Source organism: Amphiura filiformis, chromosome 4 (genome assembly GCF_039555335.1).
Source record: "Amphiura filiformis chromosome 4, Afil_fr2py, whole genome shotgun sequence".
NCBI lineage: Eukaryota > Metazoa > Echinodermata > Ophiuroidea > Amphilepidida > Amphiuridae > Amphiura > Amphiura filiformis.
This window is the reverse complement of record NC_092631.1, coordinates 33,748,178-33,881,153: the sequence shown is the minus strand read 5'-3', so window position 1 is coordinate 33,881,153 and position 132,976 is coordinate 33,748,178. Positions and strand designations below refer to the sequence as shown.

Sequence of the window (132,976 nt, the reverse complement as noted above, 5' to 3'; positions counted from 1 at the left end):
GTTGTAACGAGTCAAGTCATTTCATGGTCGAGTCGAGTCATTTCTTGCAATATCTCGAGTCGAGTCGAGTCAAATGACTCGAGTCACTGTACAATCTCTATGGGGAAAATTTGAAAATCCGAGTCGAGTCATTTCAATTTTTAAAAGTCGAGTCTCGAGTCATGACTCGTTACAAGTCTGCTGAGCAGCAAGACCTTGCCTCTAAGCTTTTAATCCGATAAGTTGATTATCTATTTGTTTTCATGAATTGGAAGACATTGTATTACTGAGCTCAATCATCTGAAATTACTGGAGCGTGAACCACCCAGGCTGGTGGCTCAGTATAGTATTTTATTAACAGAAGGTTTTCTCCAAATTCGTTTCCTAATGAAAAGAGTCTGAAATGAATGAATGGAATAAAATAAATCAAATTTAAACAATGTATAAAACCAACAAACATTTCCAACCAACTTCATTTGTCTTACTGTAGATATGAATCTTTAAAATAAATTATGGTATTTCATCGGTCGCGCAACTGTCATTTAAAATTAAATGTTGGGCATCTTTAAAAATATGCTGTCATGACTCATTCGCGACCTCATGTCAAGATCGTTTAATTTTGCCCCGGAATTTTGCGCGTCTAATCTGCATACAGTAGACTTTGAAGTCAGAATGTTCATGGATTAAAGTTATGATGATGTTAATTTTTACCAGCCAACTGCCGCCATCAATTGATTGATCGCACCAAACTTTAACGCCAGTACATGGACCGCTTTCTGTTGGGAATACAGTGTAGACACCAGTACGTCCTCCTCCAAGGTCCTTGACGTCCCGACAATCCTTGGGCATGTGTTGTGGGGCTGAGAAATTTAGTATTAAGAAACAATCATTACTATTGAGATAATACAAGGTGTCCCAAAAATCCATTTACCATCTTGAACTATTATAATCTCTCACAAGTATTGTCGTAAAGAAAATCCACATACATAGGGTCCACAACTTATAAGGCCCCCCCCCCCAATACTTTTTATATAAGTCGGAAAATATTTCACGTAATGTAAAAATGTATAGCCCTATTTGTTTTACACATGTGGACCAATTTATACGTAACACATCATTGCGTTTAGTCACAATGGTTAATAGAAAAGAGGCCGTTTTAAAAGTTGCACCTGAGTCCACATCAGTCAGGCTTTCTTTAAAGGGCAGGTCTATTGCAAAAACAAGTTTATCTCTATTCGAAGAGAATAATTATTACATAACAAGTTGACACTCGTTCCAATTTTTTATTCCTATTTTATCCTGAAAATAGATACAAGTTCGGGTTCGTACGTGTTCTTCCCCCGTTTGAAGCGAAATCAATTTTCAAGACAGCGGCTGATGACGTAAGTAAATGAAGCGGACACTGTATCATGCTCTCATTTACTTGTGTGATCACTTTGACAAGTTTGACATTCGCAACAATGAGTTGTACTATTATTTACCATAACAATGCTGCATAACAATATGCAGACTATTGTTCTCATTTGGGAAACAAAGCGTCACACAGTATTGTTACTTTGCGTTTGCTTTGCAATATTTCATCCAACTGAAACTATAATAACTATAGCATTTCAATATCGCGCAGGGAAATCAGATACATGAGTTTGTGGACTTAACACGGTTTATATGCTAGTCTCAGATAAATTCTAAGCTCAATTTTTTTTTTAGCCCAAATATTTCTCATGATATTGATATACATATGAATTGTAATATCACAATTTACTAATATATATTTAAAAAAAAGAAGCGGCTGATTTTATCCATATGTTTAAAAACCATTGAATTTGTAATACTTAATTCACCAGAGTTTTTTTCTGTGAACAACAACAGTATACGTTCTGTGCATTGAGAATGTTTATAGTCCTTTCTCGCAAAGCAGGCACAATCATTTCATGACGTCAACTTTTTTCTAGGTCAAATCTGTCTCATTCGAAGGAACTCATCGCTTAAGTTGGTTTTTTCGGAATATCAATTTTAAACGTTTTATTTTCTCAAAAAAAGAGTCATTTTCATCGCCCTCATAATATTAGCTTGCCAATGATATGATGTTGTCCGAGCAATATATATGACCTATAACACACACATGAATAGACCTGGCCTACCACGAGAGTTGACTCTTATGGGTTCAGGTGCAACTTTTAACACTGTTTAAAACGGTTGAACCATTGTGTCTGAACGCCTTGGCGCACAACGGTATAAGGTTGCATAGTTCTATGGTCCACATAGTGCACTTACGTCCACGGCGAATTCACCGTGACCTTTTAAGCCATAAATTTGTACCTATGACGGTTTTATGACGCCAATCTTCCAAATACGATCAAAAAATGGCTGCCCGGTGAAGTAAAATGTGCATTGGAATAACACGGCGAGTTTGGATAGATGGTAGGATTTCTTTTAATAAAATGTATGTTCCCCGTTATTAAAGCTTGTACCGGGTTGAAGATTCAGATATTTGGAAAAGAATAAGTAACTGAAACAGAGAGAAAGTACTAAAATCATAGCTTTTATACTTTTTGATATATGATACTAACTAGTTCATCCCCAATAGCTACGATACAGCGCTACCAGTAGGGTTCAATTGCCTATTGTGAGTGCCCCTGTGTTGTGTGCATACATGTAGTTAACAATAACTGCATGATGATACGTGTAAAACAAATAGGGTTATAAATACCTTTTAACACGTTTGCATTTCACCAAATATTTTTCGATTTATTCTAAAAAGTATTTAGGGGGGAACTTATAAGTTGTGGACCCTATATTTGTAAAGAGGAAACTTGTATAATTTTGCTGATACCAAACTTAACATACTGTATTTTTCTTCTTCTTTGAAAAGCATCAATTACACATTTCCAAACCACCTAGATATTGGGTATTTCATTGAGTTCATTTGCAGCTCAAGTGCCCTTTTAAAACTAGGATATCAGCTTTGAGATATTCAAGTCAGGAATGTTTGCTGGTAATGTTTACCAACTGTATATATTTTATTTTGGACTTCTGAAGTTTAAATTATGTCACTAGAATCCTCTCAAAACAGGCCAATATCCCCGATTAAGTTTCAGTTATAGGATGTCTTCAAATAAATTTGTGTCGGAAAAAAATTCATATTTGTAACAAGGGACTCCACTGAAATCACATCCTCCGAGTTTCACAACAATCCAACAATTTATATTCAGGCAACCTTAAGAGTGTTTGCTGCTCAAGAGTGATCATATTAACCAAGTTTCATGACAATCCAACTATCTATTATCAGTAAACTGTTAACCTTGATAATGACCTTGATGGTTTTGACACTTTACATGCACCACGTTTTATGAAATCAATCATAATAATCAGTTGGCATCAAATGACCTTGACATGACTTTGAACATTCTGACAATCCAACAATATATTCTTAGTCGACCTCAAATGACCTTTAAATTTTTGGCGCAGAATTGTGATCGACAATTGTCACCTCGGGTGACCTTAACCTGACCTCAACATTTTCGCGCTTCAAGTCCTGTCAACTCTCTCATTCATAACTTTCAACTTTTGTTTGCATGTCTTTTACCATTTACCAATACAGTTTCTGAAATAAATGGCTAAAACGGCAAAATGTGGTTCCTGCAATCCCTTAAACAGTTAACATAGGGTATCAAATAAAAGGCACTAAATTTAATGCCCACGTGACCCATGGGCGACGCCATACCAAGACCAGTAGATGTGCTACAATGCTAAGAGATAGGAATTTCTCAGACAAATATCATCAAAATTGCTGAAAATTTAAAAGGCAACTTAACTATACATTAGGGATTCTGGTTTTTTTTTAGTATTCAAGATCTTCGATGGAAAAAAAGTAACCGACGGAAACTCTTACAATAATACTACAAAGTTGCAAAAAAATGACAAATTTGCTAGAAAATTTGGACATGCATCCCGCGTTTCCAATTGAACTACACAGGAAGACCACTCGCTGTGCCAAATGTCACTTTTCCAGACATCCTGTCTAGACGCTGTAATGTCAGCGCCCATCTGGTCACGTGGGCATTAGATTAAGTGCCTTTATTTTATGCCCTAAGACGACTGTTAAAAGCATTGCATTTTATTTAAAATACATTTATTCGCAAATTACAGTATACTGTTAGTTACAAGCACATTATAATCAGAAAAACTGATTACTCAATCCAATCTTGTATTTTCTGAATGTATTGACTGCTAGGACTATAACACTAAACACTTCACGTAACACTTCACCAGTACTTTTTTGTCAGTGCCAACTGCACGTGTTATGAGCTTTAGCATGATCCAACCTCCTGAAGTACCTTTGTGGCAGACTAAAAGGTACTGATGTTTTAATGTTAAGTCCTGAATCAGTATTATCATTTTGCTACCAAACCCCAAAAAGTCAAAGCAATACTAAACTCTCAACAGAAATGCCAGGGAAACGCTTGTTTCTTGATGAAAGTGTTCTGTAAACAGATTCCCTTGGCTGTTCCTGGTCGTACCTAGTCATGTTAATCATGACTATGGGTTCAGCATCAAAATGTGAATTTGCTTACCTCAGAGATAATATAGACGTTCCAAACATTACTACAGAGTGCAGCTCAATGTGGTAAATCCAAATAGTCAATTTCGTGTCATTTTACCCAGGTGCCATTTCAGCACATTTGGCACTAACTAAATATCCCATAAATTAGCTGTCTGTTTTGCCAACTCATAACCATCCCAAAATTCCCCGCACAAACAAAATGCTCAGTGAACATTCATATCCGAGGTTAGAAGTCATTCCTGTACGCTAATAAGAGTGTTTCTGAATGTTTATCCTTGAAGCCCAACAAGCAATTCACATTATTGTGATATTTCTTTATTAATTCTGCAGTGGGCATCAATACACGGTACTAGAACTCAACATCCCTATAACGACACAATGTCGATGATCATGGTGCTTTGTTTCAGTTACTGGACACTAGATTGTACCTGATAAATATTACTGCTGTAGATTTTATGACCATTAATTGAATACTCTGTGATAAACATAGTAACATATTAAATTTCGAGTTCAACTGAATGCGTTCATTAAGATCAAGACTATTATGTTTATTTACCCAAATGTAAATGTAATGTAAGCTGCAATGTAATGAATACTCTTTGTTTGTTGCTTTTGTCATTTTGCTTGTTAGTGCATTGAGATGTTTTTTACGTTTATGCGCTTTATAAATGTGTTATAATAATAATAATAATAATAATAATAATAATAATAATAATAATAATAATAATAATAATAATAAATTATAAATAATAAATAAAATCGACTATGGCATAGTCTAGACCAACCACGGCCGTCTCAGGACACAAACCTGTACTTTCAGGGCGGACAATCGGTACACCATGTACCCACCCCTATAGAAGACATGATCTTAATCTTCCACACAGGAAATGCGAATTTCAAATAAGGTGACCTGAATGGGTGACTCCATTTGATATGATATATGCCCCCTATGCGGGAGATTAAGGTCATGTCGTCCATATGAGATGTATGAATTTCAACTGGAATTGCCCAATAAACTCACGATAGTGATTCCAGATTATTCAAAGAGAATGAAAACAGTCACAGTTATGAGGCATAATTTAGCATTTGTAAACTCTGCAGAATTTGGAACCTTTGATTGACGGCCATGTTGTATGTGCGCAGGAAGTGTTAATACTGTAACCAATAGGAAACTCACTTATGTTACTGCCTCGATCCAGAATTTAGAACTTTAAATTCTAAATCACTGTTAACAGGAAATAATTGATTTATTAGTGGTAATTAATTTAATCCAAGTAGCACTACACGTTCTTTCGAGTATTTCTTCACTAATGCTTGTATAATTACGGATTAATTATAAAATTAACACAAATACTTATACGGGAAGTTAAACATCAATATTCTAATTAATTACCTGAATTGATTAAACCATCTAAGTGGGAGCTTATACAATTTGAATAAACCTCATTTGAGATAAAGTGATAAGATGAAAGAGGATACAATACGAAAACTATCAAAGGTGGGGGCGGGCACGGGCCCACGGGTCTCAATTTCCCCGACTGCTAAATAATTTTCCAACGGAAATATCTCATTATGACTAAAATTGTGAATTGTTGAGCCCTATTTTTTCGGTAGATATTAACTGAATTGCTATTGTAATATAACAGCGTATCACAAACATAACGCACATTTACCACATTCAATATTTATACGACGCATGGTAGTTCCATAAATTTCCCCCTAAAATGCAACTTACATGAGCCCGTAATACCGCCGTATATGCCACTGCAACATCCCGGACAATTATCGCTTTGTGGAGGTGCGGCAGGGCCAAAGCCGCCAGCTACCATCGACGAAATGTAAGCATCCGCCGTAGCAAATAACAAGACTGGCAGAAATAATAAACGCAACATCGCGATGAACTTATCAAAAAGATGTCAATGAAAAAATTGAAGAGCAAGAAGTTAGCGTTGTTAGCTTCACGGTAACGTAGTGAAAAGGGTGTCGCCTTAGCCGGGTGAACTTTAACCGGGGTCTCCCTTTGAGTCATGGACCGTGCCATTGAAGTTTAAGGGTAATACCGACAAACAGGAAAGAGCGTTTGACATTTACGTGTTAGATACATTATAAGTTCATTAAGGTCCATAGCATTTTAATGTTTTCATTCGTTTTTATTAATATTATCATTAATTAAAATTAATCAAACAGCCAAGTAAATTATTTGTTGGAAATAAATATGTTTAACCCAGCAAAAAAAGTTTTTGCACAAACATTATAATACGTTATAAACGGCAAGAGCGTTTGGTCGAAACAGTATTATAACATTAAAAATTGGCTTATATAAAAGTCATCAAAACGTTTTGGTAACGTTTTATGTGAAACAACACTACAACAGCATTTAAAAAATCTTGTCAAAATGTTATTGCACAATATGGTTCGGCAAACATTTTTGCAAAATATTTTGTCAATTAAATAGCCTTATAAAACAAGTTTACAAAACTATTTCTGAATATACTTTTATACCATTTATATGCCCTTTATATAACCCGATGTCTAAACGTTTTCTGTAAAATGTTTTGTGTATGCTGGAGATTTACCCGTAAAATAAAGTTGATAGATCTCAATTTTCTAAAATCTAAATAAAGTACGTATTAAACTTGTGCCAGGAAATTATGCGAATCCGAGGCGGAATTGCTCAATTATTGCAGTACGCATGAATCACATGGAACTTTCACATTATTAAAAGCTGCGCCGACCTGACAATAGCTGCTTCATGTCAAAATCGGCAGCCTATTTGAGCATGTGCTGAATTGTCCAGCCAAAATGGCCGACTTATCATGCTTATTATAATCATAATAAACTTGATAGTTAAAACCGAATAATCATTCAGACAATATTCAAACAAACTCCTAATCTAATAAGGCAAGATGACACGAGCAGCTCTATAGGTCGGATTGTGTTAACAAACTTATTATAGTAAATAATGTATACTCAGGGATGCAAGATGACCCGAAGGAAAAAGCACAGGTGCGTGAATCTGGACCAAAAGCCTCCAAAACAGGCTGAAAATAAAGAAAAGCGCGGGAATTTGTACTTTGTGAAAGCAGGAATTACTGCAAAAGCAGGAAAACTGGCATCCCTGTATACTAGAACTTAACAGTTATTGTTCAATGTGTTGGTCTTGGTTTAAATATTATCATGCAGTATTGTTTGAACAATTAAAAAAAACCCTAATAATAAATCTAAAATACCATTTGATTATTTAGAGCAAACTTGAAGGACACAATACTGATCCATTTTGTGCGTCACAACTAGTGTTATTTTGCACAACTTCATGTGTCACAATGGTAATATAATATTCTTTTGTCATTCATTTCCGATCGCTCCTCGCATATATTAATTGTGTCTGGTTTTGTCTTACGCCCTAAATATAATTTTTAATCCGTCTATTTAAATTAAATAACATCAAAACACTTAAAATATTTATTTGGTTGTTACTGCATTTTTTACAATTCAAAACAACTTCAATTTGACGCGGCCTCTGAAAATATGCACCTCAATGAACGTGTACTGAACCATAGCATGAAACGTAAACTGCAGGAAGGGGATGTTTTTCCTCAGTTTCGCGCACTCTAACGAGGTAAATTGATTTCAATATCAAACATTCGGCTGATGACGTATGTAAATGAAGCGGACACTGTATCATACTCTAATTTACTTCTGTGATCACTTTGACAAGTTTGACATTAGCAACAATGAGTTTGAATTGCCCAATAAACTCACGATAGTGATTCCAGATTATTCAAAGAGAATGAAAACAGTCACAGTTGTGAGGTATAATTTAGCATTTGTAAACTCTGCAGAATTTGGAACCTTTGATTGACGGCCATGTTGTATGTGCGCAGGAAGTGTTAATACTGTAACCAATAGCAAACTCACTTATGTTACTGCCTCGATCCAGAATTTAGAACTTTAAATTCTAAATCACTGTTAACAGGAAATAATTGATTTATTAGTGGTAATTAATTTACTCCAAGTAGCACTACACGTTCTTTCGAGTATTTCTTCACTAATGCTTGTATAATTACGGATTAATTATAAAATTAACACAAATACTTATACGGGAAGTTAAACATCGATAGTCTAATTAATTACCTGAATTGATTAAACCGTCAAAATGGGAGCTTATACAATTTGAATAAACCTCATTTGAGATAAAGTGATAAGACAACATAGGATAAAATACGAAAACTATCAAAGGTGGGGGCGGGCACGGGCCCACGGGTCTCAATTTCCCCGACTGCTAAATAATTTTCCAACGGAAACATTTTTCACAATTCAAAACAACTATAATAATATATGTACCTCAATGAACGTGTACTGAACCATAGCATGAAACGTAAACTGCAGGAAGGGGTTGTTTTTCCTCAGTTTCACGCACTCTAACGAGGTCCATGGATTTCAATAACAAAAATTCGAAATGTGGTCCATAAACAAGCAAATTAAATAGAACATTATCTCAGGAACTATTTACAAATTAAAATTTACCAAGAAAATATTGCCGGTAAAATTATGTGACCTGTAAACCTAAACACAAAATGCAGTTATTTTTTTTAAAATTATTTTTAGAGTCTAATCTATTTTTCTTCAAATCAATACATACGCATAATTATATTATTAAAATGTATCAGATAAAAATTTAAGCAAAAGCTAAAAATATCATTTTTCTGGATTTCTCAAATAAATAACGAATGCGGTAAAATTGCTCCTAAAATAGCAATGACGTGGCCTACAGGAAATGAACTACTTGTTTTATAGCCTTACATCAAGTAAAATCAAGTACCGATATTTAAATCAAACATACAAAATAAACGACAAAGGGGAAGTGGAAGGATCCTTCCAATGATGTATTCAGCCCACCAAGTTTAAGCTTCACAGAAAATAGCACTGTGATTATAAGGTCTATTTTAAGCCAATGATCTAAAAATAACATACAAATGTCTATGTGCATATACATGTATAATGTTTGTATGAGACTATAGCAGATATTATGACGCGTGTGTCATGACTGATTTTGATACAAACCTATTCATTCCGAGCAAAAGAAAAAATAATCATTTTAGTATCATTTTTTCCTGACCCATTGGATTATTTTACTCGTTGAAGCTTCGCCAACTCATTCCCCTTTATACCCACGAAGTTTTATACCAAACCAGGTGGCAAGGTGGTGGACGGCTATTTTCGTTTCACTATTAAATGAGCGCAAATGATCGTCCTATTTATTAGACCAAGATATTTGGTGGTTTAATTATGTGCGTTTAATTGCACGGCTGTTTTCACGCCTCGTTTTTGAATTGCCTCTTATATCTAGACCGATTATCATCCATATTTATTGCGTGCTCATGTATATTCCTTGCACGGATGTGTGAACAGGGATCATTCGAAGGGGATATATGAGTTTCACGTGGATGTATACCCGAGTTGGTTTACTAGTTTCAGATGTAACGTGCGGCCTTTCTGAGAAGTTGCGATGTCCTTTACGTCATACACCTTACGTTGGGACTCTGGCCAGCGGAAGAACTAGCGGAACGTCTAGCGTAGGCTTTGGTCATTGTCCCAAGATACATGACGTAATTGCAGGGTCTTGTGCGCCTCCCAAGTTAGGAGTATATAGGGTTAGGGCGAACTATATTCGGCAATTACACCAAATTTAAAATAGCGGGCCTTAATTTGAATATAGTAGAGAGTTTGCGATTTCTAAACGTACGTTCCACTTTCCTGTATCAGGATTTTAAATAGAATGCACGGGCATTCGATACGTATGTTTAGAAATTGCAATCTCTCTAGTAAAACAAAAAAACTGCTATTCAAAAAGTCCGCTATTCAGGAAATTCTGACTAGCGGGTCTTCAGTGAGTCTGATTAACAGGATTCCCGAGTAGGTTTTCTGTCTAGCAGGTTTTCTGAATTGTGCATCCATGAAGATATATCCCGCTCTAAGTATAGTTTAGTCTATACATACATATCATAATTTTTCTTAACTTCGTCCAGCGACCTACTAAAACAACCTTGGACCAAACGTACACGATGGTCCCAAAATAACTCCTGACACTATTCTTTATTAAACTTTGACGCAAAAGAAATAGGTTGTCATGGATACCGCGTCCTAGGCAGGATATCTGGACTCGCTAAAATAGTGCACGGGAGCTCTGCCAATATTATACCGTTCTTCTACACTTTTCCATATATGGGCAAATATAAAGTAAATTAAATATTTCAAACCGTTCATCTGAACTTACTTCTAATGATGGTTACAATATCACGGATCATGCATCCGATACGCATAATCAAGCCGAATGGGCTGGCGTTGAACTGTTGACTCGTGGCACAGATGAAGTGACGTCACGGGAGAGTCGCTGAGATACTTTTTTTTAGGCCCGACAGGTTGTGGCGTAAAGTCGGATATACGTCGTATATGTGACCCGGCAGCACAAACGAGCCGTAAATTCCCTAAATTGTATTCTGTGTTACGGTGTAAAATGTGTACGAAGGTCGTATTCATCGATAACTTAAGCTGGCCCGACATCCGTCTTATTTTGATAGTCAAAAACTAATCAATAATCCTATTGTTGAAGTGGATAATAAGTTTCGAACTTAGATGGCCGGCTATAGAACTTTTAATAGCTCTGGTCTTTGTTTACTTTTGCTTTATCCTGTTCAAGTGGTGGGTTACCAGGCATTGTATTTTGTACAGGTATGCATAACCAACAATTAACAATGAGAGAACTTTCTTAAACCTCGTTGACTTGGGGATGATTTGAAATGACCGCCAATTATGACTGTTTGATATATATTGCCAGCAATGTGGAAAAAGAGACACATGTAAAAACGCAAAAAGCTATAATTTTGTTGAAGGAGCAAAGTTTAACAAACCATAACCCCGCTTCTGGATATCGTTTGAAGTCAAATGATATACCATTTTTAAGTTTATGATGTTTATTTTTAAACACGAAATAAAACAAAATTGACCGGGGAGGAATTTACGGCTCATTCGCCGTGGACGGTCACATATGGCCTCCTTGATCATGTTGATACCTCTTTAGCACTACAACATCCTTATCAAACTACATGGACGATTCATAATACTCACAAATGTATTAGCAAATACACAATTTTAATGAACTTGCATTATTTTTGTAAGTGCTCTTTTAAAAGTTAATAGTTTGCCAAACAAGGACAGTTTTCAATTAAATTTTATTGTTAATTGCTTTGTATAAATGACAATATAGTGGATTGTGAGTTGTAGAACTTCTGAAATTCGTAAGCTTCACGAAATTTGTTGAAATGTGTAAGGTGGTATGCGGGTGTGCTTTTGAGCATGTAAGGAAGCAGGGATGGGGCCTGTGTACCTGTGAGATGAGAGGGTGGGTAGATATGGTACCGTAGATATGTGGTAGTTTTAAGATATTATAAAATGAATAAGATTGGAACATGTCACATGTCGAGGAATCTGATGCACTCAAGTTTTTGAACTTTTTGTAGACGCTTGGCACCAATCGACAGAACTAATCCCGCGTCATATTCTGATGATGTAATTCCGAAAAAGAAGTTCATGTGACCCTGATACTACAATCATATCCCTGGGATACGGCCAAAACGGCAGTTGTAAAGAGAGTTACTAAAGCTACACCTTGTCTCAAAAAGAAGTAACTTTCTTTTTCAATTCTGAAAACGTAAAATATAAGATATTTACGTAAGTGATTTATAACTGATTAAACTCAGTTCGGTTCAATATAATCAAAGTATTATGGACAAATATAATTATGTGTACCACAGCCTTTAGAATAAAATAAAATAAAGAAAAATAATAAGTTTTTAGATTAAACGATCGAGCAATCAATCGATCAATAAATCAATCGGTATGCCTAATAAAAAAAGGGTTCTCGAACCATTGTCTTTTTTTACAAATGAAAAAGTAAGCGGAATGTTCAGTTCTTTCAAAAAGTAAGTTGAAAATTTGAAAGCTATTTTTATATTGAGACAACCTATAGTTGTTGGATAGATGACAAAAGTTGACTCAAAGATTGATCTTTTCAAGAAATGACAAAATTTGTTCTAGTAAATGTGTATGAGTAACCTATAATTGGGACGAAATTGACCCTCCTGTCGTATTTGAAGCTATTTGGTAAGATTAAACAGATGGAATTAAGATTTAATTTTAAAGCTGGTCAACCAGAAATACCTATTTTGGACGAACGAAGTGACGTTGCAGATAGTATCGTTCCTAGCCTTACCATCGTACTGTTAACACACACAGTCATGTATGGTACAATACATGTATTGGAAAAACATCGACTGATATGAACAACCATAGCGCTATAGAGGGCGCATTGTTAGATTACAAGATGTAGCCTTGACATTTTAATTGCATAACTTTTCAAGATATATAGACAGAGAAACTTGATGTGCATGCACTGCAGTAGTTTAACATGTTTAAAGCCTTAATAATATGATTGTTTGCCAAATAATATAAAATATTATTAGTAACATCTGCCAGGAACGTTTTCTGGTAATTTTAAGCCAAGCAAATGAAGTAATATGAAAGAAAACTCATTTACTATCTTAGCCGCATGATATGACTTAAATTATATGCCAAAAAATCAGGGTTTAAACAAATTTACCAAACTCAGTTTTAAAAGATCGTACATTATGGTTTTAATGAGGTCACTCTCTTGTCAAAATATGCCCTAAAATGTTATGGGTTTGCGATATTCAGTATCCAAATTTGCCTAACAATAATCATCGGAAACAAAAATATTGTAGTGCAGCTGAAAGTCTACAGATTTTTGTTTTGGTTTAACAGATATATGGTTAAGGTGTGACTTAAATTCAGGCCGTATTGATCGGATAATGTTCCTTGCTTGGTGACAATCGGTATTGATGTAATACACAATGTAATATGTATCATTTAATAAATATAATAAAAAATCCATATTATTATGCATGGAAATAAAAACGAATTGAAATCTATTATACAAAGCTTTAAACCTCACGATAAGAAATTGCTTCTGATAAAAAACACACCAATATTTCAAAACTGTTTGCATTCAGATGTTGTAGCCTCAAATCATAGGCTTTTTCCAAAGACAAAATATTTATAATTAACAATGTTAAAAAACATTAATTACGCATTTTATACAGCAGGTATTTTGACCTATAAGCTTCCATACATATTCTTGTGATCACGGCATATTACCGAATAGAATCTAAGTATAAATCGTTCACTGCTAAAACATCAGTACCGTCGCTCTCTGTCGATAGTATAAAAATTATACAAAACCTTGATCGCTACTCACGTGTTTGAGAGCATTATTATTCGGCACTATGCCGTGTTCATAACGATGTAGGTCCCAATTTCCAATTATTATTTACATTTTGTGCTGACCACACGCGCGAGTAAAAAAAAAAGTAAAACCCAGTATATGCTATAATAATACTAACTTCAAGCGGATCGATTCGAAATGTTTGCACCAAGGTAAAATGAGGTATCTACTACGTTGTCTACTCGCCGATACTGCATTTTGACCTAAAGTACAAGGTGATAAAAAACACCTGTCACCCAAGTAAAAAGGCAGTATCTGTGTGTGATTTGTATTTGCAGATACGCGTTTTAACCTTGGAATGCAGTATAAAGCTGAATTTATACTCGATCGCTAAGCGATTGCAATGCACCACTTTTGGAAAACAATGGGCAATCACCGAATTTATTTAGCGATGCATCGCTAGTCACTTTTACATTAATTTTTTATGCTCATCACGGCGATCGCGATTGCAGATGATAATTAAAATACATTTTCAGAACATCCTTTGCTGTCAATAACTATTGATTTGAATTAATTCTTCTTCGAAAGTCAACAATCGAGAAAGGCATTAATTAATTAGCAAAATAATAGATCCAGTTGGTAGGAAATGGTTGGTTGATGCATTCACGTGTCAAGCGACATCGCTCGGGAGTTGAAATTTCTTGCAACTCGCAAAAGCGACGTCGTTTTTGCCTCATCGATTTGTATCGATTAATCGGCTCGACGCTCTGAAAATGTAAGTAAAGATATCGAGTATAAATTCAGCTTAATACACGGTAGTCCTGATTCAGTAGTATAAATCACGAATATCCTTCTCAGCACAGTCCTGTAAAATCAAACAAATCAACATATAAAATAAATTAATAAATTAATTAAGTTCATTAAAAGAAATGATTTTTGATTTTTAAAAGTACATGCCCCATTATATCAAAGCCCCCAGTCATTCGTACAGTGTAATGAGGTCCAGCAATTAGAACAATGTAAACTAATGTTAATAATAAGACTAAGAAATCGAAAGCATGATAATTATGTTTGGTTTCTTAACATCGTTACACAAAAACTTCTTACTTTTCTCTCGTATTTGTTCACGAAATGTCTCTCAAAGGTATCCGTATTGTAAGTCACTGCAGGGCGCCCTCTACTTTGCCATGGCCAGTCGTCCTCCTCAAGCGGACGCTTAGGGCATTTACATTTTTCTTCTTCGGTGTAAATGTAGCGTCTCCTCGTCACGGCACCCAATGGACAACAGTAAAAGCAGCAACAGCAGATGAGTAGGCCGAGCAGAAGAGCGACACCCAATATTGAAAACACGATAATGAGGATCAATTCTGTTGTCGTCAGACCTACTACAGTGAAAATGCATTTAAAATGGTAAATATCAGTAGGCTTTTGATCAATATTAGTCTAAGTATTATGTTTAGGCTTCGAATTATGGTTAAGAACAATCAGGGTTAGATAGGGTTTAAGGTTCAGATTAGGGTCTAAATTTTAGTGTCCTCAAAAGGAAAGCGGGCATTTAACAAAACAATATTAAACACCCATACAGTCTTGTATAATTGATTGTATACAATACATATTACAGTACAGGATTGTGTTTAATATTGTTTAAATTGCTGAGGCCATATGAGAATACCATAATGATCATTGCAATGGTGTATTACCTGTTGGTTTCGATTCCGGTATTTTTCTGGTTGGTCGAGGTGGGCTTGGTGTTCTTACTGTTAGATGAAGTATAAAATATCAATAAATAACACGATATTTTCATATAACATTATTATAGCATATCGCAGTGATATCGCAGGCTACGTTACCACATCTATGACACTAACATGACTAACAATCTGCCAAAATCTGAATGTTGATGATTTTTATGATCCTGCGGACGAGCAAATTACTGAATAGGCCTTTAATATTCACTTTATTCGTGTTATCCATTTACAATTTTAAGGTATGTGCATGTGGATGATTTAAACAAAATTAAGCTGATTTAAACAATCGCCCGAGCTTTCATTGCAATGAAATGAAAGATTCATAACTATCGATTTAAAACACAATAGAAAGGTAAGTCCAATTTACCGGTGTCTTCACAATAAGTTCCTGTATATGGTGAAGGACATCTGATAAATAAAAAGAATAATTATTTCACATTAAGAATTAGATAAAGACATCAGCAGGTTGAAAGAGCGAGATTGTGAAGGCCAGTAATAGGCAATTACTGTAACAGCATATTCTTGCCCAAATGTAATTTATTGTTCACAGCCTTAGGCCCCTATAGTTTTAATAAATTACATGATCAAACTATTGTGTACAAACAACCATACTAAGTATTTCTATAAAAACGAATAGCGTGACATAGCCTGCGGTCAAAGTTTGTGAAACTGATTAAGTCCCGGGTTCAACTCCTTGTAAGGAAAATAATAATTTGACCATTGGCATTGCACTTTAGCGGCCTTCGTCTTAAAAGGCAGCCGTCATTGATATACATGACTAAACACTGTCGAGAGTAAGCACTCTAATTTTGTCGATTAAATTTACAACAGCAAGCTAAAACAGACAAAGGAGTTTAAGTACTTGGGAAGTGTCTTTTCTGAGGATTGAAGTATCACCAGAGAAATAGAGACACGATGTCAAAAGGCCAATAATATCATCTACCAACTATAGGCCCGCTTCTTCTGCAATACCGATGGATACAAAAGTAAAACTCATCAATGCCATATTTTCCCCCCAACTCTCTGCTACCAGTGCCAAACATGGACTCTCAACAAAAGAACAACCCAAAAGCTCATCACGTGTGAAATGAGATGCCCAAGAAGAGCAGCTAATAAGTCAAGGAGGGATAAAATCAGGAATGAGGATATCAGAAAGATGGTGGGCACCACACCAATCACAGAATATGTTGCAAAACAACAAGTTAGATGGTTCGGTCACCTTATGTGAATGGCCGGCCCCTAGCCAACCTGCAGCAAGAACATATAACAGCAAAACAACAGGAACTGGGGCTAGAGGAAGACCAAGGAAGAGTGGGCAGATGGAGTAAAGGAAGTGCTCGCAAGACATGGGATTACCATGAGTGAGGCTACCCGACTCGCCCAGGAAAGAAAGTTACATTTCCCCACGACGCTATGAAAGGCAGCAGTGGTGGATAAAAGTAAATTTACTTTGTAGTTGCTGATATAGCTTGTGAGATATTCCAAGTGCAATTTTACCTCAAACAAAATATATAGGGATTCGGTTTTTTTAAAGTACCAAGTACACGGCAGTATTAAGTTTTCTCGGCCACGCATAGAATTAGGCGTGGCAAGTTAGTGATAAAAGCTCCAAGTTGTGGTGGCCACGAAAATCATGGCGAAATTATGTCTATCATAAACATTTAAATTAACATCATATTATAAAAATTGCAAATACTTTCAGTAATATTGATATGACACATGGCAAAAACAACCCTTTATGAAGATAGTGTTGGTTTTAAAATACCTGCAAGAACTCGAACACTCGTACAAACTTGGCTCACAGACACCACCATTGGCACATAGAAAGAATGGCCCGCACACCTCTGTAAATGTATGAGAGTGAAGAAAATGAAAGATAAATTTATAAATTTAATGTTGACTCTCATCGTCATCACCATTTTATTCCGTTCGTTTAAAAGTTTTTAAAATAAAAGGAACAAAGTCCACAGTTAAGATATGTACAAAATCACAATGTCTTAGATTATAATAAGTCCTGAGAAAACGGCACATGGTAAATAAAAGTGAAATATTATTCGCCATCTGTTTGGTAGATTATGTAATTTAATAACAATGTATTGAAAATAAAGAATAATATCATATTTTGCTTTAAAACAAAAGTTAGAACAAAAAGCCATGAATAAAAATAAGCAACGCTACCTGTCACACCAACATTAGAGAGATCTGTATCGAATTCATAAATCGATCCATCGATCTTTCCATCGAAATCAATACTCTGGATATAGACATTTCTGATGGCAACCACAGAATTGCCACAATCCGGGATGAATTCCAATCGAACAATGACACCGATTCCTCGACTGTATTGGTGATATAGATCTGCTACGATGACTCGTCTAAGGCAACTAAAACTACGTTCGAACACATCGGTAAGCTTTAAAAAAAAGTGAAATGGCTTTGATGAAGAAAGTTAAACAGTTAACTCAACGCATAATTTTGCTCCCCTGACATGCCTGAGAGCTTTCAGAATGTATCACTTTTCCTTGTTCATTCGGTTGATGGACTAGTCAGTGACCATCGGACCGTGATGTTAGTCACGTGTCTTGCACTGACGCACTAAGGAGTTGTAAGCTCCGGAAAGTTTATGTCGGCCCTGATCCCAGTTTGAAGTCATAATGTACGATCTTATAATATGAATTTGGTTAATTTTTTTCAAACCTGATTTTTTGGCATATTTGTAATGTTTACACATGTCACAACTTGCACCTAAATGGAATCAGCCAAATGTGTTGTGTTTGTAGGTAAACAGAGAAAAGTTCGACATAAAGTCATAATTCAAGAAATTATGACTTTATGTCCGCCCATAGAACTGCGTGTTAAACGGCCAAAACAACAAGCAGTGTTTCTTTCACGTTACCTCGTTATTTCAGCTCAAAATGGACAGAAACCATTCCCGATCATTATTACTAGTATTATTTCAGCATTTTGAGTATATAATGACAAATTTAAAATTTGAAGGAAATCGTACATGAAGCCTTTAAGTCAATTTTGAAATGAAGCGAAATGGCTTTATATATAGAAGGTAATTGTGGCAGATATATGACTAGCCTTTTAAGGAGTTGTAAGCTCCGGAAAGTTTATGCCTATGTCGGCTCCGGTCCCAGTTTAAGTGACTTTTGAAATGAAGCGAAATGGCTTTATTATAATAGAAGGTAATTGTGTCAGATATATGACTAGCCTTTTCTGGGAGACTTTAGAATAACTGCAGTCACATGAAGAAATTAGAGGTTTAGGTGTTAGGTGTACGATTAAGCATGTTTAAGGTTAGGGTTATGGTTAGGAGTTTGAGATTAGAGTCTAGATTTGGGGAGTTCCTCAGCCTTGTCGTCCCTTATACTGAATTCCAAGTCATTGGAGAACGACTTTGGTCTTTCGGAAATCCTCAAAGAGCAATGGGATTTTTGATGATTTTAAAGCCGCTTTGTAGACGGCATACCAACAAAATAGCCATTCATCTGAATTTGCATGCATCTCCCAGGCCTAATTAATGGTATGTAATCTATAGCTGTGTGGAAGACTAAGTTTCTTATTTAAATTTTGAACCCTGTCCTGTATCTTACCACAGTTTCAAGGCCATTGGTAAGTTCCTGTGCTGCTTCTGATGACGGATCGTCGTAAGCAGGATTCCAAACTGCCGGCAAATCATCTATCTCCTCCAAGACGAATACAACACACCCGTGCGTGATCCCTATAAATAAATTGATAGACGTGATAAATATTAAACCTAAGTCCGTACACTCTAAATACAATTTACTCAATGTTGAGTAACAAGGGAGCTACTCTGTTAAGTAACATCTTAAACAGAAAATAATATAAACTTCTTCTTTTTTTTATGTCGGGCATATCTAGGCATTAACAGCTGAAATCAAGGAGATAATGCTGACGAAACTTCGGCCAGGCACAAGTGACCTGGTGAACGAAGGGGGTCGCCGTAGATAGCTGGTCGGGGTATTTTTACAGGACATGCAAGTGTAGCCTACAATCGGGCGTTATCGGATCCGCCTGTAAACGAGGTCTTTTATCATGGATCATCTGCCCGCCATTACCAGATGAACCACGGGGAGAGCGGAGATTTGTTTTGGGTCCTGCGGGGAATTGAACCCGGGACCTCTTGCACCAAAGGCAAAGACCTTAACCAGTGTGCCACGCTGCTCCCTCCTAACGCATGATTAAATATAAATTCTTCAATTTGTTTAATACATGGGTAATAAGGGTTTTGCGTACTATTTTACTCAATAGGGAGAGTATTATGTATGTTGAGTGTACAACTCTTGCATGGAGGAGTATGCTATAATCATAATAGTATATCTGTAAGTATATCTCTCGCAATTTTCTCATATTCAGAACTCAGTTAAACGCCACAGGTAACACTAAATGATTTAGATGCCAAATGATCAAAAACTCAACACAGGTTGACTTTAGACGTTTCTTGTTTTAACACACTGAACAATGGCAGTGCGCCCTCGAAGCTGAAAGTTACAATTAGGTCATATAATGGGAGAAAATATACCATTTCGAAGCATCAAAACTCAAAATGTACTTTTTTGGCTTTTATAACTTGGCCAATTTCAGTGATTTTGAAGTAGTCTTTTCAGATGCCACACAAAGAAATAGTTCATTGTCGTATTTCCATGCATCGCCCAAGGCTATTAGTTTTATTTAACCTTTTGAGTCGTTTGACGCAACTCACCTCTTGAAGGCGGGAATCTTGTAGTGACTCCGGGAGGGGCTGAAAATCAAGAGAATGAAACAATGCTATGACACCAAACATAACCTATTTATTTATTTATTTAATCATACATCAACATATCACAACAGAAAAATGAATGAGAACAAACAGTAAATATTGCAACTGCTACTACCTTGCCAACTACTATTACTACCACCACCATTGACCTCCAGCATCATCATCATCATCACCACAACCACCAAAACCACTACCACAATCAGCAGCAACAACAACACCGCCATCACCTACCCCAATTACGCACAGCACCAGAATGACCACATCCATAACTACCACTACCAGCACCATCATCACCACCAACGACACCACTACCAACAACACCAACGTACACCATCATAGGCCACAACCCCTACCATCACTACCACCGTATGCATCAACCCGACAGCCGCCGCCACAACACTAACTAATAAACCAACAACCACCACCAACACCACCACCACCTCCGCTACCACCACCACAACTACAACCAACATCACCAACACCACCGCCACCAACGTATACCACCAGACCACACCCACTTGACCATCACCACCGCCATCACCAACGTCCAAAAAATTAACTTACGTCGTGGATCTTTACAGCGTGGAGGTGTATAATCTGCTGGGCACCTAGATGAAATCATCGACATGATTTTGGTCAACTCAATGTTATCTTTAAACCTTAATTACATGAAGAATTAGTAACAATTCAAATGAATGAGCCAAATAAAACAATACTTATAATATTATACACTTACTGGCATGAACTTGTAAAATCCGTTTCACTCGGAGTGCAAGAAGGGCCACGTACACAATAGTTGGTGGGACACACGCCTGAAATGAACCAATTTGGATTATAACAGCTACCCTTTGTAAGATATATATTTTTTAGTAATACAATATTTACTTAAGTAGCATTGTTACTTCCGTCCTAACACCAATTGAGCCACTCTGGCCGCAGTCTTCGATAGGTGTTCAAAGAAAAGAGAACCCTCATTTTCTTCTATTTCTGGAAGGTTGGTCAAATATATTTTGGTATGTAAAGAAACCTTTAATCGTTAGCTTTAATAAACCAAAATAATTATTTCAATCGGCTTGCAACTTTGAAAGATTATGTCCTTTTAAAGAAATGAACCCGTTTTTTCACTCTGTTCACGGGATGGGTCATGCTGTGGAGTGGCCTTTGGGGCAAAATCCAAGATCTTCGCAATCATATTACTGCTGCATTTGCAAGTATCTAGAGCACAAGAATGGCACGCAACATAATTGATGTAGAGGACCAGGGCTGAAATCTGTATTCATCAATGAGGCTACCAGGTAGAGAACAGCACAGTAAACTCAATTTAGAAGAACCAAAGACAAACCAAACAGCCTTCTTCAGGGCTATATTTTATCCGAAAAAGAGAAATGGCTTATGTTGTAATTGTAAATAAAAAGAAAACATGAAACAACATTAATAAGAAAGTAAGAAACTTAATAAACCAAAAAGGCATAAATAACCAAGAAAAAATAAGTAATTGCAAGTATAACAACATGACAAAAGAAGTCCCATCCCACATCAATTTTGCCCACAAATTAATGACACTTAACAAAATCCATATCCCATATTATATTCCCCAAATAAAAGGTTTTTTTGTTCACGGCAGTGAACATTTCCCCCACTTGAACCCATATCTCATATGCACAGTTTATCCCTTACACACACTGTGTCTTGAATAACTATTGTAGCCCATCACCCTGTGGTTATGAGGCTAGGAAATAATTCCTAATGCCTCATACCCAGGTTTGTATCCCTTTATCTAATCCGGCCCCACATGACAAGGACTTTTTAGCACATCTTATCTTGTATTGAGACAATGGCAGCCAGGACTATTTTTTTGCCTTTTTCTAAGCATGTTTACTATTGGATTGAGCCATCACATGATTATAATAGGCTTTACTGATTGGTGGGTAAGGTCAATGCTATTGTTTATTTTGTGATAAGGCTGAGCATATTACTGCATATATGAAAAATACACTGCTATTTTGATACAGGCGATTTACTCAATTCCTTCCAACTGACAAAACTTAATTCCTGTTATCTACCCAGTAATGTTTGCTTATCTTAATTGGATCCCAAATAATTATTGGGCCAAGGTTATTATCTGCATGGTATATTAATTGAAATTCAATAAGCCTATGATAGTGATAATGAGTTTCTTGCTGGATGGAGAGTTATATAGCCAGAGTCAGGATTTATCAGAATTTATTATAAGATCAGTGCAGAGTAGGCCTAGTTTAGATATAAAAATGGAAAGTTATAGAACAAATTACTATACACCTGATCCGTGAACTGTGTCTTTTTGAAAGACTCTTCTTGTTAATTTTATAAAGTTATCATTGAGGAATAATTGATATTCATGCATGGTACGTATGTGTACTCCTTTTCAGTCTTTGAAGTAGCCAAACCTCTTCCGTGGACAGAGTGAAAAACGGGTACATTTCTTTGAAAGAGCATATCTTCAAAAGTTGTGAGCCGATTGGAATATTGTTTTCGGTTTATTAAAGCTAGAACGAATAAAGGTTTCTTTACATACCAAAATATATTTGATTAACTTTTCAGAAACAGGAGAAAAAGAGGCCGCAATGTGGGTTCTCCTTTTTTGGGACACCCTGTATTATATTCTATATGGAAATCCCACATTATGGCTTTTATGACTTACATTCTTCGCCTACGCTGCTTGGAATAATATCAAATGCATATCCCGTGTTAGTTGCGATCTGAATGACTCCATTGGCATCGAGGGTATCAATCAGGGTACTATGAATAGTATCAACATCTGTGCCGATAGGGGAGTCAAACTCCAGACCTATAATAACTCCAATCAGACCTTCTGGTGAACGATAAATTGTCGGAACTACGGAACTTCTGTAGTCTGTGAGTGGGCTGTACACTGTTTGGAACTTCGTGGTTGAAAAACGAAATATGATTAGTTTATAATTTCAAATAGTTTAAAGTCCAAAGTAAAAATATACTACATATTCACTGTAGTGGTTTTCTCATACCGACGAACCTCTGACAATTATAAACGGTCACTGTAGAAGGCAATGTCGGCACAAAGCCATTTTTGCCATGGTCTCTATATACCCGTAATCGGCAAACCGTGTAAGCACTGGAAAACTTTATTGCCATCATCATGATGCGAAATCACGACGAATAAATAATATAGCTGTATTTAAAAGGGCATTTCGTGATCCACAGCCTCATCCCCCACTTTTCTCAAAAAAAGTTGAGATTTTTTTTTATACCACTGGCTTTTTATAACCTCTGGCTACATAATGTTTATGTACCAAAAATTTCTTGCAGATTAACATATAAACGGTCACTGTAGAGGGCAATGTCGGCACAAAGCCATTTTTGCCATGGTCTCTATATACCCGTAATCGGCAAACCGTGTAAGCACTGGAAAACTTTATTGCCATCATCATGATGCGAAATCACGACGAATAAATAATATAGCTGTATTTAAAAGGGCATTTCGTGATCCACAGCCTCATCCCCCACTTTTCTCAAAAAAAGTTGAGATTTTTTTTTATACCACTGGCTTTTTATAACCTCTGGCTACATAATGTTTATGTACCAACAATTTCTAGCAGATTAATTTGTTTAGAAAAATATCATCAAATTTGAATTTCGTTCTGGTATACCAGAACAAAATTACACCTATAGCCTTTGGAGCAGTGTAATACACATAATCATGCATAACTTGCAAACGCAAAATCGGAATCAACTGAAATTTTGGGAATAAGCTTTTGTCGTGGATATCTACTGAAAAAAACCAAAGAGGATACTAGGATCACGAAATCCTCCTTTAAGTGGTCAAAGAGAAGGTAATTAAATAACCCAAAACAACATTATTGAAATACACTTTTTTTAAACAATGAAACATATTTTGCTTGTTGTTCATCTTGGAATTATTCTGGGCCTGGTGATCATGGCATTACCATGATCACAGTGCTAGTTATCGTGATTATGATGTATCAAGTATGAATGTCATGCCAACGTGACAATCAGTTGTTATTTCATCTGAAAAAAAAACCCCACCCCGAGCTACACCAGAACAGATTAATAATTGAACAATTATGTTTTGTTTTGCGTCATGTCCACAAAAAGTCTCTTCCAGATCCTATATATGTTTATCAACTTACAATATCTAACAGATAAGATGTCAGTTGCTGATACTCAGACGATGACGAGTCTTCATAAGCAGCTGTCCATAGGGCTGAGTTCCCGTTAATGTTTTCCAACGTCACTCTCACACGAACCCATCGACAGACTGTAAGTAGGGATAACCATCAAAACTAGATGTAACTAGAGATCTACTTGTTCAATTTTTTTAACCTTTTTACAGAGGGTATGATAGAGGTATAACTGGCAACTCTGCCAAATTACAGCTCAGTAGGCCACGTTGTTCACCTGATCTTATTGACATGAATATTTTGTGCCATTCTTGAGCAGTGCTGAACTCAGCCACTGGTAATTAAGCGCACTGTGGCGATGGACCAATTTTGACTCGCACTTACAGGAAAATGAAATAAGTTATGTTGCTGTAATTTGCAAGATAGTTACAAAACATAATTGGCATTAACATCCCCAATTTTTACAGAAAAATTATGAAAATAAAAGAATGAGCTCAATTTAGAAATGTCTGTGCAAGCAGTGCACAGTTGAGCTCCCTGCATGTCTATGGGAGTGTTCTAATCAAGTTGATGGTTCATTGGTCATCCCTACTGTAAGAAGAGGAGCAGTTTAGTGATAAATGCATAATTGGGTTAATATGAAATCTTCATCATTATCATCTTCATCCATGCGTGTATTTGGGGAGTGCCCCCGGGTAAAACCAGGGGCGGCGAAAGGAAGGGGCGGCAAAAACAGCTATTAAAGAAAAAAGGGCGGAACAAATTTATGTTGCAACATTTTGTCGGTTGCTAACGCTTATTATCATTTTTTTTTCTCTTCACTTTTTAAAACCATCGAAAACAAATTGGGTCAATCTTTTGAGGATGTTGAAGGGGGGACGGCAAAATTGCACCTTTTCTCCAGATCCCCTCCCCCACCTTCCCCCCGGATAGGAGCGGCCATGGAACGACACTGTCATCAATATTACTATCATCGTCATCGTCAAATAAACTGAAACTGATGATCATCATCTTAATCATAATCATCACGATCATCTTAATATTCATCATTATCATTATCACAGTATAATTATCAAGATTTGATATACGTGTTGTTATTCTTAACATTGCATTTAAACATATCGTCGTGACTTCTGCATAGTGCCGAATAACACATTACTATAAACCGTCCGTATGAAGCACGTGAATGCCTTACACGATTCGCCGAGCGCGAGTAGCGACCAAGATAAAACGGCTTTACACTGTAAAAAATGAATCAGATAAATACAAAGGAGTGTGGACGCGGGCGGTTTATAGTTATATGCTATTCGTTAATATGCGATGATTCGAATAAACGAATGGTTCGAATAAACACTAATAAAGTCCGATCCAGTTTATCATGGCTTAAACTCAACCTTTCTGACGGAGAGTCAATATCAGATATATTTTTTTCTACGGTATTCCATACATTAGGTGTTTTACACATTAATTTTGTTAACGTAATGATAAAGCAAAAACTTACTCAGTCCAGAAGGCGGAGGCTCTGTATTAAAGACAGAGATTGACGATATTAGACATAGAATAAACAAATTATTGCATGGAAAACACAACAAATAATTTTGAGCTAAATTAAGTCTATAAATTGATACCTGCTCCACTTTCTTCTCGTTATCTCGTCCAACTAAGTTTCTTCTTCTTTGTGTAACACGTCTAACGAATGGGATGGTTGCAACCCCTTGGATTTTCTAATATTCTATTAATTTAATACCTAGCCATGGGTCTTATTTATCTATTGATATCGAAATAAGTATCAACAGTCTTCATTATAATTATTACGTCACTATGATTGTGAATATTTTATAAGAACAAATTGAAAATCGAAAACTTCGTGACCGTGTACAACCGAGGATCGGGAAGCGGCCTTACCCCATCTGCCCATGGCAAGTTTTCGTTGGTTTCTTTGTCATTAAAAGAAGTCATAACTGATATTGCTAAACTAACCCAAATTATTAAGTAGTATATTTGAAAGGAAAAGAGTTTTCGGAAACATCCATAAAACCGATCGATCGACATCAATAGGAATTTAAAATAAGTTTAAACAGTCGCCAATATGCCTGCATCACACATTTTATCTTGATCTCACTTTGAGCCCGTCCTTTAAACACTTACGTTCGATCACTATATCAATAGTGCAAACATCACTGCATCTAGTGTCACAAGGTGTGCCTCCTATCGCAGTATTATGGCAACAATGAACTTGCAAGCCATCATCGGAGTCTTTCAAGTCTAAGGTCAAAGGTCGTGTTGTTATGTACCCATAATTCACTTCTCTAGTCGTCTGCTGCTCATAATGAGTAGGAGTTTGTTGAACGTCGTTTATGAACCAAGCTAGATCCGATTCTGGATTGGCGATTCCCGATTCACATATAAAGTTGATGGTTTGTCCAGATTGGATAGGTGACGTGGGGCATCCTGATACTTGAGCACTCGACGCTGGGCAATCTGCAAGAACAGGACATTGGACCAAGATTTTTAGATAACTTCCGTCAGCCACAGAGATTAGGATTGGGTTAGGTGTTATGTTTGTGGCTAGGTTTAAGGTTAGGGTTGTGGTTATGAATATAAGACAATACAATTACGGTTATATACAAACATTGCATTTGTCAGCACAGTTCATACAAAGTATTTATTTTCCACCATAAATACATAACATATGTTTAATGAAATATACCCAAAAGTCATAATAATTATAGAATATAAACATAGAATGTTACACTATAGCCTATTGCACACCATGCATTGCACATTACTCGAGTTACGTCACAATTCTCGACATTTCGTGTTAGCAATGATGGCGTAGCTGGTGACTTTAGCAAAGAATAACGAGTGTACAAGTAATACCAATATGATTAATTGAATTGAACATACATTTTCTAATTAACTTACACGCAAGACTGATCCTAATTGTCGCTGTTGTTTCAGAGATAAAGTCATACTCTTCATAGTACTGTAAATATGCACATGTAATGTTTCTCCCGTTGAACTCTCTGTTAGCTGAGAAGCTGATATCAAAAATAACAACATCATCACATTAACAATGTAAAACTCGGTATTCACCTTCAAAATGCACAGGTTTTTGCTGGAGAGTTTAACCAATCTATATACATAAATTACTATATATATATTACTATATATATATACTAAATTTCCACTATTTTTACGTGTAAATAATTGGGTTACAATCCTGGTGATTTCACCATGTTATACACAAGGATCTTCTATAAATGGATAGCACCATACTGCAGTTACTGTCCGTTTTCCTATACACACTACACAGTGCTCTTACCATTGACGCGTGACCTCTATAGCGTACGTTAAAAGTATGGGGATTTGCCTAGTTAACGTCGCTGTGTGAAAAATAACCGGCCAATATTAAAAGTACTCTTCTAAAATTCTAGATAATATAGTTTTGTAACATGTCCAAAATTTTTAGCTAATTTAGATGTTTGGAAATATGCGTACTTTGGTGTTTTAGGAAGGATATGTAAACGACAGATAACACCAAAAAATATGAAGAAATTATTTCCAAACCGTGTTAAGTCAACAATCATTATGTTGCTCAGTTTTCAAGAATGCTGGTTAACAAAAAGCAGACCATTGTCTCATTTCGTGAACAAAGGTCCACATACCATTGTTTCCTTGCGTTTCCTTTTAATAATCGGTTAGCCAACTGAAGCTATAATAATACCAGCTCATTGCGATACCGCACATATAAAACAGACACATGTGCACAACCAGAGAAGATCTGATTTAATCAGTTGAGCTGTTTTCAATGAGTGTTATCTTGGTTTAATAGCTTTTAATGGGGTTTAAGTCCTTCAAAGGTCGTGGTGAATTCTACTGTAGACATGACTGCATCATGCTTGGTATAACATATGTTTGTTTGGTCTGTTCGCAGACATCTTGAAAATTGGGTGACATGCTAATTAGATTGGGCGTAATTGAGTGACTAATTGTGAGGAAAGTCTCGCCCAAATAATTAAACAAAAGCCATAAAGGAAAATCAATTTTATAGCCTTATATTAAACTTATAATGCCGCTTATTCTATTGTATGCATGAATACAAAGGGTATTTCCAATATCGTGTGAGAAGATTGAATTTGACATCATTTTAATTTGTTAAAATGTCCATCTAGTCAGATAATGTGACCAGTGTTTCTAAATACAAACATGTATTTATTTTTTCAAAGTTTGTTGCGCTGTTCAAATTATCTTGATAATATGGTATTGTCCACACTTTAATACCATAAAATAATGGACAGTTCATCGACCTTTGAAATATGCGGTTAAATAGGGACGGTTTTTAGTTAGTGATTTGTTATTTGTCAGTATGGACAAATTATGCCGATACAAAGTGATAAGAAATGGGACTGTGATCATGACTCACCTATAGGTACTGATCTGGTCATATCGGTAATTTGGCAACAGAGACGACTCAGACTGAAACTGTTCTTCCCTTAGTATTACACTCCCAGATCTCCATTGAAAAACTCCTTCAGGATACCCATGTTCGGCCCTACATTCCAAAGTGATCAACTGACCTTCTTCCTCTATCACATTATTTCCGGTCAATTGTAAAGGAGTGTCAGGCGGTGCTAGAAAATGTTAAACGTCATTGCACTTTTAACATCAATTGCATTGCAGTCTTTGCATATCAGGCATACAATTACGTAATAGCACGGCTATTACAACCTACACCCGGAATTGAAATACATGTTAACACAAACCTCATTACACCTTACAAACGCGCGCCACACTCCCCACAACCACATAGCAACCCCACCCGACCTGTTTAGATAAAAGCTGGTAAGTTAGTCTAAGTCCCCACACACACACCCTACACACATTGCATCCGGCCATCTACTTTCTTACAGTAAATGGATACAAACAATCGAGCTTTTAGTATCATATATAATTGGGGAAGTTCAGCTTCGACCTTATTCTCCAAAACGAAACTCAATTGAAGTCCTGGGAGCAAGTGGCTTCTGCCTCTAGTATATTTCACTCAGATGACTGCCCAAGTCTTTTTATATGCATTTGTTTACATTCACGTTTCACTCTACTGATGGTTACATTAGATCGTACTCTTCGATAAAAAAATAAATATTATAATTAGTACGAGTAATTGAGCTTAAAAAGAACAATATAAACCCCTCATATAAAGAGAGTCCGCAGTTATGTAACCCGTCCTACACCAAAACCTGTTCTTGTTATGATAATTTGATTGATCGTGTGTATAATCTTTGCTACCAAACACTCTAAACTGACAAAGATTGATATGAACGTTTTTACATTTTGGTAGCAAATTTGGCAGCAAATTGGAGCTGCACACGACGTTATCAATCAGATTGTCCTATAACAAGATCGGGTTTTGGTGTAGGAAGCGTTACATAACTGCGGACTTTCTTTATTTAAGGTGTTTATTTACTTAATACAATGAGTCTAGCTGATCTCCGGAAAAGATCCGACCTTGATGCAACTTCACAGGTAACGTTTTGGTAATGATAACTTCGTGGTACAGGGTACACAGTCAAGGTACTTATCGTGTCCTGAAGCTGTCCCGCCCCTACATTCAACACGCTATCTTCTATAGCAACATTAATGTAGTCTTCCGAAATCAGCTCTCCAGCGATACGCCATATGATGTCAACGGCTGGTCTATAAGAGATCATGAAACACAGGATTTTGCTTGCTTTGCATGAAATTGGTAAGACTGCCGGATTGTCCACCGTTAAATAAGGTACAATTTATGGACCTTCTTAGGGATGAAATGAAAACTCGACCCGGGCGGTCGACCACCGGTTCCGTCCAGTTGGAGCCGGTTTCTATTGTTCTAAGCATTGCAACCCGGTTCAACCGCCGGTATTCGCCGGTTGAGTTTTGATTTCATCCCTTACATTAATTTGGTGTCCGTTTTGGGTAACTTGAACGCCCGAAGTTTTGATTCTATACATTTATTTTTTATCTTCAAGAATCATATTCCTGGAATGAACATTTCAAGTTGACTCACTTGCACGTATAAAAAGGGCATTTCGTGATCCACAGCCTTATCCCGCCACTTTTCTCAAAACAAATTGAGATTTTATACATGTTTATGTACAAACAACCTTGCAAATTCGTTTAGCAAAATAATCATGCATAAATCGCAAAATCAGAATCAACTGAAATTTTGAGAATAAGTTTTTTTCCGTGGATATCTATTGACAAATGTCATAAAAAGGGCATGCTAGAATCACGAAATACAATGATTTGGGCCTATTTATACAATTGACTTGTCGTCATAAGTGGTGTTAATGTCATTATTATACTTAAATGAACAAGTGTTTTTCTTTTAGAGTGGGTTCCTTAGGAACTACACGCCCCTACTCTCTGACAACTTAAATGCAAGTGAATAACCTTTCCCACTTGCGTGCGATAACCTTAGCTCACCTGGTGCCTCTAGCAATGCAGGTTACCTCAAGCGTCTCTCTCGCATTAGTCTGTCTTTTCTGTCTTAGAAATGGTCCATAATTTACTAATATAATGTCCGTGTTTGCCACATTTCGTATCATTTCGGGATACCCTTGTACCATGATCAAATTTTCATCTCTCAATGGAGTGTCTGTATACATGAAAATGATATTGGTCTAGGATTATTTTGACAGCATCATACTTATATAACAATACTGCGCTTAAATTTAATATACATTTTTTACGATTTAAACGATTCACTGATATAAGAGGGAAACTTTAAGGGCGATAAAGAAGAGATAAGAAAAAGAGGGAGAGACAAGATGGGTGTTTTTATTTAGTCGATTAATAAATGATCAAGGATAGCGAATTTGCCAAAGTCTTGGTAATATCTGTCATCATTTATATGTTTTAAAAATAAATGATAATCGCTTCTTCTGGTTATCATTATTTTGTGCTCATGTCATGCAAATAACCAAAATAATGCTGGACGAAGTTACAGACTCTTTTAAAAAGGACTAAATCTCATAACACGTGATCACATGTGTGGTATTCTTATTGCAAAACTTATACTATTTTCAGGAAACAAACGGGATATCACTGTCCTTTATATTGTGCAATAAAACGGACACACATTGTACTCATCCATCCCATACTCACCAGACACACTCAACTTCACTTCATATCTGGCCTCTGAGTCGCCTTGATATACTCTATTTCTGCATACACAAGCTAGTGTAGCGCCATCCAAGTCATAGCTGCCTTGAGCACTTAACGTGACATCTACACGAACCTCCCATAACCCCTGGTATTTGGCTTGCCCGAATTCTGGGTCATCCTCAACATAAAGAATCTTCGATTCGATAAACTGTTGTAAAATATAGCATATAGTAATACTGTTAACATCTGGCTAAATAAAATTCGACTCGGCAAAGTTGTGATTTCATCAGACCCTTGCAACTCCTAATACCCGCTCAATACGAAATTGTGTGGATAGCAGTCAAGTTAGCTCAATCGATAAGGCGTACGTTTGACTAGGGTGCAGGTCAACTATATCACTCTTTAACGTCGGTCTACTTTTCGGCGTAGTGGTAAAAGCCTAATAATTCCCGCCGATAACGAGCTGACGCAACTGGATGCAGATTTCAGTGCCGTGTAGACGCTTTCTACTATGGATGCGTATCCCAGAAGATCGCATCGAAATGTTTTAACATGTTTAATACGGATCTCGCAGTCTTGTGGAGTCACCCAATATGACCTTTTCAGATTCTGTAGTTTTCTATTAAATTTTTAAACCACCACATTGAAAATAATCGTTTCCCATGAAAACGGCAGGCAGCAGCTACACCATGGTCAGACAATAACAAGAGTAGGTTTATTTCACCTTGCTTGAAGGCATGGATAGTCTTGCAATTATGGGCTAACTTCACCCATTCAATATGCCATGCATTTGTAGGACCACAACTGGTATCTACTGGTCAGTTTATACTCTCAATTCCACATCGGTTTTTTCTAAGTGTGGTTTTAAGCTTACCTCTACACCATCATCAGATGTAAGCTTATCAAAACTATCAGACCCGTCTTCTTTAATGAAGAACTCTAAGTTAGGCCTATCGTCGTCCTCTTGTCCTCTAGCCCCTCGGTTGATGCAGGACAATGTTCTCGTATCACCGTTTGCATCGAGAGATATAACGGAACCGTTGGCGGCATCGTAGGGAAAGCCTTGGAAGTTTGTAGCAACTATGGCTAAATTGACGTGGCACGGTACTGAAATAAAAAAAAATGTATCATTGGCAAAAATAATAACCAACAAGTACTTGTTATAAATTCCTATAGGAGTTATCATTTGCCTTTACTTTGTATCGATCTCCGTATATCTTACCAGTTCGTGGTTTGAAGAACTTACAAACCTATAGGATTCTAACTTTCTTTATATAAATTAACGATATAATGCTTGCTGGTATCTTGACACAACATGTAGCTCAAATTGGGTTTTGGGAAATGTATAATATAAATGTACTTTTGGTCTGATGACAACTTAAATTCAATCAAACCACATTTTATTTCGCATATGATTAGAATATGCGAGCAGCGTAGCGGGTGGTGTAATGTTTAGGGTAAGGTCTTTGAATCTGCATGGCAAAACATAATTACAAATCATCCGCGCCTCTCCATTACTATATATTTGAATTGTGTGTTAGATGCAGTGGAGTGGCAGTCCCGGTCTACGCAATGGATTATTCCATATAAAATCCACACTGCCCCTATGAAAGATTTTGGAAATATCTTCCACAAGTGGAGTATGAATTTCAAATGGAATAATAGCACATTAATTAACTCCATTTGAAACTCACCCTCCCTCTGGAAGATTTAGGTTTAATATTTTTCAGAGGGTGTATGAAATTCAACTGGAGCTACTTAATGTGTTTATTCCATTTGAAAGCCATGATACTCCCCTGTGGAAAATATTTCCAAAATCTTCTAAAGGGTTGTGTGGATTTTAAATGGAACAGCCCAATGTATGCTTGTTAGTTGATCTTGCACTGGGATTGCACTGAAGAATAGTATCTTAACACTGAATTAATTATGAGGGTTAAGGGTATACGAGGTATTGTTAGTCGAAGCAGCCAAAAAATCGATTTTCATAATCTGAATCAATATATTATTGAAAAATAACACTTTCGTGTTTTGCAAAAGTTCATTCTACAAATCATATACTTTGAAAACTTGCTTAATTTATTGTTGTTAATGAGTTATGTACGTTTTACAAGTGTTGTTGTTTCAGCCCTCTTTACAACATAACTCAAGAACCACAGGACCTTCAAAAGTATGTGATATTTGAATTCTTCTAATTTTTGTTAAAGCTCACTAACATTCGCAAGATGCTGTGAACTACATTTTTTGCTGCTGCTTCGACCAACAATACATCGTATACCCTTAAGTAAAACGACATTTAAAAGAAAATGGTAGGACTTACCACATATATATATAGTTACTGGCAAACTATCCACTCCCTCTAAATTGGCAATATTCGTGGCAGAGCATTGAATCATACCAAGATGCCATGAATAATCCAGTAATAAATGGACGCACTTCGTCGTATCGTACTTGGTCACTTGGAATTCAGTCGTACGCTCACTCTCGTCGTAGACGTATGCGCAATCGCTCGATATGAACGTATCGGGTAGTGGCCTTCCGTCAGGTGTCGTCCAGGCGTTATAGGTTATTGGTGCCGCTTCGTATGAGGTACAATTGAGTGTCCGTACCTCGTTCGCATTGGCTTTGATTATTCGGTCTGAATTTTGGTCGTAATAAACAGGAACGGTCACTCCATCTTTTGCATATTCCCATATTATTACTCGGGCTGGTTCGCAGAGTTCCGAAAGAGCTTCAAAACACAATTTATATTTTATTAAAGAAACTATTATGAGTTGAGAAGTGACGAGATTAAGAATCGCTGCTTGCCAGGCGCTGGGTATAAACAGGGAACAGAGAAATCTAGAGATCGAAAGAACTACTAGATTATTTCTTGAAGATTGTGATTCTTATACCAGCAGTAGCGAATGTTTTATTTGATTTCACCCTGCATATTATAGTTGTATGGTACAAGGTTTCGGATAGGATCATTAAAGGTTAGGATTAGGGTATATTATTGTTAGAGTTATTTATAGGTTAATAGGTATAGCACTAGAATAAGTTTAGAATATTTCATCCACAAACGTGTTTTAGCTCTACCACTGGAAATAGTCATATGTCACCTTAAAATGACCATTATGCCCGAATATAAGGATGAACAAGGTGTGTTAGAACAAGGTTCCCTAGCTTCCACTGGGACATGCCCTAACACGAGTGTAGAGAACTCAAAATGTGGGTCGCGAGACTAACCAATAATAACGTGGTGGGACACAGTCCTGACATGGGGGGTAGCAACTGGTTTGACGTCGGGTTCCAAAATACAGTTGGGAACCCGAACACGATTAGAGCGTAACGAGGTAGACTTACGAATGATATCAAGACGGCATGCTTCTGATATATCTCCTGCAGTACACCTTAGACATTGTTCATTCTGGCTGAAATGAATTGGTATGTAGTTATTCCAAGTGTCGGTATCGTCTTGAAGTGCGCAATCCGCGTTGGTTTCGGAGAAGGCAGCGCGACGTAAGAGGATCGATGACCCGCCTACAAATATATCAAAATTAAATATCAAAGTTCGTGATATCATAAATGTGAAATACGCTGCACGAAATGGGTAAAAACTTTTAATTTGGCGGGTTTACCAATATTGAATATCGCCCTCTTATTGTGTACGCCATACTACGAAAAGGCGAATTAAATAGAAAAGTAATATCTTAAAGCCTTAATGTACGATTTCCATCAAATTTAAATTTTGTTATTTTTTATTCAAAATGTTGAAATAATATTAGTAATAACTGCCGAGATGGGTGGCTGTCCATTTTAAGTTGAAATAACAAGGTAAAGTGAAAGAAACCCCACTGGTTATTTTGACCATTTAACATGCAGTTCTATCATGTCTATGGGAGGACATATTATCATAATTTTTAAATTATGATAATATGTCGAACTTTGCTCTGTTGAACTACAAAGACAACAAATTTGGCCGAATCCATTTAGGTGCAAGTTGGGACATGTGTAAACATTAAAAATAAAAAAAAAATCAGGTTTGAAAAAAATTAACCAATTTCATATTATAAGATCGTACATTATGGCTTTAAAACGAAATATAATTACCTGAACAATCGTCTATTGTCCAAGTAATGTCTACGCTAGGATCCGTGCCCTGAACCCCACACTGCAATGTGTAGACATCCCCTTCGTATAGTTGCAGGACTTTCACACTTCCATCATTAGATAAACTCCCACGCACTAGTGGATCGCTAAATACAGGTGGTGTTATGACGACGTTTGTTGGCGATGTACCTGGTTATGATTGGGTAATGTTATTTAAAAAGTATTACAACAAAGTACCGTTCAGATTGTTTTTCATTTACATACAAATACACGGCTGCTATGTATCATATACTCCAAATTGTAATTATCAAAATGCATCACGGACGTGTCTTTGTGATACCTTGGAACGTGATTTTGGCACCTTGAAGCAGAAGTAAATGGACACTCTATAACATCACAAATATTAACACACATTAACGCAGTAAATGTGGTGCGGAGCATCATTGGGGTGTGTAGGGGATCTTTGTGCCGAGGTGTTCTTGGATTTGTACGGGGGAACATTTCAGATTGTGAACTTATCAGTTTGCCTACTTTGTGCAATTTCACTAATGCTTATTGAATTATGCGATGTCTTTACCCTATATTTGGCAACTCAATTTTAGTATTATATTGTATTTTTAATGTATTTTATAGTGTTTTTTAAAAATGTGTTTATAATTATGTACTGTGTAATTTTAGTTCTTTTATTTTGGTGTGTGTATAAGGGACCCCATCCAGTGGGCCTGCGTGCCTGTTCGGGGATGCCCTTTTGCACCACACACCGCTTTTTGATATTTTGTGCAATAAATGTATTAAACTAAATTAAACTAAACTAAACTAAATGGTTCGTCAAAGCAGTGATCTCAAGCATCATGGATCGAGTCACTATAGACATCTTATTAAGCAAAAGTAGAATATGGCACTTAGTAGTCAGTAATTGTGAAACCAATTCCATTCATACATGTCATTCATAAAAATATTAAACTCACTCGATAGTATCGATCATAAGGTATATTCGAGTCAAATTTGGACAGCATAAAGGTATTTTAACTTAATGTATCATGTAATATTCATAAAATTGGTCGGACACCACTATAATACCCATATTTGGCAAACAGGCAATTGTGCTCCAATTGGCTGTGGACGGCGAGATGTAAATTGGGTGATGATGTCACAACTCATTAGAGTTTGTCACTAGGTCTATGACAACTTGTTTTAATGGTTTCCACCCTACTCTTTTCGAAACTGACTGTGACATACATGTATGTGCGATTATCTAACGCACGGGACAGACGGCTTAACGTCCCCTCCTATAGATGAGGTGACATGTGTTTACATTTGATACGCCCTCTGTTGGTCTGTGATCAAAACTGTCAGGCACAAAACACTATAGTTTACATGGAAGAAGTTGATTTTTATTCATTAAATTTGGTTTCAAAGCAAATAATACAAAAAATTGTATCAATCTTGTTTATAAATGCATCAAGCTATATACATAATATCACACAAACTTCAAAGGTTTTTAAAAGTTGAGTTTTAAAGAGATTTATGTGGTCTGTCATAGACACTTCTGTGTTATTTTGCCTGCTTTGAAACAACAGAGGGCGGTCTGAATGTAAACATGTGACATCATAGGTCACCTCATCTATAGACAGAGTATTTCATTTCATTTTATATAATTTTATTTTATTTAGCACTCAATGCATATCAAATATTGTAAACAAATAGAAAATACAATAGATTACACATTATGTATAAAATACATTAAAATCTACTGTACATGTACGTAATTCAGGGTACCAGAATAAATTATTGCACGAGGTGATAATGGAAGATATACCAATGAGTACCAAGGATATCCCCAAAAACGTTCCGAAGAAAGCTTAATTCCATTGGGGTCCTTGTAAGGCAAAAAACAAAAAACAGCAGCAGCAATGATTAAGGCAGGAGGACGAGAAAAACATACGAATGACGAGACACAAAGCGAGTAAAAAAAGAGACGGGGGCTAATAATTGTCGTGATGCATAATATAACGCTCAGCTAGCCAAACCTGTTCAGAAAGGTGCTTCTTGACAGCACGTTTAAATTGCGGCAAATTTCCAATTTCTTTGATTGATTTGGGCAACCAATTGCAATGGTGAAATGCTTGGCCTTTAACTCTGGGGACAATGATATTGACTGAGCTACCCCTGGTACTATACTTGTGAATGGACGAAATACGGACGGAATTAAGATAAGATGAAGCGGTATCCTGAAGAAAAAAAATTAAAAACGTTATTCATTTTCAGTTGAATCACCCTACCTTTCACTGAGAGAAATCCAACTCTATCCCGCTCTCTCTGTCCAATATGAGGGCGAGGACCCAAGTTTAAAATAAATCTTACCACTCTGTTTTGCATTGTCTGTAACCTTTTATTGTAATGTACAGACCGACCTGATAACCACGAAGAACATGCATAGTCATAGTGACATAAAATCAGGGCAGTGCTCAGAGTTTTACGGCACATTTCATTCAAAATATGAGCATGCCTATACAAAAAAAGCAAGTCTAGTACCAGCATTTTTGAGAATACCACGGGCAATTACTTCCCCAGATAACGAATCGTCAAGGGTTACCCTTAAATACTTTGATTACTATTGCATGTAACTGAAAAATCATCAACTTGTTTCACCTTTCTTTTTGAACCAAAAATTATACTCTCAGTCTTTCCAAGATGTAGGGAAATTTTATTGTCAACAAGCCATTGACGACAAGTCTCCAACTCTTTACTTAGTTTATCAGCAATACACTTTGGATCTTTGTCTGAAACTAGCAGAGCACTGTCATCTGTATAAAGCAGGAATTTGCATCCGACACTGACGGCCATGTCATTTATATAGCACAAGAAAAGGAGTGGCCCTAGGATACTGCCCTGGGGAACTCCACAAGAAATTGGACGGGGTCGGAATCCACCTTGTTCACGTGGACAATCTGTTTCCACCGCTCAAATAAGATCTAAACCATTCCACTGAGTCAATACCCATGGCTCCAAGTTTTCCACATAGAATGTCATGATCGACAGTGTCGAATGCCTTCTGGAGATCCAATAAGACTAGTCCAGTGTAATTGCCTATAGAAGTTTGGCTGTTTATATAATCTGTAAGATGGATTGAACATGTATCTGTTGAAAATGAGTTCCTGAAACCAGATTGATGTCCGTAAAGAATAAGTAAGAATCAATTTGAACAAAATCAGCTTTTTCAAGAATTTTCAAAGTTATACATAGAATACTGACAGACCTATAATTACCCGTAACTATTATTTTTCTTGAAAAGTGGCCGGACTCTCACGGTTCATTTACCCATTCTAAATTAACCATGGGGAGAGCGGAAGTCTTAATTTCATATTATACAGATGTTGCCGATTAAACTTTTATTCAAAGCCAATAACTCTAGCAAGCTACCACTGCTGAAAATTGAACCCGGGACCTCATGTACCAGAAGTGAGCTCTACCATTAGGCCATGCTCTCACACAAATTCTTCATAGTGTATAAATGTTAATGTTGAATTTGCAATTCACATAACGAAAATGTGATGTAATTTAAAAAGGTAATGAAGACATTAGGTTTAGTAAAATAAACAAACTGAATGACTAGAATCCCAAATTGTGGACAATATTTTGTATACCATGTCCTCTCGGCAATGGTATGGGCATCCGAAGGTACTATTTTACAACTGAATGACGTATCTTCTCTGAGAAGATGCGCACGGGATTAAAGCAACGGGAAAAGAATCTACCTTTGCTAGCTTTTAAAGAAATTCAACTTATAATAAATTGCTTACAGGTGAAAATATCTACCAAATGAGAAACTCACGTGTGACTTGGATGTTCACCGTCCTTGTGTATGTTGCTTGTTGTCCTAGCTGAACGATGGCTGCATTGGAAGCAGCACAGACCACTTGAACACAAGTCTGGATATCACGATCAAGGATGTAGCTATCATAATCAAAACCGGTGTTACCATTAACCGTGTTTTCATTCCCATCGCTGCTACTGTGTTCGCTGACACTTGCACCTCCAATTGTCCAAGACATGGTGACCACTGGGTTTGAATTAGTGGTTTCACACCTGAAGTCGGTTAACCCCGGATTAATGACGACATTGGCATTGTCTGCGTATGCCATGTATGCGGTTTCTGAAGGTTTTTTGACATATATCCGCATTGTATCAGGAAGATCTGAAGGAAAACAATTAAACTATCGATAAAACAAACGATACTATTTGGATAACCTTCTTGAAAGAATTCTTGATTTTTCACCAAGGTGGTTGGGCGATTATAGCGTTGTCTTGATCATCAAAATCATTATCACCATCATAATCATTATCAGCAGCAGCGTCGTCATCAACAACAATAACAATAACAACATCGCAACAGCGACAAGATCACCTTGCCTTCTGTGGTAACATCATTTGTAATATTATGAAATGTATCGTGATTCTGTATGATAAACAGTCACAAAACTGGAGAACTACAAAGCTTTAGGCACACATTCTACGCACCATGTTCATAAGGAATGTTTTTGACATAATTTATCTCTTTTATCTCTTTAAGAATGTTATTTCGGACCAAAACGTTGACAATAGCTCATATCATTAATTACTGCCCCTCTACGACGCTGATAAACTGCACAAGACGATCTTCATTGGCCTATCAGGTTAACTTACTGCCCTTGACAAGTAGCCATCTTTTCACCTCAATGATAAACACATTCAATATGAGATCCAAGTTGTCGAGAGAACGTAATATCATACCTAAAGCATCCAGAACAAATCCAGCTTCTTGGGTGTCTGAAGGGAATCCGGGTCTAGTCTGTGTTGATCTACATACGACTCTTTTATCATCATCATTAGTATCTGGTGTGAATTCCAATGTACTGGGTGTAGTGGTACCGGTAATGTCAATGCCTATAAAGAAGAGAAATGTTAAGCTGATTTCTGCTTTTGCAGAAAACTAATTCTCGCGCATGCTCGTTAGGTTTCAGGAGCCTCGAGCCGATGATAAGGATAATCACTAAGCAAAGTGCATTAGTCAAGATAATCGCACAAGACCGTGGAGTTATTGCATTTAGCTCGAGAGCTAAATGCAATAATTCCACGGTCATTTTGATAAGTAATTATTCGCAATTTTTTTCGCCGCCAAGGCGGCAAGTTTTTTGGGTTTATTATTTTCATGCCTTTATACACTGTGCGTTAGGTGGGGAAAGGTTTTTTAGTGTTGGTGGGGAAAGTGTTTATTTTTTTTCAAAAACTTCCTACCTCCCCTGAGAATCTAATGGTGCATCCCTTACCTACTGTGCTATCGAATACTTGAACACCATTACAAAACCACGTAATAGCCACTTGAGGATTTGCATCCGTAACTTCGCAAGTAAATGTTGCTGATTCTCCCGGATATACAGTAGTTGTTGTACCAGTAACGCTTGTTGTTTCGTCTGGGTCAGGCTGTGTTTTTGTCAAGGATATCGTACCCTTATCTGAAATAGTCGTTTTGAAGTGTAAGTTACACAGGGATTCATACGCTACTTCTGATTCCAGAAAAATACAGCTCTAACATATGAAAAACTTTCAATCTGCCTAATTACTAGTTTACACACTTATACACGGTAATTCAGCTGTTTGGTCACTGTGTGTTCACGGTACAAAACACTTATGCTCAACGCTCGTGATATGAAATTTAAAAAAGCCTATTTAAAAACGAAACCAAATATTTCTTTAAGTACCAAAAACCCGCGTTTTTTCATTCAAAATTCTAAATCTTGGCTAAAACCTCGTGGTTTCAATTGGAAAGTAGCCAAATTGTCGCATGATTCAGAGGGGCTCGTCCGTTTAACTTACACAGCCAAATAGCCTGTCGCTCTTTATTTTTTCCATGGACGGAACATGAATATTCATACTTTTAGGTTTCCGTAGATATAAAACTTGTTTATGATTGCATAAGAAAAAAGGCCCGTGTTTTTTTTATTTCACATTTGAGCTTTAGTGATGTTATCAAATGCTATAATTAGAGCCACAGAATGGTGACTTCTTACATTAAAAAAGCTTAAGATCCATGGCACAAACTGCACAAGACCATCTTCATTGGCCTACCACGTTAATTTACTGCCCTTGACAAGTAGTCATCTTTTCACCTCATTGATAAACACATTCAATATGAGATCCAAGTTGTCGAGAGAACGTAATAATTGTAAAAAGAGAGATATATCCTGTAATATCATACCTAAAACATCCAGAACAAATCCAGCTTCTTGGGTGTCTGAAGGGAATCCGGGTCTAGTCTGTGTTGATCTACATACGACTCTTTTATCATGATCATTAGTATCTGGTGTGAATTCCAATGTACTGGGTGTAGTGGTACCGGTAATGTCAATACCTATAAAGAAGAGAAATGTCAAGCTGATTTCTGCTTTTACAGAAAAGTAATTCTCGCGCATGCTCGTTACGTTTCAGGAGCCTCCAGCCGATGATAAGGATAATTCACTGAGCTAAGTGCATTTGTCAAGATAATCGCACAAGACCGTGGAGTTAAAATCATTCATGAAATAGATGCTGAATTCAATATTACATAGCAAACATGCTTAACGTTTCAGATAGAATAAACCAAACTTTGGAAAAGCCTGCCTTTGTTACGATCAAATATCACAAAGAAAACTTCCAGGCTAATACTAATGCAGACTAATAAACCCATCAGAAATGGGTCGTGTCAGTAAAGTCATACTTGACCGCGTGAATACCGCTATTCGTATGAAAACTTGTGTAACCAGTGGGGAAATACTGATGCGGTCCTTGAATAGTTTTCTGACCTCAAAGAAAAGGAAAAACTAACGTTCCTGCTCTTCGACATTCGATTTTTACCCGTCAATCTCCGAAGATTTGATTGCCAAATCCTTAAAATGGGCCAAACAGGACACTGAGATAGACGCCATCATGCACTCAAGGAGATTGCTGCTATATGACACCCACGGTAAAACTTGGGTGAAAAGGCACGCCCAAAAGCAATTTGACGTCTCCATGTGTGCTTTTGATTGTGCCGAAGTCTGTGAGCTGGTCGGTTTATACATCCTCAACGAACTTGAGAAAAAATGAAACTCGACAGTGTAGGCCTATACCGTGATGACGGCTTAGCAACCTTGAAATCATGCTCCGGTAGCCAGGCTGACAACGCAAGGAATAAACTTGTGAAAGTTTTCCAGAGCTGCGGCCTGAAAACCACGGTTCAGACTAATTTAAAATCTGCCTGCTTCCTCGACGTGCACCTAGATCTCAACTCCGGCTCGCACAGACCCTACAGAAAACGAAATGATGACCCAATATACATTAACCACCTATATAATCACTCGCCACCCATCAATCATAAACAATACATGTATAACATCTGCTATTAGCAAAAGAATCTCGACACTGTCATCAAACCAAGGCATATTTAAGGGTGCAGCACCTACAACGCAGCTCTAAAGAAAGCTGAATACATGTACCAGAAAGAAATTGCTTACACCACGGAAAGCAGCGATAAGAGACAACAAGAAAAAGAAAAAAAACACAGAACCAGAACCAAGTTGGGTGCACAATTCTTAAAACTTGTTGGCAAGCATTTCCCACGTGATCACAAGTTTCATAGTACAGGGTGTCCCAAAAAAAAGAGGCCCCTCATTGCGCCCCCTTTTTCTCCTATTTCTGAAAAGTTGGTCAAATATATTTTGGTATGTAAAGAAGCCTTAAGTTGTTACCTTTAATAAACCAAAACAATTATATCAATCGGCTCAAAACTTTTGAAGATATGCTCTTTTGAAGAAATGTACCCGTTTTTCACTCTGTCCACGGAGAAGGTTTGGCTACTTCAAAGATTGAAAGGAGTACACATACCATGCATGAATACCAAACATTCCTCAATGATAACTTTATAAAATAACTTTATTTATGGAATGGGCTTTACCGGTGGGTTTATGGGCAATGGATTTTGTTAATAGTGTCATTAATTTGTGGGTAAAATGGATGCCGAATGAGACTTCTTTTGCTTTACTTGCAATTGTTTATTTTTTCTTGGTTATTTATGCCTTTTTGTTTATTATGTTTCTTACTTTCTTACTTTGTTGTTTCTTGCTTTCTTTTTTATTTACAACATAAGTCATTTCTCTTTTTAGGATAAAAGGTAGCCCTAAAAGGCTGTTTGGTTTGTCTTTGGTTCTTCTGAAGTGAGTTTACTGTGCTGCTCTGCCCTCTACCTGGTTGCCTCCTTGGCGAATACAGGTTTCAGCCCTGGTCCTCATTGCATCAATTGCGTTGTGTACCATCCTTGTGCGCCGGATACTTGCGAATGCATTCAGTAATACGTTTGCGAAGATCTTAGATTTTGCCGAAAAGGAAAGAATCAAGTGGTATGAGGTCTGGTGATCGTGCAGACCACTCCACAGCATGAGCCATACCATCCACTCTGTTTGCTATCCGTGGACAGAGTGAAAAACGGGCACTTTTATTCAAAAGGGCATATCTTCAAAAGTTGTAGGCCGATTGAAATAATTATTTTGGTGTATTAAAGCTAACGATTAAAAGTTTCTTTACATACCAAAATATATTTAATCAACTTTCAGAAATAGGAGAAAAAGAGGGCGCAATGAGGGGCCTCTTTTTTTGGGACACCCTGTATATACAATATAAATAACATTAAAATTAGTTATATGTTTCATGCAGCAAATTATCAAGGCTCATAACACCACAATCATGGTGAAAGATAACCAAAACACCACTGAAAAATCTTGCAACTGCAGGCAAAAAAATACCTGCCCCCTCCGTGGTAACTACCTTGTCAACGACATAGTATAAAGCTAAGGTTACCACTGATCAAAACATTGCCAGTTATATTGGGCTGGCAAGTGGTAGTTTAAGACCAGGTACAATAACCACACCAAATTTTTACGTCACGAACGCTATGAAAAGGAAACAGAACTTTCAAAATATATATGGGGTTGTAAAAGAAAAAACTGAATTATTCTAGTTCAGGCCAGTGCAATCGCTGTATGGAGGAAAAACTTCACCAGTCAATAGGCGTAGTGAGCTTGTATCTAAATTCCGTCATGGTAACCATCGACGCAAACCGTGCGACCCCCCCCCCCGAAAAAGAAAAAAAAAAAAAAAAAAAGAAAAAATGTGACATGATCAAGGGGAATCAGTCGGATGTCGCTAATATTATTTGTGAGATATTGGAAAAAACAGTGTTCAAATTCTTTTGTTTTATATTGTTTTCAGCCATTGATAAATTGCTCATAACTCTGTAACCAGATAATCCGATTTTGATGGGGTTTGCATTTGTAAACTGCCCGAAAATGATGTAAAAAACTTATAATTGTAAATTGCCGACATATGACTCATTCGCCTTGATCATGTCACAAATAATCTTTGTTCGAAAGCATTAGTTGCCTGATGATCGCCGTACTCATCGTACGTGCGTGAAACTCCGAGTAGCATAAAATGTTTAATTAATGTGTATTTATATATTTTATTACCCGCCATTGGTTTAAGCAAACCCATGAGCGATCCATGACTAAATATGACTGAGTATTCACGATCACCTCACAAGACAATCCAGTAACTTCCATGATAATTTAACCAAAACTAAGCTTGCTGATAAATGCCATTAAGATTCAAGGTGCTCTACTGTGGAATTCACTTTCCCAGTCAATCAAATCCAGCCCCTCTGTGCCAACTTTCAAATATAAATTTAAAAAGTACCTCATCAGCAGCTACATTTCTGACTAATGGATCAATTTTTTTTAATTTTTTTTTACATTTCATTTATTACATTTCAGATTGGACTTGTTTTCGTGTGTTTGTGCTGTTTTGTTCACTCTGTCTCGCAGGTAGATCTTGGTTGGAGTTTGTCCCCAAAAAATTATTTTTTAATTTTCGTTTTTGTATATTACTCCAATATTATCATTGAATATCATATCATAATGTTATATATATTTATCATTTACTTTGTACTATTTACTTAGGTACTAAAATAGCCTTTTCACAACTTCTCTGGTAAAGGTTGGATTTAGGCCTTTGATTTGCACGCGCATGAATGTCTTGATTTCAAAGTTGTATATCCAATACTGTTACGTTTGCCATATATCTTTTCATGTAATATTTTGGAAATTGTTTAATGACTTAATCATTATTATTCTAGATACGCCTACTGGTTATAACATTGTTTATTATTTATGGATTGTATACTTTTGTTGAATTTTGCATTGACAAATCTTGTAATTTCTCTACTTACAAGGCTTGTTTGTTCTTTTTTTCTTAATGTATTAAATTTGTTTTGCTGTGCGTTTAGTGGCATCCTCATCCCCTGCTTCTCATACTTTTGTCACTTTTGTCATATTTTACAATGTTTCTCACTATTTTGTAAAAAGAATTTTTTTATTCTGTATTATGTTTATAATTGAATGGATGAACAAAAAAACTGAACTAACATGATGAATCGCTAAATATCGCGTACCATTACAAGTGAACTGTTTAGGATCATGTAAATAAATACATGAGCAAAACGGAAGACCTAATAGTACCGTACGTTTTACTGCCATAGCTATATAGATTTCAGAAAATTAGTTTCCGGCAATGTTCTCAAATTGGGTCCGTTTTTTGTTGTTGACATATAATTACATGCATTTGAGCCACCACTTACACATGCAGGATGTACAAGGTTTATTCCTTTATCTTACCTGCTGTGCTATCGAATACTTGAACACCATTACAATACCACGTAATAGCCACTTGAGGATTTGCATCCGTAACTTCGCAAGTAAATGTTGCCGATTCTCCCGGAGAGACAGTGGTTGTTGTACCAGTAACACTTGTTGTTTCGTCTGGATCAGGCTGTGTGTTTGTCAAGGATATCGTGCCCTTATCTGAAATAGTCGTTTTGAAGTGTAAGTTACACAGGGATTCATACGCTACTTCTGATTCCAGAAAAATACAGCTCTAACATATGTGACCGTACACCACGAATGAGCCGTAAATGTCCTCAATTGTATTCTGAGTTACAGTGTAAAATGGGCACGAAGGTCGTATTCATAGGTACCTCAATTTGGTGCTACGTGTACCTCATTTAATGAGATACACGTAGCACCAAATTGAAAAAATACCTATGAATATGACCTTCATGCCCATTTTACACTGTAACTCAGAATACAATTGAGGACATTTACGGCTCATTCGTGGTGTACGGTCACATATGAAAAACTTTCAATATACCTAATTACTAGTTCACACTTCTTATACACGGTAATTCAGCTGTTTGGTCAGTGTGTGTCTACGGTGCAAAAAACTTATGCTCCACGCTCGGGATATGAAAGTATAAACGCCTATTTGAAAACGAAAACCTTACTTCAAATCAAAAGGTTCTGTCAGTACGAAAAACTAGTGTTTTTTTTCATTCAAAATTCTAAATCTTGGCTAAAACCCTGGGGTTTCATTGGGAAAGTAGCCTGCAAATTCACGCATGATTCAGAGGGGCTTGTCCGTTTAACTTACACAGCCAAATAGCCTGTCGCTCGTTATTTTTTCCATAGAGTGAACATACATATTCATACTTTCAGGTTTCCGTAAATATAAACTTGCTATTATTTCATAAGAGAAAAGACCCGCGTTCTTTTATTTAAAATTACGGTAATTCAGCTGTTTGGTCAGTGTGTGTTTACGGTGCAAAAAACTTATGCTCCACGCTCGGGATATGAAAGTTAAACGCCTATTTGAAAACGAAAACCTTACTTCAAATCAAAAGGTTCTGTCAGTACGAAAAACTAGCGTTTTTTTTCATTCAAAATTCTAAATCTTGGCTAAAACCTCGGGGTTTCATTGGGAAAGTAGCCTGCAAATTCACGCATGATTCAGAGGGGCTTGTCCGTTTAACTTACACAGCCAAATAGCCTGTCGCTCGTTATTTTTTCCATAGAGTGAACATACATATTCATACTTTCAGGTTTCCGTAAATATAAACTTGCTATTATTTCATAAGAGAAAAGACCCGCGTTCTTTTATTTAAAATTTGAGCTTTAGTGATGTTATTAAATGCTATAATTAGAGCCTCAGAATGGTGACTTCGAACTTTAAAAAAGCCTAAAATCCACGAGCTTCTTATAAATTAGCCTCTAATCAAAGTGCAGTATCTGATATGTTTATTTGTAGATTCTGCTATTTGATTATGAGGAGACTGATTCATATAGCTCCTATTTTCCAAGTAAGAAGGATGCATCTGTGGTGTAATTATTTTTTCACAGAACGACTTAATAGTGTGGTGTAAACAGTTGCAAAACTGGAAATCAGTGCTAAACTTTAAATCTTTGTATACTATAAATGAGTCGGTTCTCCGTGCATATTCAAATTTCAGATCAATTGTTGAAATGTGATGTGATCAAGCAAAATCGGAAATATTAAATTTTCAGTTTCTTATAGGATAGTAAAAGAATTTACAAAGCTGCATTTTGCAGAAAAGCTCATTGATATTGAACAACTAGTTCCAAAGATATGAGCAATTAAAGAGTTTCCAAAACAATAGGAAACAGAAGAATTTTTCCTTTGTTTGGCTATATCTCAAGATCGATATTTCCGAGTTCCAACTGATGTTGCTTGATCGCATCACAATTCATCAATTATATTTTGTCATATTACACTACCAATACATGTAAGAACGTCTTTTCTGACCGACTTCTAGAATTAAGCGTTGGCAATAACTCATACCATCAACTACTACCCCAAATAACTAACAAGTGCCTCAAGCAAATGTCATTTATAATGTCGTGTTCACAATACCACTTCTAAGACGCTGATAAACTGCATAAGACCATCTTCATTGGCCTACCAGTTAATATACTGCCCTTGACAAGTAGTCATCTTTTCACCTCATTGATAAACACATTCAATATGAGATCCAAGTTGTCGAGAGAACGTAATAATTGTAAAAAGACAGATATATCCTCTAATATCGTACCTAAAACATCCAGAACAAATCCAGCTTCTTGGGTGTCTGAAGGAATCCGGGTCTAGTCTGTGTTGATCTACATACGACTGTTTTATCATCATCATTGGTATCTGGGGTGAATACCAATGTACTGGGTGTAGTGGTACCGGTAATGTCAATGCCTATAAGGAAGAGAAATGTTAAAGGATGGGGGATGAACGTTTAGGCAGTATTTTTGTGGAACATGAGAGCACATCAGACATTTATTGTTCTCTATCATAAACATCAACATAATGATCACCATCAATGGATATCGGTCCTAAAAATATTCCATTCAAATACTGTAATGAAATTTGCAATAAAACAAATGAACTGTTTATGATCGTGTAAACGAATAAAAACATGTGCAAAACGGAAGGCTTAGTAGTAAGCTGTAGTACCGTAATTTTTACTGCCATAGCCATATAGATTTCAGACAATTAGTTTCCGGCAATGTTCTCAAATTGGGTCCGTTTGGATTTGACATAATTACATGCATTTGAGCCACCACTTACACATGCAGGATGTACAAGGTTTATTCCTTTATCTTACCTGCTGTGCTATCGAATACTTGAACACCATTACAATACCACGTAATAGCCACTTGAGGATTTGCATCCGTAACTTCGCAAGTAAATGTTGCTGATTCGTCCGCAGAGACAGTGGTTGTTGTACCAGTAACACTTGTTGTTTCGTCTGGGTCAGGCTGTGTGTTTGTCAAGGATATCGTGCCCTTATCTGAAAAAGTCGTTTTGAAGTGTAAGTTACTCAGGGATTCATACGCTACTTCTGATTCCAGAAAAATACAGCTCTAACATATGAGAAACTTTCAATCTGCCTAATTATTACTAGTTAACACACTTCTTATACACGGCAATTCAGCTGTTTGGTCAGTGTGTTCACGGTACAAAACACTTATGCTCAACGCTCGGGATATGAAAGTTAAAAGCCTATTTAAAAACAAAAACCTTACTTCAAAAATTTCTGTCAGTACGAAAAACCCGCGTCATCTTTTTACCTCATTGATAAACACATTCAATATGAGATCCAAGTTGTCGAGAGAACGTAATAACTGTAAAAAGAGAGATATATCCTCTAATATCGTACCTAAAACATCCAGAACAAATCCAGCTTCTTGGGTGTCTGAAGGGAATCCGGGTCTAGTCTGTGTTGATCTACATACGACTGTTTTATCATCATCATTAGTATCTGGGGTGAATACCAATGTACTGGATGTAGTGGTACCGGTAATGTCAATGCCTATAAAGAAGAAAAATGTCAAGCTGATTTCTGCTTTTGCAGAAAAGGAATTATCGCGCATGCTCGTTAGGTTTCAGGAGCCTCGAGCCGATGATAAGGATAATCACTAAGCAAAGTGCATTAGTCAAGATAATCGCACAAGACCGTGGAGTTATTGCATTTAGCTCAAAAGGTAAATGCCATAATTCCACGGTCATATTTGATAAGTAATTATCCGCATAAACTTTTGAGTGCATCTGATATAATAAAACAATAGGTGATTAACTGCTGCATTGATACTTTAGTTTGAACATTTAGGATATCGTAAATCAAAACGATGTCAGTTCAGTGACTTGTCAGGAAATCAATCACTGCATAAGTTTACTATATCCATTGCCATCTTCATCGCAGTTATAGTTAATACGTCATACCTATAAGTAACTGGTTCACGATTGGTTTGCATACGTGTTAGCAACCAATTTACTCTGTATTGTGTTCATTTTGATCGTGGTTAAATACGTTCCGAACACAGAGAGCATGAACCAGTTGACCTGACAACGACCGATTTTGACGTCACGATACGACGGCGAATATGCAGTAGTTACCACTTGGGGGAACAAAGCTGCACTTTAACCACAGATAGTTGACATTATGTGCTACACAAAATGCATGATAGCAATTGAATGGGATTAGCTTTTGCCGGGACAAGTTCATTGAACTTAACACAGGGTCAAATTTCAAACTTGCTCAAATTGAGTTCAAACCCAATGCGATATATTCCGCTAGTCACAAGGATTCAGAAAATGTATAGTTTGACCGATCTAGGACGTACCGTTCTTCAATTATAACCTATAAGGTCAAAGGTCACGTTTGTGGCTCTAGGGGGGTCACTAAACTTGGAAAACTTTAAATAATCTCCTTGGTAGAAATAAAAAATCTAAATTACCCGACTTTTTCAAAGGTACGGATGGTAATAAAATTACTGATTCTAATAATTTCAATGATTTTTTTCACTAACATTGGTACTAAATTAGCAGACAAAATAACTCCTCCTCAGCTAAACTACGTCTCTCCACTAAAATCTAACAATTCTCAAAATAGCATTTTTCTAAACCCAACTAACCCTGATGAAATAATAAAGATAACTAATAAACTTAAATCTAGTAACAGTAGCGGAATCGACAATATCAGTTCTTTCTAAATTGCTTAAGTCAATAATGAAATTGGCCCGGCACTCTCTCACATATTCAATAGGTCTTTACTCACGGGTATTGTTCCATCACAACTAAAAATTGCTAAAGTAAATCCTATCTTTAAATCAAATGATAATCAAATTTTTAGTAACTATAGGCCTATTTCAATTCTACCATCCATTTCAAAAATCCTTGCAAAAATTATGTACAATCGGCTCCTTGACTTTATAACAAAAAATGACATTCTAAGCCCTCATCAATATGGCTTTAGGCCACAAAGATCCACCTACATGGCCACCAACGATCTTTACTGCAGAAATACAGGGTGTCCCAGAATGATTTGTACCGTGTTTGCAAAAATAACTAAAAATAGAAGACGGGCAGTGTATCTATTTTTGATACATGCATTATAATGCTGGACATGCCTCCTACTTATTCTGTTAATTTCAGCACGCTACCTTTAATTGTTTTGGCTTGGCATGCAATAATGTAAAATCGATGAAAAACCTGCTTTTCATTTTCAGCGCAAGCGACTCGCATACCCTTGAAAATGGCACGATACGATTAAATAAAGAACGTGGGATGTTTGGCACAGCATTTTGACGACAACTACTGTTGGGGTTGCGCTTTAAAGCTTGCCGGACAGCTGCAATGTTCACTCTAGTTCTTACAGTCTTACGAGCACCTGCAGCTTCACTCTGAAGCTTCGATTCCTGACAGTTCTGTGCTCGTCAAACTTCTTTACGTTATACACTATCGCTCCTTTGACTGGATGGAATGCGTGCTCGCGGAAATCGTCTAATGATGATCTTCTTTGCGTCTCAACATAGCTGCTGGTTTGCCAGTAAGTTTTTGAAATAAATCCACGCTGCTGTACAATACATTGAGGAGCCATCTTTTCTGTACCACAACCAGTTCGACCTCTGCAAGCATTTCAAATGACATGGACCTCACACCACAATAACTAAAACTACCGCCAAAGAGAGAATGGGATTAGGCCGCAAATCCTTAATTCCATATAATGATTGCTTCGTAACGTCATAAATATCGGCTATTTAGTGGAAATATGAACAGGGCACAACTAAAATACCTGCATAACTTTTTCCAAATAACTTTGTGCTGAACGGTTAGTAATGTTACAGATTTTCAAAATAGGTTGCGTTGTCAAAACTTAGAATTCACCATTTTTACGCAATCTTCTATAACTTCTAGTAGAAACGTCCAATTTTTAAAATCTAAAAAATCTGAGAAAGCTAAATATATGTAAAACTTAAAATGTAAAACAATATGACCATTTAACATGCCCTTCATACCTAAAAAATTCCATCTTTCCCGGTATAGATCATTCTGGGACACCCTGTACCAGCGATCTGGACGACAAAAAACTGCCTTGGCATATTCCTTGACTTAAGTTAGGCCTTTGATACCCTCAACCACGACATTCTTTTAGATAAACTCAATGATTACGGTATCAGGGGCCTTGCCAACTTCTGGATCAAAAATTATCTTTTGGGTAGAAAACAATATGTCGTCTATAACAACACCATTTCTGCTTATAGTGATATCGTTTGTGTAGTCCCACAAGGGCCACTTTTATTTCTCCTTTATATTAATGACCTCTCCCTCTCTTCCCCCTCCTCTCATTTTATTATTTTTGAGAACGACACAAATATTCTTTTTTCCCATAAAGATCCCACGGAACTGGAAAAACTAATCAATAATGAACTAAATAAAATATCTAATTGGTTTAAACTAAATAAACTTTCTTTGAATATTGATAAAACTAATTTCATGATCTTTAAAAATAAGCGTAATAATAACCAAACTCCCGATTTTAAAATTGAAATTGATAACAAAAACATTGAGTTCTTAGGAATCCTTATTGATAGCAATTTCACCTGGAAGGCCCACACATCCCATATAACAAAAATTGTTTCTAAATATAATGGCATTATCAGAAAAGTCCGCCCGTTTCTAAATAAAGATTCTCTCCATACACTTTAAAATACCCTATACTACCTTACCTATCTTACTGCACGATTATATGGGGAGACAAAAATAATTCTAATTTAGATTCTCTTTTCATCACCCAAAAGAAAATTATTAGAACCTGCACTAATTCAATCTGGTTAGAACATACGACCCCATTATTTCTCTCTTTAAATGAATTTAAAATCCGTGACATTTATTCTCATCAACTTGCAGTGCATATTGTAACGGGACCGAGCTTGCCCCTAATACTTTTTATAAAGGACTGATGGAGAAGACTAGCCTTCTAAATATACAAGTGGTAGCGTAGTATCGAGGACTAGAATTCTCCCCAAGATATGTTAAATCAGTGCAGTGATGCGTGAAAGGAGTAGGCTAACAGGTAAAAATGAGACTTGACAATTCTGTTTTATATTTGCTCTTTTGTTATATCTTGTATTGTTATTTGGCTTTCATTCATATTGGTCTTATCACATCACAATTCATAAATACAAGTTAAGAGGGCGCACCACCAAATCACTCCACGATTTATGTAACAGTGAAATTCGGTTAAAATAGTCCACCGCTTATTTGAGCTTGTTTTGGCTTTATTTTCTAAACGTATAGTCAAATTGTGCCCGTTTTCAGCTCATTTGCTTCCGACAAGTATATACATGAAGAATTCGGAGAAAAAGTCCCAATTTTTTTATTTCAGAGTTGAAGTTCTGGCGCGAATTTGAACAACGTCCGGTTTCCAAAATTGAGTGATTTTTTAGGGTTAAATTTGCACAATTTTTCTTTGCGGCAAAATAACAGAAAAAGTCGGTGGTTAGCAATATATTCCGTTGAAAGAATAATATTCTACACATGATCAGCTTTAATCTGATACCAAGCTTTATAGTTGAAATACGTAATTCAAGTGCCAAAACGAGATCCAAATGTAGGCCTTTAACCGTGTATTTCAATGGGCGCATTTAATGGTGGTGCGCTCCCTTAATACACAATCTCTATTGACGATATTTCCTTATTTATCTTCTTTAAATCCAAATAAATTACTAATAAATGTTGCCGAAAAGTATATACTATCTGCTTGAATAATCGAGAAGCATAAAAATACAATTTAATCAACAGAATCTCTCATCACATGACATAGTCATAGGCTAGGCCAAGGCCTAGGCCTACTTCAGAGTATCCATGCCTATCCACCAAATACGAGCTTGCCATGCAACAATGAATGCACACAAAATACAGTGCATAGTTTTCCATTGGACTTGTGCATGTGTGCGGCAAGTCACTTGCCCAAATTAGGCATAGGCGCTAGGCCAAATCACCGGAGTGTATAACCACCCTGGTGTTGCCACTATTGTGGTCTAGCCAAGCTGCCCGTAGCTCCATCTGAGCTCCAGAGTAGGGCGTTTTTGCTTTGGTTGGCAGTGCTTACCTTCAAAACCCGTGGGCTGAAGGTTTGGGTGGACTATTGTCCACCAAGCAATCTGATTAATTTGCGTCGTGCACGGCCTTTTATACTCTCCTGAACGCGTTCATGGAACCTTTTGGCGGCTGCGTTCAAAGCGTAAGCTCCGTTACTATGGATATCGCGCGACAAAGGCTCACTTTCGAACGCCGTCACAGAAATTTCGAAATTTAGCAATCTAATAACAAGAAACAACTGAGTGTTTTTAAATCAGGAATTAAACCGATGACCCCCTTTTTGACCATGTAAGGCATAAAAATACTCAAAAATATCTTAAAATTCTACATCCTTAAACAATTACATCTTAAATAATTCAAAGTTTGATCAACAAAAGTCGTTTTTAAGGAAATTTACAATTTTTAGGAAAACTTGTTTACGTACGCCAGACGACTGCTGGCCGGGAAGTTTCAAAATGACAAATCCAAAATTCTGTAAACACACAAGAAAAGCCTGAATTTTGTCCTGAATATTTATTGTTTTCCTGACAAAATTATTTACACAATATTATAAGATCTCTGTACAATATAAGCTAATATAGCGGAAATAGTGAAATTTGAGGCCAATTTCGCACGCACGTCGTGACAAATTTTCTCTGCCGTATTTTCAACCCACGACAAAAACAGACGATCGGCAGGTAAACAAATCCAAATATTTACAAAAATATACCTTTTGCAGAGCCATGCAATCATTTTTAAATGTATAATAACGATCAAAAACTACCACGAACACGTGAGCATCGTGACTTTTCTCTAAATATGAATTTGACAAGAGCTAAATTCGGCCATTGACAACACACGGGAGGGAAGCTTAAAAACAGGCCAAAAATCTGAGATCGCATTTTGGCTCTCCGTTTCAATATGTACCGGTATCATCATGACCTATTACCACCGGGGCTCCCAAATAATAATTTCTCTGTCCGATCCGACATTCATAACTATAATACTAGGCAGGCCCTTGACCTTCACATCGATCCTACTGATTCTAAATTTGCTAAAAATACAATTAAAACCCAAGGCCCAATGATTTGGAACTCAATAAATAAAACCATTAAAAATTGCCGCTCCCTTGCTTCATTCTAAAAATCCCTTAAGAAACATATTCTTGCTCAATACAACTCTAGTGACACCAGCAACAAGTACGTTTCATTAATTTAGATCATTTTTATTTTTATATTCTTATGTCCTCCCCCCCGCACGCTTAATTTCTTTCTGCAACCATAATGGGCCGCAATATATAACTAACCGCATAGTCCGAGGCAAGGTTCATTATTGTCAGGGTTAGGGTCTTATGGTTAGGGTTAGGGTACGGGTTAGGGGTTAGGGTTAGGGTTTAGGGTTTAGGGTTAGGGATAGGGTTAGGGTTTAGGGTTAGGGTTAGGGTTTAGGGTAGGGGTTAGGGTTAGGGATTAGGGTTAGGGTTAGGATTATATACGTATTTATTAGTACTAATATACTAGTAATAGTATATTGTGTGTATGCACTTTATTCCGTAATCATAAGTATCATAAACAAACACCTTTCTGGCACAACGAATCATAGCACAGTCGTGTAGGCATTAGACTATGGATACATAGATTGTGGGTTCGAACCCCAGGTAAACCGTTGTAGAATTTTAATTCTATCGATTTCTTTTTATTTTATTAAGTAAGAGGAAATAATAATGGTAATAAACTCGTGTTATATCTAGCCTCATAGGCCTATAATTACATGTATGTACTATGTGTTATCGCATTGCGGCCCATTATGGTTGCAGAAAGAAATAACGCCCCCCGCACCCTAATTTTTCTATTATACAATCCCGTTTCTAGTTTTATTTTTACCTATAATCAATATTATACTCATGGGTACCTATCGATTTTCTGTTTCCAAAATGCATCTACGGCTAGCTTCAGACTCCGTATTGTACGTACAATATTGTATGTACAATACTTTTCGTGACGTCAAAAAGTATTACACGTGCAATAAATATACGTGCCACGACGAGTTGAATCAGATTAAATAACGCGCTATAACCCTGACGGTTCATTGTTTGCTAAATCCAAGCGAGGTCACCAGAAAATCTATGCAAGAGAAATTTCTACTGCTGCTGATGAAAAATCCTAGAGTGCGTTTCTGCACTTTACCAGTAGCCCTAATAAATTCATAAAACAATAAAAATCAAATAAAGATTTAGGGCAAATGTTTTTACTCACTGCTCATCTGATCCACTTTCCCAGGAAACTAAATACCGATACTCCTTAGTTTTTCCCTGACTTTCCACACATAATTATGAGTAAACATCAAATTTAATGTTTACAAAACAATCAAATATATATACATTCTTTTACATTTTGTACATAAATATTGATATCAATAATGTAGGCCTACAAACATTAAAAAAGGGGGCCTAAGAGTATGTCTATTTTTAATCATATACTAATTCCGCCATGCCCAAACATATCTTATTATGAAATCGTGTAATGGAACCCAAATTCCAATCAAAAATAAAAACAAATTCGTTATCAAATACACTAGGCCTATACATTGTATTATAGGAATTTAATAGATGGTTCATTTTAATAAATAAATAGATTAACACGGGTAATGGACAAGAAATATTTGGCAATACCGGATTTACCAGAGAGCCAGTGGATAAAGAAATTAGTTAAAATTAAAACAAATTAAATGAGAAAATGAAAGCAAGGACATTTGGCGAAGTATTGTTTTAGCATTCGAAGGAGTCCTAAATGTTATCCTGGCCCCAGGACACTGATTAATGTAAATTCGACCCATAGTAATTTTATCTACTTTTGCCAGCATTCAACCTGTTCAATGTGATTTATGCCTATTTTAAATAAAATTCCGAAATCTGACGTATCAACGTTGTATCGTGCACAAATTATGATTCGAGACTATTTCATTTGACACGGTTGTATGGATTTCAGAAGAGCAGTCCTATAATAGATATCGATTAGAGAATTACAGCAAGAGGCTTTGAGGATGCCGTAATCCTCTTGACCATCAACCAATCAGAGAGACATATTTCAGAAATATATTCGTAAGTTTGAAACTCTTTCAACTCTGAAATATATATTTCAAGTAATCTCGTTTCACACTTTGGCTTGCAATAAAGCCACGAAGGGGCGGTAATGTTAATATACGATTTCAGTCAAATATTGGTGCAAATATACGATTTCGGTCAACTATTTGGCTATCCTTTGCCCAAAATTATGAAATATTTATTAGTAACAACAACTCTTAGGCGGGTTTTCGAGTAATTTTAGCGAAATAATGAGGTTAAATAAAAGAAAACCCACTTACAATTTTGGACGCTTAACTGTGGTGTTCTAGGGGAATTAAAATATCACAATTAACATGTTTAATTCAAAATCGTTGTCCTACAAGCACATGTTCAGATTGTGTGAACATTACAAATACAAACAATAAGGTTGAAAAATAAATAGCCCTTTAAAAATGATTTTAAAAGATCGTCTATTTTGTAGCTTTATGACAATGAATAGGCCAAATATCTGCCTCTGACGAAAAAAAAATGTTTTCCATGCTGATTTGTTTTTGTAACAAGTACCGTCATGAAGTATGTCATTTTGAAGTATGTCATTTCAAAAAGAAAGAAAAAAAGGCGGATATTACTTTTTTAAAACTCAACGCATTACTATTAATACGCCTATAATTAATGAATGAAAAAGTATAGAAGGCGTTGCATCCGGTTCTGATGAGGGGGGAGGGGCACAAGCCGTTTTCGGCAGTTTTCCTATGGGATTTTCTAATATTTCAGATCAAGGGGGGGGGGGGGTTCCGTGCCCCTAACGCTACGGTTACTGCATTAACACGTTTATGGATGTATTGTGATGATCATAAGTAGGCCTATCATAACATGCCTCAACGATATCAATATGTAAAAAGGTGTTGCAAATTCATAACACAGCGTGTTATAATGTAACGAATGCTATGCCAAAACTTTAAAAATTAACAAAAATATCAGTATCAATAAAATCAGAACCAGAATAAATACAAAGGCCTACAAATAATACTTTTAAACTTTCTAAATCAATATATGACTAAATATCAGTATAAATGAATCTCTAAATCAATTAATCAATCAGTTATCAATCAATAAATAAATAAATAAATAAATAAATAAATAAATAAATAAATAAATAAATAGGCCTAAATAGATAAATCTATAAATAAATAAATAAGATCTGAATGTGCCATTTATATTATTATTACAATTTTAATATTATTAATATTAGTATTAATACGACGTATTATTAACTTTAAAAAGGTGCCCATTGATTATATAATAATTCAAGTACAGTTGAATCATGGTAGGTATTATGATACCTACCATGGTTGAATACAAGACGACATTAAAAGATGTTCATCATTCCGTGCACTCACTAAATTTAGAACTCTTAGAAATTTGGCAACTCCGTATCAATTAAGCAACCTATGATTGTAGCAAAATATATATTTTCCCGGTACATACTATTTATTGCACGTGTAATACTTTTGACGTCACGAAAAGTATTGTACATACAATATTGTACGTACAATACGGAGTCTGAAGCGCGCTTACTGCTAATAAGATTTTTATAAAGCATCTTCCATGATATAATCATAGTAGGTATTATACCATGATATAATTATTTAGTGATCGTATAATACCTTTATTTCTCTTTGTATATTGTATGTTATTAGTCTTTTGTAAACAACGGGGTGCCACCTGACTCACGCTATGCGTTCTAGACTGGCATCCCCGTCTCTTTCATATGATATGCTATTCAAATCATATCATAAATATTTTTATTATTACTATCAATATTTCAATTATTATTATCATTATTATTATTATTATGAATATGTATGTTGGAGATGAAACCAAGTAAATAAATCTGAATCTGAATCTGTAAACTAACATCAAAATGCTCCGATTTTGATGAAAAGAGGTGTCAAAATGTTCGTTTTCATGAAACAATGTATATAAGGATAGGATTGCGCCATCTAGGATGTTTCGTTACCTAGGTAACACAGCAGATAGGTCAAGCACCATTGAGGCATATTAACCTGGACCTATTTTGTTGTGTTACCTAGGTAACGAAAGATCCAAGATGGCGCAATCCTATCCTTATTTACATTGTATCATCAATACAAACATTGAGCACATTGATGTTTTTGACCCCCATAGAGCCAAAAATGTGACTTTTGACCTTTTCGGTTACAACTCAAGAAAGGCAAGTCCTAGATAGGTCAAAATTCTCATCATCACGATCTACCACCCAAATTTATTTGATTTATTGTTCTCTATCATCAACATCAACAAAATGATCACCATCGATGGATATCGGTCCTAAAAATATTCCATTCAAATATTGTAATGAAACTTGCAATAAAACAAATGAACTGTTTATGATCATGTAAACGAATAAAAACATGAGCAAAACGGAAGACCTAATAGTACCGTACGTTTTACTGCCATAGCCATATAAACTCCTCAACAAAAGTTTGGAAAGTTTTTTCAAGCATCTGTATCTCAAATTATTTGTGAAATCTTCATATCGTGTTGCATATGAATGGATAGCTACAATACTCCCCTTTACAATGACACCCCATTTGAAACAATGACATTTTTCACGGATGAGTACACGCCTTGTGAATGTAGTGGGGTCTCAAAAAGAATTTGCCAAATTGGCCATTATTCTGTGCAGCAAGCTGCAATCCCATAACTTCACAATCTGGGACCTAATGCAATCCTCCAAGATGACACCGCTCGCCCCACATAGCCACACTAGTCAACGACAACCTTCAGAATATGGGAGTAGAGTCAAAATGGCCTGCCATCAGGCCAGACCGAGGGCCAGACCTCAATCCGATTGAACACTTGTGGGACCAGCTTCATCGTGCTGTGCGTCGTGAGAAGCCCATATGCAACCAAATTGAATGACCTGCGACGAATCCTTGTTGAAGAATGGAATTCCATCCAACACTAACGTGTAACCAGGTCGGTGAGCAGCATGAGGAGAAGGTGCTGACTATTGTGGCTGCCTGTGGTTTTTCCACCCGCTATTGAGGTTAGTGGCTAGCGTTGTTTGAGCACAGAATAATGGTCGATTTGGCAAATTCTGTTTGAGACCCCACTACATTCACAAGGTGAGTACTCAGCCGTGAAAAATGTTATTGTTTCAAATGGAGTATCATTGTAAAGGGGAGTATTGTAGCTATCCAGTGATATGCAACACGATATGAATATGTTACAAATAATTGGAGATACAGATGCTTGAAAAAACTTTCCAAACTTTTGTTGAGGAGTTTAGATTTCAGACCATTAATTTCCGGCAATGTTCTCAAATTGGGTCCGTTTTGATTTGACATAATTACATGCATTTAAGCCACCACTTACACATCACATGCAGGATGTACAAGGTTTATTCCTTTATCTTACCTGCTGTGCTATCGAATACTTGAACACCATTACAATACCACGTAATAGCCGCTTGAGGATTTGCATCCGTAACTTCGCAAGTAAATGTTGCTGATTCTCCCGGAGAGACAGTGGTTGTTGTACCAGTAACACTTGTTGTTTCGTCTGGGTTAGGCTGTGTGTTTGTCAAGGATATCGTGCCCTTATCTGAAATAGTCGTTTTGAATTGTAAGTTACTCAGGGATTCATACGCTACTTCTGATTCCAGAAAAATACAGCTCTAACATATGAAAAACTTTCAATCTGCCTAATTACTAGTTTACACACTTCTTATACACGGTAATTCAACTGTTTGGTCAGTGTGTGTTCACGGTACAAAACACTTATGCTCAACGCTCGGGATATGAAAGTTAAAAAGCCTATTTAAAAACAAAACCTTACTTTAAAAATTTCTGTGAGTACGAAAAACCCGCCTTTTTCATTCAAAATTCTAAATCTTGGCTAAAACCTCGTGGTTGAATTGGAAAGTAGCCAAATTGTCGCATGATTCAGAGGGGCTCGTCCGTTTAACTTTACAGCCAAATAGTATATTGCTCTTTATTTTGCCATGGACTGAGCATGAATATTTATACTTTCAGATTTCCGTAGATATAAAGCTTTTTATGATTGGATAAGAGAAAAGACCCGTGTTTTTTATTTAAAATTTGAGCTTTATTGATGTTATTAAATTAGAGCCTCAGAATGGTGACTTTTAACTTTTAAAAAAGCCTAAAATCCATGAGCTTCATATATATTTGCCTCAAATCAAAGTACAGGTTCTGCTATGTTAATTTGTAGGTTCTGCATTTTGACTGTGAGGAGACTGATTCATATAGCTCCTATTTTCCAAGTAAGAAGGCTGCATCTGTGGTGTCATTTATTTTCACAGATCGACTTAATAGTGTGGTGTAAACAGTTGCAAAACTGGAAATCAGTGCTAGAATTTAAATCTTTGTATACTTTAAATGAGATGGTTCTCGCTCCTGGTATTTCTTGGTAAATATCACCAAGGACATACTTTGAAATACTGTGAAATACTCAGGAATTTTAATTTCACGTTGAAAGCCGGAGCGCTGGACATGGCATCTTTACTTACTTTAGTCTGGATTGTGTGTTTCCTCTTTAATCATTTTTTGGAATGTCATGATTTAAGGGATCATACTCTAGACCAAAACGTTGACAATAACTCATACCATCAACTACTGCCCCTAGCACATCAGGCAAAGGTTACTTCTCAGACGCTGATAAACTGCACAAGACCATCTTCACTGGCCTATCAGGTTAATATACTGCCCTTGACAAGTAGTCATCTTTTCACCTCATTGATAAACACATTCAATATGAGATCCAAGTTGTCGAGAGAACGTAATAATTGTAAAAAGACAGATATATCCAGTAATATCGTACCTAAAACATCCAGAACAAATCCAGCTTCTTGGGTGTCTGAAGGGAATCCGGGTCTAGTCTGTGTTGATCTACATACGACTGTTTTATCATCATCATTGGTATCTGGGGTGAATACCAATGTACTGGGTGTAGTGGTACCGGTAATGTCAATGCCTATAAAGAAGAGAAATGTCAAGCTGATTTCTACTTTTGCAAAACAGTAATTCTCGCGCATGCTCGTTAGGTTTCAGGAGCCTAGACACGATGACAAGGATAATTACTGAGCAAAGTGCATTAGTCAAGATAATCGCACAAGACTGTGGAGTTATTGCATTTAGCTCAAGAGGTAAATGCAATAATCCCACGGTCATATTTGCTAAGTAATTGTCCGCATAAACTTTTGAGTGCATCAGATATAATTTTTAAAAAATAGGATGTACAACATTTATTCCTTTATCTTACCTACTGTGCTATCGAATACTTGAACACCATTACAATACCACGTAATAGCCACTTGAGGATTTGCATCCGTAACTTCGCAAGTAAATGTTGCTGATTCTCCCGCAGAGACAGTGGTTGTTGTACCAGTAACACTTGTTGTTTCGTCTGGTTCAGGCTGTGTGTTTGTCAAGGATATCGTGCCCTTATCTGAAATAGTCGTTTTGAAGTGTAAGTTACACAGGGATTCATACGCTACTTCTAAATCCAGAAAAATACAGCTCTAACATATGAAAAACTTTCAATCTGCCTAATTACTAGTTTACACACTTCTTATACACGGCAATTCAGCTGTTTGGTCAGTGTGTGTTCACGGTACAAAACACTTATGCTCAACGCTCGGGATATGAAAGTTAAAAAGCCTATTTAAAACAAAACCTTCCTTCAAATATTTCTTTAAGTACGAAAAACCCGCGTTTTTTCATTCAAAATTCTAAATCTTTGCTAAAACCTCGGGGTTTCAATGGGAAAGTAGCCAAATTGTCGCATGATTCAGAGGGGCTCGTCCGTTTAACTTACACAGCTAAATAGCATGTTGCTCTTTATTTTGCCATGGACGCAGCATCAATATTCATACTTTCAGATTTCCGTAGATATAAAACTTGTTATGATTGGATAAGAGAAAAGGCCCGTGTTTATTATTTAAAATTTGAGCTTTATTGATGTTATTAAATGCTAAATTAGAGCCTCAGAATGGTGACTTTTAACTTTAAAAAAGCCTAAAATCCATGAGCTTCATATATATTTGCCTCAAATCAAAGTACAGGTTCTGCTATGTTAATTTGTAGGTTCTGCATTTTGACTGTGAGGAGACTGATTCATATAGCTCCTATTTTCCAAGTAAGAAGGCTGCATCTGTGGTGTCATTTATTTTCACAGATCGACTTAATAGTGTGGTGTAAACAGTTGCAAAACTGGAAATCAGTGCTAAAATTTAAATCTTGTATACTTTAAATGAGACAGTTCTCGTTACTGGTATTTCTTGGTAAATACCACCAAGGACATACTGGGAAATACTGTGAAATACTCAGGAATTTCCATTTCACGTTGAAAGCTGGTGCGCTGGACATGGCATCTTTACTTACTTTAGTCTGGATCGTGTGTTTCCTCTTTAATCATTTTTTTGAATGTCATTATAATGATTTAAGGGATCGTCTAGACCAAAACGTTGACAATAACTCATACCATCAACTACTGCCCCTAGCACATCAGGCAAAGGTTACTTCTCAGACGCTGATAAACTGCACAAGACCATCTTCACTGGCCTATCAGGTTAATTTACTGCCCTTGACAAGTAGTCATCTTTTCACCTCATTGATAAACACATTCAATATGAGATCCAAGTTGTCGAGAGAACGTAATAATTGTAAAAAAGACAGATATATCCAGTAATATCGTACCTAAAACATCCAGAACAAATCCAGCTTCTTGGGTGTCTGAAGGGAATCCGGGTCTAGTCTGTGTTGATCTACATACGACTGTTTTATCATCATCATTAGTATCTGGGGTAAATACCAATGTACTGGGTGTAGTGGTACCGGTAATGTCAATGCCTATAAAGAAGAAAAATGTTAAGCTGATTTCTGTTTTTCCAGAAAAGCAATTCTAGCGCATGCTCGTTGCGTTTCAGGAGCCTCGACACGATGATAAGGATAATTCACTGAGCAAAGTGCATTAGTCAAGACAATCGCACAAGATCGTGGAGTTATTGCATTTAGCTCGAGAGGTAAATGCAATAATTCCAAGGTCATATTTGCTAAGTAATTATCCGGTGCATCAGATATAATAAAACAATAGGTGATTAATTGCTGCATTGATACTTTAGTACTATATAGTTTGAACACTTAGGAAAAAATATCTTAAATCAAAACGATGTCAGTTCAGTGATGTCAGGTCAGGAAATCAATCACTGCATAAGTTAACTTTATCAATGGTCTCGATTGCTATCTTCATCGCAGTTATAGTTAATACGCCATACCTAAGTAACTGGTTCACGATTGGTTTGCATACCTGTTAGCAACCAATTTACTTTATGTAGTGTTCATTTTGATCATAGTTAAGTACGTTCCGAACACAGAGAGCATGAACCAGTTGACATGACAACGACCGAATTTGAGTTATTTGACGTCACACTACGACAGCGAATATGCAGAGAAGGTGAGAAAAAGCCACTACAATGTTCACGGGAATTTATAACAAACATATAGTTCTGTAATCTGAACTTTGAATTTGGATATCTACTTGTATTAAAACACACATCAATGGAATCGTATAATTTATAAAGTTTTACTGCCATAGCTATATAGATTTCAGACCATTACTTTCCGGCAATGTTCTCAAATTGGATCCGTTTTGATTTGACATAATTACATACATTTAAAGCCATATTATAACATTTCTGTAAAAATAGATTAGTATTTATTTTGCATAAAATGTTAGCTTTTACTGTCAGATATATCCCCTTTTAATTGTGCGCCGAACAAGTAAGGTAAAGCATAGAAAATTGGAATTTACTATTAGCGCCCATGCATGTTACTACCGCGGTTGTAATACGGTACGATCCTCTGGGTGTTTGGGGTATCCTATACGCTGTGTACGTACTGTGCATACGTGTTCGACTAATATTTCCATCCTAATAATAAAACGCTGGTTCCATCGTTTTATTCTAAATCTCGGATTTTGACAAAACTACAGCACCTAAAGTCTTGATTTTTGCAGAGTATCTTTATTGACTAAAATACATTAAAATCATGTAAAAACCAGAATTTAAAAAACATTTTGATGGCGTTCTCCTCGGCAAATGTTATAATATGGCTTTAAGCCACCACTTACACATGCAGGATGTACAAGGTTTATTCCTTTATCTTACCTGCTGTGCTATCGAATACTTGAACACCATTACAATACCACGTAATAGCCACTTGAGGATTTGCATCCGTAACTTCGCAAGTAAATGTTGCTGATTCTCCCGGAGAGACATTGGTTGTTGCACCAGTAACACTTGTTGTGTCGTCTGGGTTAGGCTGTGTGTTTGTCAAGGATATCGTGCCCTTATCTGAAAAAGTCGTTTTGAAGTGTCAAGTTAACAGGGATTCATACGCTACTTCTGATTCCAGAAAACTACAACTCTTGAACATATGAACAACTTTCATGCATCTGCCTAATTACTAGTTTACACATTTCTTATACACGATAATTCAGCTGTTTGGTCAGTGTGTGTTTACGGTGCAAAACACTTATGCTCCACGCTCGGGATATGAAAGTTAGGGGCTGTGCAATAATTATGAGCCCTGGGGAGGTTAAAATTGGGGGGGCAAGAAATTTTGGCGAGCCGAAAAGGGGGCAAGCAATTTTTGGCGAGCCGAGAGGGGGCAAGCGATTTTTGGCACACATTCATGGGGCGCCTTTTAAATAAAACGCTCTAAAAAGCTTATGAAAACAGCACGGAAACGCTTTAATATGCAAATTTTCCTGCTCGCTGCGCTCGCAACATATATCTAGACCATTTAAGGTTTGAAAATTGGGATCCCAAAAATTTGGCATGTGTAAAGGGGGGCAAAGATTTGTTGGCGGGTCGAGAGGGGGGGGGCAAGCGATTTTTGGCAGGCCGAGAGGGGGGGCAAGCGATTTTTGGCGGGCCGTTCGAAAATTGTACCCCCCGGGAAATAATTATTGCACAGCCCCTTAAAAGCCTATTTAAAAACAAAAACCTTACTTCAAAACTTTTTGTAAGTACGAAAAACCCACGTTTTTCATTCAAAATTCTAAATCTTGGCTAAAACCTCGGGGTTTCAATGGGAAAGTAGCTAAATTGTCACATGTTTCAGAGGGGCTCGTCCGTTTAACTTACACAGCTAAATAGCCTACCAACTTTATTTTTTCCATGGACGGAACATGAATATTCATACTTTTAGGTCTCCGTAGATATAAAACTTGTTATGATTACATAAGAGAAAAGGCCCGCGGTTTTTTTTTTAATTTAAAATTTGAGCTATAGTGATGTTATTAAATGCTATAATTAGAGCCTCAGAATGGTGACTTCTTACTTTAAAAAAGCCTAAAATCCATGAGCTTCATATATATTTGCCTCAAATCAAAGTACAGGTTCTGCATTTTGACTGTGAGGAGACTGATTCATATAGCTCCTATTTTCTGTGGTGTCATTTATTTTCACAGATCGACTTAATAGTGTGGTGTAAACAGTTGCAAAACTGGAAATCAGTGCTAAACTTTAAATCTTTGTATACTTTAAATGAGTCGGTTCTCCGTGCATATTCAAATTTCAGATCAATTGTTGACATAATTAATCAGCTGTATTTTTTTTTCATATGACACTACTAATACTTGTAAGAACGTCTTTTCTGATCAACTTCTAGACTTAAGCGTTGGCAATAACTTATACCATCAACTACTACCCCTAGTAACTAACAATTGACTCAAGCAAATGTCATTTCTAATGTCGTGTTCACAATATCACTTCTAAGACGCTGATAAACTGCACAATACCCTTGACAAGTAGACATCTTTTCACCTCATTTATAAACACAACACATTCAATATGAGATCAAAGTTGTCGAGAGAACGTAATAACTGTAAAAAGAGAGGTATATCCTCTAATATCGTACCTAAAACATCCAGAACAAATCCAGCTTCTTGGGTGTCTGAAGGGAATCCGGGTCTAGTCTGTGTTGATCTACATACGACTGTTTTATCATCATCATTAGTATCTGGGGTGAATACCAATGTACTGGGTGTAGTGGTACCGGTAATGTCAATGCCTATAAAGAAGAGAAATGTTAAGCTGATTCCTGCTTTTGCAGAGAAGTAATTCTCGTGCATGCTCGTAACGTTTCAGGAGCCTCGAGCCGACGATAAGGATAATTCACTGAGCAAAGTGCATTAGTCAAAATAATCGCACAAGACCATGGAGTTATTGCATTTAGCCAGAGAGGTAAATGCAATAATTCCACGGTCATATTTTCTAAGAAATTATCCGCATAAACTTCTGAGTGCATCAGATGTAATAAAAAAAAAAGGATGTACAACGTTTATTCCTCTATCTTACCTGCTGTGCTATCGAATACTTGAACACCATTACAATACCACGTAATAGCCACTTGAGGATTTGCATCCGTAACTTCGCAAGTAAATGTTGCTGATTCTCCCGGAGAGACATTGGTTGTTGTACCAGTAACACCTGTTGTATCGTCTGGGTTAGGCTGTGTGTTTGTCAAGGATATCGTACCTCTATCTGAAAAGGTCGTTTTGAAGTATAAGTTAATCAGGGATTATTAATTCATACGCTATTTCTGATTCCAAAAAATACAGGTCTAATTTTGTTGGATAAAAGTTTAGTTAGTTTTATACAAAGATTCTTATCATTTGATTGGTCAATTACTATTGATTATTCTTCCTATTTATAGAAAACGACTATTGCCCTCCGCGCCCGTGCAACAGTCCTTTTTCCATTGGACTCACTCGCAGCTACCATGGCATCGCTGACAGACGTGATCGTATATGCGCACGGGGACTACCCCGACTCGCCAGTTATGGGTGTCGCTTCTAAAATAAATACAGTTTGTAATATTTTTTTAATTTATTTTGTTTTTCTGGTGATTTATAAAATGAAGTGGAAGAAAATTTTTTTTTATATGAGTTATATAAAACAAATATTGAATGTTTTATGAAAAGAATTAATATTTGCATTGGGTGAAATATGAACTGTTCCATTCAACTCGGCAACGCCTCATAGAATGGGACACTTCATATTTCACCTCATGAAAATATTCTTACCATTGCACTCATACACATTCAATATATGTATACTAACTGGCAATAAAAGTCAAATTTCAATATTTTTCCAATTTAAGGGAAAATGGGCCTAAAGCATCAATTGCAGTCCCATAATTTACAGACTTGACATAAGTCTAAGCATTCAAACTTTAAAGCATAGGTTATGAGTTTGCTCATCATATTATTTTATACTAATCATATTAATTTTGATAGGTGGTTGTGAAAGATATCAGAAAACTTAGAATGCATAGCTTGAAATAAGTCTTAGTACAAGTTTTTAGGCTTGATTGTCGCAGCATACAAAAAACACCATAAAACGCATGTTTTAGCCCTTATTTCCAAAACTTGTCAAAAATTTAAATTTTATTTTTATTACCAGTTAGATCTAACTAAACGATTTGGATTTGGCTATGTTTCATTTGCCAAATTGGATTTTTTTTTTAAATCCAAAAACATTAGTGCTGTATTTTTGTGGAAAACCGAGTAGGTACAGCCTTCGTCAATACATGTTTGTCAATAGATGTCCAGATAGCCATAACTGAGTGTTTAGAAATACCTTTGTAGGGAGGCTGGAACATATGTAGGGGGTCATACAATTTTTGGAGTTATAGGGGGTTAAGAAGTTTTGGGTGTGTGAACAGGGGGGTTGAAAAGTTATTTGGCACATAGAAGGGGTGTAAAATCTTTAGCAACAAAAAGTACAAAATAGCCTAAAAAATTTGGCGCGCTGCCTGCGCAAATGTTCCAATAAAACAAGAACAAACGTACATGACAGATATATTAGTGTATTTGACCAGGTACTTAATATATTTTGATAAATTGTTCAATACTCCACTGTCATGTCAGAGATATATAGTTATTAAAACTGGTTTATTTATAACTTAATTTTGAGCTATGTGTCAGTTCCTTGTCGTCTGCTCTTTAAAATCACTAAAAACCTGCAATATCTTTGTTATTATTTTCATTTTACAACAATGTATCATGTAGTACAGATTATTATCACTGTTTTGACCATTGTGTTATAGTGGGGTCAAAAAAAGAGGCCCCTCATTGCGCCCTCTTTTTCCTATTTCAGAAAAGTTGATCAAGTATATGTTGGTATGTAAAGACGCCTTTACCCGTTAGCTTTAAGGGATCTAAAATGAGCGTTTATTGCGTTTCGACAGTATTTTTTGTGGGACATGAGAGCACCTCAGACCTATCGAATTGCATTCTGAATACGAAGCATGTCTTTCTGATATCAAATAATTTTCATTTTTGAAAATCACAATATAATACAAATTTTATGACAAATTATAAAAATTTGATATTTTTCAAATTTTTGATATATAACAGTCCTCGAAGTAAATTATATAAATCTAATGACATATTCTTAAAGTGTATGTAGCAGGAGGAAAAGCCGACGGTCAATTGAAAATTTTGACCTTTCATATTGAAGATATGGATTTTTTCCCCAAAAGGCCTAATTTTTTTGGTGTTTTGGGGAAAAATCCATATCTTCAATACGAAAGGTCAAAATTTTCAATTGGTCGTCGGCTTTTCATCCCACCTACATACACTTTAAGTATAAATCATCAGATTTATAAAGTTTACTTCAAGTACTGTTAAATATCAAAAATATCAATTTTAATGATTTGCCATAAAATGTGTATTAAATTGCGAATTTCAAAAATCAAAATTATTTGATATCAGAATGACATTATTCGTATTCAGAATGCAATTCGATATGTCTGATGTGCTCTAATATCCCACAATAAATACTGTCCAAACGTTCATACCCCAGTCCTTAATAAACCGAAACAATTATTTCAATCGGCTCATAACTTTTGAAGATAATGCCCTTTTACAGAAATGTATATATCTGTTTTTCACTCTGTCCACGGAGGAGGTTTGGCTACTTCAAAGATTGAAAAGTGATTATACCATGCATGAATATAAACCATTCCTCGATGATAACTTTATAAAATAACAACTTTATTTTAGGGAATAGGCTTTACCGGTGGGCTTATGGATTTTGTTAAGTGTCATTAATTTGGGCGAAATTGATGGGGGATGGGTCTTCTTTAGCTATACTTGCAATTACTTATGTTTTTCTCGGTTATTTTATGACTTTTTGTTTTATTATGTTTCTTACTTTCTTATTTTATTGTTTCTTGCTTTCTTTTTATTGACAACATAAGTCATTTCTCTTTTTGGAAAAAAAAGGTAGCCCTGAAAAGGGCTGTTTAGTCTGTCTTTGGTTCTTTTGAAGTGAGTTTACTGTGCTGCTCTGTCCTCTACCTGGTTGCTTCATTGACGAATACAGGTTTCAGCCCTAGTCCTCATTGCATCAATTGCGTTGCGTACCAACCTTGTGCGCCGGGTAGCAATAATACGTTTGCAAAGATCTTGGATTTTGCCGCAAATGAAGAAATCAAGTGGTGTGAGGTCTGGTGATCTTGCAGGCCACTCCACAGCATGACCCATCCCAACCACTCTGTTTGCTATCCGTGGACAGAGTGAAAACGGGTACTTGTCTTTAAAAGGGCATATCTTCAAAAGTTGTGAGCCGATTGAAATAATTGTTTTGGTTTATTAAAGCTAACAATTAAAGGTTTCTTTACATACCAAAATATATTTGATCAACTTTTCATAAATAGGCGAAAAAGAGGGCCCAATGAGGGCTCTCTTTTTGGGGGGACACCCTGTATTATTCCAATCATAGGTGGTGGAAGCCGGATAACAGGGGTACACGTTCCCCCTAATTTTTTCAATGGAGGACATCCCCTAAAAATCCTAATAGAAGAAAAATTAAGCAATAATTGCCCTATGAATCTTCGTTTTTAGCACGAAAAGCACCGTTTTGGGCGCAAATATGGTAAAAGTGCACAATTTTGCGCTTCACGCACACTGGTACATCAAATATCAATACACACCTTCATTTGGGGCTAAAATAGTCAATTGAAGTTTTTCACGCGCAACAAAAGGTCCCAGTAAAACCAGAACAAAATATACATGTCCCACGGCCTACCCCCCCCCCCTAATTTTTTTAATGCTTCCGCCGCCAATGATTCCAATCATTAATTGACGGTTTGCTAATACTGGGTTGCACAAATAAGACATGCTGATTTCACACCACCAAATAGAATTATATGGTTGTGCGCCCTTAATTTCACTTCTCAGAAAAACCCATGCATTCTCAATTTTTATAAAATGAGCAGAAATTTGCATAATTTTAGCCAAATTTGGATTGGTCATGATTAATTCCTGCAAGTGTACCACAGATGGGAGAGATCGAATAACTTTTAATGATTTTAAGCAGAAACACTGGCATGGTTTTGCCTGTCAAATAGGCAATTCCCGGACATCGTAGACTTCGAGGGCCAGTCGTAAAAATATTGACGGTCAAACTATATTTTTTCCCAGCCAGAGGGATCAGGCAAGGGCTGATTTCAACCATCATAGCTGTTGCTTAAAACTGAGTCGCTCCTGTGAAGAAAAAATGACGTTTTCTTAAGGCAAATTTAGCACATATCTCTATGGGACTCTGATTTGGTGGTATGAGATCTGCTTATGAGCTGTTTCACAAAATGACAAAACATTTCCGCAATTCCACATCCTTTATATCAATGACATGGCTACGGTCAAAATAATTTTGTACCTTATATGAGGGGGTCAAAAAGTTTTTGGTCCATTTAGAGGGGGTCAAAAAAGTTTTGGGTTCACAAAGAAGGGGGGGCTAAAAATATTTTCCACCCCCCCCCCCGTATTTCTGAACACTCCCTTAAGGCATTGGTTCTGGCCATCAAACTGTCTCAGGTTGTTCATAAATCTCTCACAAATTAACAAAATCAATAAGAAGTAGTAGTGAATATTATTTACAAAGTTCGTTTTATTTTGTGATAACAATCAAAAATGGCCAACATTTTCAAAGTGGAAGGCAATGCACTTTTAGTGCAACGTAGTATATTATTGTGATTGTGAAGATTATCATCTGTGCAAGGATTTTGTTCGCAAATGATATGTCAGTTATTCTCAGAGTCGTCTGAGATTTAATGCACCAAACTGATCAGCAGTAAGAACAATACTTTTGTTAAGTATCTAATATCAGTACAAAGATTGTCATAACCTGTGGCGATATGATTGTACGAGGGTCATTCAAAAAGTTCTACCTCCACCCTCATATCTCAGCTCAGCAAATTGTTTAAATATCTTTTTCCATTTGTAAAAAGTGAAAATGAATCCAAAATTTGGTGTTGCAGAAATGGAAAAAATCTGTACATATATCTACAAAGACGCAATAGGTAGACCAAATTGAAGTGACCATAAAATATCACTTCAATTGGGGGGGGGGGGCTTACATTGAAGCTGACATAAAGAAAAAAATATTCCACATTATGTAAAATGACAAAAAAACTGCTTCACTCCAACAAAATCCCAAGCCTTTTTGGAAAAAGTTTCTTCGTAATCTTACCAATGTCGAACCAAGATACTTACCAAAGATATTTAAAGTGAAACTGCGATCATTAGATAGGGCCAAGTTGCAAACACTGGCTTGACATGTTATCACATCATTCTGATTGGCGTTAGTGGGAGAAAACGTCAATGTGCTTGTTGTCTCAAATGAAGGCACTGCAATGTCACCGTCTGAAGATGTACTAATGTCGAAATCTGTTGAATTGTATTATAAGTCGTGGTGTTGGTGCAAGAACGCGGTATCTCCGTTTTTGTCATTTTTGTCCATTAATAACTCAATCTCGCCAAAAATGTCACTTACGTAACGACGTTCTTGCACCGACCCAACGAAGTAGGCTACATCAAAATATTATCATTACCACTATCATCATCATCATCATATTCATCATCATCATCACCATAATTATGGTCATTATCATATCATATTACCGTAATTATCGTCGTCCTTATCATAATCATCATCATCACGCATCAACATCCACTGAACATCATCAACGACAGTGGTTGCACAACAAGTTCTGCAACTCTGTGTCTATGTCAATCTCTGTCACACTTTCTTTTAAAAATAAATAACACTTTCACAAAACACGTAGGCCTACTACTACGCACCTGCACCATCAGTGATAGGCACGCCGTTTCTTAACCATTCGATCGTAGCTTGTTTCTCGCCGTCCATCACAACGCACGTAAACTGAGCATTATTATCATCAGATAACAAGTTTGTCGACTCCCCGGCATCCGTGGTTGTCGTGTCACCTGTTTCTTCGTTTTTTAAGGTAATCGAATTCCCGACTTCTGTAAATGTGAGATTAAGCGATTTACGGTAGGTTATTACAGGATTTTACAGGGACACTGTTGACCAAAATGTGTGTGGTGTGCATATTCCTTTTGACGTGGCTGTTTTAGGCTACAGCTGTCCTTTTCTCTCGACCCATTTTAGCATTAAAATTACACATTTTACGCCTTTTGCGTGCATTTGTCCTGTCATTTTGGTACCGGGTTAGTCTCAGTTCCGTCATTGGGTAATGGAGCAATACATAGGCCTACTACCATGATTACCACAAAACGCTAACGTCCCGTGAACCCCGGTTCCGACAGTTTCCTCCAAAATCCGCTTCTAAATATTCAGATTTTAAAAACCGCGTAACCGCCCCTATCACTCAACATTACAGTGGAGTAGATTTCTTTTTGAATTGGAGGATTGAGCTGGAAAAAAATCTTGAAAAATACTGAATCCAGTATGGTATAAATGCGCGCAAAATGGCGAAATATGGCGCAAAAGTGGAACAAATTCGCCCGAAGAGCACAACAATGGCACTTTTTAGGCTAAAATGACCAAATATGAGGTCACTTTGGTCAGAAACCCACATACAGGCGTCAACATTGGACCAGGGATGATTGTATGGCCCACCCCTTATCAAAATATGGGGGGGGGGGTCATTCCCCCATCCCCACGGGCGCTACGTCTATGCTCCACAAATGGATGCCACCACTGACACCCACACACCGCTGCATTGTACCAGAAAAAATCTTCTCTAACTGACAGACCTACTACTTTTATTGACCACGAGCATTTACAGCAGCCCACTGCCCACCACGACTGTTTGAATTTCATTGGAATATTCCTTCCAAATAATTGTCCACCTATGTACGATGACTTTGGTGTCAATTAGGCTAAAACAATTGTTTGCTGCCCTCCAGTGGGATATTTGGGGTGGTCGGTCGATCGGAAAAATATTTTTTTAATGACTCTGTACTGTATAGGTCTGTAGACAATGAACATTAATGTGGAAAAATAAATCAATACTTCACTTCAACCTTTAATACGCAAGATCACTGTGACGCAAGATAGACCATAAAAATACTTCCAGGCATGAGGCACAGTTTATTGGAAACATTGATGCAGGAATGGACATGCAGTTATAAATGTTACAATGGGGTTAACAGTAACAATTTTCTTCTTTACGAAAATGTTGTTGGCCAAATTTAGTTTTGAAATGAAATTTACACACAGAAAAAGTATTATCAAGTTGCACACGTCCTGCAAGTTAGCTCTATGTTATCCCGAAAATCCTCTTCAAATATTGCCGCACTGCTGATAGTTGCATTGATTGGTCGGGGCATATACATCGCTTACACAAAGAGTAAGACATTGAGAGCACGGATATGAAATGTGGAAAGCCCGCCTGACACAGGATCGGTTAGTAGGGAAGTGGATGGATAGATTCGGAGGGTCCGTGGTTTGGGTTGATTATTAGATCTAGTCAGCAGAACGATTTGGCAATGGAACTTTTGTCCGGTATATGCATTGCATAGGGACTTGTCTGAGCATTTTAACAAATTCGTTACTAGAAATTTGTGATTTTGTATCCGATCCGCCTATGTCAGGCCTTCTCAACTGGCGGCGCGCGCGCCACTTGTGGCGCTTGGGGCAGTCGAAGTGACGCACGAAGTGGCGCACGGTAATTTTAATATTTTTTTCACATAATTCTTGAACAAAAAGTGGTGAAAATACTCAATCTGGGCTTTAAAAACCTTAAAATCCAGGAGCTTCCGGGGGCGCTGCCCCATGGACCCCCGATAAAGCATCATCACTGCACCGTACCCGCTCAAATAAACTAGTTGAGAAGGCTTGGCCTATGTGGACCACAAAACCATTAAGCGTCCTCTCGCAACATTTGTAATTTTATCGCCCATTTTCTAGCAGATTTTCCCCGCTTGATTGTTTGTGTACATGTTATACAGTACCTTGTAAAACAATTAATACCAACTCGTCGTTCACGGATGTATCCTGGACGGCTCCTCCTTGAAACACACACCAATAAAGCGCGTCGTCTGAATTGTCTACGGAAATAATCTAAGTGAATATACAAAATTAAATGTAACATAACATAACATAATAACATAACACATAACATAACATAACATAACATAACATAACATAATACATGATACATTTTAAAGATTATGTACATTATTATTACATGCATAAGAGACCGTTATTTGTTTGTTTTTATTTGGCAAAATCAACAATACAAACAATCAACAATAAAAAATCAATAAAGTCATTTCAATACACAAACATGCAGACAGCAAAAAGCTCAAAACACACAAAACCATTATGCACAACACAACTTGCGTATTAAAGTTGACTACTCTCTAAATGTAAAAGAGTGAATAACTCACTCCCTCAAAAGAGTGATTCACTCATAAATCCACCACTCAAAAAAGGGTGATATGTGTTTTTTTTAAACTTTAAAACCACTCTTTTTTTAAGAGTTAAAGCCAGTCTAAAAGAGTGAATTTTTAAAATTCACTCTTTTAGACTAACTTTCAAGAATTAAATGAAGAACAACTCTAAAAACGTGTTGTCCTTCATTTAACTCCTTGAACGAGCTGCAATTCGCTCTTTAAGAGTGGTTTTTACTCTTTCTGGAATGGTTTTAAAGTTAAAAAGCACATTTCACTCTTTTTTTGAGTGGTTCTATAAGTGAATCACTCTTTTGGGGAGTGATTTTTTCACTCTTTTACATTTAGAGAGTATTTTAACATTCACATCACCATACGCCATGCATATATTCGGCTATAGCCTGATTTCGTACACCATTTCAGTAGCATACTTATAGTATACATATAGTAAGTTATACTTATAGTAAGTTGTAGTATACTTATAGTAAGTTATAGTAGCATACTTATAGTAAGTTATACGTATAATCAACATAAGAGGTTGCCATGTTCCATACCTCTTGCGCCCAGCGCCCGTTTATACCGCATGAGAGTCCATCAACGATTGTGCTTCATGCGGCATTCAGCATCTAAAAATTGTATAGCCGCCCATTTAGTCACAGGAGGTCGAATGTGCGCTAAATTAGCGTTATTTTATTAATTTAGCAACAGAAACTCAATTTTGCATGGGCATGCCGTACAGTGGTGTAGGCCTACCGTATATTAACATTTATTGCAGGCTTAAGTCTGAAGAAGAACGTAACATATGAATTCATTTAAAGGCGGATTTCGTGATCCTGGCATCCTCTTTTTATGACATTTTTCAACAGATATCCACGAAAAAAGCTTATTCCCAAAATTTCAGTTGTTTCCGATTTTGCGTTGGTGAGTTATGCATGATTATGTATTTAGTTCTGGTATACCAGAACGAAATTCAAATTTGACGATATTTTTGCTAAACGAATTAATCTGCAAGAAAATTTTGGTACATAAATATTATGTAGCCAGAGGTTTCCAGTTGTATAAAAATCTCAACTTTTTAAAAAAAAATGTGGGGGATGAGGCTGTGGATCACAAAATTCCCTTTTAATAATAACATAATATTAACATGACATAAGGCTAATGAAAGTCGACTCCCAGTTTCCCGTTACCCTACTCCGCTCAAAACAATTTGCTGGCCAAATATTTCATTATTTTGAATAAAATGTTGATTTCTAACAAACTTTAACATACAAATAAATAATTGTGGTTTTAAAATATATTATAAATCTCTTTCTGTTAATTTGCAGTGATTTTCTTTGCAGTAGGAGCATGGTATATGGTTAATAATGAATTAATAATGAATTCCTACTCACTTCTCTATCCCGCACTTTTTGATCTGCTCTGATCTCATCCCATAAAAAAAATATTGTGAAACATTTGATATTATAGTTGTACAATCACCTTCATGTGGTTGTAAACTACATCTGTAAACTACAAATTGTAATTTATGGGTATCCCAGCAAACACAGAAACGTTTTTAAAATGTTTTAAATAAGTTATATTTTGGGTTTTGGTTTAGGTAAAAACGTTTTAATAACATTAAAATGTCGGGTTATATAAAGGTCATGAAATCGTTTTAAAACGTTTTGTATGAAAACACACTACAACAATATTTTTAAAATGTTTTCGAAATGTCATTGTAAACTATTTTTGCAAACATTTTTTGCCAAATATTTTGTCAACACTTAAATAACATTATGTTAAAATATTTGCACCCAGCATATACAGAAATGTTCTTAAAATGTATTTTACAAAACGTTTTAATAACATATTTTAAATGTCGGGTTATATAAAGGTCGTAAAAACATTTTTAAAACGTTATTGTAAATATTTTGGGCAAACATTTTGCAAAATATTTTTTCAACCTCAAAATAGCATTCTGTTTAGAATGATTTGTACCAAGTTTTCAAAAATGTTTTTGGAATGTTATTAAAACGTTTTTATACCCTTTATATAACCCGACATTTAAATGTTTTCTGTAAAACATTGGTGTTTGTTGTGCAGTAAATTACCAACAAATGTTTTTTAATGTTATGAAAACGTTTTATACCATTAATGTACCCATTATATAACCCTACATTTAAACGTTTTCTGACAACCTTTTATAACCTTTTGCGAATGATGTCGAAAACGTTTTGTGTTTGCTGGGTAGTTATTGGTTTACAGTTACACCTGTAACAGATGCAATAATGAAATGGTATAAAATAACGAATATTGAAATGGTCACCTACACAGTCATACAAAATTATGTAACGGGAAACTATAGGAATTGACTTTCATAAGCCTGAAAGATAAACCTGTAGGTCAGTCTTACCGCTATAGTTGCACTTTTACGATTCAAGTCAATTGCAATATTAAATTTGTTTGTGTCGTCGAATGGCGATACTATAGTAGGGTTCATATCACCCGTCATCTTAGTTGCCATCAATTGTGCTGTAGTAACATCCCCACCGCTAACTTGTTTATATATCTGCAAAATGGCATAAAATCTTTTGATATAATGGCCACATAAAATTAAAAATTAGTTTCACGCCCGGTTTCACCTCCCCACCTGTTTGGAAAAGTGAGGAGGGAAAATGGTGTTTATTTTTTTATTTAATTTCTTTTTTGCTCAGTTGACAAAATACAGCAGTTTTCACGTCAAATTGATATTGCTATTAATAATTATTCAGCATCTGCCAAGAAAACGACGAGGCCCTTTTTATCTAAGACTATGAGGGGTCAGTCAGACCCCTTAAGTTACACATAAACACTTGCAATTAAGCAGTATATCTATGCTGACCAACTGATCGTTCTAAAAACGGTTTCACGATTTTGTAGTTCTCAGGCTGCTTAGGGTTAATGTTAGCGATAAAACAGCATAAAAGAACAGACACGTTTTTAACTCACCTCTATTTCGTCAAAATTATCAGCATTTTGTGCAGCAGGCAGCCTGCATGAAAGCGTTGGATTGTCCCCAACACAATGAACGTACGGAATATTTTGACATAGCCCTGCAAAATAGATTTTTTTAAATTATATATGCTGTTGTAGTTTTCACATACATGTTAGGCTGAGTTCACATTGGAGAATACTATTCTGGTATGCGTAAGGTCGCAAAATTTTTGGGACAAAAAAGGGAATTTGATTTTTGTTGTTGTGACCTCACCTTGAGGAGCACAACGGTACTCAATATAGAACAAGATCCAAGATGTTGAGTCTACACTCGGTAAGTATCAAATTAGCATGGATTGACCCGTTTGCGAATTTGGCCGCCATTTTGGACTCAAGTACACTTTTGCAGTGGCCCCTAGATCTATTTTGATCATCATGCTTCAATTAACATTACATACAAGCACCTTTGAAGTTTTAGAAGTTATGACCATAATGACACATGGATTCATTATGTCATTAGGTAGTCATATAGAGTTTGGTCATTTTGGGTCACATGGTTAGTCGGTTTACCAATTTTTTGATGTGTACATTTGTTAAACGATATCTGCATATAATTTGAAGGTAAAATAAAATAGTTCCATAACATTCTAAGACTGTAAACATGAGTTATTAAGGATTTTAATGGGACATTGGCCGCCATCTTGGATTCTGAAAAAAAATCGAGGTGGCCCGTGGGCTTTTTTTTATAACCCGAGCAATATGTATCAAGTATGTTTCTGGCCCGGGGGGCACTCACATAAATGGTCTGTACGCATTCTTTTTTTTAAGTTTTCTAAATCTGAACAACTTGTTTAGGGTAGGTATTCAAACTTTTACGAGTCCAAAAAGTGTACGTTTGTTGCATTTTTTACTAGCCATAAACTCATTAGGGGGTAAATTCTATATTAAATTACCTTATTAAGGGGCTAAATTTGCTGGTAGGGTAAAACTCGTTTAGGGGGTGTTTGAAAAAAATTTGGTCACGCATGCGTACACTGTCATATTTGAGTAATCCCCCGGGGTTCTGGTAAGGAAAAGTGTTAGGTTTTTCCTGGGATGGACCTGCCTATAATCATATTTATTTCCACGAGAGTCGAGACGCAAAGTTAGAAGACAAGATTGCTACGTCGGGCGTTTATTTTATAGGCCTATTGGTCTAACGGCTCGCATCCAAACACATACTTGGAAAACCACTTTCATTTCAGTAGGCCTATAAGTCTATTTTACTGGAACTATTATCAAGTGCACACCAAATGCAGAAGGATTTAGTGTATCGCTCCGAGGAATTGGTTAGGAGTTGTGAGGGCACAACACTAAATAATCGTCCCATTGAAAATACAAGAATACAATGGGCTATTCCAGAAAATAAATGCACACCCCCTATAGAGGAGTTCGGAATTCCAGTCGTTTTCAGACAGCACTCTTTGAAATCCAGATATTTATTTGCTTGAATTGGATTATTCTGAAATATAAGTTTTGTTCATTGGACTTTGCTTTCTCATTTGACACCCTGATCGTGAAAATCGAACAAGAATTGGCCAAGATATGCGCCTCCAAAGCCTCAAACCCCAAAATCAAAAGTTGCAATTTCAGCGATTTTCAATGGGAATGTACCGTTGCACCACAGGCCAATCAATAAAGCACGAAATGTAATAGGCACAATTGAATCGTTAAATTTTTCATTTTGGGGTTTGAGGGTTTCGAGGCACATATCTGGGTCAATTCTTGCTCGATATTTACGAACAGGGTGTCAAATGAGAAAGCAGAGTCCAATTAACAAAATACATATTTCTGAATAATCCAAAATTATCAGTTTGTTGAGCAGCAAGGATGAATGTAACTGACGAGTTTCTTTTTGTGCCTGGTGTATACGCATGTCCGTATATTCTCCATGATAAAGAGCGGGCGGAATGCCCACATGCTGTTTGTTGTGATTATGTGTATTTTTATAAGAAATAAATTACTTTTCTGGTAACAATAGAAATATAGCAAAAATTCCATTTAAAAGGGAAAGCCAACCTCAATGTAGAAGAGGTCTTGTAATAAGTTTGGGACACCGTGAAAGGCATTTTTACGATCACGCAATATAAACATCCATCATGTTTCATGACAGTCCACAAAAAACCACCATATAATTCATAATTTCGCTTTGATTTACTTCATAAAAATCAATTTGGTTTCCGTCCTAATTTTTCATCAGAAATGGCCATTCTTCAAGCATATGATAATATTATTTCCGATCTAGATAGGAGAAAGCATACTATTGGGTTATTCCTGGACCTCTCGAAGGCTTTTGACATCATCAACCATGATATTCTTCTTTCCAAGCTTTCTAATTACGGTATTCGTGGTGTAGCCTTCGAGTAGTTCAGGATCTCACTAGATCTCAATTTGTTACTTATAATCATCATAATTCGTCTTTATTAAATATCTGTTGCGGGGTTCCTCAAGGCTCAATTTCAGGGCCTTTAATGTTCATTATTTATATAAATGATTTAATGTCTGTTGGTAAACATTCTCGTTTTATTTTATATGCCGATGATACTAATATTTTGGTATCTCACAATGATTTGACTCAATTAATAATGTTAATTTCGATCTTGCGAATATTTCTACTTGGTTCAAGGCGAATAAGTTATCTCTTAATGTTAACAAAAGTAATTATATGATTTTTAAAAATAGGTTCAGTAACCGCAGTTATCCAGATTTTCACATCACCATTGATAATCACACTGTCTGTCCGCCTATTTTCTCGGAGACTAGGGGTCGCACGTTCCTCAAACTTGGTGGGTGGGTGCAGCTTGACCCCATACAGAACAAATTTGTATTGGTTAGTGGGTCAAACAAGGTCATCTAGGGGTCATCTGAGGTCAAATTAGCAAAAACTGTCGTATGGGTATGAAACTTGGTGTGTACAGTAAACATTTAGAGGGTCATCTGGGGTCACCCAGGGGTCATCTGAGGTCAAATGACTTAAAATTGTCGTATGGGCATGAAACTTGGTGGGTACAGTCAATATTTAGAATCAAATTTTTGGAAGGTCATTTTATGGTCATCCAGGGGTTATCTGAGGTCAAATTACTAAAAACTGTCGTATAGAGGCCTTGCATGTGACGTATCATCCCGACTACTCAAATGCATTCAACAAAAGCATGATTGCAATCTACCGTGACAGTTCGTCTCACACACATAACCCTGCACTACGATCAAATAGGTTGATGACAACATTTGATTGAATGGACTGCACTCCGCCATAACTACGGTGAAGGACACCGGCTCAAATCCTTTGTTTGGAGCCAATCGATAATTTCATGCAGGACCTCTATGGGTACAGTCAACATTTAGAGCCAAATTTGTGGAAGGTCATTTCGGGGTCATCCGAGGTCATCCAGGGGTCAGCTGAGGTCAAATTAGTAAATACTGTCGTATGGGCATGAAACTTGGTGGGTACACTCACCATTTCGAGCCAAATTTTGGGAAGGTCATTTAAGGGTCACCAGGGGTCATATGAGGTCAAATAAGTAAAAATGTTTGGATGGGCATGAAACTTGGTGGGTACTGTCACCATCAGCCAGGTAATCGCGCCCAGCCGAGAACCGCCAAATACGGGTAACCGCCTAGTGATGTAATATTTTCTAAACACGAATAAAACAAAATTGACCGGGCCAAGTTTACGGCTGATTTGTGGTGGACGGTCACATAATAATTTCAAAAAATTGACCATCACTTTTTTATGGTATAGGGGAACGTTCATAAATACCTTGGGGGCTGGGAAATTCTGAGGGGGTCAAACAAGTTTTGACCTTCCAAAAGGGGGGTCAAAAAAGTTTTTGACATGCCAAAAGGGGGGTCAAGAAAGTTTTGACACCCATAAAGGGGGTCAAAAAAGTAAAATCCAAAATGTTGCGCATATTGTCACTATTAAAGCCCTTTTCATCCCGATCATGGGCGAAAATAGTGTAAAATACAAAATTTTTGCGCGCACATCATCCAGTAAAGCCTTTTTTGAAGCTCGAAGATATGTACTCTAAAAACAAAACCGGTATACGTATGTAAAGCAACTGCAATTGAAATTTTTTTTGCCCCCCCCACACACACACACCAAGAAAGCTGGCTACGCTCCTGATACATCCGTGCAATAACTTTTGAGACCTGATTTGAAAGCAATTTATTTATATTCTATGATGTCATGAACTTATGGACAATTTAGGCCTATTATAGACATATTAAAGGCCTGTAAGAGTGACACTGATAAGTGTACTGCAGATCTGATTTTTTTAATTTGAAACAAAGTTGAAACTGCATTTGTAAATAAGTTTTATCCACTAGTAAAATAAAGCATTACTAAGTACCTATAGTGGAAACAAGAGCAGAGTATTTTAAGGATATACCTTCATTATGTGTGGGGGTGGGGTGTGGGGGGGGGTTAAAAAGTTTGGGTGTATACAAAAGGGGGGTCAAAAAAGTTTTCAGTCCATAAAGAGGGGGGTTCTAAAAGTTTAACATACAGATAGAGGGGGTCAAAAAGTTTTGACATAGCGAAATCAAATTTTCCAGCCCCCCCAGGCTATTTATCGTCATCTTAAGGGATCTAGAATGAGCGTTTATGGCGTTTCGACAGTATTTTTTGTGGGACATGAGAGCACCTCAGACGTATCGAATTGCATTCTGAATACGAAGCATGTCTTTCTGATATCAAATAATTTTTGAAATTCACGATATAATACAAATTTTATGACAAATTATTAAAATTTGATATTTTTCAATGATATGTTCTTAAAGTGTGTGTAACTGGGAGGAAAAGCCGACGATCAATTGAAAATTTTGACCTTTTATATTGAAGATATGGATTTTTTCCCAAAAAGACCTATTTTTTTTGTGTGTTTTTGGAAAAAATCCATATCTTCAATACGAAAGGTCAAAATTTTCAATTGATCGTCGGCTTTTCATCCCACCTAGTACCTACATACACTTTAAGTATAAATTATCAGATTTATAAAGTTTACTTCAAGTACTGTTAAATATCAAAAATATCAATTTTTAATGATTTGCCATAAAATGTGTATTACATTGCGAATTTAAAAAATCAAAATTATTTGATATCAGAAGGACATTCTTCGTATTCAGAATGCAATTCGATATGTCTGATGTGCTCTAATGTCCCACAATAAATACTGTCCAAACGTTCATACCCCATCCCTTAAAATTAGGTCTGCCAACATATTCTCGGTTTTGTAGGAACGTGACATAAAATGTTAACTTTTGCATTCCTATTACCAATATTTATTTTTAGTATTGTTGACATGTCAGTGGATTGGTAACAAAAATATACATTACGCCAAATTAATTTGAGTGATTTATGGTTCACGATTTCCACACCTGACTAACGTTTGATAATAAATCTGAAACCAACAAAATGCCGTGGGCAATTTAGAGTGGTGTGTTTGCATGTCTGATAACCGTTGAAATAATAAATATAATAGGGCATTGTTACCATGACATTTAACTTAAATTCATCATCTTAGCAATGTCTGTTTAATTTACACTTTACATACTGATCTGGGTTTTATTATCTGTACATGTATTTTCCTGTATTTTGATTATTGCAAATATTACTAAATTCAAAAGGTGATACATATTAATATAACAAAACCACGTCGGCCTAAACTTAATGAATGTTGATCTTCAAAAGCTTTCAAAGGGTATGTTTCCGGGGGGGGGCTCCTCGAAAAAAAATTACGGGGATGTGCCACGCAGACTTTCGGATGCTGACTTTCTCTTTACCTACTTTTTGCTGTTTTTGCCACCCATCAGTATACCAATTATTTTTCACAAAAAACACCCAAAAGCACCCAAATTTGCCCTAATTGGGCGCTTTTAGGGGCACTTTTGCCTCAATGCGCCCAATTGGGCGCATTGGTCTCCACTGAAAACCCACCCATCGATATACCAAAATTGCTGAAAAGGTACCCCAAAACCGTGGCACATCCCCGTCTACCTTCAACCAGGGAGAACCCCCTCCGGGGTATATTTTAATTCTGTTTTAGTTTTAAGTAATATCGTTCGTCTTTTTTCGATGTTACAATGATCCCGTATGCGTGGTATGTATACATACAAAGAATTTACATTATATTATAGCCATATCTTTATGATATGAAAAAAAAGCTACAAAATAAAAATCGTATTTTTCATATCTGAATTACATAACTTTTTATCAGGCTATTAATGTCAAATTTAATTGCTATATAAATTTTAAAAGTACCGTATTCATAATGAGAACTTTATGTTTCACAGAAAGGTAGATGAAGCTGTCACAAATGTTACATGTTAGGGGTATATGAGGAAGCCTTTACCCGTTAGGTTAAATAAACCGAAACAATTATTTCAATCGGCTCATAACTTTTGAAGATATGCCCTTTTAAAGTAATGAATCCGTTTTTCACTCTGTCCATGGAGGAAGTTTGGCTACTTCCAAGATTGAAAAGTGCATATACCATGCATGAATATAAAACATTCCTCAATGATAACTTTATAAATTAAGAACTTTATTTTAGGGAATGGGCTTTACCGGTGGGCTTATGGGTTATGGATTTTGTTAAGTGTCATTAAGTTGGGCGAAATTGATGTGGGATGGGACTTCTTTTGCTATACTTGCAATTACTTATGTTTTTCTCGGTTATTTTATGCCTTTTTGTTTTATTATGTTTCTTACTTTCTTGCTTTCTTTTTATTGACAACATAAGTCATTTTTCTTTTTGGAATAAAAGGTGGCCCTGAAAAGGGCTGTTTAGTTTGTATTTGGTTCTTTTGAAATGAGTTTACTGTGCTGCTCTGCCCTCTACCTGGTTGCCTCCTTGACGAATGCAGGTTTCAGCCCTAGTCCTCATTGCATCAATTGTGTTGCGTACCAACCTTGTGCGCCGGATACTTGCGAAAATAGTAGTAATATGTTTGCAAAGATCTTGGATTTTGCCACAAATGAAGAAATCAAGTGGTGTGAGGTCTGGTGATCTTGCAGGCCACTCCACAGCATGACCCATCCCAACCACTCTGTTTGCTATCCGTGGACAGAGTGAAAAACAGGTACTTGTCTTTAAAAGGACATATCTTCAAAAGTTGTGAGCCGATTGAAATAATTGTTTTGGTTTATTAAAGCTAACAATTGAGGGTTTCTTTATGTACCAAAATATATTTGATTAACTTTTCAGAAATAGGCGAAAAAGAGGGCACAATGAGGGGCCTCTTTTTTTTTGGGACACACTGTACATTATTAATAAGTTTATTGTTAAATAATTCAGTAGTTATTAAGTAAGTAAAGTATCAGGGAAATGTCATTTATTTATTTATTCATTCATTTATTTATTCATTAAAAGGATTTTTCTATTTTGATATAACTAAACAAACAGGAGAAGAAAGCTTAAATTACAGGGAGTAACATAATTACATTTGTTTGAAATCGGTAAAGAATTGGCTTCAAAAACGGGCGAAACCAGAATAACAAAGTTAGGCTACTATGGAAATTCCATCATATTACCCGGCACGGGTGACGGGATGAAGAAGAAAAAGAGGAATAAGAAAAGGAGGAAGACAGGGACGGGTTACGGGTATGGGGGTGGTAAGGCTATGGGACGGGATTCCAAAGACGATCAAAATCGCAAGGGAACGGGTGAATTATGAGGGTATATGGAGACGACAAAAATCGCCAGTTTGTTGTTAATGATCAAGATCCATGTTATAATGTTAATGTTATTGAGAGTGCGGGTGTGGGTGGGGTGGGGTGGGGTGTGTGTGTGGGGGGACAGAAGATAAACTAGCAATTTGGTGTGGTATCAAACTATAAAACGGTATGTCGGTGATCGGTATAGTGTCGCCTGATTTTTCCGGGTTTAGTGATAGCTTCCACGGGGGCCCCGGTATCCCGCTTGTTAATAAGTAAGCGAGCGAATGAGTAAAGTAAATAAGAAAGTAGGTAAGTGACTAGGTGATTTAGTAAATGAGTGATTGAATGCGTGAGTTTGGGAGTGAGTGATTGAATGAGTGAGTGACTGATTGAGTGAGTGATTGAGTGATTGAGTGAGTGAGTGATTGAGTGAGTGAGTGAGTGAGTGGGGGTGTGAGTGAGTGAGTGAGTTAATATTATTAGAAGTAGTAGACCTATAAGTAAGGCCATAATATATGTGCCTGGACACCTCGAATAAGCCGTAAAGTCCCCCTCTGGTCATTTTTACTTTTTTACATATTTGCAAAGAGCATGTTTCAGGGATTAAAATGACACCTCAATGAACTTCATATGACAATCAGAAGCGAAGTTATGGCTTGTTATAGGTTGTCATGAATCAAAACGCGAAACCAAGAAAAACGCGTTCAAAGTTAGGGAAGCATAATGACCATTCATCAGATGGGCCTCAGAAAATGCAGATTATTTCATATTTCCACTTATTTCTTTAAAATAAAACTTTGTATGTGTTTAGAAGAAAGCTTGAACATTTCAAATCTGCAAAAATCTCAACTTCGCCAAAATACGAGATTTGCATATATTTTCACCTGTAGCTCGAAATGAAGTTTGCCGAGTTTACGGCTCATTCGCCGCGTCCAGCCACATATAAGTCAATATTAGGGACGCACCATTTGATACTTAGGGTGGGTAGGAAGTTGGGGTCGGGGAAAGAATTTTTTTTCGGTGCCGAAGGCGGCGAAGTTTTTTTTTTAATTTCATGCATTTATACACAGTTAGGTGGGGAAAGTTTTTTGGTTTTTTTAGTGTTGGTGGGGAAAGTTGGTTTTGTTTTGCTCATGTAGTGGGTGAAGTTTTTTTTCTTCAAAAACTTCCTACCCCCACCCCGAGAATCTAATGGTGCGTCTCTTAAGCCCTCGGTTAAAATGCCCGTGAAAATCAGTTAGCCCCCGGGGCTCACTCACATGAAAATGTGGTACGGGTATGTGTGGCGGTCAAGGGTCCCTTTTTCAGGCTCTCTGGCAGTTCTTTAAGACCCACATTTGCATCATGCTCCGGTTCACTGAGCCTAAAACTCTGAAAATTGTAGCTCTTTAGCTCAAATTTGGAAAAAAAATTAACTCCAAAGCCTATATAATTTGGCCCAATTTTAGTTCACAGACCTCCAGAAAAAATGTTAAAATTTCAGTTCATCAAGCCCCTATTTTGCCCCAATAAATCAGTTCTTAGTTCCCAATTAAATCAGTTCTTAGTTCCCAAAGTTTGGCGCTTCGCGCCGCACTATAAGTTGAGTGCCCCCCGGGGGGGGGGTAGTCTGTTTGCTTCACCTGCAAAAATAATACAATCTTTGTTCGATCTCAGTGTCTGAGGTCTCATAAAATGACGTATTTGTAGACTAGTATTATGATTGAAATCTTCAAAATATCTATACATTTCTTAATCCCTACAATCAGTGTATGCTAAGGCCTAAAACTGGAAGTAAAATATTTTTAAAATAAATTTGCAAACTCTAGACACATTAGCGTTATGTATGTACAGAATAAACTTTTAAACTTTGTATTGAGCTAACCTATAGAATTTGAAAGATGCTGATCTTGTTCATTTGCAGTGGAGTGGATCCAAGTGAGAAGGTTCACTCGGAATTCATACCACATCGTCGCTGAGATGGCAAAACCTCGCAACTCTTATTATAAATCTAATGAGTTACAGATTTTTGTGGGCGACGACATAATATGTGTGGGATTTGGTTCGATGAAGCTCTCTTTCTTTGTATCGTACAATTAACAGTTTTGATGGACGCCTTAAGTTGCTCGACACCCACATGTACGACACGATAAAACCAAACTCTACTGCCCTTACCCTATGGAAAGTCAACCTTTGTTGTTGAAATGCGTATCGAACAAGCGCAATGTCGAGCAAAGCGGAGGATTGTGATTTTGATCATATGAGTAGGTCAACAACATCAGTACATCACGCATTTTGAACATTCATAATAGTTTTGAGTTTGAATATGCACAATAACAAGATATGCTCTGTAGTTCAAACATAAATACTCGTATACGCTTCGCCTACGAAACACTGCAGTAAAATAATTAACACTATATAGTAGGCCTATATAGATCCTAGTCATCGTCCCAAATATGAAAAAGAATTAACCTATTGACTAATGTTATATACTGCATATTATGAAGTTAATATGGCCTCTTAGAAATAAATAAATAAATAAACAAACAAACAAACAAACAAACAAACAAACAAACAAACAAACAAACAAACAAACAAACAAACAAACAAATAAATAAATAAATAAATAAATAAATAAATAAATAAATAAATAATGATTAGTATATTATGATTAATACTATTCAATTGTTAATAATGTTAGAATCATCAATTTTGTTGTAGTCACATCCCTGCCTGTTTTTATCATGACAGGCAGGACCGCTGGCGATTTGATAAACTTTAGAGCAGAGGTAGGTGGACAACACTTACAGAGATCAGAATAAAAATAATTCGAGAAGCAAAAAAAATGAAAAATGAAAGGGAAAAAAATAAATCAAGAAGCAAAAAACACAAAAAATACTATCCTAGTGCCCCAACCATGCTAACGCCTCGAAACGAGGTCAATATTGGGTCCTTTTCATATTTTCATATCTCGAAATCCCAAGAAAGTATGACCTCCAGAGTGGTGTCAAATGAAAGAGAAATAGTAAAGAATATAATATAAACAATTTCCCCACAAGTGGGTGACACTCTTCATAAGACCTGGATCAATATTCAAATTTGGGTCATTTCATATCTCAAAATGCTGAGAAGGTATACGTATGACTCACTGTGGTATCTAATAAAAGAGAAAAACGTGAAGACTTATGTCAAAAATAATTTCTCAACCATTGTCAACTGGGGGTGACAGTTCTCATAAGACATCACAGGGTCACTATTCATTATTGGATCTTTTTCATATCTAACCTACTCTGCACTGATCTTACAATAAATTAATGATTTGAGGCATAATGATACCTACATCCTGACTCTGGCTTATATAACTCTCCATCCAGCAAGAAACTCATTGAAATACAAACTTTCAAATCAATATCATAGCCCTATTGAAATTCAATTAATATACCATGCAGATAATAACCTTGGCCCACTAATTATTAGGGATCCAATTAAGATAAGCAAACATTACTGGGTAGATAACAGGAACTGAATTTTGTCAGTTGGAAGTAATTGAATAAATCGCCTGTATCAAAATAGCAGTGTATTTTTCATGCAGTAATATGTTCAGCCTTATCACAAAATAAACAATAGCATTGACCTTATCACCAATCAGTATAAAGCCTATTATAATCATGTGATGGCTCAATCCAATAGTAAACATGCTTAGGAAAAAGGCAAAAAAAATAGTCCTGGCTGCCATTGTCTCAATACAAGATAAGATGTTCTCAAAAGTCCTTGTCATGTGGGGGCAGGATTAGATAAAGGGATACAAACCTGGGTATGAGACATTAGGAATTATTTCCTAACCTCTTAACCACGGGGTTGCCATAGCTATTCAAGACACAGTGTATGTAAGGGATAAACTGTGCATATGAGATATGGGTTCAAGTGGGGGAAATGTTCACTCCGTGAACAAAAAATTCAGTTGGCAAGCCATCATACCCAGTCCTGCGTCTTGTTTTCATTTATTAAAATAAGGGCGTCATACACTTTTTAAATTGGTTGCTCAACGATGTATATAATCATTAGCTAATTTAGGAAAATACTACAAGACTTTCAAGAATTTCCTCTATGTCACGCGTCACTATTATCAGTTAAACCCAAAGTTTTGATAGGAGAGTATATTCTGAAAAAGAATGTATTCATAATACCAAATGAATATAGGCCTATCACTACCATTCTTTACCCTATGAGTTGTTCTCTCTCTAAAGATCTTTTCTCCAAGTTACACAAATACTTTGAACTTAATTGTTTTACCTCCTTTACGTTAGCATAGCCAAAGAGGGTGGGGGAAGAGTACCCCCTGACAAAAAAAGAAAAGCCCCCCGACAAAAAATGAAAGAGAAAATTGTCAAGGCAAAGGAAAATAAAAGGGGCATTCAAGGAGCCCGTTTCTCACCAAAGTTCATAGGCCCTTGGCCTAAGAACCCGCTGGATTCCTAACACTTTATGTAGGCCTACATGTAGTATCATCATTTGCAACTTACATACGTAATGCATGAGCAACACCCGTCGCGTAAGCAATTTTTTGTAGGGCCTAGGCTCAGTGCCGGATTTACATGATTTATGCAGAAACGGAAGTTGTCCAAAATGTAACGCCAACAATTTTACTTACCCGCTTGTAATCCAGTGGCCACCAAGAAGAAAACGCACCACAACTTCACTGTAAACATCGTGACACCGTTATTATGTCCTCTTTTTCGGCCACTAACTTTATTCCGTCTTAATCATGTTAATTTTAAATACGAATTATAATTCGAAATTAGCCATATTCTTAAACAATGTGAACAGAAATGATGTTGACACTAGTCACAGGCGTAACCAGCTCTATGTATAATAATATTTGATACATTTTAGTTTTTTTCTTAATTGTAGTTGGTATATGAACCAAAACATTTGTACTGTCGATCAAATCATGTGGTACAATCCCGATTCCCGAAGCCACCGTTCGTGGGTATGTGATCTGTACAGACTGTAACAATAAAGATTATACAATTGCAATTTCGATTTTTAGAAAAATAAAATAAAAGAGATCATGGCAACAATGTTATATGCAGTGGAACCAGTATACATCTTAGCTAACAGAAAAACTTAACTTTGTTTATTTAGTAGTTCAGGTTCAAACGCTGTGCCCGATTTGTTCGCACGTACCAGGTTTGTACCGCGTAAAATGAACTTTCATGCTTATCGTCAAAGATTTCAGAACAAAAGCGTAGGTTTTTCATATTTATCTTTCACTTAATTAACATTTGTAAATAAATAACATGATATTTATTTCAAATATATATCAAAATACCACTTCAATTGCCCCATTATTTAAAATTAGGCACTTACCCATCTTAAGAGCACCGACCAGATGGTTCATGATTCAACTCAATTCAGTCACCTTTGCTACTAAACATAGACACGAAATTCGAAAGTGACCCAAACTTTCATTGAAATAAAGCTTAATGTAGTTGCGTAAGAAATTACCTTCACGAACAAGTAAAACTCAATACAATTAATAAGTGACATGTTTCCCTAATACTATTTTCTAAATTGTATAATATTTTTGGTTACATTCTGTATACCTTGCTTTGCTAAATGCAGAACTTTGCACTTAGTGACTACTTTTCTAGACCTGTTTATGTACACTGCAGATCTACATAGCACCAAGGGGGTGACACTAACTTCACGGTTGTTCTATTATCAACGCAAACCTATGACAAATCCCGCTGGTTTGCTAGTTAGAAAATGAGGCCAGTTATCGATCGGTTATGAATTATTAATTTCGATCCCTTTTAGGGTTGGCAAATAACGACGCCGTTAGTTTTGCGAACTCTGCCTGTTCAATGCGAGTAGCTAGCTTGAAAGTGCGCCAGCTAGCAGAGCAGGGAGCAATCCGGTGATGGCGCACTAGTATTTCCCATCAGGCACCAGTGATTTGTTTTTTACAGAAAGTCTACTAATTTGATAATGGAATAACCTTTCGCAATAGTAATGTCGAAATTAGGAATTGGTGTCAATAATACGACGGTAGTGTATCACTTGAATTTGATACGATATTCAGCTAGCGATTTAGCGATAAAAAAACCTTTGACCACTGACCTGACCTGAAGCACGTGAGGCGCCATATTCGTTTGTTTTTATTTCCTCGTGTGATAATAAATATCATTCAAACTATAGTTGTCGGCCGTGAACGTAGTTTATTAGTGGCCTAAGAAGTTTGTTTTTAAAAACAAGTAAATAATCATCACTCACCGTTCTATTTGATCTTGTGGATTTCCCAACACGTAATAAATTGAAACGCCACTACCGGATTGCTCTCAGGTAGTAAAGCGGGCGCACTTTCAACCTTCGAAGCTTGATATTCACTGCCGGTAGTAATATTAATTAAGTGATGTCACTGATGTGCAGCGTTTCTGGAATAGCACTTGCATCGTGCATGTATAATTTGAATGTAGCTTGCTGTATTTAATATGTGCATGCATATTACAGGAGTTTAGGCCCATCGAATAAACAATTGAATAATTTAGGAGATAATCAGGGGCTGTGAATAATTATGAATCCTGGGGAGGGTAAAATTGGGGTGAGAGGGGTGCGATTTTGGCCTTAAAACGCTTTAAAAGAGCTTAAAAGGAAGAACAACTTTGTTGATTTGGGCCTCCGTGGTGAAATAAAGCTTCCTATCCTATCCTATCCTATCCTATCCTAGGATAACCAGGGGGGCGGGTACTTGGATTATTTTTCGACGGAGATGTGCGACCCGAGCTTCCGAACCCATAACCAATTCTAAGGGTCACGATTTTACCGAAAATAGGTAGGCCCCCTACCCATATCTAAGGATTGTCAGGAAAGTAAGGACCCATATCTAAGGATTTGAGCTTGAAAATAGTAAAAGCAATATGTTTTCCGGCACACATAGCACGGAAAATCTAAAAGGGAGACCCATGTCTAAGGATTTTTCGTGGAAAACCTTGTACGTGAGTACCCCCTCCCCCCTGGGGAAAGTTGGTAAAATAGTAAAGGTCCGGAAACGCTTATGATATGGACATTTTATTTAGAACAAAAATTCTTTAATCACTATTGACGGTTTCGCCTACCATGGTCAATAATGAGTAAAATATCGGTTTAGTTTAAAAAAGTTTTGTTACTGTAGGCCTACATCTACAAATCTGATGTATTTAATCATTATTTGGGATCCCAATAATTTGAATGTCCAACAGGGGGTGGTCACAATATTTTTGGCAGGCTGAGAGGGGGAAAGCGATTTATTTATTTATTTATTTATTTATTTATTTATTTATTTATTTATTTATTTATTTATTTATTTATTTATTTATTTATTTATTTATTATAATTATTAAGGCTTGTTCAAGTAACTCACTTCTAACATTTCACGCACTCACTTGCACAGGCTCAACAAATCAATCAATCAGTTAATTAATCAATCAATTCACAAACAATGAATATGAATAAATTATATGATATTCAATTTCGATCAATAGACATATCATATCAAACCATCAAACAATGAATAAATGAACTGATCGACCAAGAGCCCTTTTTTCTAAAGAGTGTGAGTGATTAAACAAAATAAATACATGCATAATTATTTACATAAATAAACAAATAAAGAAATAAAATAAAAATAAATAAATAAATAAATAAGAACAATTTGAACAAATGGTATCGTAGCATTGCATTCACAAAAACAAACATTGCTGACAGGAGGACTCGAACCAACAATCTTTGCATCACCAGTCTGATGCTCTACCACTGTGCTACGACGTCGTCTAGTGGTGAGGATCTAGTTTTTAGCCTATACAGTGTTCGTCTGTGACAATGCGGCCTCGTGAAATGAATTTAAAGTTATTTTGATATCAATCTTTTTTTTTTTCAATAGAGCCGTTACATTTTGTTTAAAGATCTCAATTTTTATTTTCTTTAGAGCAGAGACAAATATTTCCCCTTTTCTACAATTTGAGCCCAAAATAAGAATCTACTTCTTTTATTACTGATTTAATGTTACACGTTTCACAACATATATTTAGCTGGCATAGTGGTCTTGCACTGTGCTTTTTAACCGGGAGGTACCGAGATCGATTCCCACCTCTGCCTGTAATTTTTTTTCAAGCCTGGGAAATAATAAGTTTATTTGGCTTCACAACGCTAAATTATTCATGACTTGCCCAACCTGGGCTGATATTCATAAAACCACGCTAGGCCTAGTTGACAGCTAAAATTGACTTTAGCAAGCTGCTAAGCCTAGCTGATTGCTAATTCTTATTCATAAAACCCAGTTAGAGTTAGCAACATTCTAAAATTTTGCCAAAACTTAGAGTTGATCTGGGGCAGCGCTAAGTCACTAGTTGACAACTAGTCAGTCTGCATTTGGACACCGTACTGACAACATGGCTCGTAGAATAATTTAATTTATTGTTTTAATTTCATATTAACTGTTGTCAATTATGAAAAATAATGTTCTCAGAATATTCTGTTTCTGAGGTCTTCAGTGTGTTTTACACATAAGAAACTGTCTTTAAAACACACAACAAATTTAGGGTGAATGAATAAACATTGAACTAAGCCAGTATTGTTTAACCAAATTATGTGAACGGTAAACGGTTTCAATTTTTTTCCTGCCTTTATTTATTTCCTTTGTTTTTACATCTTTTCAACAAAAAAGAAAAGAACAAAATGGGTGTTACGCTCGTATAACTATTTGAATGCTTACTCATGGTGGACATTTTGTTATGATTTGCCGTAACAACCTTGTAGGCCTATATAGCTTACAAAATACACATGTAATTTTATTAACGAAATCTCAATGAAGACCATCAGCAATGAGTCATTACATTTTGATCATTTTGACTGTGGTTCAGAGCTCAAGTATAATAGACATGTATTATATAAGCCTATTGTATTAGATGTTACACAACTGTTGAAGGCCATAGCACCCAAAACACCCAAATAAGTTATCAGCTAAATATTTCTAGTTGATAGCTAGTTAGGAAAGTGTTTAGCAAGGTTTTATGAATAAGAAATTAGTTGATTGCTACGTAGCTATCAACTAGTGGATTTAGCATCTTGCTAAGCACTAGTTGGTTGCTAATTTAGCAAGGCTTTATGAATATCGGCCCTGGTGGTGTAAAGTGCTTCCCATAACATATGAATATTAAGCAATAACACAATGGCTAATTTAAATAAGAATGCGTCACATGCAAATGAGGGATTGCCCTCTCCAGGAATTGCTTCATGATAGCACATCGAAAGCATAAAGGAATACCAGTCATGCAACCCCGGGCATGCAACTAACGGTGCGTTCAAATGTAACAGGTTTTGAATACTTTGCAGAGCTCAAAACATCCTAATTTAGTATAATAAGGTTCAGTGGCGTAGTGTGGGTCATCATATTGGGGGGGACATCGACGATGATTGGGGGCACTGGGTCTGATGGGGACAAGCCCCATATACAAAATCAAATTGGAGAAGGAAGTGGTATTCGCGTGCTATGGTTTTGTGATGAAGAGGTATGCAAGAAATCCCACGGATGTTTATAAACAAGCTGCTGCATCTTGTTTTTGTACTCTTTCATTTATAATGCCTTTAAGACCTCGTTTTGTTAAAGATAGGCCGTTAACCCTTCAAAAATACCCTCCGTGTATCATTGCAAGATACACTTAGGTCACCGTCAAAATATCGTGGTTTCTTTTTAAGAAACAAGCAAAAACTATTCCAAACTTTTTTCCATGACTACTATATTATATTAATAATAACACAAAGGGGTTTTTTCGGATCGTGTGGTTTGAAATTTTGGTCCAATTCTATAGTATTTCTTATAAAAATAGCACAAAAGACTGTAAACACCCTAAAACATTTCAATAAGTTAAACAAAAATCCAATTACCACAACTTTTTTATAATTACTTTGTAAAGCGTGCTCAATTTCATAAGCATTGATAAGTATAATAATTTTATAGAACAGACAGCTAGAAATTCGGTCCATTTTTATAGAATTCCTTAAAAAATAGTAAAAAAAACTGTTAAGTTAAATATTTCAAACCCTGGTTCAAATCTATTCTTACAGAATACAATAACAAGCGATTAATATTCTAGGGCATGCTTTGTCTTTGATTACGTAACAACTATAATACAGTCATGACAAAAGTTTGGAATAATTTTCATCTTCTAGCCATGACCTTGCTTACATTTTATTTTACAACAATAACTCCAAAAACATGTCAAATCAAATTAGAGAAGGAAGTGGTATTCGCATGCTGTGGTTTTGTGACGAGTTATACAAGAAATACGCCGGATCTGCTGCATGCTTCTTGTTTTTGTCCCCTTTCCACATTTATAATGCCATATTGTTACCTACTAAAAAGGTCATTTAAGATCTCGTTTTTGTTAAAGATTGTCATCCTTGTAACAACTTTGTTTGAAAAAGACGTCTTTTATCACGATATGTCATCAAAATGGACTCCCTCTTGTACATATCAATGAAGGGTCCCTTTTAGGCCGTATCACCTTAAGACCATTTATTTGTCAATATAACCCTTCAAAAATTACCTCCGTGTATCATTGCACGAGACACTTAGGTCACCGTCAAAATATCGTAGTGTCTTCCTAAGGGACGCACCATTAGATACCAAGGGGTGGGTTGGGTAGTTTTTGAAGAAAAAAAAACCTCAGACTAAAAAAAAAAAATTTGCTCCACATCGGACCAGAAAAAAAAAGATTTGATGTTAAGGGTGAAAAAAAATTTGTCACAGTTAGTGAAGAAAAATTAACCTCATAGCTTTTATATTGCAAAATTTTTCGCGCTTTGCGCGAATTTGCTCCTTTTTTCATCAAGAATATTTATTTTAGCTCCGAACTTGTACGTATTTTGTGCGCATTTGATTGTGAAAAGTTATTATGTCAGCCGGATCTGTGAGTGAAAACACTTGATTCACTCTACTTCACAGATTTTCACCAAATTCCATCCCAATGTCAAAGTTATTATAGAAATCTGTGCCTGCCGGGGCCACATGACTGATTGAGAGCATAGGCGTAGATCCGGGGGGGCAATATTTGCTAGGGGGTGGTCCATACAATCATCCCCAATGTTGACGCCTGTATGTGGGTTTCTGCCGAAACTAATTTGAAAAACACCAATTTTTGCGCGCTTCACGCGCATTTATTGCACATTTGTACCATATTTCACCAGTTTAGCTTCAATATGCCAAAATTGTTCACGCCAAAAGAGGTTCATTATACTTCAAGAAAGTTTTTACACATAAAAATATTGATGTTTTTTGTGGCACTCGAAATTTAGGTGCTACAAAACGTAAAAATGATAAAAAATATGGGCAAAATTTTACAACTCGACAAACATATTGTTGAAAATTATAGGACTTTACGATTGCAAAAAAAAAAAAAAAAATTTGTCTCTCCGAGGTGTTGAAAAAAAAATTTGCTTCATCCAGGGCTAAAAAAAATTTGCTTCACCGAGGTACTAAAAAAAATTGTCACGACCCCAACTACCCAGCCCCCCCTTGATATCTAATGGTGCGTCCCTAAGAAACAAGCAGCGTGTTTCCCTAAAAACTATTCCAAACTTTTTTCCCATGACCATGATGACTACTATATTATATTAATAATAACACGAAGATTTTTTTCGGATCGTGCGATTAGAAATTTTGGTCCAAGTGTATAGAATTTCTTATAAAAAATAGCACAAAAGACTGTGCACACACTATAACATTTCAATATATTCTTAAAGCTACACAAAAAACCCTTTACCACAACTTTTTTTTCATAATTACTTTGTAAAGCGTGCTCAATTTCATAAGCATTGATAAGTACCGTATAATTTTTTTTTTAAAGAGTCTTTTTTACAGAACAGGCAGTTAGAAATTATGGTCCAATTTTATGGAATTCCTTAAAAAATATTACAAAAGACTGTTAAAACACTAAATATAAAAAAATCCGATTCAAATCTATTCTTAAAGGTAGTACAATAACAAGCGATTAATATTCTCAGGCATGTTTTGTTTTTGATTACATCACAACTATAATGCAGTCATGGACAATAAAGGTTTGGAATATATTTCATCTTCTTACCATGACCTTGCTCAAATTTTATTTTACACAATAATAAGCACGTGTGGCTGAGTGGATAAGGCGGTCGGCTCATAATCCATAGGTTACGAGTTCGAACCCCATTGTGTCAATGTGTTGTGTCCTTGGGCAAGGCACTTTATCATCATTGCTTACGGGGTCGGTATGGTGGGGATGGATGTTTGTATGGTTGTTTGTTTCGATGTTGCAATATTGGCGCTGATTAAAGCTGCTGCCTTCGAATTGCATTGTTTCTGTTTCTATCATATCCGTTGAACACATTATATTCAAGTACAAGGAACAAAATCTGGCTTCTTTAGACTAAATCAATTATGGGAGATATTCATCATTTTCTATCCCGGTATCCAAAGATTTATCGTCTGAATATCAAATCGTGCATAGCACATTCACGTGTATCGATCCGGGTATTCATTTCAGTGTCTCTGCTGTATAATGTAATTATTAACCGGGCGGTGTCGGTGTGACAGTGATATGGTAAGAGGTCCGATTTCAAAAGCAGAAGGGAAATCGCAGCACCTGGAGAAAAACCTGCGAGAACGAGCATGGATCGGCGCGGCAGCCAAACTCCATGTGGCAACGCGGGGAATTGAACTCAGGCCGCAGCGTTGAGAAGGGAGTGAGACGACCACTACACCATGTACACTAACCCGTCCTCCCTTATTTTGAATATAAGGTTGAGAGCCCGGGTTGAGAGCCAGGAAGCCTTAACTCACAAATGATTTCTTTGTGAGTTAAGGCTTTCTGATTCTCAACCCTCGATATATTTGAGAATATATTAATACGCACGAGCTTCTCAAATATAACAAAACGGTGAATTCAAGACATTTAAATACAGTATACAGTGGCAAACATAAAGAAAATTTTACACTACCCCATCACGTACACAAGATAAAAGCCGCTCAAAGCACGAGGGCGCTATCACTGTATTGTCTTGCATCATACATGTACATGTACATTTATAATGAATAATGTAAGTTCAACTAAGATTTTTTTTAAGTTGGCCCATACAGGGTGTCCCTGAAAGAACTGTATCGTCAGAAACTTGAATTTCTTGGTTATCTTAATGCGCGAACCAAACGAAACTAGTTGCTGTCGTTGAGGAATAAAATACTATCACATACTTCTTGAATTTGACAAATTGACTGCTCTGTTCTTGAATATCAGAATTTTACGAAAATATCTCATTTTCAATCCGTTCCATGGATTCAAATATCATTGATCTGTATCTGGAGTCTCAACCACTGTGCACGAGGCGCTGCATCTTAGCGCATGTTGTCATAGATATTCGTGGAACGGATTGAATTCTTATCTCAAGAAACAAAGAGCTACGAAGCAGTTAATTGTCAAACTGAATTCAAAAACTATGTGATAGCTGTTTTATTCTGCAACCATGTCCACTATTTACTTATGTTTGGTTCGGCCATCAAAATACAGCAAAATTGATGTTTCCGAAGATTCAGTTCTTGCAAGAGCAACCCCGTAGTTTAATGCACCTATCTGTTTGGAAAGAATAATCGTATTAGAACAAGTCTTCAATAGTTTTCGTTTTGACGTTTTCAATTAAATAAAAAGGTATTTTTGACCCTTTTCGTCATGGTTTCTGTACCGAATTGAACAGTTTGTGCACAAAACGTATTAGCATGCATAGGCGCTCGTTGTATTTAGATTTTCCATATCGATAGGATAGTAAAAGTGCTTTCTCTTTTGCTGACAAATACGTGTCATCCTACAATTTTCTGTGAAATTTTAGAAAACATATCTGAACCTAAATCTGAAATTTGGAGGTTTATAATTTAATAAAAAGCTATTTTTTACCCTTGTTTTCGCCACGGTTTCTGTGCCAAACTGGATATGTTTTGTGTAGAGTATGCATCTCGCGCGCGCTGTGTGGCCCATTGAGATCGATGATTTTACCTCGCTGTGATTTAACAGATTTTCCACAGAGGATGTATAAAGACATTCCCACAACCCAATGGGGTTTCTGACCTTGTTATGTCTGGCACTACTCCCTTATAATTGGTTCAAAGTTCTAGGGGATGTACTTATGAATATAATAGCATCTCAACATGCGCTTTCGTGCCACGAACCACCCACATAATGGTTCAGGCAGGGTTTTCATCCATTTTTGGACACTTATCATTTACAATTGGTACATGCTACACTGCCTATGATTACACCAATGGATTAAGCAGTTAAAGGTAGCCATATATACCAAATTTCATAGTTCTACACTGTTAAAATAAAATTAAACAAGTTGTTTAAAATTTTAAACAACCACAAGTTACCAGGTGAATCGCTCAATAGTTGTTTAAAAATTAAACAACTCAAAATTGTTTAATTATTAAACAGTTTGTTGTTTAAAATGTTGACCAAGATTTAAACAACTGTTGTTTAGTGGTATAATTAAACAACTTAGTTGTGTAAGTCTAGATTAAACAACAGTGTTTAAATTGTAAACGGTTGTTTAAAGAAGGTTGTTTAAAAATATGTTTTTATTCACTGAATGTTGTTTACGTTTTATCAAAATTTTACTTGTATGTGTACACGTTTTACATTGAAATCGTTCGCTATTCTATGTATACATGCTGCTGCTAAAACTGAATGTGATTTTGTGATCTGTGTGGTAAAAAAACCGAGCATAATATTGCTGATGTTAACTATAAGCTTACCTGTACAAGCATACTGTATCTTACAACACAGTAAGCTTACAGGCATAGTATCAATTTTTTTAACCACATGTGGATCACAAAATTGCTTCCAGTTTGTGCACAGCAAACATTTACATAAATAGAGAGCGATACAGGCCTAAAACTTGTACACTTGCTGTATAAAGTTCAATAAAATTCCTTCGCTTCTCTCCACACATGCATGCTTGTCAAAACGGCCATCTTGGATTATGCAAATAATATTAAACAACTCGATGTTTAAAATGCCGATTTGGCGGTAAATTAGCATTTCTTAAACAACTCTGTTTAAATTGATTATTTTGCCTTTTCATTTGTTGTTGTTTAAAACAATCAAGCTCCAATTTTTTGATTTTGAACAACTCTGTTTACTTTTCTGAACAACATTCTTTTAAACAGCAAAATTTTAAACAGTGTTCTAACGGTGTAAGGGGTGTACTTACGAATATATTAACATATCAACATGTGCTTTCGTGCCGGGATGCGTAAATTTGGGTAATTTCGGTAAATTTTCCATATTTTTCAGGTGCTTTGTGGAACCTCAAGATATGCTTCAAATGTTCCAATTTTTTGCAAGGTTACTTATTTCATGTGTAAGCAAGTTTTTATAACTATCCAAAAAATTATCTCAATTTTTTTTTTTTCACTCCACCCTAATGTACATATCAACCAAGACTTGACAGAAGAGCAGAGTTTGGAAGTGAAGAGATTGTTGGGTAACTATAGTAGTGTACTAACCGACAAACCAGGGTTTACTCATCTAGGTTCGCATGATATCAAACTTACGGATAGTACACCGGTTCGTACTAAGCCATATCCTATTCCATATGCCTTACGAGACTCGGTGAAGGAGGAAATCAAAACAATGTTGGAGTTGGATGTGATCGAAGCATCAACTAGTCCATATGCATCGCCGCTGGTTGTCGTCAAGAAAGCAGATGGTAAGAATCGAATATGTTGTGACACTCGCAGAATTAACGCGATTACCGAATTTGACGCAGAGGGGATTCCTTCTCCTCAAGAAATCTTTGATCAACTGGGAGATGCACAGTATTTCTCAAAGTTAGACCTCAGTAAGGGTTATTGGCAAGTTCCGCTGACTGAGAATGCCAAACCGCTTACTGCGTTCCTTGCTTTTGATCAGTTGTATCAATACCGGAGAATGCCGTTCGGGCTCGTCAACGCTCCTGCGACATTTTCTAGGATTATGAGGAAACTGTTGAACAATTTTGACAAAGTAGTAAACTACATAGATGACATATTAGTGTATACAGTCACTTGGGAAGAACACTTGGAGAAACTGAATGAACTTATGAAGAGGCTTAGAGATGCGAACTTGACTGCTAAACCTTCAAAGTGCTATATCGGCTTTGAACGTGTCGAATTCCTAGGTCATACTGTTGAGAAGGGATGTCGTCATCCAAATCTAGATAAGTTGGAGGTCATACAGAAGGCTCCACGTCCTGTGACCAAAACACAGCTGAAGTCGTTTTTGGGTCTTGCCGGTTTCTACAGGCAGTACATTCCGAACTTTGGAGCCATAGCGGTACCATTGACAGACAAGACGAAAGCTGGTGAACCAACGAAAATCAACTGGGAGAGAAGCCAAGAAGTAGCATTTCAGACCCTCAAGAGTATGCTTGGAAAAGCACCCATTCTACATCTACCAGACTTCCATCGTCAATTCATTTTACGCACAGATGCAAGTGGTGTAGCGATCGGAGCTGTCCTGTTCCAGGAGTTCGAAGGTGTCAAATTTCCACTTGCATATTTAAGTAAGAAGTTGAACAAAGCACAGAGGATATGCGATAATGGAGAAAGAGTGTCTTGCCGTTGTATGGGCAATTCGCAAGTTAGAACTTTATTTGTACGGACGAGACTTTGTCTTAGAAACAGATCATCAACCACTGCTATGTGTGAAGCGTTCCAAAGTTGCAAATGGTCGGATAATGCGCTGGGCATTGTCATTGCAACCATATCACTACAGGATTGAGGCAATCAAGGGAAGTGACAACATTGGCGCAGACTACAGCAGGATTTCACATGAATAAGGTGATGTGTATTTTGTGTAGCATTGGAAATTCAAAGATAGAATTTGTGCAATGTACATTGGAGAAGGTAAGAGTCATGTGAAAAGTAATTTTGAGTAAATATCTTCTTGGTGAAGACAGGTCACAGTTACAACTGTAAATCCGCTTAAGGTTAAGTGGTAGATGGTAAGTTGTGGAAAATGTAAATCCACTTATTTTTAAGTGGTGATTGTGTGTTATATGAAAATTGTGTAGACAAAATTTGTTTATGGGGGGACGTAAATGTCATAATTGGAGTTAATCCCTTAAAATAAAAGTGGGTTGTTTTCTGGGTAATTCACCTTAATGTCATGATCCCTTAAATCTAGTTGCAGGTATGTGCACTGAAGCTTGTAATCTAGATGTGGTGTGTGTATTGTATGTAGTGGTCAGACCTGGATCCTAGGTCATTCCATTTCTTTTGTGGACAATTCTTGAGGTATTGTCAATATTCAGATTTTTTGTGTGTCATGTAAATTAGTCTCTGGGTTGGTGGATGCATGTTCACAGAAATCTGGGCATTCAATTTTAACATCCGATTGAGATAAGATCTGCTGCCCATTTCACTGAGGAAGTGAAATGTTGTTTTATTCAGCATGATGGATATTTCTCTATACTAAAATCGTATGGCTCAAAAGGCTTTATCAGTTTGCGATGCTTCATACAGAAAGATATACCAGGTCTTATGGAAGCTTAGAATCAGCAATAGAAGCTAATTTGTGCCTTGTGTTTGAGTCGGGTTTGGCGAAGTTTAAAATGGTCGTCGTGGTTGAAGCTGACACTTTAACTTTTCCAACTTTGTGAGAACCATGCTGGTTTAAGACATTGTTCGTGTAAGTAAAATAATATTGTTTGTAAATTATAAAGTGGATTAATGATGAATTAGTTATTTAAAGAAAGCTTTGCTTGTGATAGTTAAATTATTGTTTTGGCGGGAAAATCAAATTTAGATTTTCATAGTGTGATAAATTTTGTATTCAGCATAAAGTTCCAAATTGAACATAATTAAATTGGTGCTGAACATATGTAATTTTGTGTCGAGATTGACAATTTAAATCATCCTGCTGTAGAGACATAAACTTCAGGAATTTAAAATATATCTTGTGGAACTAGCCGTGTGTGAATGTTGTAAAGAAGTTCCATATCTTTCATTAATCAAAGAAAGAAGTCAGTAGTAAATTCTGTGGCTCAATTGGAAATATGAAAGTCTTCCAGATAGAATATTGTGTGAAGTTTATCATATGAACTTGAAAACAAATCCTAGTCACGGATTCATTAATTGTATTTATACAGCCGTACATGGGTGTGTATATACTCTACTCTTGGACTTGGACGTTGGGAACTGTTGTTTTCGTCGACATTCTGCATTCCATGTTGGTTGAACTAGGCGTGGCTACATGTTGTGGCATAATTGGGAATGGATTCAACGCACTGAATAACTGCCAACGTTGTGATGGAACTCTAGTCATGTAACGACGTTTAAAACGTATCCTTTCCAAGTGCACTTGGTATATTTTTTTTATCGCGAATGATTAAATTGAGTATACTCATTAATTAGGTTCATCTGACTAGTCATAATATATTTAACCGTTATTGCCATTGTGATATTTATTTATTTTTTCATGCGTAGAAGAGAACTGATTTTTTTGAAGTATTTATTATAATCCTTTTGTTGCGTGACATTATTCCGTCTCTTTGTTGTTCACATTATTTGCTGCGTGGCTTTAGCTTAGCGTCGGTTGGGAATTTCAGTCCAATCCTGACAATATGATTGGTACAACAATTGCACGCACAATAATCACGCAATCACAGTTTAACTAATCAGTACGTAACCAGCAGTCTTCTTCTTGGTGATCATAGAGTTCTATTGCAACGTTCTGAACGGCTGATGTATATCTCATTGTTTGCTTATCCTGCGAAAATCACTGTTCAGCGAAGTCCATTGTACACCAGCATTTATATATCCTTGCGGTCACAACACAAAAATGAGGTTTTTTGCAAGTGCACAATCGTACCAAATTTGGGAGTTAGCAGCTAAACTATAAGGATTCTAATCAGAAAAATGAACAGGACACATGAGAGTACGTTGACTGGCATGACACTGATGCGATGTACGACGTACTTGATTACATTTTTAAATTAAGGATTGATTCTTTTTAGTAATTGTTAAGTATTGGACAGATTTGCCATCATCTATCATGCATGCAATTAAATTTAATCAAACATACGTAGATATTTCTTATTTATTGCGATAAAACGTTCCCATAGCAACTGAGGCTGTTTGTGTAGGGCAATGTACTTCTGTTTGTTGATGCCTTAATGCATAGTGTAATTGTTTATTATGATATTGTCTACTGGAATGACAACTGTTACTCTTTTTCCTAACTACAAGTACCACCTTTTAACTACTACGTTTTTATCAATACATTCAGGTATTCACTGCTTGAGTCTGGAAGTCAGTGGCATACCATCTATGACTTCACACCATTCATTTACCACAACAGAGCACAGTGTTTTAATTCATATTATTATTGCAATGAGGTTCATCAGGTTAGAATTGTTTACTCCAATTGATCGCTGATCAAAATGGCCTTTATTATGGCATGTATAGTGTAAATGCTTCTTAAGGCTCTCTGATGTCTACAAAGTTGGGGGTATTGGTGTATGTCTTTCAAAGATTTGGCGGACTGTAAATATCGCATATCATTTCGTAACTCATCCAGAATGTGGTAACGTTACTTCGAGATATTTGTGTATAAATCGTATGGTGATGATTCGTGCATGAAAAGATCATCTTAAGGGTACTCACAATTTTGCGTACAGTACAAAAGGACGGGAGGATTCACTTTATCATAATAAAAATGAAATCAGACATCTTGAAGTATAAAATTGTAGTGTAATGAATAGCTGACGTAATTTTGACCAGTGAAAAAGAATATATCTGTAATCCATCAAATAAACTTTTTTATATCAAAATTAGTGGGTCAAATAACGGTTCGAACAATCCTCCATGCTCAAAACCATTTTTTACTATGAACCATTGTTAATGCTATTTCAAATATATGTTCAAAACACTTCAAACGGGCTCCAAACATGCCAAAGAAAGAATGTGGCCATGTATTGTTGAATATTTTTGAAAGCTTTATTGCAAATGTTGTTATGGGTTCATTTATTTTCCGGTATAAAACATTACGACACAGAAACTTCCCATTTTATGCAATGTCATCTTCGTATTAATGTCTACATTATTTGTTTGATATCTTCTGAAAAGGGTTAACAACTGGTATCATCATTCCAAAAACCTACCAGGAAGTTCCCCAGATATAGAGGGAGAAGATGATAAAATAGAGCCCATCATAGGTGACCACACGATTGAGGTTGTTCCTTTTAGCCTTGAAGAATATACAAAGACAAAGACAGCAATAGTAGAAGGATAAACTAGTGGAGAAGACGGTATATCCCACCAGAAGTCTTAAAGAGATGTGACCTGGATGACCTGGTGCTAGGATTTTACAACGATGCATTGCTGAAAGAAAGAATGCCTGATCAGTGGTCAATTCTTAACATAATCCCAATACCAAAGGCAGAAGTCAAGGAAGTAACCACCGTGGCATCAGCCTATCCTCAATATATATAGTAGCCAAAACCTTTAATAGGATGATACTCAAGATACTCAGGATAAGAACCGAAATTGATAGACTTCTGCGAAACAACCAGAATGGCTTCAGAGCGGGAAGAACTACTGTCAGCCACATACTGGCTCTTAGGCGGATAATAGAAGTAGTGAATGCCAAAAATCTACCAGCCATTATAACATTCATTGACTTCAGAAAAGCCTTCGACACTATCCACCGAGGCAAGATGCTACAAATCCTCATAACCTATGGGCTACCAAAACAAATTGTGGACACTATTGGAAGAACATACAAGAAACCCAGAGCCAAGTGATCTCACCTGATGGAGAAACTGAGCTTGTTTGACATCGTAGCCGGTGTTCTGCAAGGAGATACCTTCGGCCCGTATCTGTTTGTGATAGTGCTTGACTATGCCTTGAGAATGGCTATAGATGGCAATGAAGATGCACTTGGATTCCATCTAGAAAAGAGAAAGAGCAGACGAGTTGGGCCAGAAGTGGTAACAGACCTAGACTTCGCTGACGACCTCGCCTTCCTGTCAGAAAAAATAAAACAGGCTCAGGAACTGCTACAAAGGTTTAAAGAGTCGCTTTAAAGATGAATGCCACCAAGACAAAGTTTATGTCCTTTAACCAAGTTCAGCAAGTTAAGATCAGCACAAATAATGGCACAAAGCTGGATATGGTGAAAGACTTCAAATATCTTGGAGCATGGATGGCTAGCACAGATTATGATGTCAAAACACGCAAAGCAGCAGCTTGGAGAGCATGCAACAGCCTAAGCAAGATCTGGAAGTCTGCTCTACCAACGAAATTCAAACTGCGGGTCTTCACTGCAACAGTGGAGTGCTCAGCAAACACAAAACGTTTTTAAAACATTTTAAACAGGTTATATTTTGGATTTTTGGTTTTGGTAAAAACGTTTTAATAACATTAAAATAAATGTCGGGTTATATAAGGTCATGAAAACGTTTTAAAACGTTTTGTATGGAACACACTACTTTTTTTTTTTAAATGTTTTCAAAATATTATTAGTATCAAATATCTTCTGCAAAATTTTTTTTTTTGTGCAAAATATTTTGTCAACACTGTTTTTGAATGTTATTAAAACGTTTTATACCCTTTATATAACCCAACGTTTTCTGATAAGCTTTTCTAACCTTTTGGAATGTCGAAAACGTTTTGTGTTTGATGGGTGCTAACATATGGATGTGAAGCCTGGACTGTACCTCCCAAACTATCTAAAGAGCTGGACGGACGGCTGTTACACCAGAATGCTTAGGACAGTGTACAACATCGATTGGAAGCAGGACATAAACAACAAAGAGCTGTATGAAGACCTTCCAAGACTCTCAGAGAAGATCACAGAAAGGAGAATACGCTTCGCTGGGCACTGTTTCAGGAGCAAGTGTGAACCTGTCGCCAACCTGATAAACTGGACACCCAAACATGGAACAAGAAACCCTGGTAGACCACCCTTACATATGTAGATGTACTCAAGCAAGACACAGGACTGAAAGCATCTGACCTGGGAACGGCGATGCAGGACAGGAGGATATGGAAAGCTGTCGTGGTTCGGGAAACCACCCGAAATAATCAAGTAAGTAAGCAAGTTTAGTTAACTACTACCATTTCAGTGAACAAACAATATAGCCTCGTGAAAAGTATGTTTGTTCATAGGGATTTCTGAATCAACGCACCATTTTGCCCGGGCATATTGCTCACTAGCAGTCTAAGTATATGACCCGGATCGGGACCATGCATATTCATCAGGCAAAACACGCCTCAAAAGATCAATATATATTTTTGATTTTCGCTTCATCATGTCCATGGCACAAACCATCATGGATATCTTTAATTTGCGGCCGTTTCGCGCAGGGCATTCGGTTTTGATACTAACATCCAATACTAATACTAAATCCTACCCTCAAGCATGTTTGTTGCATTTCGTAAAATTTGGAATGGTAATCAGTGGGGAAAGGGTTAGCTTCGTCAATTACATATATCGTAAGTGTATATATATATATATTGAAACGAATGAATCACTTCGGAACGAGTGCGAGATATAATGGCTTACCGAACGCGTGGTGTTCAACTATGGTGCTACTACTACGTCTTTATGTTAACCATGCACGTCACGTTTGCTCTGAAAAGCGTAACTCGGGTAAATTCTACAACAAGAGATACTACCTGTTACACTATGCCAATAACGTTTTATGACAACAATGAGTATATTACTCTTGATAAGGCCACTGGTTGTGATTTTACGTGCCTGTCACAGTGCTTCTGCAGTCTTGGTAATGACTCGGTGGTTAATCAATGTCAAGATGGATTTGTTGAAGTCGAGTTGTATTTTCCTCCAGATGTGACGACTCTGTTCTTAGCGAACCACTCCCTGAATAGTATAAACCAGTTTGCGTTTACTGAGTTGGGTGCTACTCTCCAGAAGCTGTACTTGAACAACAACAGCATAGATGGTCTTCAACCAGGTACATTTTTAGGTCTGAGCAATGTCGAGTACTTATACTTATACAACAATGCGATCAGATATCTTCCAGTAGGAACCTTCACGGGACTTGATGCCTTGCTGGAACTTTACCTTGTGTCAAATGAGATACACGATTTGCAACGTGGTGTATTTTATGGACTATCGCAATTAGAAGTCTTAGATTTGGAATCCAATAGATTGCAAATCCTCCCGCTAGATGTGTTCCAAGAATTGACGCGAATGAAAAAGCTGGTCCTAGAACTCAACAGCTTGACAGAACTTCAGCCTGGGCTATTTCATGGATTGGAAAGTGTACTCGAATTTGAATTTGATTTTAATAGACTGGAAAGTGTATCACCGGGATTGTTTGATGGATTGGTTAATCTGGAGGTGATCGATTTAGATTTCAACATAATTCGGACCGTTCCATTGCATGTATTTTCTGGATTATCTAAGTTAATTGAATTAGACTTGGATTCCAATTACATTGAAGAACTGCAACCTGGAGTATTTCAAGGACTTGCTAACCTTATAGAACTTGAATTAGACCACAACCTGCTTAGATCAATCCCTGCACATATATTCGAAGGACTCGGAAACATCCAAAGATTGGCTATCTCGCACAACATGTTGTCAGATCTGGACTCGTGTATATTCCATGGTTTGGGTAATTTAACAGAACTACATCTTTCACATAATCTCTTCAGCGAGCTGCATCCTTCCATATTTCGTGAAGCATCTAACATTATAATTCTTTTCTTAGATCACAATAACATTGTTAATTTAAATGATAACATATTTGATGATTTTTATCATCTTGAAGCACTAAATCTTGCTCAAAATCAATTTCAGCATCTCCCCCCTAAACTTTTTCATGATATGTATGAGCTGAAATTTCTAAACATCTCAAGAAACAAACTAAATAGCCTACCGTTTGAGACCTTTCATAGTATTGGATTTCTTACCATCCTTGATTTAACACAAAATCCACTTCTGCAGATACACCATAAGGTATTTGACAAATTTACCATATTCACGACCATTTACGTCGACCATTTTGCGACCTGTTGTTTCATAGATTCAGCCCGTTGTACCTTTGAATCCCCACCGTCACCTTTTATTTCCTGTGAACGATTATTGCCATATTCAATTCTTAGAGCAGCAACTTGGGTGCTAGGTATTACCACAATATCTGGAAATCTGTTTGTCTTATTTTCACGGTGTAGGCAAAATCGCACCAAAGGTTACGTCCAATTTTGTTGATTACAAACCTATCTATGTCAGATTTACTTATGGGTGTGTATATGATAATTTTAGGTGCTTCTGATCTGAAATACGCAGATTACTTTCCGTCTTATTCGAATCTTGGCGACAAAGTATTCTTTGCAAATTGGCTGGGGCTTTGTCTTTATTATCAAGCGAAGCTTCGGTATTCTTTATTACCCTCATCAGCCTTGATCGATTCATGTGTGTCAAATTCCCATTCTCTGCAAATCGTCTGCGCAAAACCTCATCCAAGATAGTTGTTAGTCTTTTGTGGCTTATTGCAGCGCTCATAAGTATCGCGTCCGTTTTAATACCGTTGATCGAGCCTAAACTTTATGACGTGTCCGAAATTTGTGTTGGGTTGCCCATATCAAGAGTTAATTCTTACGAAATCGAAACAAAAACATTTAATTTTAACCTTAGTTCATTTGAAACAGGTCTTGATACTGGTCGAGCTGTAGAAGCTAAAGTAATCGATAGCAAATCATCCATGTTCTTTTCAATTGCTATATTCACTGTTCTTAACTTAATTTGTTTCATTATCGTCATGTTTTGCTATGTGAATATTTTTATCACCGCGAAGAATACGTCACGCGAAGCTGGTCGGACCAGAGCAGCAGATGATGAAATCAGAATGGCGATCAAAATGGCGGGTATCGTTTTCTCTGATTTCTTCTGTTGGATGATCGTAGTCGTTTTATCTATTCTTGTACAGAGTGGGGCGGTCACAATTGACCCTATTGCCCTATGCCTGGATTGCAACATTTATTTTGCCAATTAATTCATGTATCAATCCATTTCTGTACACCCTGATTACTCTGATTTCTGGTCGTCTGCGGCGGCGCGAAAATAAATCAAGTCCAACGCTGATGACTGTAAGTCAAAATATAATTGACAAGTCAAATTAACAATCACATATCACTTTAGCAATACGAAACAATACACAGCATGCGTAACTCTGCTATAACGATTACAACGTGTTAGGGATGAAATCAAAACTCGACTGACGGTTGACCGCCGGTTCCTTCCGGTTTATATTATTCTAAACAAAAAAACGCTGCCCCCAATGCAACATTGGGTACATTTGAATGGAACAAAGCATGTAGCACATAGAGAGAGACCTCTCTTTAGACATACCTATTTCTGTTCATAAAGTGTACCTAATATTAAAGCCAACATTTGAGGGGTCATTCGGGCCCTTAGGACTATCTACGGGCCCGTGTCAATTTTCCCGGGGGCTTACATGTACATTATATCTAACATTGGATATAACTACGTGGGTACCGATCATTTGATCAGGTTCTTTTCTTAAAATTAATTTATTCTCAGTTGATGAGGTACGAGTGACTACTTCATGATTTTGGGAACTTCTTGAATGTGTTTTGATATTTGACATTGAAATCGGTCCAACTGTTCGAAATTATCAAATAACCCTACTACTCGATATTTGAATGTCATTGGTCTATTACATGTACCATGCTAACATACAAGTAACAAGCTAGAATAGAGTGATAGAATAAACGACAAAAATATTTACATACACGTATTCAGTTAACAATAATCAGAACGTAACAATATGCATGAAGTGAAACAAGCAAAGTTTAGAATAGAAGTTAACAAATTGTCATTTGAGAATAGGTCATAAGGCATACACAGACATCTAAAATGTGAAGTCATATAATAAGTTGAAATCTAACGCAATTGTTTTGCCAAATGAAAAACTTCTTCATCAACGACGATATCAGCAGTAGATAGCTTACTTATTATCAGCCAAATCGGCATATGCAGTAGAATATTTTCATTATTATGCGGAATCAGTACTTCGTCGATAACGAAAATATTTAGAGGAAAATAAAATAATATTAAGCTGTTTTACCAAGTGAAAACTACTTCATCAATGCTGATATCAGTAGTAATTAGTAATAGTAATCTTAAATGTTCCTTTAGCCTTAGTGTTATTCAAGGAGAATATTATTCTTAATGTTTCCTTACTTCACTTACTGGTATTAATTCGTGGTCATTAATGTATTATATCATGCACTGAAATGAGTACTCTTGTAATGCGCTAGTAGTAGCCTATACAGTAATATTAAGTTAAAACAAGTCTCTCACTTTCACCTTTTTTCCATATTGTGGATAAATCAATGGATGTTGAGTGAATATTCGACTGCATATCCCCTATACACGTGTCCTTGGTTTATACAAGAGGATTCATGTCCCTCCTAGTAACATGAGTAAGGCGGGTTGGTATCCTTCTTAAGCAATAGAATCCCTTACCTTTGAGGTAAATAAGTCTGGCTAATGATTCCATTCTATCTGTGTTGTAATTTTCTTGGTAAGAATCTAGCCATTTCCTGGGTCAGGATGAGCCTCTCCCATAGAGTGGAATAGCGTCATGATCCCCCCAATCCAAGTAAAACGTTTGAATTCCATTCAAATTGCAGAAAAGTGTACGACTTTCTATACTAGTTTGGACTTGGTATTCACGTTGAACATTTGAATAAGATAAATGTACTTTCCGCTGATTATACTTGGTGAAACTTAATCAGCTCTTGACGCTAAGAAATGTGCCTGGGGCATTTAACTTTGTTGAGGTTGGTCATTGGTCCTGCACCAACGACAGAGCTCACTAAGATAACTATTTGAATCTGTACTTTGTGGTACTTTTTAATTTCCGCAATTAAATAAATGTGAAAATTAAAAGACGTGTTCAATCACTCGGGTTTCATTTGTCATTGTTTCTGTTGTTGAAGTTAATTTCTCCACAAATAAATTCTATTTAAGGTCACAAAGGTCAACCAGGCAATTGATTGAACGCATTTGTGAAACTGACCTTTGTTTCTTGATTTGTTCTTCGCAAAAGTGAAATGGAGAAAGGCAGGTCATCAAGCCACGACATCTCGGAGGTACGTAAACCATTGTCTTTTCCATGCGGGGTACACTGGTTCTTTGATTTTTATTTTATTTTGCATGACGAGCAATTTGAGACTATATTCGTTGAAATCGGAGCACTTTTAGTTTCTGACCCCTGTGTGGTCAAACAACTGACCACTGCCAGGCTTTGACTTTTTTGCTTATAACTCAAAAACATTATGTCGCAGATGGGTCAAACTACACTTTTTCGGAATCCTTGAGATAAGAGAAATATCTTGGTATGGTTTTAAACCACATTTTGAAATTTGACCCCAGTGTTGACCATTGATTGACCCCACGCCTTTAGAACACTTTATAACTTCGGAACTTCTTGAATATGTTTTGATAAAGGAACCTATGAAGGTTGATTTCGTTTATATTAGTCCTGGTGGATGAAAAGCCAGTGTTGCTAGCTCCTAGTCTATTATTAGCTGAATTCACAAGAGCAATAAATAAAAATTAAAAAATCTTGTTTTTTACTGTTTAAATTATGGCCTGCTTCACCCCCAACACATTATGGCTGCTATTTTTGATGGTCGGTCCTACCCCCGGTATGGTGGTGGAAACATTTTGGTGACTAAAATGAACGCAAAGGATGGACCTACTAGTCTATCAAAAGATTTTTTAATAAGCACAACCAGTTCTGCGGAAAGCAAATTTGATGGTTTTGCCCTCCTCTCGAAATTCACCACCACCCCATTCATTATGCCACCCCATGCCCCCCCCAACAAAAAAACAACAATTCTGGTGTCGCCACTTGCTCCATCAGCAACTTTATCAGCATATTAGGTTATGAGTATATAATTTTTTTATGATATGAATATCTGCTTCAACAGCATCGATTTCAAACGCAATAACCAAATAACAGGAGAGCATTTTAAAATAACTCATCTAATAGAAGTGTTACCAAAGTTGCAGAAATTTCGTTCGAGACGCTTTGCTTCGATCAGCCCAATCTTCATTAATTTTTGACATTGAAATCGGTCCAAAGTCTGTTCGAAATTATCAAATAACACTACTCGGTATTTCAATATCATTAGTCTTTTGTTGAGGTAATACATTCGCACATAACTATATTATAATAGGCAAAAAGGTTCCAAGGTCACGTATTTTAATCTCATTGCCTTGATCTGAAATTCGGTTACAAATAGAACGTGACATATGCATGAATTGAAACAAGCAAAGTGTTGAATAGATATTTATAAATTGGCATTTTGAGAACAAGGCCATATACTCAGACATGTGAAAGCTTCTAGTAGATGAACATCGATATAGCTCTAATTGAATGCCATATAATATGTTGATATCTGACGCAAAAGGGTTGTAACGTGTTCCTTGGTGTTCCGACGACAGGTAAAACTAAAAAGCGGAATTATTAGATTCTATAATATGGCACGTGAGGTATACCGATATCATCTAATGTTTAGCTGATTTGCCAAATGAAAACCTCTTCATCAACGACGATATCAGCAGTAGATAGCTTACTTACTCTCAGCCAAATAGATATAGAAAATTATCATAATTGGGGAAACGAATACTTCGTCGACAACGAACATTTTTACAGAAAAAAAATCTTCGTGAGCATGTTTAGCTGATTTATCAAATAAAAACATCAGCATTATGCCTAAATAGCTTACTGATAATTTAACCAAATAGTTATTCAATTTCGATATCAGGATGATAGATAGTAGTATTTCTACCAGTAGGGGCCTACGCTGTTTGTTATCATTGTACCGGTGCAGCCCAGATCTGGGTGCAGCCGGTCCCTCTGCCCACTCTCACAGCACAGGGACCGGTTGCGCCGTCTAGAAAGCCTTAATCTACTTAAATGATAGCTTACTTATTAATATCATCAACCAAATAAGTATTAGAAACTTGGCATAACAAATTATGAAGAAATTCAATTAATATTTGAGGAAAAAAGATCATACTCTGAAAAAGCACACTGAAAGCAATATCAAGCAAATTATAAGCAAGGTTTCAACTAAAGTTATTCTTGTGATGTTGTGAATGTTTCAATACCATGAATACCGTAATTTTCTTCTTTCACATATCCATATAAACATTTTGCCTGCTGCTTATTCTTTCACTGTACGTACACTGTAAAAAATATTTCACTCAACATTGAGTAAAAAGGTCACAGCTCAACAGTTGAGTAAAAAATTACTCAACATTGAGCTCATGTTGAGCTGTGACCTTTTTTTACAGTGAATACGAACACAAAACTGTCCAAGGATTACACTCTAATTTTATATTCATTTTTTTAAATAATTCCTACTCATTTATTTTTGATCCAGTAACAATTCGTTTTAATGAGATATATATAGGCCTACTGTTCATTTTGATTAGGTTTTAGGCCCGCATAATTTTCATACGTATGTCATGACGTGTATTTTGTTTTTAAATATTAGCGTATTTTACTATTAACATTGAAAACAAAGTGTCGTCTGAAAGAGTGCTTGCCAAAAAGTGTGTACTTGTAACCCGACTTGTAAACATAATAGGCCTACAAAAGCTACAAGACATTCTATAGTTCATTGTCTTACCTTTTCTTCCGCGGTGTTTGGTTGTAAGTCTTGGTCATGCCAACGTTAGATACCATGAGGTTTGAGGATTCCAGCTGAAATTGAAGAAAAACAGAATTACCGCGTAGGCAGTCTGAAACAATATTATCTTTAATTCTGGTCAAGTTGTACAATTTCCCTAGTCTATTTCAGAAGAATTTACAAAATTATATGAAAAGCAAGTGTTGCCGTCCTAATGAGAAACACCCAGTCGCGTCCATATCATGTCTCCTGGGCAGTGGCGTATCAGTCTAGCCAGCACTTTTCCAGAGGGTGGACAAAGGGGGCAAACTTTGACGAAAAAAAAGTCAAAAATGGGCTAAAAAGTACAAAAAAAGGCTAAAAAGCTTACATGGCGGCCAGCATCCCACAGGCGGGGGGGCTTCTCACAGGGGCCAGTTTGGCTATGCCACTGCTCATGGGATGGTAATGGTGGAAATGGTATGTAACACGATCTGGACCATGGAAGCCAAAGACAGCAAATTTGAATAAGTAGGGTCTAGGGGTACTTCATAACTTTAGAATCAAATATGCTAGACCTTTGCCGTTTTCATTATTGATATAGGTAGCCTAATGTTTGTATACGGTAATATCATGATAGTAACTCAATTTTCAAAAATGCCTCCTTTGGCCTAGGCCTACATGGAGTAGATCGTGTCACATAGGCCATGCCTTTTCCACGTTTAGAGCAGAGCATGGAGCTATTATAAGTAGAGAACGAAAATGTCATCCCGGTAACGATATGATCTGATTTGCTCAGTTTTTTTGGTTTCGCGTAGGCCCTACACTGCAAACTAGGCTAAACTCACGCAGGTTACACAACTTGCCTACCTAACCCCGGCCTACACACCTTACCTCCGGCTGTAAAGTAAAATAAACAAAATAAAAAAGCGCAGTGATTTATTATGCGCTACGCACAGGCACAACGCCTCTAGACGTTGATCCACAAGCCTCAGCACACTTTAATAATAACCATAGGGCCTATAGGCTAATGCAAATTTCAATAAAATTACAAAATTATCAACATTTAACAGTACATAATCATTATCATAAATGACGAGTCACATTTAGGCAATGAGCTTTGCATTTTACCCGAGCGTATGCCTATTCCTCGACTCGGGTTCGGCCGGGAGTGGCCCCATCTTTTAAACGTCAATAAACTTCTGCAAAACGAAAACGATAACTTACATTTTGTACCGCATCTTCCATATTGTTCAACCTATCATTTCAATTGACATGTTCCCGATATCTCAACGTTTGACAACATTTTTAGAAGAAAATTTACCAAACATGGCAGACACTTTCTACCAAGCAGCCGATGAGCCGATTCGCTGCAGCAATTGAAAATGTGGTATGATTTTTGACCGCATCACTTCACTTCGTGCCGTCTGAGCGTGGTAATATTGACGTGAAAATAGTTTAGGCTACAAGAAACTAACACAAATGAAATAATATATTTTTTGCAGGTTATTTTGATAGCCTTTACCAATTGTTATCGATTGGTGTGAATGAGTTGTAATGCAATCTTTCATCAAAAAAGATTTACTCAAGGCACTTACTTTTCGGGCGAACTACTACACGAATACAAAATTGTTATCTGGTTTTACTTTTGGTTGCGCCGACAGAGAATGGAATGCGGTACAACAGGTGCATAACGTCTATCACATGGCATTTTATCAGCTGATTTAGAATACGACCCACTGAACTTGTTTTAGGGTTAGAATTTAGAGTGTGCGTTATTTGGGTTATTGGGGAATGGGGACGAGTTATAAGATCGTGTTTTTTATGCATGGGGTGTTTTTGGTGTAGGCTTATATAACAAGATTAGGCCCTAGGCAAGACATAAAATGATACATAAAATTAATAATCAATCCCTTCGTTGAAATAAGGCAGCCTATCAGAATGAAATAAAAATAGGCCTACTAAAAATAGGCCTTGGCCTATGTTTATACACAACCACGACTTATTAATCTTTTAGGGGAAAATAAGATAATGAATAACGTAACTTGATAAAGTAAGGAATGACGGCGCATTAAATATCCAAATAGGCCTAAATGTCTAGGCCTACTTAATTCCCTGCATGCTTACGGTGGCTCCGCACTATCTTAGCATAAGCAAGCGAGGTATGGTAGGTGTACAAAAAACCTGTTGGATTCAAATGTACGTTCTCAAACATTTAATTTGCGACGTAAAAAGAAAAGAAAAAGAAAGGATTTAGGGGCCACACAGGCACAACGCCTAGACGTTGATCCACAAGCCTCAGCAGACTTTACAGGTTGTCGCTGACCACTACGGTCCACATCATTCCATATAAAACCATTAAACAAAAACACAGAGACTTTGCTGCTAAGAAGCGCACACCCTAGACATTCCACAATTAACCATCGCAGCCAGGATCAGCCCCCAAGTTTCGTACGGGTAGGGCCTATACAACGAGACAATTAGTAAGTTCATTGTCCAGGGGAATTTCAAGCCAACTCAATTTTTACACAAGAGCGTACTAACTACCGCCGGCAGGGTTCGAACCCGCAACCTCTCGCACCATAGTCGAACGCCTTATCGATTTAGTTAACTTGACTGCTAAATGTATAGGCTTGCCCACCAAGGTTTACACTACATAAGGTGTATTAATAATTGGTACCCATCAATTTTGATGTTTATTCAAAAACCTGCCTCTTCGTTTGTCCGTGGGTACACGAGAAAGACAATAATAATATTTAGATAAGATAAAGCCTTCGCATTTCACACGAAAGATATTCAATTAGACCTATTTCTCTGAGAACAAGCTTTTTCGTCTTCAATTTTTTTACTTAAAAATGTGACAAAGTGGCAATATACTAGTATCCATGAGGTATGCCCTAAATGGCGTTGATAAATGAAGACACACCTGAAGGGGAGGCCTTTCTGTAATGCCCCTCTCCCGGGTTCAAGTTCACACCATTATGTGTGGTGTTTTTTATGTGTGTTTTTTAATGATTCCTCGTCATGATTTTGTTGTTGATCTGTGTACGTGTCTGTCATTTCCCAGCTTTTATGCTGCCCGTGCTTCTTGCCAAGTGCATTCACTTCTGGACACAGATCATCTCCAAAGTTTAATTTTAAATAACTTCCATGTGTGATTTAATTGTATGAACAGCAAGTTAAGAGAAGGGGGCTGGTAGTTATTATCTTTGTACCAGAAATGTATACTTTTCGGGAAATTTCGGGGAATAAAAAAAAGTTCACACCATTTTATCATATTGCTTTTTGTAAAACTTTATTAATGTCATTTGTTTATAATTGCAGTCCTAAGGTAAGAATATCAACCAGATTTGATTTCTTCACCCGTTTTGTAGTCCTGTGTCTGCCCCCGGGGGGTACTCAGTACAAATGACCATACGGGGACGTGCCGCAAACATGGGTAGCATTTTCAGCCTTCTGGTATATCAATGACCCCCTTTTCAAAGCCCATTTTGGTATAATAAATGGGTCCTTTTTTCAAAATTTTCTCAATTTTTTCGGAAAACAGCCCAATTTTTCCTTAATCTAGCCAAAATTTTCAAAATTTTCCCAAAATTTTGGGAAAATTTGTAAAAACTAAGACAATTTTGGTTAAATTCGGCCGAAAATTTCGACTTTTGGTATATCAATGGGTCCAAATTTCTTGAAAAATTGTAATATTTTTGGGTCCACTTCAGGGGCTATTTTAACGTGCCTCCTGGCACGTTTGTGCAGTGAGATTAAAAATCCGTGCAGTGAGAATTACAAATCCGTGCTTAAAATGTTTCTATGCCAGTCGACAAACTCAATAGGGATGGTTTAAATATAACATCTACCTTATGGTGATATTCAGATAAAATGTCAAAAGGTTTGCTCTGACCGCTCTTAACACATCATTACCGCTTTCCTCATGTTTCTAGAAAACTCTTGAATCATCAACTCCCCCTCCCCTTACGCCTTGCTCACAATAGTCATGATAGTGTTTACAATCAAAACAATTCTGGCAACTTTCCATTTGTCATAGAGCGTGGTTAATGGGGTTGGTGCGGCAACTCCTGGCGATCGCAACAAAAGGAATAGGCAAAGATTCCTTGGAGGAGGAGGGATGAATTTACCAAACAAATTGAGGGGCACGGTACATACAATCATACCCCACGTTGACGTGCGCCTTTATGTTGTTTTCTGGCCAAATTAACCTCATTTGGTCATTTTTATCCTAAAAAGTGCCTGTTTGTGCGCCCTTCATGCGAATTGTTCCACTTTTGCACCATATTTCAACATTTTAGCTTCAATATAGCAAAATGTTCGCGCGCTTCGTGCGCATTTATACATTAAACTTATTATGTCGTCAAAAGGTGCGGGATTCACTGTACTTCAAGACACTTTCCAACCCCATAGTCGAGGTATATTTGAGGTGAACGTGGAATTGCGGTATAGTTAAAATTTTTGACATGACATGTCCTGACGTATAATCCGACTGATGCCACTTCGTCATCACTGAGCTATATACTTAAAATATGACTACAATGGTTGAAATTGACCCAAAAGTGCCTATTAAGTGCCTGCTTAGGAAACTCATTTTAGAGCTAAAATTTGGTCAAAAGTACCCAAAATGTGTACTAATAATTTCTTACCAGATTAGTAGCAATTTTTATTGTTTTTGACTCACTGGCGTATCCTGATGAAGTTTTGAGCTTCGGCTACTTTGTCATCATTGAGAAATACCGGGTGTCCCATAAAGCTTACACGTAGATATTTGAAAATAATCTAAGTTAATGTTAACAAATATAAAAGTTCTTTTCATGACATAATCTATCTACCCTCTACTAGTACCCCTGAAATGTCAATTTCACAACTTGTGTATTTAGCCCGCATTTCGCGCATTCCTGAGCAAGCTGTTTAAATGACAAAATGCAACACGAGGTTCATTACCACTGCCACCGTGCTTTTAGCGGGGCCTACTCAATTGAAGATGGTTGTATTTTTTACTTTTTCGGCATATGCTACTTTAAATATATATTCCCAGTAGGCAGTAGCTATCATTCATCAACATTAAAACGCTTATGAGAATCATTTTAGGGACAAAAATTGGTAAACAAAATCCAAAATGTGTAATCGTTTATTTTGATTTTTTAAAAACAGGCTATGATCACTAGTATCATTGCAACTAATTCCTTTGTTGGTCCTGATTATCCGACACTGTCTAATGAAAAAAAAAAAAATGAGAGAGAGAGAACAGCCTAACGCCTTGAACCAAGGCTAAAAGGTTACCTGTCGTTTCTTTTCAGGATCTAGATCTTTTGTGCATAAATCCGTGTATTCTTTCGCGATGTGACTATGCATGCATGGTTTGGAAACAGAATAGTGGGGATTATGTTGTCAGTAATAAACGCCTCAACAGAAGAGAGTTCTTACTGTTTGAGTGGTCATAAAATAAAATGATTTTAACACAATGAATTAAACCAAATTATGATCAAATGCAATTGGCTACACTCACCAAAAAATAAGTAAATATCGTATAATATGATCAACTTGGAAATCTCGAGACGTTATTAAATGACTTCAAGAATACTCTTTCCAAGTTATTCATGAAAACTTAATATGGATTCTTTGAAAACGCCTTTAAAAACTCGTGAGCTTGAGACCCCTTCCCCAGCAAGGGTGTTGACTCTGGACTCCACCAGGGGATCTAAGGCGGATTCCTGGACCCCAATAGTTTGATCTCACAACTTTGATATCTTGTCAGTAAAATTAGACCTAATCTCTACAAGTGAGAAAAGCGTTTGACTGCAGTAATTTCCCCTCTAAAATCAATATGTTAGACCTTCGGCCAAATTCCTTTTTTTATTCAATTTTTATTCAGAGCTATTTTGCACGTTTGTTTGCTATATAATTCAAGAGTGTCAAGTGCCCGGGGTCAAGTGTTCAATCAGATAACTTATAAGTCAAAAATGATTCACTAAATAAAATGCATGATTTTTAAAACTCTCCAAAACATGAGGGGGAACCTCCCTTCACCCCTTCCCGCAATCAGGCGGCATAGGAAGCGCAACACGTGACGTACGAGGCTGGCGAAGATACAGGGTTGACAGCCCCATTCAAAATACACGGTTAGCAATTCTCGCGATTCCAAATACAGCGCGCCACCAACGACGGCAGTGAAAATTGGCATTTCCGTGTCTGGGGTCGACATCCTTTTCATCAACCATAGCTGACCATGCTTATGATTATTTATTACTCTAAAAACACAATGTTTTATAGTACTTTTTTTTTTTTTTTTAGATTTTCTGTGTTGAAGTGAAATATTGCAGTTTGATATTCACCGATGTCCTTTTCTAAAACCCGCAAACTTGATGTTGATACTAGGCCTATGTGTTTCCTTTTTGTTATTCATTTTCTAAAACCGCCCTTTTTTGTTTTTAAACTTTACGATGCTTTTCAGCCTGATACGCGCGAGCCTAGTCAATGCGAAGTAGGCCTAGGCCTGTCCTTTTTTTTAAATGGAAAACGCATAGGTTTTATTTTGGTTATAAGAATAAATTGTTTTAATTCTTTCTAAATTTATTGTAATACGATAATAATATAACACCAGCATACTTAAGAACATCCATACTATTATAGGTGTTGCGTTTTTGTAATCGGCCTACATTTTCTAAAAATGGGGTTTTTTGCACGAAGGCGCTTATAGCGGCCGCCGCGCGGGATAGGCCCAGCAAAGAAATTCAAGTAAATTTTAAAAAGATTCTTAATGTCTCATTACTGAATATATACAAATTAAGCGCACTGCTAACCATCCAGTGGGTATTATTTTCCACAAGTGACAAGATCCTGTGCACACGCTTGATGTCGCACATGTGTACGCAATGGTTAACGCATAAGAGGGACTAAAACAACTGATGCACAGTCATTAACCTCTAGGCGAATTTGCATTTTGTAATAATTTATGTGTAGATAATAAATCAGGAAAAAAAACAGGAGGTGCCGGACCTCACTTTATTGAGCTACAGCCGTTTTAAAAGAGGTGTACATTTCCAAAAATCTCTGTACACTTCAATGGCAAAATCAGCAATTTGCCCAAAATATACCACCTTTTGCGTTGTATAAAAAAATTGTCGAGACAAAATTTTTTAATTTTATATATGTTATGAAAAACAAAAAGCTCTGTAAAATCGCGCAAAAAAAATTGGGGGTACCGGACCTTGTTTTCGCGTAAATTGACCAAAATAGGTCAAAAAAGCCTTTTTTCTGCGACCCCATGTGTAGTTAATTGCGTACATGGATATTTTGGTGCTTACCAACGCGTTGGTATACAAGCGCGATCTGATACCGGATCAGCGTCCGTTTACGCATATGGCCACAAAAAAGGAATTGTCTGTATAAACATGCATCACATTGGTTTGCCGTTTTTGTTATTATTGTAATTGTTTGATTTGTCCTTATTTTATTTTTAGCCTAAATTTGTAGGCCTATTTTTAATTAGGCCTAGGCCTATATTACTATCAAACATTAAAAAATTACGATCGCAATAAAAACACTTTGTAGGCATAGCCTACCGCATAAAAATAACATTTATTTTTTGTTAATATTTCAATTTGAGACTTTAATGCATAAGTTCAATAATACCTCATAGAGTTCTAGCATTATAATAAAGATGAAGAAAATTTCTAACTGCAAAAGAGTACATGAATTTTAAAAGATCATTATTTTAAGGCATATCAAGAAAATATGCATAAAAAACTTCATAACTTTAGAACCAAGTATGCTAGACTTTTAAAAAGATTCTTAATGTCTCATTACTTATAAACATGCATCACATTGGTTTGCCGTTTTTGTTATTATTGTAATTGTTTGATTTGTCCTTATTTTATTTTTAGCCTAAATTTGTATTTTTAATTAGGCCTAGGCCTATATTACTATCAAACATTTAAAAAATTACGATCGCAATAAAAACACTTTGTAGGCATAGCCTACCGCATAAAAATAACATTTATTTTTTGTTAATATTTTAATTTGAGACTTTAATGCATAAGTTCAATAATAGGCCTACCTCATAGAGTTCTAGCATTATAATATTTAAAGATGAAGAAAATTTCTAACTGCAAAAGAGTAGGGGGCCTACATGAATTTTAAAAGATCATTATTTTAAGGCATATCAAGAAAATATGCATAAAAAACTTCATAACTTTAGAACCAAGTATGCTAGACCTTTGGTGTTTTCAGTTTAAAATGATAGCCTATTGTACGTGTAATGTATAATAATGATTACAGTAACACAATTATCAAAAATGCCTCCTTTGGCCCCCATGAACCAGATCGTGTCACAATTAAGGTTTGAATTTGACAATTGTCATGTCCGATTTTAATATAATTCATGTTTCTTTTTCATATTTTATTTGTACTTCCGCTTTCTTGCATGTCATACCATCTTTATTTCAACTTTCCCCTTTAATAATTCATACCCGGTAACCCAAGGAAATTTACTCTTAATGTAGGCCTAGCTAGGCCTACTCCCAAATAGCACACGTTGGTTGGAATGAGTTTCTTTTTAGTCATATTATCGGTCGGCACAACATTGAAAAATCAAAACTTTTTCGACTAAATATTCAATATTGGATAATTTTAAACACCTAGGCCTAGGCCTAGCCTATACATGTTTTTTATAAGTCAACACTGTGGAAAGAACTGAACTGTAGTGTAGCCGAACCTTTACGGCATTGTGGACTTTGACCAAATTGGAAAGGTTTAAATTCGGAGGGTCGACATTTCTTGCATCATGGATCAGGCCCATAGATCAAGGACTCAACCTACAAAGTAAAGAGGGATGGACTTTATTGGAGGGATGAACGCATTGTTTAGGCCTGCTTCATTTGAGACTGAAGGGGCGAACCGAGACCCCCCCCCCCCGCCCAACACACACACACCGACTTACGGTGAAGGATATAGGCCTACTGTACAATAAGGGGCAATTTGCAGTTGATGTTTTTGACAAAACCAAGATAACTTAACATGCTTAACAATGTAGTTTGGACTTTATTGGAGGGATGAACGCATTGTTTAGGCCTGCTTCATTTGAGACTGAAGGGGCGAACCGAGACACCCCCCCCCCACACACACACACACCGACTTACGGTGAAGGATATAGGCCTACTGTACAATAAGGGGCAATTTGCAGTTGATGTTTTTGACAAAACCAAGATAACTTAACATGCTTAACAATGTAGTTTGGAGGCCATTATATATGTCTAAATGAAAATGAAAACGTGCCTATTCATACAGAAGGGTAGTCCTATTCGAGCCCCCGCACCAAATATATTGAGGGTCTGAGCGGGGTTCTGAGGCGCCAGCCCCCGGTTCATAAGCCTATGTAATTTGGTTGACAGAATTGCACCACGAGAGTTTATTTTAAAAATTAACAGGTTTATTTGTTTAGTGCAAGTATATAGGCCTATTTTCTCCCGACATTATACATTGGGGACCGTGAAAGTGTTTTGTTTATAGGGCTATAAGAAGGAAATGGCTTCTAAATTTACGACCTTTCGTGATCATACAGTAGGCCTACATCATGCTACAAAGAGCGTTTCAAAACGTCATCCCGGAACGTCACACGAAAAATGCTTTAAAACAATTAATTCATATCTATTCAAGTTTGTAAAAAGGTTATAAATGTAAAACATCTAGGCCTATAAAAATAAGACAAGCGTTCAAAACATTTACATGATTTATGAAAACCAAAAGCTTTTATCTTAATCATGTATCACGCATGGTAATAATTATGGGAAAAGATATCCAAACAAGAAATAAAAAAAGGCACGAATTTGCGTTTTAGATTTAATTTCCTGTTTGAAATTGTCTTGCATCAAAAGCATTTGCTTTTATAGGCCTACCCAAACTCGAAAATTGACATTTTGACATCGGGTTTATAGGCCTAGATGGTCGATCAGAGACATCAACATTTTTGACATCGAGTTTTAACCGTAGATGGTTGACTATAGGAATAGAGTAGGCCCTACATTTGAAATAATATTCGAAAACGTTTTAATCGTAGGCCTATTAAACGTTGTCCATGCTGTTAAAACATGTATTGAATATTTCGTTATTCTAAATATTGAGGATTAGGCCTACTTTACTTTAAACAAACAAGGTTTAAAATTGGGGGTTTTTTTAAAGGATATATTCATGGGTTTAAGTAGGCCTATCCCCAATCATGTTTTTCAGTGTTTTCTTTTCTTGTAAACGAGAGCCTAAAGTATTGTCCCAAGCGCCTCGGATCGGGTTCGGAAAAGTTTGAAAATAAGGGTTTAATGCCCATTATTTTGTGTGGGAATAGGCCTAACACTCTGAACATTCACAGAGGTAGGCCTAAACCATAACTGTCGAAATTAACTTAATTAAAAAGGAGGCAGAAAAAAACTTTCCGCTGTCCATGCTGTTAAAATATGTATTGAATACTAGTATTTCGTTATTCTAAATATTGAGAATTAGGCCTACTTAAAACAAACAAGGTTTAAAAATTGGGTTTTTTTTTGAAAGGATATGCATATGCAGAGTTCGATTTACTTTGAAAAATGTGCGTAGCAATTTTTAGCGGAAACCTTATTTAGGCCTAGGTGATGTTCTTATTATATTAGCATATGTTTACATTGTAAAAAATTGCTATACAAGCTGAAATTTGTGTAGCAGGTTGTCCAAAATGGAGAGCATTTTGCTCCATGACACCAGTTAAATCGAACCCTGTGCATATGAGGGTCTAAGTAGGCCTATCCTCAATCATATTTTTTTAATCAAGTCTATTATAGGCCTACTTTATACAACAAAGCTTAAGACCTGAAAGTGTTTTCTTTTAACTGTAAACGAGAGCCTAAAGTATTTTCCCAAGCGCCTCGGAAAGCCGGTCGATGGATAACATCGTCGACGCGTCATGGATGTCGACTTTACCCATGATGCTCTGCGCGAAGTAGATCAGCCAGGCGTGATCGTAGGTGGCGCGCTGTATTTGGAATCGCGTCAATTACAAATGGAAAATTAACATACTTGCAGTGGGGTACTTTGTCGAACCCTGACGGTTTAGAGTAAGATAATTTTGCTTTGACACCACATATTAACAAATTTAGAATTGTTTGTGAAGATTTCATGATTATGTGTTAATCCAATGGCGACCTCAAAATTAGCGATATCGCTTCCATCACCGCCTGCCCATAGTGCACTTACGTCCACGGCATATTCACCGTGACTTTTCCAGCTATAAACCCGCTTATTGAAGATTAAACCGATATATGCAGTACTAAACCATTATATAGTAATCTATTGTCCAATGCAAATTTATTACCACCTGATAATATTGATCCAATGAACGACCGAATTGTCCGCTACGGACGACTAATCCAATCGATAATGACTCTATTGACATGTACCAGCTGAGCTCCACTGACCAAGTTTTGGGATATTTTTCACTGGTTTGCAGCTGTTTGCTGTCATTTACTCATCAAGGCAGACGACCGTTATTATAAGGACTATGCCAATTATTTAAAGATTGACATGTAGAGAATAAGCCATAATTGATTGACAGAGAGTACTAAATTAGTACCTACGACGGTTTTATGACACCGATCACCAAAATACGATCAAAAATGGCTGCCCGGTGAAGTAAAATGTGCATTGGAATAACACGGCGAGTTTGGATAGATGGTAGGATTTCTTTTTAAGAAAAATGTATGATCGCCCGTTATTAAAGCTTGTATCGGGTTGAAGATTCAGATATTTGCCAAAGAATAAGTAATTCAAACATAGAGAAAGTACTAAAATCATAGCTTGTATACTTTTTGTACCGGGGCCAGCAAAGCTGGCCGCGGTACTTATTAGCCGGACATAAAAAACTGCTGTTTCTAGGCTATGTATGAAACAGAAATTCATAAAGAAAGCACGTACCTGAATCAAGTTGTTTTGATGATGATTTATGCTTGTAATGTGTAAACATATAACTTGTGGTTGAACGGATATCAGAAATATTGTGTTGATTTTGCATGGTAAGGTAAAATAGGTATATGTTTTAGGAAAATAATTTTTCTGAATCTAGACTAGGAAGTTTTGCTGGTTCTCTTCACTAGAACACTTATCTTGGCAGGCTATGGGATCATGTGGTCAGACACACCGGGTACCATACATGCTTTGTGTGAGTTCAGTATCTCAGTGTGTTGTATGGTATATGTGATCCAATATCTCTGGTGAGAGCTACCTGCTGAGTTATGATGACATATTTAATTTACAAATCTTACTCTATTCATGTTCCTTGTGGTCTGTCTGTGGTGGTCTGTTATCTTAATATGTGACCGTCCACGGCGAATGAGCCGTAAATTCCTCCCCCGGTCAATGTTGTTTTATTTCGTGTTTAAAAGATAAACATCATAAACTTAAAAATGGTATATCATTTGACTTCAAACGATATCCAGAAGCGGAGTTATGGTTAGTTAAACTTTGCTCCTTCAACAAAATTATAGCTTTTTTAGTTTCTCTGTGTGTCTCTTTTTCCACATTGCTGGCAATAAATATCAAACAGTCATAATTGGCGGTCATTTCAAATCATCCCCATTATTCTCTCATTATTAATTGTTGGTTATGCATACCTATACAAATAACCCACCACTTGAAAAGGATTTAGCAAAAGCAAACAAAGACCAGAGATATTAAAAGTTCTATAGCCATCTAAGGTAGAAGCTTATTATCCACTTCAATAATAGGATTATTGATTGGTGTTGTGACTATCCAAATAAGACAGATGTCGCGCCAGCTTAAGTGACCGATGCATACGACCTTCGTACACATTTTACACCATAACTCAGAATACAATTTAGGGAATTTACGGCTCGTTTGTGCTGCCGGGTCACATATGTGTTGGATAATTTTCAACTACATGTAACATGTTTGACCATGCAACATGCAGTAAACATGGTAAAAGTTGAATCCCTCACATCGAAGACCTGTAGGCCTATTAATAAATAAGCAAGATCACTTAATATTGGAAATATGTACATTTCCTGGTAACACGATGATGACCAAAAGCTATTGATGCACACATCACCTTCAAATATTTGGGTCTATTTTTATGATGACAAATATGTCACAACTATATAGAATGAAGCTTTAGGGCATAGTTCCTAAGTAATGATTGAATTTTGTTACTAAGAATATTATCAGTAAACATTCAATTCTTGGCTTTAAAGGTGCTATTTTTGGGTTCAGTTTTCGAAAAATAATATTTCTCGAAATGTTGCTTGTTACTTTGTATGCTTAAATTCTCAAAAAACAAAAAGAGCTATGAATGAATTAATCTATAATATAAGGTGCGAACGTCGGTTGTTTTTTAGGCCACAAGACCATTTAGCAATCCATGTATGTGGGGTATATGTGTAGGGTGTTTGTACCCTAACAGTGTCTGCTTCCTACTCATGCCATCCAAACCTGGTGATAATAATATTGGAATAGGAGGACGTGTGAATTAGCGTCAACTAGGAATAATCCTTTTCACCATGATTACCACCAATCAACCAGTAGGCCTACTTCCCACCATCCAAAATCTCCCTATTTTGCCAACCAACAATAATTATCAGAGATTACCCCATATGTTTAATTGCAAGCATCCAACCAAGGCCAATCAATTAGATGTACATCCTTGAATCACAATTGTCATTTTAAAACCATGTCTCGCCTGTCAAATATTACACATTACAAGCATCTTTCAGAAGGATTATTTAATCTTCACATGAAATCATTCCTGTCCCGGTACATCCCTTTTTAAAGGGTTTTTTATTGATATATGATACTAACTAGTTCGTCCCCAATCGCTACAACACAGCGCTACCAATAGGGTTCAATTGCCTATTGTGAGTGCCCCTGTGTTGTGTGCATACATGAGAGAGATTGCGAAATTTACGTGAAACGTGACACGGGAACGCGAACGGCAAGCTACATTAGTCGAAAATCGGTTATTGTGCCCTCTAGAGGGTGAAATCTATTGTGAATTGGTCAATCGTGGAATTACCGTAAGGCGATTACGTTGCGGTTGGTAGCAAAAAATGACGTTCCAAAATGACAAAAAACGCATTATAAAATGCAGAAAAATGTTATGTTTATCATGTTATGAAACGAATCAAAGTATCCTAATAGAACAAGTAGAGTCCGACATGTATAAAATCCATTTTGGGGGTTAAAATTTGATCTCGTATAGACAAGATGAAGTGAAAAAAATTCGATTTTTTTCGACGCGAATTCGAACGGGTAGATTGCCTATTCATTTGTGTGTGGAAAATGCCGTCCAAAAATCAGCTTGCGAAGAGGCGTTTTAGGCAAGATTGTGTCGTGTTACGGCATAAATGCGGTATAATTGTCTGTTTGGGACGGGGAACAGAAGTTCGTGCAACGCTATTTTTCGCCTTGCTTTTTCGTTGTGCATTAAACAGCTGTCAAAGTGTTTTGCTTATGGATACTATTCAGCAAGCTCCAAAATGTTTTTAAAACATGATAATGCATGTGTTTTTGGTTTTAGTTAAAACGTTTTGATAACATATCGATGTATGTTTATATAAAAATCATGAAAACTCGTGTTATACTGAAAAAATAATACAACATCATTTCAAGCCAAAATTCGAAATGCTATAGTAAAATATCATTTGGCAAACATATTTAAGTGTCTATTGTGTTAGAACGTTTATCAGCAAGTTTAGAACAAAGGGGTTTTTGAATGTTATTAAAACTTTGCCCTTGACCCTCACATAACCTCTAACCCGACATTTAACGTTTTCTGTAATATATTTGTGTTTGCTGGGTAGTAACTAGGCATATTAGATTATCTATTTTCATTTTGCTTTAGAAAGTAAACAGTGTATTATTTATATGATAATGGAGTTTGTTTCTTGTTATTCGAATAATATACACCAAGACTTCCTAGGCATCCAACACAAAACTCTGTTTAGATTATTTAGACAAATAGCATACACGTGTGAACATAGGCCTATACTCATTTTCCAATAGCCCACAAAACTCAAATATCGCTAATCTGGACTGAATGCTTAGAGCATTATAGATACAACCAGTCGTATTTGCATATCAATACCGAGGAAAGTAGTTCGATGAAAGAAGATAATCTTCTCTGGTTCGATGCACCCAAGGTGAATCAATGGGTGCTTCCTATACGCTGGCGAAGTTACGTAATTAATCGGATTAATTACCATAGCAATAGGTGAAAACAATTTTGAACATATCGCGCTGCACTACAAGCAGGTTACACTCATCACCTGTGTATGTCTGCAATCATAGATTGAATACAATACTGGTCTTTTCAAAGATACTAATCTTACAGGTGCAAGTAATCAGCTCGATATGGTTCAATGAAGAGGTACCGCGTGACGGTATCAGTGCAGCGCGGTATATTCAAAAATTGTTTTCACCTATTGCTATGGTAGTTAATCCGATTATTACGTAACTTCGCCAGCGTATTACCTTTAGATTATTTGTCTCAGCATAGCGCCATCATGATTGCAATTGTGTTTACACGTAGTCTTGGGTCAGACTCTATGCGGCTATCACGAACATACTAGGAACGACGAGCGTTAGGACCGACACAAACTGGCTGTGTAGGAGGCTAGTTTGGATGTGAACGGGACTATGACGTTCTACCGCAAAATGCAGAAATCCGTAACCCGTATGGCGTTTGCAGTGAACGCCTCTCCGCAATCTCTCTATGTAGTTAACAATAACTGCATGATACCGCAATCTCGTCACAGTCACGACAGTTGCCGGTTGATCTTCGCCAACGTGCAGTGACTTTTTTCTCCTAAAATAGCCCCTGGAACTCCACTTCCAAAATCTCAGTGGCACGTCCCTACCAAAACCAAACTTGAGTACCCCGGTGTCTGCCCAAACAAACATTTTCGGTCCACTTTACCCCGGGCTCCCTATCATTATACGGTTATCTTAAATGTTGTGCTTTACCTTCAGTCTTATTACTTACTAACCCAGCAAACACAAAACCATTTTAAGCAAGTTATATTTTGGGTTTTGGTTTAGGTAAAAACGTTTTAATATAACATTAAATGTCGGGTTTAAAACGGTTTGTATGAAAACACACTGAAACAGTATTTTTTAAATGTTTGCAAAATATTATTGTAAACTATTTTTTGCAAACATTTTTTG

General features: G+C 36.6%; 1 protein-coding gene across 1 annotated transcript; it reads right to left on the bottom strand.

The window, feature by feature from the left end:
- Nucleotides 1-11,757: 11,757 nt before the first annotated feature.
- Nucleotides 11,758-91,907, bottom strand: LOC140150828 (uncharacterized). Its single transcript, XM_072172968.1, has 38 exons — nucleotides 91,706-91,907; nucleotides 79,392-79,495; nucleotides 78,817-78,972; nucleotides 75,984-76,092; nucleotides 73,845-74,030; nucleotides 73,257-73,430; nucleotides 68,053-68,238; nucleotides 67,613-67,765; nucleotides 65,857-66,042; nucleotides 64,388-64,540; nucleotides 62,952-63,137; nucleotides 62,511-62,663; nucleotides 61,086-61,271; nucleotides 49,878-50,030; nucleotides 39,609-39,971; nucleotides 35,774-35,962; nucleotides 35,027-35,203; nucleotides 34,002-34,412; nucleotides 32,559-32,791; nucleotides 31,685-31,892; nucleotides 31,004-31,175; nucleotides 30,003-30,232; nucleotides 28,962-29,169; nucleotides 27,461-27,576; nucleotides 26,684-27,016; nucleotides 26,037-26,057; nucleotides 24,545-24,672; nucleotides 23,059-23,299; nucleotides 21,115-21,190; nucleotides 20,943-20,986; nucleotides 20,322-20,360; nucleotides 19,192-19,319; nucleotides 17,771-18,005; nucleotides 17,358-17,436; nucleotides 15,960-16,000; nucleotides 15,545-15,601; nucleotides 14,952-15,229; nucleotides 11,758-14,709 (listed from the first exon to the last, which is right to left on the bottom strand). The coding sequence occupies exons 1-38, from the start codon at nucleotides 91,761-91,763 to the stop codon at nucleotides 14,671-14,673; spliced, it is 6,189 nt and encodes a 2,062-aa protein (XP_072029069.1). The 5' UTR covers nucleotides 91,764-91,907; the 3' UTR covers nucleotides 11,758-14,670.
- Between the last annotated feature and the right edge of the window lie 41,069 nt (nucleotides 91,908-132,976).

Coding starts and splice junctions, on each gene's coding strand:
- LOC140150828 (XM_072172968.1), bottom strand. CDS start 91,763: ATGTTTACAGTGAAGTTGTGGTGCGTTTTCTTCTTGGTGGCCACTGGA. Junction 76,093..78,816: donor GTAAAAGTGCAACTATAGCG/GTAAGACTGACC, acceptor ATATTCACTTAG/ATTATTTCCGTAGACAATTC. Junction 30,233..31,003: donor TGCATTGCTAGAGGCACCAG/GTGAGCTAAGGT, acceptor GATCTCTTATAG/ACCAGCCGTTGACATCATAT.